General features: G+C 42.5%; 13 protein-coding genes across 19 annotated transcripts; all 13 read left to right on the top strand.

Moving 5' to 3' along the window:
- Positions 1 to 22,125: 22,125 nt before the first annotated feature.
- Positions 22,126 to 22,683, top strand: LOC131916389 (keratin-associated protein 4-3-like). Its single transcript, XM_059269709.1, has one exon. It carries the CDS (start codon positions 22,126 to 22,128, stop codon positions 22,681 to 22,683), a length of 558 nt encoding a protein of 185 aa, XP_059125692.1.
- Positions 22,684 to 28,989: 6,306 nt separating this feature from the next.
- On the top strand, positions 28,990 to 29,508 carry LOC131916391 (keratin-associated protein 4-11-like). 2 transcript variants are annotated; one of them, XM_059269714.1, is made up of 2 exons: positions 28,990 to 29,332; positions 29,411 to 29,508. In XM_059269714.1, the coding sequence occupies exons 1-2, from the start codon at positions 28,990 to 28,992 to the stop codon at positions 29,506 to 29,508; spliced, it is 441 nt and encodes a 146-aa protein (XP_059125697.1). The 2 variants fall into 2 exon arrangements, with proteins under 2 accessions (XP_059125697.1, XP_059125696.1); XM_059269713.1 differs by having other exon boundaries at positions 28,990 to 29,508.
- A 5,384-nt stretch (positions 29,509 to 34,892) lies between these two features.
- Positions 34,893 to 35,411, top strand: LOC131916390 (keratin-associated protein 4-12-like). 2 transcript variants are annotated; one of them, XM_059269710.1, is made up of 2 exons: positions 34,893 to 35,050; positions 35,096 to 35,411. In XM_059269710.1, exons 1-2 carry the CDS (start codon positions 34,893 to 34,895, stop codon positions 35,409 to 35,411), a joined length of 474 nt encoding a protein of 157 aa, XP_059125693.1. The 2 variants fall into 2 exon arrangements, with proteins under 2 accessions (XP_059125693.1, XP_059125694.1); XM_059269711.1 differs by having other exon boundaries at positions 34,893 to 35,259; positions 35,314 to 35,411.
- Positions 35,412 to 40,347: 4,936 nt separating this feature from the next.
- On the top strand, positions 40,348 to 52,505 carry LOC131916388 (keratin-associated protein 4-12-like). Of its 5 annotated transcripts, XM_059269705.1 has the most exons (3): positions 46,922 to 47,207; positions 52,078 to 52,260; positions 52,351 to 52,505. In XM_059269705.1, the coding sequence occupies exons 1-3, from the start codon at positions 46,922 to 46,924 to the stop codon at positions 52,503 to 52,505; spliced, it is 624 nt and encodes a 207-aa protein (XP_059125688.1). The 5 variants fall into 5 exon arrangements, with proteins under 5 accessions (XP_059125687.1, XP_059125691.1, XP_059125688.1 ...); XM_059269704.1 differs by lacking the exons at positions 52,078 to 52,260; positions 52,351 to 52,505 and adding an exon at positions 40,348 to 40,750 and having other exon boundaries at positions 46,974 to 47,347; XM_059269708.1 differs by lacking the exons at positions 46,922 to 47,207; positions 52,078 to 52,260; positions 52,351 to 52,505 and adding exons at positions 40,348 to 40,624; positions 40,769 to 40,866.
- Positions 52,506 to 57,363: 4,858 nt separating this feature from the next.
- Positions 57,364 to 57,771, top strand: LOC131916387 (keratin-associated protein 2-1). Its single transcript, XM_059269703.1, has one exon. It carries the CDS (start codon positions 57,364 to 57,366, stop codon positions 57,769 to 57,771), a length of 408 nt encoding a protein of 135 aa, XP_059125686.1.
- A 5,079-nt stretch (positions 57,772 to 62,850) lies between these two features.
- Positions 62,851 to 63,258, top strand: LOC131916386 (keratin-associated protein 2-1-like). Its single transcript, XM_059269701.1, has one exon. The coding sequence runs from the start codon at positions 62,851 to 62,853 to the stop codon at positions 63,256 to 63,258; it is 408 nt and encodes a 135-aa protein (XP_059125684.1).
- A 3,661-nt stretch (positions 63,259 to 66,919) lies between these two features.
- On the top strand, positions 66,920 to 67,327 carry LOC131916385 (keratin-associated protein 2-1-like). Its single transcript, XM_059269700.1, has one exon. It carries the CDS (start codon positions 66,920 to 66,922, stop codon positions 67,325 to 67,327), a length of 408 nt encoding a protein of 135 aa, XP_059125683.1.
- Positions 67,328 to 73,790: 6,463 nt separating this feature from the next.
- On the top strand, positions 73,791 to 74,198 carry LOC131916383 (keratin-associated protein 2-1). Its single transcript, XM_059269698.1, has one exon. The coding sequence runs from the start codon at positions 73,791 to 73,793 to the stop codon at positions 74,196 to 74,198; it is 408 nt and encodes a 135-aa protein (XP_059125681.1).
- A 3,944-nt stretch (positions 74,199 to 78,142) lies between these two features.
- LOC131916384 (keratin-associated protein 9-3) lies at positions 78,143 to 78,544 on the top strand. Its single transcript, XM_059269699.1, has one exon. The coding sequence runs from the start codon at positions 78,143 to 78,145 to the stop codon at positions 78,542 to 78,544; it is 402 nt and encodes a 133-aa protein (XP_059125682.1).
- A 6,142-nt stretch (positions 78,545 to 84,686) lies between these two features.
- On the top strand, positions 84,687 to 85,193 carry LOC131916381 (keratin-associated protein 1-3-like). Its single transcript, XM_059269696.1, has one exon. It carries the CDS (start codon positions 84,687 to 84,689, stop codon positions 85,191 to 85,193), a length of 507 nt encoding a protein of 168 aa, XP_059125679.1.
- Positions 85,194 to 93,076: 7,883 nt separating this feature from the next.
- On the top strand, positions 93,077 to 93,568 carry LOC131916382 (keratin-associated protein 1-1-like). Its single transcript, XM_059269697.1, has one exon. The coding sequence runs from the start codon at positions 93,077 to 93,079 to the stop codon at positions 93,566 to 93,568; it is 492 nt and encodes a 163-aa protein (XP_059125680.1).
- A 2,103-nt stretch (positions 93,569 to 95,671) lies between these two features.
- LOC131916379 (keratin-associated protein 9-3-like) lies at positions 95,672 to 96,028 on the top strand. Its single transcript, XM_059269694.1, has one exon. It carries the CDS (start codon positions 95,672 to 95,674, stop codon positions 96,026 to 96,028), a length of 357 nt encoding a protein of 118 aa, XP_059125677.1.
- A 16,972-nt stretch (positions 96,029 to 113,000) lies between these two features.
- LOC131916378 (keratin-associated protein 3-1) lies at positions 113,001 to 113,297 on the top strand. The gene has a single exon (XM_059269693.1). It carries the CDS (start codon positions 113,001 to 113,003, stop codon positions 113,295 to 113,297), a length of 297 nt encoding a protein of 98 aa, XP_059125676.1.
- Positions 113,298 to 117,034: the final 3,737 nt, after the last annotated feature.

Raw genomic sequence — 117,034 nt, 5'->3', positions numbered from 1 at the left:
CCCAGCAGAAATCTTTGTTGTCTGCTATATTTTTTAAAACGGAGGTTTTGGGACACTTAACTCGGCCTGGGAGGAGGGGACTGGACCTGCCTGGACTGAATCTGCCAGGTTGAGCTCAATCCTCAGGGGAGTCTTTGCCCTGGAGGAGATGGGAATGAGGGGTGGGCTGGGGGGAGGGCGGGAGGGGGGAGAGCAGGGGAATCCATGGCTGATATGTAGAATTGAATTGAATTATAAAATAAAAACAAAAAACGGAGGTTTTCTTATATGTTAAATAAATAATTTGCAGTTTTACAAATATAAAAAAAGCCATGTTTCCTTGTTTCTCTTTCTCAAATGGTTGTTCCCACCTCCGAACTTCTAGTTAGCTCATCTATAAATAGCAAAGAAACTCCAGCCGGTCATTTCTAGCATGCCCATTCTGCTCCCTCTGCATTCCCCCTCCCAGTACAGAAAGATGGTTTCATAGACCGTGCACATCAAACTCACTTCCTGATGACTTTTTCTGACAGAGAGGAGGCTTAAATAGGAGAGTATTTAAGTATTCTATGCAGAGCACTCGAGCAATGAGAGGTTGGGTGTGTAATGCTCTTTTCCGCTTCCTTTGAACAGACATGTGTCCTTCCCTTAATAATGTTACCCCCACCCCATCGCTGAATTTCCTAACAATGTTCTCTGAAGTCATCTGGAGGTTAGTCCTCTACTGTCAGTTGTTGCTAAGGATAAGATTTGTCCCAGTTGGTTCCACAACGGGAGAGGTGTAAGTGACAGATGCCAAGGAGTTAGTGTCAGTAAACCTTTAACCTACCAAGAGATGTGCAGGGAAAGATGCTTAGGTTAGGTTTATCTGACGTCTATTCTGCTTGTCCAGTAGGTAACATTTTAACATCTTAAAAATATAATGCAGCTCCTCTTGTCGGAGCTTGCACTTCTGTAAAATGTTCTCAGACTACCCTTAATTATAAAGGGAAATGTTAGCAAACAACAGATATAAAACTTCTAAAAACACATTCAAAACAAGTAAAACTAATTTGAAAATTAAGTTCCTGGCTACAGATTTACAAATGTCTAGTGCCTATTAATTCTTAGAAGACTTACATAGAGCTCTCTCTCTCTCTCTCTCTCTCTCTCTCTCTCTCTCTCTCTCTCTCACTCTCTCTCTCTGTCTCTCTCTCTCTCTCTCTCTCTCTCTCTCTCTCTCTCTCTCTCTCTCTCTCTCACACACACACACACACACACACACACACACACACACACCAAAAAAAAAATCTGGTCACAGATAGCATCATTATACAGAAAAGGTATATAGGGGCCCTCTATGTATTAATTTAGCTTCTGTTTCTAAAGCAAAAATTAGACTCTTTGGTTTAGTAAACTAATTTGATAGCATACCTAAAACAGCATCACCAGCTGGAGACCAGGTGTTTAAACCATAACCGTATGGGGACATTCTCCATTCAAATGAGAGTGTTGCATTTCAGAAGTAGAATTTGAGGCTGGGTATGGAGATATATCCAACAATAGAGATGATGAGAAAAAAATGTCATTCACAGGAGTATCCTCCTCCAAAAAAAGGTGTAACTAAAGCATAGCCAACGTTGGGAAAGACTTCCACAATAAAAGTGTGAACCCCTGAAGAAATATGATGAAAAAGACATTAGAAGTTGGAGAGACTGACCGGTGGTTATAGATGGGCAGAATCCATGTTGTGAAAATGGCCACGTCAGCTAAATGCATCTACAGATTCATTGCAATAACCACAAAACTTTGTTGACATTCTTCATGGAAGTAGGAAATAAGAGAAAGCTAAAATTCATATGGAAATACTTTTGTAAAATACTCCAAATAGCCAAAGCAATGTTGAACACCTAAAAAGTAACAGTATTCTTACAGTATATATTATATTATACTTGGTTATATATGTATATGTACTTTTATATATTATATAAACATTAAGTATGAAAACAGAGACTGTGCCATTTTTAATTCTTTTGCTCTTTTTACTGGTATTTAAAATACTTTTCTTAAATCTTAGAGAATTTTATAGAGTGTGCCTTGATCATACATACCTGCTACTCCTCCCCCACTTCTCCTAGATCAATCTTTACCTCCCTGCCTGCCCTCCCCACAACTGTGTGTCCTTTCTTGGTTGCTTTTAATAACTATTGACTCCATTGTGCTGCCTATATACCCCTGGGTATTGAACCACCCACTGAAGTGTGGTTGACCTCCTAGGAGTCAACATCCTTAAAGAAAACTGACTCTCTCTCGCCCTGAAGTCTTCAACTGCCCATAGCTCTTCAGTTAGAAGTTGGGGGTTCGTGAACCATTTCCTGCACCATGCAAGAATTGTGATTAGCTTGATTTACACTTTCCATGACCCTCCCCCTTTCATGATAGTCGCTTGTCTTTGAGAAGTGTGAACAAACAGTCCACACTCACATATTCTCTGCACTTTGACCGGTTCTAGGTTTCTGTGTTGATCACTGTTCACTGCACTGTTCACAGCTCTCTGATGAGAACTGGGAGCTGCCTTAATCTGTGGATAGAGAGATACCAATACAGAGGGCAGTTTGACACTATGTATATTTAGCAGAATAATAGTGCTACACTCTTCCCTGGAGGTTGTGAGTTCCCTAACCATAGATTCTTGGCCATACTTGTAGGATCAGGCATGTATTTGCCTGTGCAGATCAGGTGTAAATCCAATCAGAAAGCAGTTTTGATTGTACCCATCAAAATCATGCAACTATTATACATGCAGAAAAATCTTGCCACCCTGGTCATTATTAAAATTTGTAGGATTCACAGCTGGGTAAACTCTTGAGAACTGCTTCTCCACAGCAGCCTGAATTATGCTTTGCAATACTATGAAAGACAGCAAGGAGGGAAGAAGTTTCCTGGTAACAAGGAATTTAAATTATCTGCACCCTGTGGTCAATGTGTATGGTGGTGACACCAGCAACAGGGTTTTGTCATCAAGTTTTGGTGTCAGTATATCTGAGGCATGGGGAAATGCTATGGCAAAGGCTTTACAAGCATATGGATACTGTTTTTAGGGATGCCTGGCCTGAAGTAGTCAATGGAATAGGCTGAGGTTTTACCAATTAATGCTATGGGCTAAAAGAGTTCTGTGAGTGAGCGAATACAACCCTGGCATCTACTTACAGGAGCATTGCATAAGAGTAAGTTGTAATTATTCAAAGAACAACCCAAGGCAAGATTTCCTGTACAAATGACTTATAAGGATAAAAGTAGTAATTTACTGAAGAAAAGATGATAGAGTAGAAATACATGAGCTGAGGTGCATTCTCTGTGGACTCTATTTCATTTGACACATGAGCACGATGCAGAGCATGTGTGAGACCACAGCTCTTCCTCTACTAGAGCCTAAGGGTCTTGATCTTTCCAGAACTCTCAGTTATCATCACTGGTAGCTACTCGGGGAAGGAGGAATGGGTACAGAAATGACAGACATGTCTAGAGGAAGTGGCATCTACAGCTGAGGGCAGTGATCTAGAGGGCAGCACATACTGTTTGAACCACCTGCACTGTATACTCACACATGCATAAGAATGAGGAAGTTTTAGGGTGTTAAGTACTGGCATACAGTGTCGTAGAATCCACCCCACCCAACTGCTTCTCTTATTCTGGTTACGCTGTGTGGTTTATCAGCATTACTAGAGAAGGTATCACAGGTGTGCCAGTGGCCAGATGTCTGCTGTTCTGGATTACTCACCTTGAAGAGCCACTGTGATGCTTGATGTTAATTGTCAACCTCATGGGTACTTGAGTTGCCTAGGAAATGAGCTTATAGGAATACCTAATGAGGAATGACTTAACCTCTGAGCGTGCCTTGGGTTAATTGACTTGGGGGGAACCAAGTTAACTGTGGGAAAGATCACTCCCCAGATGAGGATCTGGATGGTATAAAGTAGAGAAAGCAGCTGGTAGCTCACACTCATTCTGTGCTTCTGGACTGTGAATATCATATGAACAGCCACTTCAAGTTACTACTGCCTTAACTTCTCCAAACTGAAGGCCTGCACTTGAATAAATCTCTGCTCCATGAGAGATTCTGTCTAATTATTTTATTACAGGATCAGGACAAGACACTAATGCAGCCGCCAAGCTCCTATCTGGAGACTTCTGATCTCTTGGTTTCTAAGTTCATACTGGACTGTCTGCCTTACTACTTCCCCATGCACAATAAAAAAAAACTGACTAAAAAGGTCAGGATGGCAACAGTGTGTCATCTAATGGTCAATGTGGTCTCCTACCCTTGACGCACAGAGGTGCTCCAACTTCCTCACGATGATGAGGTCACTCAATTTGAAATAGCTCCTTTTTTGACTGGACATCAGAACTAAAATGTCCACAACCTCCACTCTTTCTCTGCAATCTGTAAACTCTCATCTCATGCCCATGTCACAGTTTGTACTTTGCAATATTTTCAAAAGTGAAGGCTTTCACATACCTTAAATAAAACTGAACACTGTAGGAATACACATTAAAGCTTCATGTCTCATCATTTCATTTTCATTGCCCACATCTCTAGAAACATTGAGTTCATCTTTGAAAGATGAGTAAATGACAGTAGCTAATTTCTGAAATGCAGCTCTGATGGTTTGAATGAGAAAGGCCTCCACGGAGCTATAGATGTGAAAACTTGGTCTCCTGGTAGAATTTTTTGGGAAGGATTAGGAGGTGTGGCCTTATAGGAGGGAGTGTCATGGGGGCAGGCTTGGAGGTTACAAAATCCAAACGCCATTCCCAGTTAGCATTCTCTGCTTTGTGGTCCTGTGTGAGCTCTCAGCTCCTGCTCACAGCAATGCCTGACTGCCTCCTGTCATGCGCTCTCAACACGATGTTCGTGTACTCTAGCCCACTGAGAAGGGAAGCCACAATGCACTCAGTCTTCTCTAAATTGCCTTGGTTATGGTGTCTTATCACAGCAACAGAAAAGCACGTCAGACAGCAGATGATTCTTCTGCACCTTTGTCCTAGTATAAATTGACTTCAGGATCATGCGCATAAAACCATTCCTTCCTAACATTTTATGACAGTGGAGGAAACTTTACATAGGAGAGTCAATACTACTGGAACATAGAGCTCAAGCAGTGAGAGAGCCTGTGAGCATGTGCTCTCCTTTCTTTCCCTTTGCAGGCAAATGTATCCTCGCCATGTACCAGAAGCCATGAGTGAGTGGTTTGGGTCACGGATGACCTCGGTTGTCCTACTCCGTGTGGCAGTATGTAAGGAAGTCATTCCTTGCCATTAGTCACTTCCTTAGTTCCCTTCAACTCTTTCAAGGGTCATTTATCACATGAGTATTTTTGATGTCAAACCTCAGGACTATGTTTCCTCCCGTCAGCTCAGAATCCATGATTCCATGTGCCACATCTCAGTACTCATGTCAGTCAACACATTTTTCATAACATATCGAAGCTGTCATGGTTCATGGACAATTTCGAATTCACTGTCCACCAACGTGGTGAAATATCACTATCCATACTTGCATCTTCTACTTGTGCACAATGTTGCTTCAGCTTCTTGTTTTCAATGCTTTGTAGTTTTATTTTATCAATTAATATTAATATTACAGAATAGTCCCTTTTACAATCATAGTATCATGCAGATATGGAAGCCATTTTGTATTTATCCATTCATTTTTAACACTTGTCCCTCTTGTCATCAAAACCCTCAAGTTATGTTGAAAAAACAAAAAACCACTGTCATTACCAGCACATTAACCGTATCTACAGAGTCTGCTCACATCTGTATTCAAGACCTCCAAATCCACAGACCCTGGATTTACACGAAAGAGCACACATATTCCCTAATGGATCATGAAGAGGGCAGCTCAGAAACTTCATTCATCTTTGAATGCCTTAGTTGTAAGTATTAGTGTATTCTACTTAAAGAAGAGGAACATATCAATGCTTATTGGTTTAGTGTGTGCTGAACCCACAACCAGTGACCCTTCTGCCTCTCATATCTTTTTTCATAAAAAAATGGGTATATAAGTATGTATGAACACATTTGAATACAGATGTCTGCTAAGTATAAAAGTTGAGGAAGATCTGTTTCATGGAGTGTTACAGGCATTTTGAGACACAGTGAAGTGTTCTGTGAGCGTAACTCTAGTCCTCTGGAAGAACAGGAAATTTTTTAAAGGGCTCAGCCATCTCTCCAGTCCCAAAACATATCCATTGCCAAATGCCCATCTACCAAGGTTTCAAGAAATGATAATGCAATACTGCAGTTGTCCTCTGGGTTTGGACAGCAGAGCGTGAGGTAGTGTGTCAGAACCCATGACCAGAATACCTCTGCCTCATACATTGTCTGTAAATGAAGTCTTTCCATACCAGTTGTGTCTACTAAGGATTCCAGGAATTTTGATCAAATGCTCTAGAGCCCCGGTCCAATGATGTTGATTAACAGACTTCAAAGCCAAGAAGACAGATATTTTCCCAGACCTAGTATCAACTCATGGTAAAACAAGTATTTGATTAGTGTTCTTCATTGATCGATATGATCTATGGGATTTAGTGTTCGCCTCTTGCTTGCAGATACTGTAGTCCACAGACAATGTCCTGGCTTCTCTAGACTTTATTCTTCAGCACAGCAGAGGTCGAGCAGTCCCTAGATTATTTATCAGATTTACCTGTCACCCTGTACAGCTAATGAATGGTGCATTAGACACCATAGCTTCTTGTTTATCATATCTAACTGAAATAATCTTAGAATCACAACTCAATAGACTCCTTAGAGATCTGAACTTTGACATCCCATTGAAATGTGTTGTGAGCTAGAGGGGATGTAACTGAGCCTCAAGGAAAGTTAGCTGTACTGCTTTTGCTGTAGCTTCTGCACACTCTAGGCACACCTCTGAAACTACTTCTTCAAGGGCTTAAAGGCTTTATTTGGATTCCGCTTTCCATGTCTCAAACTGTAGACTGAGAATTTGTACCTGTCCATATTGGATACCTATCACAAGAAATCACAGATAGGCTCTGTGGTCATCCACTGTAGTCTGTCATGGTCTTTCTTCTTTGGTTGGGAAGAGTTCCATAATCGAAAGGTCTCATGGGTATTCTTTGCTCTGTAGTCTAATCATTAGCATTATGAAGGGAAGCTATGTTGAACACCATTTGGATTAAGAACAGCCATCCAGGAAAGGTCAGGTCCTGAAGGCCTCTGGTTTTTAAGGTTCAAAAGCACACTAATGAAAATTAACACTAGCAAAGGTAGGCAAGCTATGCTGAAAAACCAACTCTGAAACAGAGAGTGTGAGAACACAGAATGTCAGGTGAAGATTCTTTACAAGGAAGATGTCTTAAAGCACTTGCCCTTGGGCTCAACAGAGGTCCCATTGAATCCTAACAAAGGAAGTTGAATATCATCAAATCTGATACTCCTGAATGAAGGGAAGATAGCTAGCTCTGAAATATAGAACTCGAGTACATAGAACTTCAGGTGACTGCTCTCTTAGAAGGAAAAGACAACTGAAATAACTTTCATAGGGCTCTGTAAGGGTACCCATTAAGTCACCCATCAGGAACTAGGAAAGATTGTATTGCCTTCACCTTGAATATGTATCAGGCAAAGGATCTTGCCTCATTTGATGATTTGTTGACTAGCCAAGCAGCAGGAGGCAGGACTTGAGGACAGCAGCCCCTCAGCAGGGTATAAAAGCAGGCCTGGGCAGGGAGGCTCCCAAACTGTCCAACCCACCTACTTGCAAACCCAGAAAGACAGACCCTCCAGCCTCTGACACCATGCAGTGCTGTTGTGGCCCATGCTGCTGCCAGCCTTGCTGCTGCAGGACCACCTGCTGCAGGACCACCTGCTGCAGGACCACCTGCTACAGGACCACCTGCTGCAGGACCACCTGCTGCCGCCCCTGCTGCTGCCAACCCTGCTGCTGTGGCTCCAACTGCTGCTAGACTGATGGAGGAGCAGCTGCCCCAGGGACGCTTATTCCTGGCCAGTGTTCCCTTGATAATCATGCTCTTGAGCATTTCTCTGACTCTTCTCTCCTAAAGTGTGAAATACCCACAATGGAGATCAACTGTCTTCACACCCTGCAAGGCCATTACAAAACTCTTTCCCTTACCACTGTTGCTGCTTTTGTCCAACAAACAGGCTGCCCCACACCTAACATCACATCTCTGAAATGAACACATTCCCTAATATTGTATGCACTCTAGACACTCTCACCTTGTAACTCTGAACCTGTTCGACCATTGCCATGATCTTGGCAACTGGAGATCTTCCTCTGCTTTATTAAATGTGACTGTTCTACAAACACCCAACTGCAAGTGTCATGGATCTTCATTTCTTCTATTTCTCTAGTACACCTTCTTTGGGACACTGTAGCTAGAGTTTTTCTGCCTGGCCAATAGTCAGGACAAATCTCTGACACCTGCCAGTCCCACAGCCGCTCAGACCCAACCAAGTAAACACAGAGACTTATATTGCTTACAAACTGTATGGCCGTGGCAGGCTTCTTGCTAACTGTTCTTATATCTTAAATTAATCCATTTCTATAAATCTATACCTTGCCACATGGCTCATGGCTTACTGGCATCTTCACATGCGGCTTGTCATCATGGTGGCTGGCAGTGTCTCTCTGACTCAGCCTTCCACTTTTCAGCTTTATTCTCCTCCTTGTCCCGCCTATACTTCCTGCCTAGCCAATGGCCAATCAGTGTTTTATTTATTGACTAATCAGCAACACAATTGACATACAGACCATCCCACAGCACTTCCCCTTTTCTTTTTTAAAAAGGAAGGTTTTAACCTTACAAAGTAAAATTACATATAATTTGGGAATTTGGGCGTAGCTTCTCTTACTACTTCCTGCTGGAGGGGGGTGCTGTATCTTATGGGGACACAAAGAAAATTTTAGGATTATGGAGTAGTCCATGAGGCTGTATTGTCTGAGCCAGTTGCCTTCAAATCATTCTGGATGTTGGATCATCTGGGCCATGGTGTCATCAGAGACCTTTCAGGGGGTCTTGGCTGGTCAAACCTGATGTATCTTAATCTGGAACAAATCCATAGCCTCTGGATTTCTGTGGGAACAAAAGCAGAGTCTTCTTTCCAAAGCAACATATTCTTATATCCAAATTTTGAAGTCAAGGTATCTTTAAAATTATACATATTGGTTTAACTCAGCTTCCTTTATAATCAAATATCTCTATGCAGTTAAGAATCCCAAAGACAACACAATCCAGATTCTCTGTGTAATATTCATCTTTACGTGGCTTATTTTCTATATTAATTTTACTGTCTCTTTAAAGACTTTACTTTTTAAAACTATGTATTTGTTTATATAACACTTTTTTTGTCTCTTTCAAGCCTACGTATATTTTACACACATTGTTTTTTGTCTCTTTCAAGCCTACATATATTTTACACACATTGTAAACTATTACATCTGAATCTGTCTTATTGTGAATCTATTGCTTTAAACTGCAGCAGCTGTGGCCGCTGGCTCTACCCACCTCAGCTTCCCAACATGGCTACTTTACCACCAGCTCTGGGAGCTATCTTGGGTCTATGTTTTTATCCAAGAAGCATGTAGCCCAGAAACCTCTTTTTTTGTTTTGTACTAATAAAGGCTAAATCTACCAAGCAGCTTAATGTGCCACTTGCAGAGGCCTCATTCCTGCCATAGGGCAGGTCGAGTGCGCACGCTAGGAACCCACCAGGAGCTCAAACCAGCAGCTGCCACTCATTTAAGAAAGACAATTAGGAACTCTTTTTAGTTCTGTTTTAGAATCTTTTTTCTCAGTTTTTAGGTGGAAACTCTTGCCCCATGTTGGGCGCCATTTGTAGCTAGAGTTTTCCTGCCTGGCCAACAGTCAGGACAAATCTCTCTCACCCGCCAGTCCCATAGCCCAACCAAGTAAACACAGAGACTTATATTGCTTACAAACTGTATGGCCGTGGCAGGCTTCTTGCTAACTGTTCTTATATCTTAAATTAATCCATTTCTATAAATCTATACCTTGCCACATGGCTCATGGCTTACTGGCATCTTCACATGCGGCTTGTCATCATGGTGGCTGGCAGTGTCCCTCTGACTCAGCCTTCCACTTTTCAGCTTTATTCTCCTCCTTGTCCCGCCTATACTTCCTGCCTAGCCAATGGCTAATCAGTGTTTTATTTATTGACTAATCAGCAACACATTTGACATACAGACCATCCCACAGCAGGGACACAGTAAGGACTTCTCTCCACCATGAATATTCCGACCACAGCAGTCTATTCAACATTTTCAATCTTGGTGTTTCAGTGATTGGTGTCCCCTAAACAGAGGTATATAAGAATTCTCAATCTTCCATCGTGGAATGGTCCAGAAAGGATTAGGAGTTCTGGCTTGCTGCAGGGGTATATCTTTGGCTACCTTTAGGGGTTCTTCAGGCTTTCTAACTTTCTCTCTTGATCCCTGCCTCAGTATGGTGTCTTTAGTTGTGTGATCAGAACTCTTGTTCCAGCGCTGTGCTCAGCTGCCCACATTGGTGTCTACATCCATAAAGTACATGCCTTCAAGTCTGCTGAAATTCTGAGTGGTCATAAACCTATTTTTCTATTAGCTTCTTTGGTAATGAAGTCTCAGATCTGAGATAAAATAGCACTTGAGTACTCGTATATTCCTTCTGGATCTTTCTCCCACTAGGACAGGATTACATGAGGACCAAGCACAGAATCACCCCTTTGTGCTATTCTCTGACCATGGAGAGAAATTTAAGGAGGAGATATGAACCTATTAGCATGTACAACTCAAGCTATGAGTGTTGGAGAAGGAGCACCAGCTTTTCTAACCATCCATTTGAATGCATGTGTGTTCCCAGCAATGTTCCCAAGGTGTGAATTTCTTTGGACCCTCACTGCTCTATCCAGTTTGTCCTGTGTGCTGATCTGTCCTCTAGTGGAGAACCTTCTTTCCACCAAGTCCTTCTTCAATCCTTCCCAAGGTCCTTTTCCCATCATAATAGACTATATGCCAAATCTCAGTTTTGTGTGTACTTCCAAAGATGCAAATCCCATGATACCACGCTCTTCATCTTAGTATTGTGTCCTTTCAACACCTGATTGTTGACCTCTGGTGCATTCCACGTTCAGTTTCCAACTTTGAATTTTCTCTCGAGCTATGTTTCTGTCTTCAAATGTGTGCACAACATTGTTTCTGCATCTCTTTTTCACTAATTTGGACTTTTTAATTGGAAAGAATGGTGTCGTGAATATTAATGGGACATAATAGGCCTTCTCACCATCACACATTCATACACCAAGGAAGACTTTGTGTATTTATGCATGTGTTATATCCACTATCCCTTGGATGACTACCAAGGGGACTGCCAGAAAACTATCCATTCTGAGGGAGGCTGTTGAATACCAGCAAAGACTTCCCCATAAGGAGAGCAGGAAGACCTTTTCTCAGAACTAGTGATGACCTAGGAGCATACATCTAGTGAGTGGATTCCCTTCCTCTTGAATGCATTTGTGTCCCCTCCACTGTCTCCGTAGGGAGTGACATTAATAGGAGCTGTTGTCTTGTTGGTAACATGTGTCATTGCAGGCTGTGTTTGAAATCTCTTTTGAGCAAGCTTTTCTTGGTGTGTCTGTCAGGAGACTTCCTATTTCCAGCACGATGTCAGAGTCTTGTGCCAATGCATTCAAGGCTACTTCCCCTTTCTATTTTATCAGCCTCAGTGTAACCGGATTTATATCTTTGTCTTTGATCCACTTGGACTTTGTTTTTGTACAGTGTGATCGATATGGATCTTTTTGCATTTTTCTGCATGCCCACATCCACTTAAGCCAGCACCATTTGTTGAAGATGCATTATTTTTTCCATTGTATATATTTTCTTCTTTGTCAAATATCAGGTGTTCATGGGTGTATGGATTTATGTCAGGGTCTTCTATATGAATCCATCAATCTACTCGTCTGTTTTTATGCCAATACTATGCTGTTTTTATTATAGCTCTATAGTAGAGCTTGAAGTCAGGGATGGTGATACCTCCGGAAGTTCCTTTATTATATAGGATTGTTTCTGCTATCCTGGGCTTCTGTTTTTCCCTTTGAATTGAGTATTGTTCTTTTGAGGTCTGCTAAGAATTGTGTTGGAATTTTAATGGGGATTGCATTGAATCTGTAGATTGCTTTTGGTAAGGTTGCCATTTTTACTATGTTAATCCTACCTATCCATGAGCATGGGAAATCTTTCATTTTCTAATATCTTCTTCAATTTCTTTCTTCAAAGATTTTAAGTTCATGTCACATAGGTCTTTCACTTGTTTGGTTAGAGTTACCCCAGGATATTTTATATTATTTATGACTATTGTAAAAGGTGTTGTTTCTCTGACTTCTTATTTAGCCCACTTATCAATTGTATACAGCGAGGCTGTTTTTGGTTTTTGCTTTGTTTTGTATTTTGCTCTTTAGTTAATCTTCTATCCAGCCACATTACTGAAGTTGTTTATTAGCTATAAGAGTTCCCTAGTAGAACTTTTGGGGTCACTTAAGTATACTATCATGTGATCTTCAAATAGTAAATGTTTGACTTCTTTCTTTCCAGTTTGTATCCCCATGATCTCCTTTTGTTGGCTTTTTGCTCTAGCTGGAACTTTGAGTACTGTAGCTAGAGTTTTCCTGCCTGTCCCACAGTCAGGACAAATCTCTGACACCCGCCAGTCCCACAGCCGCTTAGACCCAACCAAATAAACACAGAGACTTATATTGCTTACAAACTGTATGGCCGTGGCAGGCTTCTTGCTAACTGTTCTTATATCTTAAATTAATCCATTTCTATAAATCTATACCTTGCCACGTGGCTCGTGGCTTACCAGCATCTTCACATGCTGCTAGTCATGGCGGCGGCTGGCAGTGTCTCTGACTCAGCCTTCCACTTCCCAGAATTATTCTCCTCCTTGTCCCACCTATACTTCCTCCTGCCTGACTACTGGCCAATCAGTGTTTTATTTACTAACCAATCAGAGCAACACATTTGCCATACAGAACATCCCACAACAGAGTACTCTACTGAATAAATATGGAGAGAGTAGACAGCCTTGTCTTGTTCCTGATTTTAATGGAATTGCTTTGAGTTTCTCTCCATTCAATTTGATTTTGGCTGTCTGCTTGCTGTATAATGCTTTTATTATGTTTAAGCATGTTCATTGTATCCCTGATCTCTCCAAGACCTTTATCATGAAGAGGTGTTAGATTTTGTCAAAGGCTTAATCAGCATCTAATGAGATGATCATTTTTTTTTCTTTCAGTTTGTTTATATGGTGTATTACATTGAAAGATTTTCATATGTTTAACCATCCCTGCATCTCTGGATGAAGCCTACTTGATCATGGTGGATAATTTTTTTTGATGTGTTCATGGATTTGGTTTGCCAGTATTTTACTGAGTATTTTTATATCGTGTTCACAAGGGATATTGGTCAGTAATTCTCTTTCTTTGTTATATCTTTGTGTGGTTTGGGTGTCAGGATAACTGTAGCCTCATAAAAGGAATTTGGCAATGTTTCTTCAGTTTCTATTATGTGGAACAATTTGAGGAGTGTAGCACGAATTGTTAGAAGGTCTTATCAATAATAAACAAACCTGGAACCAGGTATTGGGGTGAATGCTGGAAGATCAGAGAAGCAGAACAAGCCATAGCCACCTCACCTTGCCAATTCTTCAGCTGATCCTGTTTCCTTAGACTAGAAGCCTCTGAGTCCTATCCAGAATGAATCTCAGCTGAACTGCTACTAAAAGCCTAAAAGCTTAACCAGGCTCTTTATATACCTTTCTGCCATCGCTTCCTGGGATTAAAGGTGTGAGTCACCATGCCTGGCTGTTTCCAGTGTGGCTTTGAACCTACAGAGATCTGGATGGATCTCTGACTTCGGAATGCTAGGATTAAAGATGTGTGTGCCATCATTTTCTGGCCTCTGTATCTAGTGGCTGTTCTGTTCTCTGACCCCAGATAAGTTTATTAGGGTGCACAATATTTTTGGGAACACAATATCACCACAGAGGAGTATTGGTATTAGCTCTTCTTTGAAATTCTGGTAGAATTCTGTGCTGAAACTATCTGGCCCTGGGTCTTTTTGGTTGGGAGACTTCTAATGACTGCTTCTATTTCCTTGGGGGTTATAGGTCTATTTAGATTATTTATCTGGTCTCGATTTAATTTTGGTATGTAGTAAAAGGTCATGACAGGGGAATCCACAAAGACAGCTGACCTGAGCTTGTGGGAGCTCACTGACATCAGGGAGCCTGCATGGGACCGACCTAGGACCTCTGCATATACGTGACAATTGTGTAGCTTGGCCTGCATGTGGAGCTCCTAGTAGTGGGATCAGGACCTGCCCCTAGCTCTTGAGCTGACTTTTGGGAACCCATTCCCCATGCTGGGTTGCCTTGCCCAACCTTGATGCAGAGGGTGGAACTTGGTCCTGCCTCAACTTGATGTGCCATGCTTTGTTGACTCCCATGGAGGCCTGCCTTTTCTGAATGGAGACAGAGGGGGAGTGGAATGGAGAAGGGGAGGAGAGAGGTGGGAGGAGGGAATGGGAGAAGAGAAGAGAGGGGAAACTGTGGTCAGTATGTAAAACACATGAAAAACTTTTTAAAAAAAAAGATGCAGGACTCTCAGCTGCTTCTTCAGCACCATGTCTGCCTACACACTGCCATGCTCCCCACCATGATGCTAATGGATTGAACCTCTGAAACTGTAAGCAAGCCACCCAAATTAATTTTCTTTATAAGATTTGCCATGGTCATGGTGTCTGTTCACAGAAATAGTAACCCTAATTAAGACACTCATGATCCACTACTCTCATATCTAAAAATTTTCATCCCATCTTTCTAAAGGGAAGATCTCAGGTCTGGGAGCTTGAAAGGAAAAGCCTCCCCCAACTCATATACCTGATCATTGCGCTCCAGAAGTGTAAACTCTCACTCTGTCCCAACAAATATTTGTTCTTTGCCATAATTTTAAAAATAAAGATTATTTTACACATTAAATAAATAAGAGTAGGTATACACATACCCTGCTAATAACATCTCTTCATTTTTCTTTCCTGAATTATTGCCTTCATCTTTCAAATATTATAGTTCATCTCTCAAAATGAAGAGCATAGTCATTAATTTCTGAATTGCCACCTCCTGAAGTTTGAATGAAAAAGTCCTTCATTACCTCCTATATGTGAAAATTTGTACTTCAGCTTGTGGAATTGTTTGGAAAAGATTATGCTTGTCCTTATTAGGGGAGTCTTGTCTCTCGAGGCAGATTTTGAGGTTTCAGTATTCCATGCAATTGCAATTTGTGTGTGTGTGTGTGTGTGTGTGTGTGTGTGTGTGTGTGTGTGTGCGCGCGCGCGCGTTGAGGTATTTGCACATATGAGTTCAGGTCCCTTGTAAGTCCATATCAGTCTCATGGATCTAGAGTTCCAGGGAATAGAGATCAATCAGAGACGAGTGGGGTGGTTTGGAAGATCAGTTCTTGACTACCTGAAAGTAGACCAGAGGTGCCACAAAATTAACACTGAGATTTTTGGGTAACATAACACAGAATGTCTGTTGAGAATTCTGGACAGGAATTTAAACAGGAGAACTACTTAGGACATTGTTCACCCAGCATTTACCGTGAGTTGCCGTGCCTGAATGGCAATTGAGCCCAAAATCTGGCGGGGGAAGTCGAGATGAACACAGCACACACCAGTTAAGTTGCAAGCATCAGGACTCGCTTTATTCTTTCTTCCCCATCTTATATACCCTTTCAGAAGGAGGAACAAACAGAATTGTTTATCAAGCACCCAGGATTAAGGAACGGTCAGCATGCCCCAGGAAGCCACAGCTGCCAAACCATGAGATGTACCAATCAGCAAAACATCCACAGAACAGCCTGACCTCAGCGCACTCAGAACAGGGGAAGTGGGGGCAGTCTTAGAGGGGTCAGAGCCATTCTGATCCCAACAGTGAGTCTTAGTAGGAAGTTCTTATTTTCCACTTGGCTTGATATTGAATCTGGAAAAGAAACTTGCTTAATTTTACAACTTATTTTTTGACACAAACAATAACTAGGAAAGGGTGGTTCATATGAGGACAGCAGGATATAAAAAGAGATGTGGGCAGGGAGACTCCCAAATCTTCCAACCCACTTTCATCAAAGCCAGTCTAGAACCTCCAACCTGTAAACCAAGGTCAACTGTTGAGGCTCACTGCTGTGGCCAAGGCTACTGCCAACTACCTGCTGCCAGACCATCTGCTGCTCGACCACCTGCTGCTGGACCTTCTGCTGCTTGACCACCTGCTGCAGGACTACCTGCTGCCAAACACCTGCTGCAGGACCACCTGCTGTGGGACCACCTGCTGCGGGACCACCTGCTGCCAAACACCTGCTGCAGGATCATCTGCTGCCAAACACCTGCTGCAGGACCATCTGCTGCCTACCACCATGCACTAGTTCTAGCGGTTCTTACTGCTGAGCATTCTTACCCACAGTCTCCTGTTCTTCGTCAACCACCATTCCTGATGTAGACCACCTGTGAGATGAATCCTGTGAGGCCTACCCTAATGCCTCTGGTACAACTGGGACTCACTGGGACACCAGTTATCCTGTCTAGACTCCTGCCTGCTTACCATCTCTAAAATGTACACTAGTTAAAATCTCGTCTCGAATCTTTGTAATCTCACTCCATCCCCATGGAACAATTTGTTCTTTGCCATGTTTGCAAAATGGAAGGTTTCCCATTCACAAATAAATCGGAATTTCCAAGTATATAAATAATTAGGCACCATGTCTTCTGCTCAAATTGCCATGTCTAGGTTTTCGTTTCCTCTCTATACAATGAACACACGCTAGCACCTGACCTCCGAAAGACCAGCTTTGTATCTGCTATATCTCCTCCTAATACAGAAAGGTGCTTTCATGGTCCACAGGCATGAACCTCACTCCCTAGTGACTCTCTTTGAAAGAAGTCGATGCTTAGATAGGAGAGCTGAAGTCTCTGGGGCAGAGAGAGGGTGGGTGAGCAAATGCTCTTGTTTCTTTGTCCTTGAGTCCAAATGTGTCCTACCAAAGCCCCAGGGGTCATGAGTGGCATGGAACTCTGCTGCCCCCAGGCTTGTCCTACTCATGATAGCACTCTCTATTGACTTCTCTCTCTTTCTTTGATAACTTCCAGTTCCTAATATGTTCTCCAATTATTTCCTGTGTGAGCTCGCTTACTGCAACATTCAGTATTGTGTCTACTCCTGTGGTCATCCACTGCCAGACACTCACAGTCTTAATCTCAGTATTGCTGCCATTGAACACATCTTCCATACTATATGGGGCTTGTCATATTATGGATATTCATTTTGGATTTGCTGTCCTCCAAAATAGCAAGTTTGTGACATGTGTCCTTGTGTTTTCATTCCACTTCCTGTACAATTTTGGTTATTTTTGGTGTCATCAATATTTTGGTGATTCAATTTTCAATAATTATAGTATTGTAGGTTCATATTACCAAAAGTAGAAATTAACATCATATGACAGTAAAATATATATGTGTAGATAGTATTTTGCATTTATCCCAATACTGCTTACATCTGTCTCCTTTCTGCTTGTCTAGTTCCCTCTTCTCCATTTTTCCTTCCCATTTCATAACTTTTTCTTTTTCTATGATGTATGTATGTACACATGCGCAATGATATGAACATGTATGCATGTGGCATGTATCTGACCAAACATTGATGTTTATATCCCTGACTTTGGCTGATTTTGCTTTATGTGACAATTTCCACTTCCATTCATTTTCTTACACGTAGTCTGGCTGTATTCTTAGTATATAAATCATTCTCCACTGTACATATGTTTCAACTTACAGATCCATGCATACATGGACTCTATTTAGCCTGTCTCCAAGATTCCATATTGAGTAGTGCTACAGAATACATGGATATATAGGGGTCCCTCTTGTATTATATTTGTTTTATTCCTTTGGACAAAAGATCTGAAGCAGTATACCTAGATCTTCTGATAGTTTTATTTAAGTTTTTGAGGAAATGACAGGTTTCCTCTGGCCAGAACCATCGCTAGCATGGGATCCTGGATGGTAGGAAGTATAGGAAGTGAGCTGGACACTAGCTGCCACTGCTTTCCACTTCCTCTCTGTAGGTATTACTCAACCAGCTGCTTCAGGTCTTCCCGCCTTCACTTCCCACTAAGATTGACTATCCCAGAATAAATGCTGTCTTCTGTCAGGACCTTTTTCTGATTACTTATTAGAGTAACAGGAAGAGAAGCTCAAATCTGGACATTTTCAACATCTTGGTTTCTCTGTCCTTGCTGTACAATGTCTATATACAGTTAAAATATCTGTACCTAAGAACTTCAAGACTGCCACAGTGTGTCACTAATGCTTAATGTATCCCTTCCACCTCTACTGTACAGTACTGCTCCCACTTCAGACTCCCAGGATTGTCCACTGACATTTGAAGTCGAGAGAGATGAGCAGTGGTAACTTTCATTCCAAGGGAACATGAGTGTTTCTTGGAGACTCCTTGCATCTGAAAAAGCAACTTCAATATCCATAGAGCCTGAATTTACATAAAGAAGGACATGTCTCCCAAATGATCACTGAGGGTGTAGCTGAGTAATTTAGCTTGCACTTTGATGTACCAGTTTCCTGTATTTGAATTCTGTACATTAGTTAATATATTTTCTTTATTGGAGAGGAAGCCACATACATTGCTTATTGCTTTGAAATATATATAATCAAGTGTGTGTGTGTGTGTGTGTGTGTGTGTGTATGTGTGCGCGCGCGCATGCGCGCGCGCGCGCTGTATCCTGAAAGCAGAGATTCACTCTCATAGGATGCCATTTCTAAGCTGGCTTCAAGAGGTGGTGGCATCATGCTATTGTTTCATTTGTTCCTTGATGGTACAGTATGGAATAAGACAGAACCGTGGACCCTGTGTTGTTTTAGTATTTCATGGTTCCACATCCATTGCTGTCCTAGGTGTGATTATTTAGGATTCCACGTACCAGTTCCAATACTTTGGCCTGAGCACACTAAGACATTGCAAGCTTAGCGGGCAGGCTCTTTCCCGGGCTGAATGTGAACTCATTGAGAAACAATCAGTCCGTTAAAGTTCTCAAGAGATCACACCAGATGGGGGGGGGGTTCCACATTAGTTTCTTGCTTGCATAGAATGCATTGAACAGAAAATGCCCTTGTTTCTTTGGGCTGGACTCTTGAACGCAGCACCAGGCCAGAATGCGCATTCCCCTGCGTCTTCTTGAGCACGTCCCCTCCTATGTCTCTGAGATGTCCAGAATATTCAGTGTTTTGTTCATCAGATCTGACCAAAATGATGCCATTAATATTATGAGGCAACAGGGAGTTCTGTTGGTATCCAGAGGTTCACATCTCATTAAAATGTGTTGTGATGGAGAGGAGAACTAACACAGCCCTGAGTGAAGGCAGTAAAGTTATACGACTGCAGTGGATGTACCTCTGCTTCTCCTTGCTTGGGTATATTAAAGAGTTGATTTGCCAGTCCATTCTCTACTGCTCAGTCTAGACACCAAGAACTTGTTCAAAGTCACACTGCACATGCATCACATCAACTGCTATTGCCAGGCCATGTGGTCATCCACGGTTGTCAGTCTCCAGCCATCTCTTTGACGTGGGACTTCACACACAGGGACACGGGACAGATCAACAGTCCCTCCATTTTCATGGCTTTGAGGGCAGCCTCGGCGTCTGATATTTATTTTCTACCTCACCTGCCGCATGATGAGGGGGTTAGGGTGTTTCAAGGGTTTCCTGTGGCTTTTCTATTGTGTAGTTTTTACTCCGTGGCTCAAGGAAAGAAGTTGCTGGATTTCACACACATGCACTGAGCAAATGACCTTTAGGGACAGACTATGAGAGCAGCCTGTGGAAGACACGTTTGCTTTCTGACTGTCACTGACGGACTCTGATGGGGACTGTGTCTGCATTCTCATACCAATGTGGTATTGTGTTCCCCCAAATATTGTGCATGCTAGTAAACTTATCTGGGGTCAGAGACAGAGCAGCCACAATATTAAACATAAAGGATAGGCAGTGGTAGCACACGCCTTTAATCCTAGCATCCAGAGGCAGAAATCCATGTGTTCAAGGATACAGACAGGCATGGTGACTCATCACGCCTTTAATCCCAGAAAGCAAGCCTTTAATCCCAGGGAATGGTTGTAGAAAGCAGAAAGGTATATAAGGCGTGAGGACCAGGAACTAGAAGCATTTGGCTGGTTAAGCTTTTAGCTGGTTAAGCTTCAGGCTTTTGAGCAGCAGTTCAGCTGAGGGCCATTGGGATGAGGACACAGAAGCTTCCAGTCTGAGAAAATAGGACCAGCTGAGAAGTTGGCCAGGTGAGGTTAGCTGTGGCTCGTTCTGTCTCTCTGACCATCCAGCATTTCACCCCAATACCTGGCTCGGGTTTGATTTTATTAATAAGAACTTTTAAGATTCATGCTACAGACCAAGTTGTGTGTGTGAGGTCCCATCTACTCTCTAGCAGCCTCCACATACATGTGTATCATTCCCCTGGAGATGCGTGTAACAAAGGAGCAGAGGAGTCAACACTGTGTACACCAGCTGAGGGCTTTTAACTGTGGGAACCGGCCCGTTTTACAGCTGACGTGTCACAGCTCTAAGTCCCACACCAGGGCTGGATGCTGGGTGGATGATAAAGCCTTGCCATTGCAGCAACTCATCTCTTCTCCTTGCTCATTTACCGTTAAGATCTTGTTTTCTGGTTTAAAATTATTTCTCTTTTGAGATTCTAATATTATTACAGAATTTCCCTTTACCTTTCCACCCACCAAACCCTCTCCTGTATCACCCCTTTCTCTTTTTCAAATTCATGGGCTCTTTTTTCATTCTTGTTGTTACATGCACTTTGTGTGTGTGTGTGTGTGTGTGTGTGTGTGTGTGTGTGTGTGTGTGTGTACACATATACATACATACAACCTAACCTACTCAGTCTGTATCATGTTACTTGGATATATGTTTTCAGGTCTTGCTAACATAACTACCTAAACACAAGCTAAACAAAGACAATGATAATGGACATGTTTAAGGGAGCAAGGGAAAACCCATGAGGCCTCAGCCCTACACAAGGACTATGGGAAACATAGGAATGCTGAAAGTGAGGGAAGTTGCCTTTCCCAGGGAAGAGCACACCAACTGGTTATCCAATGCCATTAATACCTTTTACATATACATATGTACAGGCATGTACCCTGCTATAGCTACAGAGACCTGGACTCTGAAATCACGGCCATACCAGTTTTGTCTACATTCACTCTGTTGTGAGGGACATAAACGTTTCTGTTGATAACCATTGGTCCCTCTGAGTTACATACCATACCCCTCTACCTCAGTTGCCATTCCTAACTGATTGTTCATAAATCATTATACCCACGTTCCTTCTTCCAGTTAAGTGATGACACCTGGACTGTGGTTCCCTACACACTTACCACTGTCATCACCCTTAGCAAGCTCAGGCCTGCAACAACATCCCCATTAACAAGAGGCAATAGGGACAGAGCCTGGTCCCAGTGCATCCCTGTTCTCAGGCTACTTGGCTTTCTGTGCTCACCTGACCTATTATGCATGAGCCATCAGTCTAAAGCACCTGTATCTTCTGGGGTCACTGGAAGTAATTACAAGAAAGTAAGAATGTGACTACTTACAGGAAGGGAAGAGGTACCACAAAAATGACACCGAGACATGTGGGACCAGGACATAGAATGACAGGTGACAGCTCTCTTGGAAGAAATTAAAACAAAAGCCACTTAGGAGATGGTTCAGCAAGAATTGACAATGAGTCCTAACATGGCAGGAAGGAAATCATGTTTTCCATTCACCTGAAAAATGTAACCAGGAAAAGACACTTGGCTAATTTGATAATCACCTGTTTATTAACCTAAACAATAACAGGGAAAGAATGCTGCCTGTGAGGACAGCAGCCCCTCAGAGGGGTATAAAAGGGGGTGTGAGCAGGGAGACTCCCACTTCCAAACCTTCCAATCCACCTCCTTGTGAACTCACCCAGAACGTCCACCTCCGACACTATGGTCAACTCCTGCTGTGGCTCTGTCTGCTCTGAGGAGGGCTGTGGCCAAGGCTGCTGCCAGCCCAGCTGCTGCCAGACCACCTGCTGCAGGCCTACTTGCTGCCGCCCCAGCTGCTGTGTGTCCAGCTGCTGCCGCCCAAGCTGCTGTGTGTCCAGCTGCTGCAGACCCAGCTGCTGTCAGTCTGTATGCTGCCAGCCCACCTGCTGCCGCCCCAGCTGTTGCATTTCTAGCTGCTGCAGACCTTCCTGCTGCCGCCCCAGCTGCTGTGTGTCCAGCTGCTGCAGGCCTTCCTGCTGCCGCCCCAGCTGCTGCATTTCTAGCTGCTGCAGGCCTTCCTGCTGCCGCCCCAGCTGTTGCATTTCTAGCTGTTGCAGCCCTTCCTGCTGCCGCCCCAGCTGTTGCATTTCTAGCTGCTGCAGCCCTTCCTGCTGCCGCCCCAGCTGTTGCATTTCTAGCTGCTGCAGGCCTCAGTGCTGCATCTCCAGCTGCTGCCGCCCCAGCTGTTGCCAGACCAGCTGCTGCCGCCCAGCATGCTCTAGCAGTTCTTGCTGCTGAGCACTCTCACCCACAGTCTCCTGTTCTTCATCACCCAGCGTTCCTGATATGGACCACCTGTGAGCTGAATCCCAAGAGACCAATCAAAGCTTCTCTTTGAACTTGATTTAAAGCCTCAAAATGCACTCAGTCTCTCTTCCCTAACCAGGCCCTCCCCTCTCTCTCTCTTTCTCTCTCTCTCAAATAAAAACAAATCTGGATTTTCTCTGTAATCTAGTATGTTACTCCTACTCTGATGTTTATTTTCTGTTCTATGTCTATAATACAAGTATTTCTATATATTAAATAAATCTGAATTTTAGATATCCAAATGTAAATGCATCGTATCTCCTTATTTCTCCTTCATTGCTCTTAGCTCTCAGCTTTTTTTTTAGCTCCACTCAAAATAACAAATAGCCCATAGCAGATTAATTTACCTGCGCCCTCTGTTTCCTCTGTGTTCCTGCTGTAACGCAGGAAGGTGTTTTCTTGGAGCGGCCTTGTGGTTCTCTCTACTGGAGCTTTCTCTGTCTGAGGGAGAAGCCCAGAGGGAGAGTTGAAGCCTGAGACCCAGAGCAAGTGGAAGAAGAGGGTAGGAAGCACATGCTCCCATTGGCACTCACTCAGAGTATATCTCAGCCCCGTGTTCTCGGGTGGGAACGGAAGCCAGCCCCATCCACTAGTGTCCTGCTCCTATGTGCTCTGCTCTGGCTTCCTTCCCATCCTGGATCATTTCTCAAGTGACTCCCTCATCTCAGAGCCCTGTCTTCCTAGTTTCAGTGTTGCTGGCCTTTTGCACATTTTCATATAACATGGGTGGTCACCATAAATGGTGTGACCTTTGGGTTGCTTCCCACTGAACTGCAAGTCTTCGCACATTTTTCTCTTTCTTTACAAGTTTTGCACCATTATTTTATCTATTAATCTTTATTTATTTGTCCATTTAGTCCCCATTCTGTATCTGAGCCCTAGAGAGTAGTGTCCATGCCAGTAACACTCTAGAGGAGACAGTGTTTAAAGGGGAGCCACCTCATGGTTTGTGAACTATGTGGGATTCACTAGAAGCACAACTGGACTCAGGGATTTTTGCCAAGAGAAAAGTCTAATAAGGAAATTCTCCTGAACACAATCTGGTAGACAGTCACAGAATCAAGTCAGATTCCTAGAAACTGCTAAGTCCAAATCTGATATCAGTGAAGTCCATCTTTCTGATCGCCAGCAGGCTCTGGAGTAGGAATGCCTCTCCTGGAGACAAGGTGCCTCAACCTTTGCTCTGTTGCCCAGTGTCACTACCTTAGACCTCCACAGTGTCGGAGAGGTGCATATAGAGCACATACCTCCTACTGACTGCACATCCATCCACTGATGACAGTTACCTGGAGAGCAGAATGCCATTTGCCTTGTGTCTCATATTAGCAATGTGGACAAGGCATCTTTCTTGTATTCTTTGCACATACTAGGGTGAGGAGAGAGAGAAAGAATGAAGTTGAGTATTTAGGGAGGTGGGAAGCGTCAGGGAAGACTTGGGGGAGGGGAAAGAATATGTTCAAAATGTATTGTATGAAAATATATTTGAAATAAAAACAAAACATCAAAAAGCAATATTTGACAGAGAGAGAGAAAAGAGAGAGAGAGAAAACAGGACACTTCCATAGCACTAACTACACAGATAATTTGCTTGCCAGTATTTAAAAATATGGAAATGATGCCAAATCTTCAACATCTGGCAAAATCCATTCCAGTGGCACAGATGTCATTAACATGACACACGCATACTTTAGTATCCTCATTACTCAAAAATGACCCGAACTATCAAGACCTTTTCCCTTTGCCCCGCAAAATCCCACAGCAATGGGCATCATTCCCGTTGGTTAGTGAAAAAATACAGAATAGGAAATATGTCTACACAACTGTCATTGTGGTGGAAGATACAGACAGGAAGGGAAAGGGCTGTAGTCTCGAACACAGAGACTCACATGGCAGCCCTCTGAGAGGCAGACGAGAGCAGCACACTCCAGAAGCAATCAGAACGAAATGTGAGTCAGGAGGAGACCAGATCAGCAGAATTTATCCCAACTGGGCAAGAAAATTTTGTTTCTCACAAATTAAGTCATTAAATGGGTAAATGCTATTCAAACTGACAATTACTCATCTAGACAGGAAATACAAACAAGGAAAGCATACTCACACAATGTGTGAGAGGCTGTGGTAGAGGGGCTGTCTAAACTCCAGAACCTTCTTGGGAACCCTCCTAGGTCCCAGCCCCTGACACTGGTCAGCTCCTACGGTGGCTCTGTCTGCTCATTGCAGGGCTGTAGCCAAGGCTGCTGCCCGGGGAGCTGCTGCCCGGCCAGCTGCATCTCCAGCTGCTGTCATCCCACCCGTGGTGGTTCCAGTTGCTAAGGCTCCAGCAGATGTGCCTGCTGATGTGCTCAGCATGTGGCCAACTCTTCTGTTATACCACATACCGTCACCCAGCCTTTGTCATCTGCACCAGCCACCGCTCTGTGGACTGTGCCTCTCCTTGCTGCGGATTTCTGTTTGGAATATTTGTCACACCGTGGATGTTTTCACTAGTCACATAAAATACATGATAGCTACCCAGTGACTGGAAAAATGGATTCTCGGCTGCTAAGTCCTCTTTGACGAAACATTAAGAGCTGAATTCAGTTCCTATGGGAAATAGCAAGAGTAAATACGAATGATATTTTAACCCAAGCTGAGCATATCTATTTTTAGACAGGACATATCTGCATCGTGAGTGCCGGCTAATTGTGATGATCTCATAGAGCATTATTTCCACGAGATCTTAACTAAGAGCTATTTCCCATCTTACTAAAATCTCCTAATATGTTTAATGTTTTATCTCATGGATGTGTGTGTATGTGTATGTTTGCACATGTGTTTATCTATCACTTCATCCAAGGTCACTTTTCTCACCACCAATGTAGAAGAGCATGCTTAGGAGTGCTTTATTCTTGTCACCTGGGATGGAGTCAGGACAGCTAAGGGGATTTGCAATATGACACAGAGGAGGCTATTGACATCTTCGGATCTCAGACTGTCTCTGTAGAATACGGATGATGTGTTATACCTTTCAAATTTAAAGACTTAATTCATGTCATATACTTATCACAGAGTCTGGCATATAATACAGGCTCTTCATAAGTGTATTTTTTGTTATTGAAATACTACCTAAGGCTAAAAATAACTTGTTAGCATAGTGTTCTCTTTGATGAATATCAGGAAAATATGTATCACCCATGGATTGTCCTGTATAATTTAAAATGAAGCATTGGTCTGTATCTCAAGGGTCCTTTAAGGATTGCAGTGAATTCAAAGTCATGAAGCTATCTATATGTCACCAGGCAATATTTCATGTGCCATTATGTTCTATTATTGGCTGCATAAATTGTGAGCATCTTTCCTTGTATCTTTCCTTCTTTCTTTCCTTCCTCTCTAAATATATGACTCTTATTTGGAATCCAACATGTAAATATTAACCCCAAATCTCTGGAAGTGTATGAGCTGTATGGCAATTTCCTCATGAAAATTAAAAATGTTCATCAGCAGATGCTCACAGTTCTAGTGCCTTAATCAGATGACCATGCTACTGAGGTCTCTGAATTTTCTTTGTCACTTTATTGTCTAATAATGAACTCTCTCCACTGTCTTGATCTTTCTTAGGATGACCAAGGATGGACATTTCTTGAACATTTCAGTTTTCTTTTTCTTACCACCAAAACATAAAGTGTTAGTCAATGAAAATATATTAAAGTTCAAAGTTTCTGTTCATTATACAATTGGTGATATCATACTTACAAACAACAAATGAAACTGAGTCAATTTTTTTCATTTTTTAAAAATTTAACCTTTAGTTAAAATGTAATTCCATCACTTCCCCCTTCCCTTTCCTCCCTCCTCTCCCACCCACGTCTCCTCCCTCCAAACCCTTCCATGCCCTCCCCACTCTTTCTCAAAATGATGGCCTCTTTTTCTTTGGTTATTATTGTCACATGTGTAGCAGTACGTAAATATATAAATACAACCTGCTGAGCTCATTTATTGTTGCTATTGGCTGCAGCCACTTTGCCTCAATGTGTATTGAATAAAACAGTAACTACCCTTAGCTCTCATTTTGTTTAATTTGCCATTACATATACATATATATGCATATATATGTATATATATATATATATATTTGAGGTTGTTCAAGTCCATCTAGATAATAAATAGCAAGTTATAAAGAATTACAGGGGCAGCAAAAGATGTTCTGATCAACAGCTGAAAAGGGAGTTTCACTCCTCTACAAATCCTTTCAGTCAGTATGGTCAGAATGCAAGGAAGACGGCTCCTGGGGGTTAACAGACAGTTCTCCATGAATAAACAACGTGGCTCCTACAGATACTTCACTGGACCTAATGTGCAAGACTTTACAAGATCTTAAACCTAGAGAAGCTGCTGAGTCAGAGTCTGGCCAGGGGCCAGTCACATTCTCAGGGCAAGAACCTCACTATACTTATTATTTTATCCCATATGTATTTGAGTTCACTAGCATAATGCCATAATAATAGACTGCATTTGAGAATCATTACAAGCAAATTAATTCAATACATTAATTCCTGCTGCAGTGGTCCATGAAAATCATTAGGGGATTGAAAATCAAATCCAGAATACATAAAATAAGTTATTATTTTTGAAGTTGGCTGTAATGGTTAGTTTTAATTGCCAACTTTATACATTTTAGAATCATCTAGGAAGACAGTCTCTATGAGGGATTATCTAGGTCAGTTTGGACTTTGGGCGTGTCTGAGGGAGATTGTCTTGACTGTTTTAACTGAAGCTTTGTTTTGAACACCACTAATTTTTTTATTTAGTATTTGATACTTTTATACATATGTATGATATATTTTGATCATATGCTCACTTCTGTTTTTGTCTCGTATACCTACCTACTCCTATTGAACTGCCTTATCTTTTTTTCTTAGCCTCCCTCCTACATTCTTTATCTGTTTTTGTGACCCACTGAGCTTAATTAGGATTACTGGCATGAGCATGAGTGTGGGGGTCATTTTCTGGAGCATGGAAAACTTACCAATGGTTATAACACTAAATGACTCCACCTCCTCCAGAAGCCTTTAACTGAATAATTCCTTAGGGAGGGATGAGGCCTCATGAGACCCTCTCCATCTATGGCAGATTGTGAGTCTTCTGCAGGTAATCACACACACTGTGAGTTCGTGAGTGCAAGAAGACAATGATTTCCAGTGCCCCATCCCTTCTTCCAGCTCTTACATTCTCTCCACCTGCTCTTCCAGGATGTTCCCTGCACCTCGGATGTGGTGATAGAGATGTCCTGTTTGGGATTATAAGTCACTGCATTAATTGTCACCCACTATTGAGAAGTTTCTCTTACCACAGTTGAAAACAGAATTTCTCTGGAATCCTGGTGTCTGATGTAAACTCTATGAATGTAATTTCTGTGTAAGCACATGTAAAATTGAGAATAGGTCTTATATTCATTTAAATGCCTCTGAAAATTAAACAGATTACAAAGCTTCCAGAACACATGAAAATATTTTGGTAAAATATTAATAAAGTATAACAATGAGATACCTTAATATTCCAGAAAAAAATGTATTTAAAACTATTGGGTATATTAGTCTAGCTCAGCCTGGAGGGCAACTCTGAAGACAGATCTCAGTCCTAGATAGCTCTTCAGGGCATTAAAATACTGAGTCCTGCTTAACCATTTCATGGTGCATCATGGTGCTGAGACTGAACACATCTTGGAATGTCCTAGCATTTCACTAGCTCAACGGGCACCTGGAATGCACACATGGATCATGAGCACCCTGCATTCTCACACGTGAAAGAGGGGACCTTACTTCCTATTTTCATTCCAGTGGTGCACCTGATAGAAGCCAGTTTTATCTACTGTGAATTCCAGCTCCATGAGAAGCCTCTCAGAAATCATGTCGGCATGAGAGCTGAAGCAGACAATGAGTCTGCCATGTCACATGACAAGCAGGAACTGAGGTCATGTGATATGGCAACCGTGGGAAAAATACAAGAGGTGATTCATGGGGGAACACCAGAAAACATGAGAAAAGTGAAGTACTTATTTCCTACAGATTGGAAGTTTTTACTGGAAAACTACAGCCTATTAATTTGCATTTATATCGTGTAAACAAAAACAAGGAAACAGTGTTTGCATAATTACAGAAACAACTTAGCTGAGTATAAAAGGGGACCTGCAGCAAGGAGGCTCCAAAACGTGAAACTCACTCACTTGTAAACCCACCCAGAACCTCCACCTCCGACACCATGGTCAACTCCTGCTGTGGCTCTGTCTGCTCTGAGGAGGGCTGTGGCCAAGGCTGCTGCCAGCCCAGCTGTTGCCAGACCACCTGCTGCCAGACCACCTGCTGCAGGCCCACCTGCTGCCGCCCCAGCTGCTGTGTGTCCAGCTGCTGCAGGCCCAGCTGCTGTCAGTCTGTGTGCTGCCAGCCCACCTGCTGCCGCCCCAGCTGCTGTGTGTCCAGCTGCTGCAGGCCCAGCTGCTGCAGACCCCAGTGCTGCCAGTCTGTGTGCTGCCAGCCCACCTGCTGTCGCCCCAGCTGCTGCATCTCCAGCTGCTGCCAGCCTTCCTGTGGTAGTTCTAGCTGCTGTGGCTCCAGCTGCTGCCGCCCCTGCTGCCGTCCCTGCTGCCGCCCCTGCTGCCGCCCCTGCTGCTGCCTGCGCCCAGTCTGTGGTCAGGTCTGCTGCCACAGCACTTGCTACCGCCCGACCTGTGTGATCTCCACCTGCCCCCGCCCCATGTGCTGCGCCACCCCCTGCTGCTGAGACCTTCCTTTCCTGAACACACCCATTATCCCCACCTCCTTTGTTATGAAAACAGACCTTGTGTACCTCATAGCTGTCTTGAGAGAGGCCATTCCCATGTCCCAGACTCAGGAAAGCTGGCTCTGTTGACTTCTACCTTGTCTCAGGCCAAAATATGAAATTGGAGGTTAAGAAGTTAATACAGAGGGGGAGGGGGTGGCTCCTGAAGAAGTTAGGGGAGGAGTGGAGGTGTTAATGTGATCAATATTCATTGTATGCATTATGAAATTCTCAAATAATTAATATAAAATATTGTGTTTTAAAAAGAAATTCATCAGAGTACAGGTCTTCTCTATCCAAAGTGGAAATACCTCCAGCGCCTGTAGAGTCAGATTATGGAGCTGAAAGTCTCACGGTGCCATCTTGCTTTCACTCTGTGACATCTCTGTACTTTATTGCTGCTACTTCTAAATAAAACACATTTCGTGAGAATAGAAATACAACTTTCCCGTGTCTGTTGCTGTATAGTGATTGTCTTTAATTAAGGAAATTATATTCAAAGCACAACTACACCGACATTTCCTGACCTTGCTCTCACAACTTCAGAAAATATCCAACACGATGAGTCAAAAATTGGAGGAAAGAAAGTAACCATGGTTGATTGCAGCAAGTTCATGAGCGCATCAACCTGGAGTGTCCAGAAGACACTGGCTTTTGTAGTCTTTCCACTCTCTTTTTCATGATCTTTCCTGAGCAGTGTGTGCATATGTGTGGGTGTACATGTGTGTGTGTATGTGTGCACACTCGCATGCATGTGTGATAAAATGTCCAGTTTAGCCTGAGTTCTCCCCAGTCTCTTAATCTCTGCTTGGATGGTTATGAGTCTGCATTTAACTGCCCATGTCTACTGCAAAAAGCAGCTTTGTTGATGAGGGCTGAGAGATGCCTACTTTCTTCAGAGGCCTAACTGCTGATAAGTTGCCCATGTTACAAGAAATAACCTATCCCTGCCCACTTGGCCAGGCCTGCTTAAACTCAGCAGTCACACCCATGGACAAAGGCATGAAAGAAGAAAGGGGGCTAGTCAGGAGGAAGCTTTGGGTCTGAGGAGGGGATGAGACTGGGTGACAGAAAATGAAAAAGACTAAAACCGCTACACAAGGATGAAAGTGTCAAAGAATAAAAAATAAACAAAGTAGGACTGGAGAGATGACTCAGCAGTTAAGAGCACTGGCTGCTCTTCCAGAGGACCTGGGTTCAATTTCCAGCACCCACATGGCAGCTCACACCGGTCTGTAACTTCAGTTCCAGAGGATCCGACACCTTCACTCAGACATACATGCAAGCCAAATACCAATGAACATAAAAAATTAAATTATATAAAAAAAGAAAATAAAAAGAAAAATAAAAAAGTGAAAGAATACTTTAAGAGGTTCTATACCAAGTATTCAAATGACAGCCAGCTTTTCATAGTAATCCATCAAAACACTTTTAAGTCTATCATCTCTTTGAATATCTGCATGGACTTCAAAATGAGTGCAGTGTTAAGAACACATGGAGGAAAATCCTTTTTTTAAATGCCAGTGTATGACTCTCCTTGATTTTTTGTTTTTCCATATGAAACTGAGTATTATCCTTTCAAGGTCTACAAAGAATTGTGTTGGAATTTTGATTGAGGTTGCATTGAACCTATAGATTGCTTTTGGTGGGATAGCCATTTTTATTAGAATAATCCTACTGATCCCTGAGCATGGGAGATCTTTCCATCTTCTGATATCTTCAATTTTTTTTCAAAGACTTGAAGTTTTTGTCATACAAGTCTTTCACTTGTTTGGTTAGGGTTGTGGCTATTGTGAAGGGTGCTGTTTCCCTGATTTCTTTCTTAGTCTGTTTGTCATTTGTATATAGGAGGGATACTGTTTTTTTTTTCCTGAGATAATCTTGTATCAAGCCATATTGCTGAAGGTGCTTATCAGCTGTAGGAGTTCCCTGCTAGAAGTTTTAGGGTCTCTTATGCATATCATATCATATCATCTGCATATATATGTTGACTTCTTTTCCAATTTTTATCCTCTTAATCTCCTTCAGTTGTCTTATTGCTCTAGCTAGAGTACTATATTGAATACTATACTATATTTTGAGTACTATATTGGATAGATATGGAGAGAGTAGACAACCTTGTCTTGTTCCTGATTTTAGTAGAATTGCTTTGAATTCCTCTCCATTTAATTGGATGTTGGCAATCGGCTTACTGTGTATTGCCTTTATTATGTTAAAATTTCCCTTGTATCCCCAGTCTCTCCAAGACATTTATCATGAAGGGGTGTTGGATTTTATCAAAGGCTTTTTCAGCATCTAATGAGATGATCATGTGGTCTTTCAGTTTGTTTATATGGTGGATTACATTGACAAATTTTCATATGTTGAACCATCCCTGCATCTCTGGGATGAATTGCAAATATTTTGTTGAGTATTTTTGTATCTATGTTCATAAGGGAAATTGGTCTGTAATTCTCTATCTTTGTTGAATCTTTGTGTGGTTTGGATATTAGGGTGACTATGGCCTCATAAAATGAATTTGACAATGTTCCTTCTGTTTCTGTTTTGTGGAAAAATTTGATGGAGTGTTAGCATTAACTCTTCTTTGGAAGTCTGGTAGAATTCTGCACTAAAACTATCTGTCTGGCCCTGTGCTTTTTTGATGGGTGGAGTGGGGAGACTTTTAATAACTTATTCTATTTCTTTAAGTGTTATAGGTCATTTAAATTGTTTATCTGATTTGATTTAACTTTGACAAGTGGTATCTATTGAGAAAATTATTCATTTCTTTTAGACTTTTCCAATTTTGTGGAGTATAGATTTTTAAAGTATGATCTAATGATTCCTTGGTGTCTGTTGTTATGTTCCCATTTTGTTCTGATTTTGTTAATCTGGGTATTCTCTCTCCCTGTGTTTTAGTTAGTTTGAATAAAGGGTTTGTCTATCTTGTTGGTTTTCTCAAAGAAACTCTTCGTTTCATTGATTCTTTATATTGATCTTTTTGTTTCTATTTTATTGATTTCAGCCCTCAGTTTGATTATTTCCTGCTGTCTACTCTTGTGTGTGCTTGATTCCTTTTGTTCTAGAGCTTTTGGGTGTGCTTTTAAGTTGCTGGTATGAGACCGCTCAACTTTTTTATGTAGGCACATAGTGCTATGATTGTTCCTCTTAACACCACTTTCATTGTGTCTCATAAGTTTGGGTATGCTGCGCAATCATTTTCATTGAATTCTAGGAAGTCTTTAATTTCTTTCTTTATTTCTGTCTTGACCAAATAGCCATTCAATAGAAATTTTAGCCCCAGTTCCTTTTATATTTTTAAACTTTTATTTTTGAAAAGAATCAGGCTTATTGAACAATTGTAATGACAATGCAAAGAGTTCCTCATTGCATGCTGCTTTCACCAAGATTCATCATTTTGCCACATTAGATGTCTGTCTAGACAGACACATTAGGAGACAGGTAGGTAGGTGGATGGATGGACAGGTAGATGAATGGATGGGAACAGGAATGGATGGATAGATGAAAAGAGGGAGAGAAGAAATGAAGGAATAAATGAAGGATCAAAGGCCAATGAATATAGTCAGACATATAACACAGAGATATATATACATATCCTAAATTTAGGGACACTTATACAACCACAATACAGATACAAAATTAAATCATATGTTATCCAATATTATTATCTATTGTCTAATGTGTACTCCATATCCAAATGCTGTCAACACCTTCCTATAGAGGAATACTCACAGCTATACATTACCCTTAGATCCTGCATCTCTTTGATTTTCTTAAATCTGAAACATTTCCTCAGCCTGTCACTATATTAGAAGATTCTGACAGTGCTAAAGAGGGTGAGCCAGTCATTATGTGCAGAATTCCTCAGCCTTTGTTTATCTTAAGTTTCTTTAAAGCTACAGTCAGATTATGCCTTTGACAGGAATAATAAATGAAGTGTCTTTTCAAAGTGTGACTGCATTTATCACATGTATGTGAGCATGAGAGCATCTGTGCATGCACACATGTGTGCTCATTCATGTGTGTGCAGATGCAAATATATGCTCATGTTTGTGGAGACCAGAAAATGACCTTGGATATTGTGCCTCGGGCACTGTCTATCATTTTGATTTTGAGACAAGACCATTCATTAGCCTGACTGGCCAGCAAGCCCCAGGGTTCCACCCGTGTCTGCCTCCCCAGTGCTGAGGTGGCACATACATGCCACTATGCTTGGAATACTTTCTGGGAGTTGAACTCAGGTCCTCAGGCCAGCAGAGCAAGCATGAACCATCTTTACAGCCCTAACACCAATACTGATCCCCAGATTAAGAGTTCTTTCGTAGTAAGTTAGTATTTTTCCATTTTAAAATTGATAAATAAAATTTCTGTCAGAGAAATACTTTGAAATATACAAATATCACATTCCTAGTCAAACTTTTATCCAATCATTTTAGGATTTATTGAGATTTCCCTGACGAAGTTTTATTATGATGGATATAGAGACTCTAACTCCCTACTCCTTTCCCGTTTAACGAATCACCATACCACTGTTGTGGAAAGTTTCTCACCTTCTTCTATTTCTCTACTTAGTCTTAGTATAGACCAATTATTCTTATTTTACTTGGTGTGTTGAAATCCATTGCTGTCTTTATTTGTTTTGGTTTTCAAGTTGTCCCATACTGGGCCAGTGAGAGTGCCTTCAGGGTGGCACCAAAGGCCTTTTCATATTTAAAACAGTGAGTCATTCATGACAGCTTGAAACTGGGTGAAGGAAGTATCATTGTGACTGCATACCTTGAGGTAGTCTGAACAGCCCACTATCTAATGAGCATCCTTGACTCACAGACAAGATTCTCTTCCTCATAGCTCACAAGGAGCTATCTCACAATGATAAGACACCCCCCCCCCCCGCCATGTGCCCCATTTACCTACTATCATTATACTTCCCTTTTGACATCAAAAGAGATGTGAGCATCATGAGACACATTGGCTTAAACAGCATCATGAGTGATACACAAACCACAGGCATAACCAGTGACCAAGCCCATAGGATGGACCCACCCAAGAAGCAGGGTGCACAAACAGGGAAGGCAATTCTGAGACAAAAGTCACATTAGGCAATCTCAATACACAAGGAAAAGGAAATTGTGTGTTTCTTCATCTTCAAGTATTTAAAAAGGAAAACCAATGATCTGAGTTAATGATGCCCATTTCTTCAGGGAAAAGAAAAACAACTTGGAAATATTCCAGGCTGTGGTCACATCACCCTTAGCAGAATATAAAAGGGGGCATTCAGCAAGGGGATGTTCAGATTCACTACACTACTCACTCCCTTACTAATCAGAACCTCCACCTCCGACACCATGGTCAACTCCTGTTGTGGCTCTGTCTGCTCTGAGGAGGGCTGTGGCCAAGGCTGCTGCCAGTCCAGCTGCTGCAGGCCCACCTGCTGCAGGCCTACCTCCTGCCGCCCCAGCTGCTGTGTGTCCAGCTGCTGCAGACCAAGCTGCTGCAGACCCCAGTGCTGCCAGTCTGTGTGCTGCCAGCCCACCTGCTGTCGCCCCAGCTGCTGCCGCCCCAGCTGCTGCAGACCCCAGTCCTGCCAGTCTGTGTGCTGCCAGCCTACCTGCTGCCGCCCCAGCTGCTGCTGCCCCAGCTGCTGCATCTCCAGCTGCTGCCAGCCCTCCTGTGGTGGTTCTAGCTGCTGTGGCTCCAGCTGCTGCCGCCCCTGCTGCCAGCCCTGCTGCCGCCCCTGCTGCCGCCCCTGCTGCTGCCTGCGCCCAGTCTGTGGTCAGGTCTGCTGCCACAGCACTTGCTACCGCCCGACCTGTGTGATCTCCACCTGCCCCCGCCCCATGTGCTGCGCCACTCCCTGCTGCTGAGACGCTTGCCATAGATCCACTTTTCTCTCTATAGATTCAGATCTTCTGTGTATGTAATTTAACTTGAAACACGTGGAGTGGATTGATACCGTGAAATTCAGCCTCATGAGTCCAGTGAGGAGCCAGACCGTGTGGATGATGTCTGGAATCTGGATTTCACCTGGAAACAAATTTTATGGAACCAGCAAACAATTGGAAAAACATTCCTCTTCACGCCTTCTCTATAGGACTTTGCAGTTGGAGTAATCTTATATATGCCTGTACCAAAGGAAACTTCCCAACTTTCTGCAATAAAAACTTAGTATGACTGTTGCTCTTCTAAGATGGCGTCTACTCTTCTTAAACAAGTGTGTCTGGGGGGTTGGAGGATGGTTCTGTCAGTAAAGCACTTGCTGCACAAGCATGGGGACCTGAATTCTATCACCAGAACCTGTGTAAAAAGCCAGATGTGGGGGTACATGTTCATAAACTCAGTGCTGTGGAGGCAGAGCAAGGGAGTTCTGTGTGCTGCTAGGCTGGCCAGGTTAGCCCAACTGGTGAATCCTAGGTCCCAGGGACAGATTCTGTTTCAAAAACTAAGATGGACAGACTCCGCTGAATGACATCAGAGGTTGACCTCTGGCCTACCTGAACACACACACACACACACACACACACACACACACACAGAGAGAGAGAGAGAGGCACACACAGAACAAGTGTATTTCACCTACAGAGCACACAAGAAAATTTTCTTGCTTTCCAGGTTCCCTTGGTCACTGGCCGACTTTTCCCCAGATGTCTTACTATTTCACAGACAAACTATTTAGCACTATGAGTCAATTTTGGGGAATGAGAAAAGCTATGAGAAGTAGCGATGCTTGCAGGACTTCATGAATGTAAGAGCATGAGCAGCACAGTGTGTTCTTCCCTCTTCACATGAGAAAGTTTGTGTCTTTGGGATCCAGATGCCACAAGCCTGTATTGCCTCTGTCTCCATGCAGAGCAGGGCTTTCGTGTGAGCACAAACCACACTGACACCTATGTATAAAGATGCCAAGATGAAACTCAGTAATATGCTAACTTCACATATTAACTGGAAAATAATATGGCAGACATATTCCAATATCAGATTAAAATGTACTTGAAATAGAGCAGGACTTCACCCATGACTCACCTTTTCTCTTGATAGAAAGTTTTCAAATCCTGAAATATCAAGAGGACAGAACCATATCTTAGAGGAGAGGATAGATTCAGTAGGGAAAATAGACAAGCAAAATGTGGTCTGTTGTAAACTATGGTCAACTGTGGGCTGCATGTCCGCATCAGAAAAGCCTCACAGAGCTCCTGGCAATCGTTTCCATGTTCTTTTGACATATGGGCCTGCTGAAAAGCGAGTCTGCTGCCATTGACCTTCTCGGATCCCAGACTCTTCACATACTCACTCAAAGAGCATGTACTGAATGCTTCCAACACAACCCCCGCTGTAAGTGCTGAGGCAATAGTGGGAGCCGACATGCACAAGGCTCTGCACTTAAGAGTCTACATCATAATGGAGTTTCCCAATAAAGTATCTGATGTGTTTGTTCCCTTTCAGATTTTTTCCAGGAGATGGATAGATGTCTCAATGGTTAAGAGCATCGGCTGCTCTTCCAGAGGACCCAAGTTAGATTCCCAGCACCAACATGGTGGCTCTACAGATGACTGTAAATCCAGTTGCAAGGAATCCAGCACCTTCTTCTGGTCTCCGTGGGCACCAGGTGTACACATGGTACATAGATGTAAGTGCTGACAGAACACCCATGTACAGAAAATGAAATGAAATAATAACAAAACAAATAAAAAACAAAACCCTTGTCCTCTTTAGTTTGTACATAGTATTTTTGCTGGTAATTTTATACATAGGGATGAAATTGAGCTTTAGAGTTCCCCTTTAGATGAAAAATGGGAAATATTCTCTCAAAAGGATATTTTTTGTTAATGACGTATCCTATCTTCCCATTCTAGAGAGCACCTGAAATCTTGTAGCTTGGAGAGGAAGCCAGAAGTGCAGACCCATGGATGAGGGACAAACTGGAAATACACCCTCAGCTATTCGCTTAGGATAAAAACTAAATGAGCTGAATCTAACCCAAAAGGCATTGCATGAGACAAAGTGAGATGCATTATTATGATGATGGTGATATAAATATATAAATATAGAGCAAACCTCAACTCAGAAGCTCTAGGACAGGGGATCCCAAACTAAGACAATCGGAAAATACAAATATTTACATTATGATTCATAACAGTAGCAAAACTACAGTTATGAAGTAGCAATGAAATAATTTTATGGTTGGGGGTCACCCCAACATGAGGAACTGTATTAAAAGGTTGCAGCATTAGGAAGGTTGAAAAGCCCTGCTCTAGGAGAACCAAGAATCAGAAAGAAACTCAATATACTGTGCAGCTAAAGATAGACCCACAGGAAAACTGATTGAATTTGAAGTAACTAATCTGTAAGGCAGAGCTTACACTTGGCAGCGATCTCCAAACCAAGATAAATTAAAACACCCCCTCCCCGAAAACTTGCTTTCAAATGCAGAGTATCACTTTTATAACAAAACTTGCAATAGACCAAATATTTCTCAGTAAAATACTAGCCAGATGAGCTATATTACATCCATAAAATCGAATATTGGATGGCTGAAATGCAATGAGAAATATCTGAAGCCACTACTACAGAATAAATAAGTAGTACACCATTACTGTGGTGCAGTAAGTGAAGCAAAGCAAGCTGTAAGTAAGTGTGCATAGTATGAGAACAGCTATCAAACAAAACTGACAGGAAGTATGAACTTGTATTAAAATAACGATGTGAAGACAACCTTCAGTTTTAAAAATGATAAACATTTAAGTGGGTTGATACACTCATTAATCCGAGTTAATCATTATCCAATATGCACATGAGCCAAGAAATTGCACTGTGCCTCACAAATATGTACACATAGCATGTGTCAATCAAAAGCAAGTTCTACTCATAGAGGAGAGAGAGAATGCATGCAGAGAAGACAGACAAAAAGCAAGACTTCCTTGGATATGCCTCATTTTGTAAAAATTATTTTGGAACCCAAAATAATTTACATAATTATAAAACAATTAAAATTTAAAAGTAATTTTTAGGACTATGAGAAGTAAGCATGGGATGTGTAGTCAATTCTAAGTATATTCATTTATTTTTTTCATGATCAAATCCCTGGTACATGCAGCCTAAGGAAGAAGGGTTTGCTTTGCTTACACTCAGGGGCATATGGTGCATTAGACCTGCAGTGAAGCAGCTGGTCACACTGACTCTATAGTCAGGAAGCAGAGAGAGATGAATGCTGGTTCTCTGCTCCCCTTCCTCCCTTTATTCTGCATGGGATCACAGCCTAAGGGGTGCGTCATCAACATTCAGAATGGGTCTTCCTTGCTCTGTTTAAGTTTTCCGGAAACACTCTCTTTGATACATTCAGATGTGCATTTCCATGGAGAGTCTAAAGCCCATCAAGTTGACTGTGAGGATTATCCATCGCACCCAGCATGATGACGTGGTAATACATAGTTCTAAATACTCACTTGGGGAGTTTACAGTCCGGGATGAGACAATTGAACACATTCAGAGTGTAGTCATTTGGGCTCAAGCAGGGCTCTTCCCAGTATAAAGACAAGCAGAAGGAACAGGTGAAATTTCTACAAACTAATAAAATAATGCCAAAGAAAACACTTGGGAGGAAGGAGGGTGGGGCTGCCAATTGGCTTGAAGTAAAAGAACTTTCTGGAAAGAAGCTGAAGAAGGTACATTCTAAGGAGATGAAACAGGACAATAAAAGGTATGGGAGTTAATAATATTTCTGCTTTGTGGACTACTGAAGTCTCTAACAACTTTAACTCATTTCTGCATGAGCTGTAGTGACCACATGCCTTGGGGGTTCTTTGAAAAATAAACTCACTACAGTCAACACAAATTATGAATAGGAGGTCTGGAGCATGGCCAACAGTCACTAACAGCGATGGCCTCTGTGAGCTCGATTGTCATTGAAAAATATATGAGATGTTTAATTCTTGATTTGGATCCTGGTCTTCCACACTTTCAATTTGTATCAGAATTTCCTTTTTAACATAGCACACTTTAGAGTTTATAGGAAAAAGAGCAAAGCCTACTATACCCTCATTATCCAAGCAAAATATCTTGAACCCATAATTACTAAAAGAGTGTCAGGAATAGATGCTTTACATGAGTTTTGGTTTTTTGTTTTTTTTGTTTTTAAATAGAAAGCAGAATCCACTGCATATGCTGGCTTATCAGACCCGTTCACATTTCATATATCATACACAGAGGGGATGACTAGGGGGCTGAATTTGACTCCTTAAATAAGTCTTTGCCATTGAAAAACATTCATATAAAGCTAACCATTCAGGTACAATCTTTACAACAAACTATGAACATTGTTGTCCCTAATTGTAGCCAAATAACTGCACTGATGAATCTTTGCCGTCTCTCTCTTTACCAGTGCGCTCCAGACAATAGCTTATGTGTATCCGCATAAAAAAGAGACAGCATTTTGTGAGCTATTCTCAAAATATCAGGCAGGCATAGGGTGACACATGTATCATGTGCTAGCACCAGTTTAGAAGGGACACAGGCAGAAATAGAAGCACAAATGTTGTTTCATGCGCCTTAATTCAATGAATCATAACAATGTAGAAAGAGAAAATGATGCCTTTTCTACATACTGGAATATTTAACCTCGCAAACATAATTATGCCTTAACTACACTAATTAATGTCCTGGTAAGAAAAACAAGGAAAGGAGCTTTGCTCATGGTGACACTAGTTGCTGAACAGACTATATAAAAGGGAACACCAGCCAGGAGACCTTCAGATTCTCAAAACTCACTTTCTCAGAAACCCACCCAGAACCTCCACCTCCGACACCATGGTCAACTCCTGTTGTGGCTCTGTCTGCTCTGAGGAGGGCTGTGGCCAAGGCTGCTGCCAGACCAGCTGCTGCAGGCCCACCTGCTGCCGCCCCAGCTGCTGTGTGTCCAGCTGCTGCAGACCAAGCTGCTGCAGACCCCAGTGCTGCCAGTCTGTGTGCTGCCAGCCCAGCTGCTGCCGCCCCAGCTGCTGCCGCCCCAGCTGCTGCATCTCCAGCTGCTGCAGACCCCAGTGCTGCCAGTCTGTGTGCTGCCAGCCTACCTGCTGCCGCCCCAGCTGCTGCCGCCCCAGCTGCTGCATCTCCAGCTGCTGCCAGCCCTCCTGTGGTGGTTCTAGCTGCTGTGGCTCCAGCTGCTGCCGCCCCTGCTGCCAGCCCTGCTGCCGCCCCTGCTGCCGCCCCTGCTGCTGCCTGCGCCCAGTCTGTGGTCAGGTCTGCTGCCACAGCACTTGCTACCGCCCGACCTGCGTGATCTCCACCTGCCCCCGCCCCATGTGCTGCGCCACCCCCTGCTGCTGAGCCTCCATCCCTGGATCCAGCTTCTATTTCACTTCTGTCCCCATAGCTGACCACAAGGACACACAGAATGGGCTCAATGCTGTTTTGCTGAGTCATGTCTCTGTATTTCTTTGGACCCAACCACAGCTATTCTGGCTTCAATCCAAATCCCTCATGTGGACCTCTCCTTCCCATCTACGTGGGGACTTGCTCGCCCCTCACCAGCTGTTGAATTGGCCTGACTAATCCTTCCTAGATTCTTCTCAACTTCTAGGTCCAGGTCACAAAGTTCAAGGGTGCACAGGCTGATTTCAATATTTCTGTGTCATTGATTTTCATAGTCTCTGTCTTACTTGTTCAATGAAGACGCTCTTGGGTCATTCTTACTCTCCCAGTTTTCCTGTGTTGTATCACTGTGTTAAAAATAAATCACCACTTTCCCATATAGAAAATCTGTTGTGATTTTATAAGTCTCTAAGATTTCTTCTTAATCCTGAAAAACATGTGTTTTGCCTGTACCCATAGGATGAATGAAAAGACTCTTTTGGTGAAAAAAAAATTTTAAACCACATTCGCCTTTTTCATCAACAGTCTCCTTTGTTTTTAGACAACATGGGAAAACTCATGGGTAGAAATCAGAAGATCCGTTTTAGAAAGATGGTAAATCAAGTTCCGTGGGTCTACATCTGTTGATATTATGCACATGCAAACATCTCGTAGTAACTAAAAGGAGAGTAGAGTCAGGTGTCTGTAGCTGAGGGCAACTGGGTTTTTTTAAAAAAATGCAACGAAAGCTGCAGGTGCTAAATATGAGATCAGAGGATGAAGGTGAGAGATGGAGGCTGCGTATTAGTGTGCAAACTCTCACTTGCAAACAGAGGAAAGACGGAACTGAAGCCGAATCTATGACTTAAAGTAACCAAGCTCCAGGATGCTGCTTCTCTCAGTCTAGACTGTTCCGCCACACCAGGACAGATTCCCTAACTAGGACAGAAGACACTGAGGTATGGTATGGTAGCATCTGGCTTGTGCGACTAAAGATCTTAGGTCTCCGAATGTCCCTGAGCTCTCTGGAGCAGAAATAGTCTTTTTGTTGTTGTTGAAGAACAGGTTATCTTTTTGTTTAAAGATAAAGCGATGCCTAGCCTTGAAAGATAACACAAGATCCTTTCCCTCTCCTCCTGGGCCTCTCCTCTTTGCCACACACCAATAGCCCAGCCTCCTGCCCCACCTGACAGCCATTATCTATAAACCTGTGTTCCCTTTCTTTTGGGCTTTTCAATTGTCTCAGACAAGAAAGTAAATCCACCCCTGCTACTCTATCTAGGCTTTGAGTGGAGATCTTTTATTCTTATGCCCTCACTTCCTCTTTCTCTATTTTCTCATTTTAAATTTTAAGCAAATGTGTGTGTGTGTGTGTGTGTGTGTGTGTGTGTGTAACACATTTAACAATTTTTACTTTATGTGTATAGGTCTTTTGTCTGCATGTATGTCCATGCACCACATATGTGCCTGGTACCAATGGAGACCATCAGATCCACTGGAACTGGAGTTACCAATAGCTGTGAGCCACCACGTGGGTGCTAGGGATCAAACCCAGGTCCTCTGGAAGAGCAGCAAGTGCTCTTAACCTCTGAGCCAGCTCTGTAGCACACATGTACTTTTATATTTGCATCATGGACTGTTTGGACATACTATAGAATGTGATGCATGTTTACTACACTTCTTTACCACTGCTTAACAATATACTGCTTCACAGTAGCATGGAGAGGGGTGCCCTCTTCACTTAAGGGCTACACAGTGCTGTGTTGTAGAAAGTTGATGTCATTCATTCTACTGCCTCTTATAGAAGGATGCCCAGGCTATGTCCAGTTCTGTTTTCTTTCTTTATTTCCCCTTACAAATAAAACTGATTTAATAATCTCGTAAAAATATCTTCATATTTTTTATGAATTACATATGGGGATACTTTATAGAGGAATAGCTAGCTATGCCCAAGAATAATGTTGCTATTTATTGGCAAATCTTCACAAGAAAATCATGAACACATTTATTTCCACATTGCCAGATTTTGAGCTTCTGACAACCTAATGGATGAAAAGTATCATCTCTAGTTATTTTATTTCTTTTATTATGCAAGAGAGGGCATATGACTTATTCCCCCACCTCCAAGTATTTTCGAAACCTTAATGTTTTCATACTTTACTTCTCACTGTCGTGCATCTTTGTATGAAACATCTTTCTTCCCCTTAAGCAGCTGATCTTTTTCTTGATCTATTTTATTTTTACCTTTCAATAATCAATTCTATTTAATTGGAAGTAATTCTTCCATCTCAAATATCAATGAGGTTTTTATTATTGTTGTTGTTGTTGTTATACTTGTCTCATCTTTTCTCTCTCTTTTTTAAAATTTTTTTCATACAAAATATTTTGATAATGTTTTCCCCTCCCCTTGCTCCGCCCAGATTCCCCTCACCTCCCTTCCCAGCAAACTTTGCCTTCTCTCTTTCTTGAAAACAAAACAAATATGAGAATCAAAACAAACAATAAGACCAAAAATAACAAAACAAGGTGGAACAAAAAGCCCGCAAAAAATGTAGTGCTTGTCTAATAATACCAGAAATATAATTATAAATGTGCTCATTTCAACCATTAGGTTAATTTACTAGCTTACCTTTTCCAATACCAAATCCATTCATGTGTCCTGTGCTTTTTTAAGACATTTCAAACTGTCCTGGAAAATGGGAGTTGAGCACGATTATACACCACTTATCACAAATGTCCAATGTCTGAAGTTATGCCATTCTTTAATTAATTCTTTTAATGTTTTTATTGATTAAATTTGTTCTTTGACAATTTCATACATGGATAAAATACATTCTGATTATTCTCACCCCCACCCTCTCTTATCTCCTTCCCACCCATCAGTCCCCCTCCCTACAATTGCTGCTCCCTCATCTATGTCTTTTTGTTTTGTTGCACAGTGAGTTAAACCGCGCCCAGATGTGTAAGACTAAGTGTGGTGCTCACTGGGGCCTGATCTATTCATCCGCGAGTAAAGGAAATAAAGACAAGCACTACGCCTTGCCCACAATCTATCAGTAGCCAATAGTTTAACAGGAATGATTAGAGCCCCGCCCTAATCCGTGACTGATTGCTGACAGGGCCAGTCTTGTGCAGGATTGGAGCGGGACAGAACAGGCTCTGGCTGTGACTTGCTTGGAAGATGGCAGTCCACAGCCTTCCTCCCTATCTTCCCGATCTTATATTCTTCTAGTCTGCTCTTTGGCGATGTTCCCTGAGCCTTAGAGGATGTAGTGTTTTATTTAGAACTGAACATTCAGCTGTCTCTTATTTTTGGCACTTTGAACAGCTGTACATTTGTTGCTATTGGCTGCAAAAAGAGGTTTCTCTACTTAGACTGAGTAGCATTTGTCTACAGGTATAAACATACACACCTAGAAAACAGTTTGCCTTAATTTCAATCTAGCTAAACAACAGTAGTACGTTTCCTTCTAGGGACTATGACTTTTCTAGACAGTTTTTCACCTTAGACTATAATACCAGGCATGGATTCCTTCTGATTTATCTTCGAAGCTCTTTATGTTCCGCCCCACCTCCCCTCTCTCTCTCTTTCTCTCTCTCTGCCATTTCTGGTTTTATTTGTTTGTGATGGCTTAGTATGCAGTATTTTTAAAACTTTTGTTGAGTTTGTTCTTTGACAATTTTATCGATGTATAACGTATCCTGATTACTGGTGTGCATTTTTTCATGCCAAAACTATCAGGAAGGGGCCGGGCGGTGGTGGCGCACGCCTTTAATCCCAGCACTTGGGAGGCAGAGCCAGGCGGATCTCTGTGAGTTCAAGGCCAGCCTGGTCTCCAAAGCGAGTTCCAGGAAAGGCGCAAAGCTACACAAAAAAAACCCTGTCTCGGGAAAAAAAAAAAAAAAAAAACTATCAGGAAGGATTTGAACACAAAAAGTGTGTTTGTTCACATGTAAGAGACAGAAGCATATGAAACTTCTCGCATGATGAGGCTGCGTGTAGCTCTGTCTTTGTAACTAACTCTAGCTAACTTCATTGAAATGTCTATCAAGACAATGCTTTTCCTCCTTTCTACATTTATTCTTACAACCCTAGACAGGCATTCGTATTTCACCCCTTCAATACAACCACCATCTAAGTGTTCTTCCTGCTTCCTACCATTCTCACACCTCCAAATATTTGCAAGCTCTGGATGTTGCTCACACTTTTATTCCTACTAGGTGATGACATGGCATTCAGTATAAATTCAAGAAAATCCTTAAATTCTCTTCATCCTACTCATCAAGTGTTGTCTTCCTCTGCAATCCTCACACATGATTGACAGGTTATTGAGCCTATCAAAAGCCCAAACACAGGCCCATCCAAGCCTGTGTTCATCATCTGAATGTTTCTTCTACACCCAAATAGATTTATCTCTGTCACTGATAAGTGCCTTTGTTTTTAATAAATCACATATTCGCTCAACTAACCTATCACTTAGAACTGGGCATCATACTAATAAATGCAAGTGAGAGATTTTCTTGAGACTACGACCTTTTAGGCTCTATCTTGGAAAGGGAGATAAAACTAAACAGTTGTGATATGATGTGATACCCTAGAACTGAGGCAATAGAGAAAGAAAGGTTCCGTTGAGTGTAGTAGATGTCAAAAAAGAGATCAGAAGTGAGCTGTGCTGGGCATTGAAGGATGAGTAAGGATTTGATAACTTGACAAAGGAGAAAACATCATTCTAGGCAAATAGAACATTCTAGGCATAAGAAATGACACCAGATTATCATTTTTCATGTTCTATGAGAGAGTGGTTGTGTCCCTTCAGTCTATTTGGGACTTCAGTCACCTCGTGTGTAAGGAATTAACAAGAACTGCACCCACCTCAGAATCCTTGAGAAATGGAAATAAGATGACAATTACAGAGGACTCCAAAAATTCCTGGCACAAAGTAGGTATTCAGCTAATTTTAACTAGCAGGGTTATCACACTGTCCATTAGGAATGCACAGATTTAAATACCTAATGGTTATTTTATTGACTAGTCCAACACCCTGGGAATAGCTGGCAAGCTCTTTACCATGTATATCTCCTGTCCCCTTAATCGTTTGTACGATGCAGATGAAAGTTTATGCCTTTATTTCTGTCTTATTTCAAGCAAAACTTGTCCAAAAGAGGAAAAATATAACTCAGAATATGGAAAAGGCATACCTTTTAAAATTATTTTTTATTTATTCATTGGGAATTTCATGCCTGTAGAGAATGTATTAAGATGATTGCATTGCATGTACTCATTGAGTTTGTTAACTTACCAAAAGGTTGATCAAAATGTGCCCTTAAGACATCCCACTCTGAAAAACATAACACTAGTAATTGAGCAATTTTTAGGGACCCTTCAGGCCAACATGCTTTTGCTATTCAAAAATAATTGTCATTTCCAAGTCCTTTTACCTTGGAGAGACTAAATAAGACGAGATTGATAGGACCTTCCCTCAGCTTGCTCACATTCTACTGAGAAAGTGAGAAATACAATACTCTTTGCTGATTGCAAGTTACCTCCTTCACACCCCCAAAATACCAACTATTCCATCCTGTTTTCCCACCAGTATCTCATAAAACCTACTTCTAACCTACTGCTGCCAGAGATATAATCACCATAATGTCTGTCCTAAACATATTACCCTAGGATAAGACCAAACATAAAGAATTAACTCTAAACACAAGGAGACAAAGTCAAAGACTGTGTCTACTTTAGGGGATGTATCAAAGAAAGCTTTGTAGGATGTAGGAAGAAAAGGAAAGCTGATTCTCCTAGCTTTGCCAAATTAAATAGTGCAGAATATAGCAGGAAAAGGAAGCAGCACCTTTTCTATATATAGATAAACACAGTAATTGACTAAAACTGATCTTCTGTAGTGTAAACAAGAGTCACGTGGTTAGTAGCCCTCAGCGGGATATAAAAGCAAGAGACAGCCCAGAGAGAGACCAGACTAGGAACTCTCACCACCTTGTAAACCCACCCAGAACCTCCACCTCCGACACCATGGTCAACTCCTGCTGTGGCTCTGTCTGCTCTGAGGAGGGCTGTGGCCAAGGCTGCTGCCAGCCCAGCTGCTGCCAGACCACCTGCTGCAGGACCACCTGCTGCCGCCCCAGCTGCTGTGTGTCCAGCTGCTGCAGACCCAGCTGCTGTCAGTCTCTGTGCTGCCAGCCCACCTGCTGCCGCCCCAGCTGCTGCATCTCCAGCTGCTGCCGCCCCTGCTGCCAGCCCTGCTGCCAGCCCTCCTGTGGTAGTTCTAGCTGCTGTGGCTTCAGCTGCTGCCGCCCCTGCTGCCGCCCCTGCTGCCGCCCCTGCTGCTGCCTGCGCCCAGTCTGTGGTCAGGTCTGCTGCCACAGCACTTGCTACCGCCCGACCTGTGTGATCTCCACCTGCCCCCGCCCCATGTGCTGCGCCACCCCTTGCTGCTAAATCTTCGAATGCACCATCAATCCCCTCTCTACATTCTCTACAGATGAAGCCCTTCCTTCTAGAAAATATGTAGTGTTTGAGGGACTTGATTTCCCGAGTCCCAGAACTCAGTCTTATTTGCAGTTGTTCTGTGCGCATATTCTGACTTCTGTCCCACGTTCTTCCTCTTAGAATGAGTTTATCAAAAATCTCCCAATAACTTAACAGGCCTCCCCCAACATGTCTCACCTTGTCTTTTTATCTACTCATCATGCTGGAGGAATTTAAATTATCCCTGGCACTTGTAGGAGCACAAATTTTAACCCTTCTGCCATTAAAATCCAATAAAGTGTCTTTTATAGTCTTTGCAAAAATTTTCATACTTTGCTATTTCTGTGTAACAAAAATAAACATCCATCACACAGGTACTTAAAATTGAGTGTGACTGTTGCTTTCTTTATAAAAAAATGTGTAAATAAAAAAGGAGGCAAGAGAAATGGTTCAGCAGATAGAGGCACTTAATAACAAACATGACTACCAGAGTTCCAAGTCTGGTATTCTCATTGTGGGAGAACTGACTCCCACACGTTCGATGAGTATGTGTATGCTATGGCAACTGCAAACACACACACACACACACATACACACACACACACACACACACACACACACACACACACACACACAAGGTGGGGGGTGGAGAATATTTAAAAATTACCAAAAAAGAGAAAGAAACCTTTACATATGCTTCCTAGGTAAATGTATATTTTGTCTTCATTTAGTTAGTTAATTTTTGAGATTGTATTTTAGTTAATAACATTTTCCCTCCAAATCCTTCCATATACCCCTCCCTACTCTCCTTCAAACCCATGGCCTCTTTTTTCTTCAATTGTTATTGTATGCACATATTACTAGATCTAACCTGTTGAGCCCACTACAGAAGGCCATAACCAATCAATGTGCAGAGTTGTAGAGCCCAATCCCAAGAGATACATCTATAGACACTCCCACACGTAAGGTTCAGGGAATGTTGTGGAAGAAAGGATGGGAAGATTGTAAGAGCCAGAGGGTCAGGAAATTTGCTGTGAGATTGTGTCTCCTGGAGACATCAGAAGCTGCACCCATAAATCTCACCAACACGACTGCCTAAGTGTGAATTGCATTTTCGCTGCGCTTGAAAGCGAACAACCCACGGTAGTCAAACTTCCAACAGAAAAGAAACGGCATTAGTAACTGCCTGGTTTCTCTAGAAAGTCTTCTTTGTTGCAGGTAAATTAATCACTTTGTAGTTGTTGGGCGAGGGGTGGGAGGGGGAAGGAATTAAAATGATAGAGCAGCCATGAGTATATGTCATCAGGGAAGACTGAACACAGTTCACACCACCTTTTATTCTCTTTGGGGGAATAAGGACAGTCAGTTGGTCGTGTGGTAAATTCTTTATATGTTCTACTCCAGTGTCAGGTGTGGTGAATCTTTTCTCCACATGTATGCTTCATGAGGGCAGATTGTCAATGGGGCATTCATCCCCCTGCATCGGGGACCACTTCTGAGGCAAACAGGTGATGCAAATGAGGCCTGGAGGAAGCCTGTTGCTTTATTGGCAGTGGTGGCTTTTCCCCAAGGCTGCCCTCTCTCCTTTCCCAGGTTGGCATATAAAGGACCACATTGCCTCTCCTCCATTTAGAGATTGTAAATGGAGGTCATTTACATTTTCTGAACTCCCCAAAAGACTAACTAAGCCTGCTCATGAGGTAGCCCTCCAGTTTGGTTTTTCCCAGTATCCAATTCTACTCGACCCTTCCCATCCATGACAGTTGATCCCCACAGCATGTCTCCATGAACTCCCAGCATGCTGCTCTCTGTCTCAGCACATGCTTTCTGGAGATTTCCACCTGCTCCCAAAACCTATTCATGACAGATGACCTGAGAGCTGGAACCATTCATCAAAATGCGTGTTCAATCTTTCAGTACCTGATAGAAATAAGAATATAAGCATACTGGCAGAAGTATATTGTACATAATCCATGAAGAAAATTATAAAATTTATGTAGGAACCCCACCTCTCTCACACATACAATCTTTAAATTTTAAAACAACACAAAAGTCTGTGACCATAAGTAAATTCCCCTTTATGAGTCATTGTTAATCTCATTCAAGAGCCATTGGTATGCATTACAGCCTTATTAAACACATTCATACATGTAGTGAATAAATATCATTCACTCACACACCTAGCTTTTGTTGTACATTACTTAGGCTGTCATTTATTTAAAAATTATTTGATATACTTCAGGAAATGTCGGTACTTACTCCCATCCAGGCTGAGTGTATGGCTAGGCATGTTTATTTGCATTTTTTTAGCATTTATTGTTGAGAATGGTGAATACATTTTAGGAAGGATTGTTGTTTACATGTAAGATATCAATCAGTTTTCATAAATTCATATTATCCTGACTTCGTGGTTAACACTAATGCCCAGCTGGTTCTGAGATATTCTGAGGAGACTGTCATGGCAGCCCAATGCATCTGGGCTTAGACACTTCCCATGGCCTGTCCCCTGTAGCCCACAGTAAAACCCCATCATTAACACAAATGTTTTGGAATTTTTTTCCTTCTCTTCTGTCCATTTTCTCCAATTCCTCTCTCATACTTTCTGGGATGGAGCCTTCGTCTAGGGTTCTGTAAGATGTAAAACTCAAGCAAAATCAAGGGATGTTCAGAAATATTTTTGGCTGATAGATAGTTTTTCTAGCAGTAAGAATAAAACTGAGAAATCTGGGGGCAAAAGTGAATAGGTCTTACTGTCTTCCTCCTACCCCATTCCCCAAGGCTATAACCTTGTTAAGCACAGTATTAGTGGACATCTGAAAACAAGTCTCCCTCTGCAAATCAAGTTTTCTGCAGCTTTCTACACCTAGCTTTTACCAGGCGACACACCACTGTAAATGCTGCCTCATAAGCAAAATGAACATTTGACCAAATAATGGATTAGATAGATAAATGTAGTTTTTCCTCAAAGAGGACTGTGATCCACTTCGGGACTGTTTCCTGTCTTTTCTCTAATATATACAATGGCCTGCTCCTACACTTCCATCCACGCCACAAACCTCTACCAGGAAGTAGAATGTGCTAAGTTAGAAGCACAGTGCATGCAGGGGACCGTTTATGAGGACAGACACCATGCAGGAGGAAATGTCTCCAGTGAGTCTTGATGGATGAGAAAGGGTTTGCAGAGCCGATGAGACGCGTCCCAAGATGAAACGAGCCCAGCCAAGGCTTGCACGCTTGAATCTTCACACGTCCTCTGCTGCTCAGAGGCACGTTCAGCTCCCTTTGTGTTTCCTCTTGGACACGCATTTTCGTGTTAGCCTCTCTGTGCTTCGTGAAGCTCCTCCATCAAGAGAAGAGTGCCCAGCCCTTCATAGAACTGCATTAAAAACAAAAGAAATACAGCATAACTCACACAATGCCTGGCACACAGTGACATTTTACACACTCTACCCCACCGAGGGCATGTGGAACACATTCTCGCACTGCACATTTTGAGTTTAGTGGTTTCATTAAAGTCATGGAATTTCTTTATTTTTATGCCAAACAGTTCCCTCAGCCTGTGTCTTATCCAACCACTTACAGAAAGGCACAAAGGTCTACCTGCTCTGTGCCTAGAATATTCAGCAGAAACTCTTGCATATATATTGCCAAAGTTAGAAACTCAAAATATTTTTTATATGTACAAAAAAAAAAAAAAATCAGACCAGCAAAGTGACTCAGCAGGTAAAGGCATGTGCTGCCATGCCTGATGACCTGAGTTCCATCCCTGGGACCCACATGGTAAGTGTACCCGTACACATACACACACTAGATACTAAATAAATTCAATGAAATGCTAATGACGTATAGTGCCTACACTGTAAATTGTTTGAATGCCTCTGTGAGTGAAAAACATCTACTGTACAGTTACACACTTAAAAGATGAATAAAATTTCCCCACTCTTCATCATTCTCCAGGAAGGCATACAAAAACAAAACAGACCCCAAACCCAAATAACTGAGTCTCGTTTCTCGTTAAGTGGTTGAACCACTGCCAAGCCCTTCATCCTAAGAGACTGGGATGAGATCTGACAGTTTAGAACTTTCTCAGGTCTGACCATCTCTCCAGTCCTCCAATGGATACACAATATCACCATCGTTCCCGCGAGAGATGGGGCAGCCTCGTCTAAACGGTGTTCCCTTCTAATTCTTTCCCTGAGTCTCATCTGGATAGAACATTCCTTGACAAAAAAATAAATCCTGGAATTTGTGGGAAAACATTTCCATGATTTGCAAAGAACAGTGTACAGACAGGAGGGAATGTCACATTTAGAAAACAAAATGCCAAAGAGTCCTGTGGCAAGTTACTTGCAGAAAGGACAAAGGTGACCCACTATGGAAAAAATGCGATGAGCATTTCAGTCGCAAACACGGGGGCTACGGGGGGGGGGAATGTCTTATTTTCTTTCTTTTGGAGTATTTAACTAGAAACATTACAATTATGCAATTAAATGATTAAGTTTCCCAAGAAGGTAAATACTAACAAGGAAATAGTGACGTCACATGAGGTGTTCAGCGGGGTATAAAAGGGGGTGTGGGGCAAGGAAACTTCCAAACCCGATATCTTCACTCACTTGTAAACCCACCCAGAACCTCCACCTCCGACACCATGGTTAACTCCTGCTGTGGCTCTGTCTGCTCTGAGGAGGGCTGTGGCCAAGGCTGCTGCCAGCCCAGCTGCTGCCAGACCACCTGCTGCCGGACCACCTGCTGCCGCCCCAGCTGCTGCGTGTCCAGCTGCTGCAGGCCCAGTTGCTGTGTGTCCAGCTGCTGCAGACCCCAGTGCTGCCAGTCTATGTGCTGCCAGCCCACCTGCTGCCGCCCCAGCTGCTGCATCTCCAGCTGCTGCCGCCCCTGCTGCCGCCCCTGCTGCCGCCCCTGCTGCCAGCCCTCCTGTGGTAGTTCTAGCTGCTGTGGCTCCAGCTGCTGCCGCCCCTGCTGCCAGCCCTGCTGCCGCCCCTGCTGCCGCCCCTGCTGCTGCCTGCGCCCAGTCTGTGGTCAGGTCTGCTGCCACAGCACTTGCTACCGCCCGACCTGTGTGATCTCCACCTGCCCCCGCCCCATGTGCTGCGCCACCCCCTGCTGTTGAGACCCCTGCTCTAGGCTCATCTCCCCCTGCAGCTCTACACCATTCTTTCTTGTGAACCCTTAGGAATCTGTTTAATATCATTTACCAGGACGGACTGCACAATTCCAGTGAGCCCGCCATCCTTTCCAGAATCAGGCAGCACATCCTGGCTCACTGGACGGTCTCTCCTTTGCTATCATCTCTTTCCAACGTTAGTACAGTGTAGAAATTAATTTGTACATCATGGGCTAAAAATTTATCCTAATTCTCCAAATTGATTAATGTTGTGGCTCTAGATTATTATTTCTAGTAAATTAGACATTTTCTAGAGCTCTTGTCTTAGCATTGACTTTATAATCCCAGACCTGAGGCTTTGGGTATATTCTGTTTTTGTTGTTGTTGTTTTTCCTAAAATGAATTTCTTATGTCCTGTTGTTTCTCTTCTTTCTAATAAACTATTTTACACATGAGAATTCGTTGGTACTGTCCTCTGTGTCTTCCATTGTACTCAATAACTGAGGACTGAGGTCTGACTGATTAAGGAGTAATTTCTGTTCTGGCAAAAGACCTGAGTTTAGCTCCCAGGCCCCATGTTGAACAGTGTACAACCACCAGCAACTCCAGCTCCAGGAACTGCCTGGCCTGCTTTGGCCTCTGCAGCCAACTGCACTCTCTCCACACATACACACAGATACACAAGCATGCATAGTATTTAAAATAAAAATAAATCCTTAAAATGTAATTGAGGGGACTGGAGAAATCTCTCAGTGGTTAAAGAACACATGTTGCTCTCCCAGAGGACCAGAGTTTAGTTCCTAGCACACACACTGGATGGTTCACAACTACTTGTAACCCTAGCTCCAGAGGATCTGATACCTCTGACCTCCATGGGTACTTATACTCACAAGTATGTACCCACACGGAGATACATAAAGTTAAAATGAAAATAAATCTTCACAAAATAAGTGAAGATTCACTTTTTATATAAAAACAATGGAAAATTAAACCATAATTAAATCATTTTTAAATGCTATATGTGATATAGGCATGAAAATGATATGCGTGTGTTTGTGTTCATGTGTTTGGGAGTTTGAGTGTAATTGGTCCTCATAATCTCATAGGGAATGGCACTATTAGGAGGTGTGGCTTGTTGGAGTGCATATGGCCTTGTTGGAGAAAGTGCGTCACTGTGAGAGCAGGCTTTGAGGTTTCCTATGCTCAAGATACCACCCAGTGTCTCAGTCAAGTTCCTGTTGTCTGCAAGATGTAGGACTCTCAGTTATTACTCCAGCACCATGTCTGCCTGAATGCCATCATGCTCCCTGTCATGATGATAATCGATTGAACCTCTAAAACCCCAATTAAATGTTTCCTTTAAATAAGAGCTGCTGTGGTCATGATGTCTCTTCACAGCAATTAAAAAAAAAAAAAAAAAAAAAAACCTAAGTAAGACACAGTTCTACAGCCAAGTAATATGAAACTCCTACAGGGGAAAAAAGCCTCCAGTCTATTAAATCATGATAAAATAACGACATATTGGGTGAGAAAACAGATGGCCAATAGTATTTCTCGAGATGGTTTCCAGTTTGCTAGGAGCTCCCTGACCCGAGACAAACGAATGTCTTAGTTTTGTTTGGATCCTGACATTACAACCATCTGAAGTTGGATTTGAAACCCACATTAACGTTTGGATCCCTGTGTAAACACAGGGTTTACTCTTTTTCCATTAACTTTCACAAAACCAAGCTCTTCCTAACACTTTGGGTTTTGTTTTATCTTTTGGATCACAATAAATACAAACTAACAGGAGACAGACAGTGTGAACTTCTATGCAGAAATCTGGCAGTCCCTGTTTAATAACTGATAATTCTTGACTATCTGGAATGAGAGGAAGCAAGAAGAGAAGACGTTATTTATACAAACGAGGCCATCACTTCCTAAATGCACTGTCTAAGCACCATAGAGGAGGTCACTGAGGCAGCTGATTCTCAACTTCATTAGATTATCTGCCGTTAACAGTAACTCTACCCTCTTTCTTCTTCCACCCAAAGACTTGACAGGTGTCTGTGGGGTTCTCTCTGCTAAGTAGGGCTGGCACCTAAATTACAGGACACCTTGTTAAATTTTAACTTCAAATAATCAACAAAGACTTTTTTTGTTTGGTTGGTTTTTGTTGTTATTGGTGGTTTGTTTGTTTTTTAAGTGTGTGTGTTGGGGGGGATGTTTTCTTTTCTTTTCTTTTCTTTTTTCCAAGACAGGGTTTCTCTGTGTAACAGCCCTGGCTGTCCTAGAACTCGCTCTGTAGACCAGACTGGCCTCTAACATATCTGGTCACCTACCTGTGACCAGAAGCCATTCCCAGTTTTAAATCATCCAGACCAGGAAATAAACTCCGATTACTGTACTTGATGAGAGCTGATGGCTGCCTGCTATGCACCACAGTTGAGTGTAACTAACTCAGTCATGGCAATAATCAACTAATTTAGTATGCCTGTCAGTATGCAAAGATGGGAAGATAGTGGTGTCCAAGAATACAGACCAGGACTGGTTATATTTTGAGTTTTAATAAAATTTGGAATCATAAATTTCAAGATTAATAGATAAAACTAAGCTGATGTGGACAGTGTAAAGTCAACTTATTTATGTTAAGCTGTAGGATGATTCCATTCATTTGTAAGCATCTGTTTTTAAAACATAAACTAACCACTGAGACATATCTGACTACGTATCCAGACTCTTAGTTAATATTTATCAGTTATTAAAATACCTGTTACAATCCATGGAACAGATCAAGCATTCAATAAACGGCAACTTAAAGTTCTCATGTGGGAGGCAGGAAAACAGCAGCTGGAACATAACAACAGTAAATGAAGTACATTCGAGAAGGTAGCTATGGTAACTATGGCAAACTGTTCTTAGAGTAGATGCTTTTAATAAAAACCTACTACAAAAGAAAATGGGATTCCCTACAGTCCTATGATGTGAATCATCAATTCGAATGACTAAGAAAGACTAACAAAATGTCCACAGAAAAGCTGGTCAAAATTAAAAAGGTTATTTGTAAACAAACGGGGAACTAGTTTTCTTTTACCAGATCATAAAGTAGTACCAAGGAACCAAGAGGAAACCATTGCACAAAGAAAAACAGACATAATGAATTTGAGAACACTCACAGCTACATTTCCATGATATCTTTTATGTGAGATAGAGCTAATTTCCTCATGATACCAACAAAGATCCCCACCGGAGAAGAATGATTTCAGCATAAATGACATTTAAAGAACATTTAAGTCAGGTTTTTGTTTGTTTGGTTGGCTGGTTTTGGTTTTTCGAGATAGGGTTTCTCTATGTAGTTTTGGTGCCTGTCCTGGATTTCACTCTGTAGACCAGAGTGGCCTCGAACTCACAGAGATTCGCCTGGCTCTGCCTCCCGAGTGCTGGGATTAAAGGCGTGCGCCACGGCCGGCGGCCGAATCAGGTTGTTTTTATCTTTTAACGCTTATCTCGCGCGTGCATGCCTGTGTGTGTGTGTGCGCGTGCGTGCGCCCTTGTCAGAGGATGTGTGGAGGTCAGAAGATAACTGTGCTAGTTGGGTCACTGTTTTCACCATGTGGTTCCTGGGACTGGAACTCTGGTCCTCTGGCTTTGAGGCCATCTGCTGAGCCAGCTTGCTAGCTCTTGCATTCGGTTTTGAAAGCCGTTTGTCGTCATTTCCCACCATTCGCTAAATCAGACTAAAATCAGGGAAATAAGGGTGCCGACAAGAGCTTGTCCTTTGATGACCTCCAGAGAGAGCCTTCTGGGCTTGGTCCTCACCCAGATGTTATCTGTTTCTGTGGTCAAAAGTTTCCCCACTCCACCGATGGGATCAGTTAGCAATCTCACATAAGCATAAAAGGAACCATCCTACTGATTTTGATAAAAATCATGGTTTACAGAACAGTAAGCATAGACCCCAGGGCAGAGTCTATTTACGTCAATAAAGAGTGAGGGGATTCAGAGCTCAGACCTCACACTGCAACCTCACTGTGTGACCTCAGTAAACCCCACAACAGTAGAGGAAGGAAGAGACAGACCTATAGAAGTTCCACAATCCTTTCCTGGATTCTACAGATGCGATGACTAATCCTAAACAAATCCCAGAGATAAAAATCGCGAAGAATCTTGGAAGCAGATTTTATGATCAAGGTGGAAGTTGAGTTCAGGACAAGCAGGGCATTCCAGGTCAGTCAGGAAACAACAGCCAGCACTGACTGGAAAGCCAGGATCCTCAGCAAGAGACAGTGACCAAACCAGTGTGACAGGCTGGAAATGCCCATGTGGGCCTTCATCACATGTAAAACCACACACCTGCCAGAGGTGCATGCTGGGAGTTCTCTGGGGAGCAGATGAGGATTGGTCTGTTTACAGTGGTGCTATTAATCTACTGCTATCATGTGTGTGCTAATAAGGTAAGTCACTGCTTGGGTGGTAACCCAGGGAGTCTTTGAAGGCAAGATGATGCCGTCAGAGCCAAGGAGAGAATGGTTAGATCATATCTGATTTAGAAAACAAATTCTTTTCTCTTTGATGACTTACAAATATTCCAAATTCATCATAATTGACTCCAGAGTTTAGACTCAGTAAGAATAAACCACAAAAGAAAATAAAGAAATATTTGTGATGTATATGCATGCTATGTATGGAGGGGGAAAAGATACCAGTAGTCAATGCTAACTCTTCCCTTAATTAGCCAGAGGATTTACAAGAATGATCATGTGCCTGGGGGTCATCAGCACTGGCCAGGTATATAAAGGGACCCGACCCAGAAGAGACATCACACCTGAGAACACCCAACTCCTCTCCACTTCTCAGCCCCACTCCAGCCCAGACACCCACCATGACCGGCTCCTGCTGTGGATCCTTCTCCTCCCAGAGCTGTGGAGGCTGCTGCCAGCCCTGCTGCTGCCAGCCCTGCTGCTGCAGAGACCCCTGCTGCTGCCGCCCAGTGTCCTGCCAGACCACAGTGTGCCGCCCTGTGACCTGCGTGCCCCACTGCACCAGGCCCATCTGCGAGCCCTGCCGCCGCCCCATCTGCTGTGACCCCTGCAGCCTGCAGCAGGGCTGCTGTCGCCCCATCACCTGCTGCCCCACCTCTTGCACAGCTGTGGTCTGCAGACCCTGCTGCTGGGCCTCCACCTGCTGCCAGCCCATCTCTGTGCAGGCTCCCTGCTGCAGGCCCCCCTGCTGCCAGCCTGCCCCCTGCCGCACCACCTGCAGGACCTCCCCCTGCAACACCTGCTGCTGAGCTCCTGGCATCCCCACTAAGGATGTGTCATCACCTACACACCTATTTGGGTTTCTGATCAAAATGAAAGAAAATATTTTTCCCCAAAGGTGACAACAATTTAACATCCTGCAACCTGGATACAATGTGAAATAAGGACACTGTCATTCTTGTCCTATGCCAAATTGGCAGACATCTGTCCCAGTAGGTGTCATTGTGGATGGTAAATCACCTTCAGAGGTCCCCAGAATGGACTCGACAAAGCCCTTGTCGGGTGGACCCATCTTAAGCCTTTATGCTTCAGGCAGTCCAAATCCTCAATAATGTCTTTGCCATGTGTTGCTCACTATTTCAATAAAATGATTTTCTTGGCCTATCAAATGCCACACTCCTGATTCATTCATTAGTGTATGTGACTAGAGTGTACAGATGAACAGAAGTCTAGACTGCACTAGGAAACCAAAGTTCTGTCATTTCTCTCAAATATTCTTTCATCTCCTTTCAAGTACTTAGCTCTGACTCATTTCTGATCATCGTCTCATTCTCTCCTGTGGACGTGTCTTAAACCGCATACCACAAAAAAACACACATGCACATGTACACATCCACTTGCATAACATCAGGCTACAATAGGTACCCCAGCGTGTTCCTGGAGCATCCTTAGCTACCTCCCTCTGCACAAAGCACCACATTGAGGTTATCTAGTCTCTGCTTTTGAGGAGGAGATGGTCGTTTATTGGCCTTACCTGAAGAGATAGAGCTCAGTGCCTAGTACAAGGCTGGTGCTTGATTTCCATTTGTTAAACGAAATTAAGCTGCAAAGGAATTGTCTTTACAAGAATTAAAAATAAGGAGGTATTCACTTAAAGAAAAGACAAAATCTTCATAGATCACTTAACTGCTCTAACTTTTAGTTTCTGTTATCATTTGCTTCATGCTGCTGTGGTAAATAGTATGACCAAAAGCAGCTTGGGGAAGAAAGGGCGTGTTTCATTTTACAGGTGACAGTCCATCACGAGGAGCCAGGGCAGGTGCTCCAGGCATGAACTGGAGCACAGGAGCACTGCTTGCTGGCGTGCTCCCTCTGGCTTCCACAGCTGCCTTACTTACACAGCCCAGGCCCACCTACCTAGGGATGACACTGTGAAATGGGAGATTTAGCAATTCTCAGCATAGATCTCCGGAAAAGCTGAATGACTTCTACCACTCACACATTAAGTGCCCAGTGCCATTATTTGGACCAGTTAGACTCTGTCTTAAAATAACAACAAACAAACAAAAACATGCTCACTGGTTCAAATCAAATCATTGAGGGTCAGAGAGAATTCAGGGGGAGATTTTACTCACATGTTTCAATTTTTTCTGAGATACTTCATATCCACCAGAGAAATGCATTTTCTAATTGGTGTCAGCATACTTTGGTATCAGATTAATACAGTCTCAGAATGAAAAGAAATCTTTAAAACTTATTACAGTTTTTTATTTATTTAATTGGTTTATTTTACATCATGACCACAGTTTCCCCTCCCTCCTCTCCTCCAGTTCCATCCCCTCAGCTCCCCTCTGCACCTCCCCCCACATCCACTCCTCCTCTGTTTCTGTTGAGAAAGGGGCAGGCCTCCATGGATATTGACAAAACAAGGTATATCCAGTTGTGGTAGGGCTAAGCCCCTCCCTTTATATTAGGGCTGGACAAGGCAATCCAGTATGAGAAATAGGTTTCCAAGAGCCAGCCAAAGTGTTAGGGACAGCCCCTGCTCCCATTGCTAGGAGTTCCACAAGTAGACCAAGCTACACAACTGTCACACATATGTAGAGGGCCTAGGTCGGTCCTATGAAGACTCCCTGGTTGTTGGTTCAGACCCTGTGAGTTCCTATGAGCCAGGTTAGTTGTTTCTGAGGGTTTTCTTGCAGTGTCCTTGACACCTCTGGCTCCTACAATCCTTCCTCCCTCTCTTCAACATGGTTCCCTGAGCTTAGCCTAATGTTTGGCTGTGGGTCTCTGCATCTGTTTCCACCAGCTACTGGATGAAGGCTCTCATGACAATTGGGGTAGTCACCAATCTGTCACAGGAGATTGCCAGTTCGAGCTGCGAATCCACTCTTGCTAGGAGTCTTAGTTTTAAAACCAATAGAAATGAGCTCCAGACTCCAGGTCTTCCGAGGAGAGTTTAATAACAAGAGACAAGAACAGTAGGTGATAAGTGTATCTGAAAGTCTTTCTCTCATACTTACCCATTCAAGGGGATTTTAAATCTAAAAGCGTCAAGAGATTCCAAGATATTTGGTTTAATCTTCCTGACTTTAGACAGGAACTTAAGAGAGATTAGATAGATATATGATAGATTGTTTACACATACTTCTATAACGTAATATATATATATATATATATATATATATATATATATATATATATATATATATATATATATATTAGTTACAGAAATAAATTCAAAATTTCCACCAGTCCCCTGACCTTTGTTTTTCTGTATTTCTAATTTGGCTATTTTCTCATTTTGGTTAATTATTTGCATCTCTCTGTCTTCTGTGCTTGCACAGATATTATAATAGAGCAGTCATGAAGAACTCCAGATACTGAAGACTCCATTTCACAGATGAGGAAACTGGGCCTATGGGAATGTCATCTGCCCTGAGATAATACTTCCCTTTTCCCTCCACCCTCCTCATCCTCATTTCTGGCTCCTACAACTGGAGTGTACTTTAAGAGTGCTACCAATAAATAATTCTCTATAAAAATGTATTTTTCCAGAATTTTATACATCTTCTGACACCTAGTTTCCCCCAAACTAGTTTCTAACAAAACACAATCATAAAGCTATCAAGATGAGGACATGGCCTACTGGACCAACAGTCACCCTTGCTACATTCTTTTCCAATCCAACCACAAAAGTCTCACAACTAATTACCATTATGCTTAAAATGCATGTGTTCCCACTGGTGATTATGCTCTTGCAGAATGCTTGGAACTGGAATAATATGACTTGAAAAGCTCATGCCATCAAGTCGGGGACACTCGCCTTTCACCAAGCCTGTCTTTGAACGTGGGTCAGCAAGAGCACCCCCCGAGCAGAGCAGCAAAGAGAGTGGGAAGGTCATCTTAGGATTTGATGGGTGGTGGCATTCTGGTAACATCTCAAGAAATGAAATCTAGATAAACTGAACAGGACTGTTTACAAAAGAACCAACATCAGCATGGGCTGTCAAACAGACCCCTCTTCCGCAGGAAATGACATGGTGAATATAGAGGGCAATATTGTGACTTTATATCTCCTACCTGAAATTTAGGATCTTCTGTTAGTTACTTCTTGCTGTGACAATATTCCTGACTATGGCAAATTGAGGGAGAGAGGGTTTATTTTGGTGCACAATTCCAAGTTATAGTGCATCATTGTGGGGAAGTCAAGGTGGCAGGGAGTTGAAGCAATCGTTCATATTACATCCGTAGTCAAGAGCAGAGAGCGACGGGTTAGCGCATGCTGGGTGGTACTCAGCTGACTCTGTATTTTTTCTTCACTGAAGGGACCAGCCCGTGAAATGATGCTGCCCACATTCAGGGTCAGTCTTCCCACCTCAGTCAACCCAATTATGAAACAGCTCATAGGCATAGCCACAGGCTGACCTAATCTAGACAACTCCTCATTGTGACTCCCTTCCCAGTTGACTCTGCAATGTGACTAGTTGACAAACAAGACTAACAGTCACACACACTCAGAGGCAAATTTGATCCCAAAGTCCTCAGCAATCCTTTCCCCGTGCTATTATTCACCTGTCTCTCTACCCTTCATTTATCTTCCATATCCCCTCATTGCGGTGGTGAAGCACAAAGTTCTCTATCCAGTAACCGGCTCACCAAGTCTCCTTCTATTTTGTGATAATCCTATCCCATATTTTATAAGCAATCAAAATTCTCAGCCAACAAACCCCAGTGCTGACTACAGAAAGATGTTTGATTCCTTCACACATATTTCCAATGGATTTTATTTCTTTTCTTTATTTTGTGTGCAGGTGCACACCCATGTCTGTGGGTACAGGTGTGTTCTGGTGTATGTGTGAAGGTCAGAGGACAACCTGTAGGAATCTGTTTTCTCTCTCCTCTATGTGGGTCCTGTGGGACTGAACTCTGGTTGTCAGGCTTGGCAGCAGGAGCATTTGCCCAGGGAGCTATCCATCTCACCAGCCCTACAATAGATTTTAAAGAATTTAAATGGCAGTGTTTGTCTCATAGTTAGTAAGCAAGAAATACAGCAGTCAAGAAAGAGATTCAAAAGACAGACTGAGCAAAATCTTCACTTGGTTTTATCTTATTGACCTTTGAAAAGTTTTTCACCTTTAATTACTTTTAGTTTTATCTTGTCTCCCTACAAATTATGATTACTATGTGGTAAGGAATTTGGGGGCTTAGTTTTCCTTCTCCTTCCCCCTCATTGTCCTGTTCACATAGTAAGTGTCTCATGGGAGGTTGTGAGTTACAGGACAATTCAGGTTCCTTTATTAAGGTCACTCTAATGCTTTGGTGATTATCTCTCCATAAGCAAGGCAATTAGCTCTTTTTCAGAAGCCTTGGGCCATATTTCCCATAACAGGAGAGACACACAGCTATTTCATGAGCCATCGTGGCTCCTCAGGAATTGTTACTTTGTCTGAACGTCAATCAGAAACCAGGCTTGTGACTCATGTGCATCATAGCCTCACATCTCTTCAGAGACTGTGAACAAGGGGAAAGTGACATCAGTAATGTGCACTTCAGACTTTCAGTCTGTCACATGGTCTAGCCTGGGAGGATTGAGTGACAGGTGAGCAATAGTTCTGATGATACAAACTATCAGGTATTCATTCCAAGGGAAATAGTAGAAGGGTGGAAAGAAAAGCATCCTTGCAGATACTGGAGTTGTTGCCTGGCAACTGAATCCAGGCTTCTCTTTCCATTGGGTAACCACAATTCCAGGAAATGACTTTGTGTCCTTAGGATCATCAGCACTGGCCAGGTATATAAAGGGACCCGACCCAGAAGAGACATCACACCTGAGAACACCCATCCGCTCTCCACTTCTCAGCCCCACTCCAGCCCAGACACCCACTATGACCGGCTCCTGCTGTGGATCCTTCTCCTCCCAGAGCTGTGGAGGCTGCTGCCAGCCCTGCTGCTTCCAGCCCTGCTGCTGCAGAGACCCCTGCTGCTGCCGCCCAGTGTCCTGCCAGACCACAGTGTGCCGCCCTGTGACCTGCGTGCCCCACTGCACCAGGCCCATCTGCGAGCCCTGCCGCCGCCCCATCTGCTGTGACCCCTGCAGCCTGCAGCAGGGCTGCTGTCGCCCCATCACCTGCTGCCCCACCTCTTGCACAGCTGTGGTCTGCAGACCCTGCTGCTGGGCCTCCACCTGCTGCCAGCCCATCTCTGTGCAGGCTCCCTGCTGCAGGCCCCCCTGCTGCCAGCCTGCCCCCTGCCGCACCACCTGCAGGACCTCCCCCTGCAACACCTGCTGCTGAGCCACCTAATATACAACTTTGCCTTATGAACAGAACTCTTCCTACTCTTCCTGGAGCAGATGAAAGTGCGACCTTTGCAAACCACCTGTTCTTCCTCAACTCACTCAGCTATAAAGGCCTATCAAATTTCCCACACAGATGCAGCTGGTCATCTGCGTAGCTCTAGACGATTCCTAGCTCTCATCAGCTGAATTCTAGGCTTCAGAAACATGTAAACAAAGATGAAGTTCTTTCATGAAGCATGATCCCATTGCGTCACTGTAATTTTCTATTTCAGGCTTCAGATGGGATATATTTTCAGCATGATATTTTCAGGCTGTGGGTTTGCATGATAAAAACAATAAAAATTTATCTCTGATAAAGCACATATGCTTTTTGCATTCTTCCTTGATATTCATAACCTCATTTACAGAATAAATTGCAGTGTTCAGAATGAGATGAATCAAGGGAAAATGTTTTCTTTCTTTCTCTCTTTCTTTCTCTCTTTCTCTCTCTCTCTCTCTCTCTCTCTCTCTCTCTCTCTCTCTCTTTCTTTCTTTCTTTCTTTTTTTTTGAGACAGGGTTTCTCTGTGTAGCTTTGCACATGTCCTGGAACTCACTCTGTAGCCCAGGCTGGCCTCGAACTCACAGGGATCTGCCTGGCTCTGCCTCCTGAGTGCTGGGATTAAAGGCGTGCACCACCACTGCCCAGCTGGGAAAATGTTTCTAAAGGCTGTATTTTGAACTTTCCCCACATGAGTATTTGAGGTACATCATCTGTAATTTTAAAAAGAATTCAAATATTTCAGATAATTTTGCTGATGAGATTTCATATTTAAAGACACAGACTTTTGTGGTGATAGGACAAAAACGTTGAGGCAGATCTTTGATTGTGAATTTGACCCATGAGTGGTCCATACACATGAGAAAAGGAAGAAACCCCAAGTTACAGCCCCGTTTGCTTCCCGACATAGAAAACTATGCAATGATCCTACCAGCTAGTCCCCAGGAACACCCTCACCACTGAATTCCTCTGTATTTACTGACCAGCCACTCTCTCATCCCCCCAACCAGTACCACTATGGCAGTTAGGTTCCCAATGAGGCTGTTGACGAGAAAATCAAAAAGTACAGCCTTGGTTAGATAAGATGACATACAGTGTCATTAAAACAGTGTCACTGTGGGTGACATGATGTTTACATTAATCCTTGTAAGATGGCTTCACTGTTGTTAGAATCTTGTTAGGACAGTTAGGAAGACTAACTACTGTTTTTTGTTTGTTTTGTTTTGCTTATTGCTTTTGTTTTCTTGAATAAAACCTTCTACCACGTATGTCATTTTAGAGAAAGGACAGACACAAACAAGTCACAAAACAAGGGCTCAAAATCGTGCTATCAACTTTTTGAGTCCCGGGAGTCTAATCTACGTGAGTCTTTTGGATTGCTGCTTATACACTTAACCGTTTGTATGCACTGATTGATGAGACAGGGCAAGTGAGGGAGCTTTGTGAGAGGAGGGACTGAGCTGGTTTTGGTCAAGACTGAATTATGATTCATCTGCACAACATTTGGCACGTAGACTACAACATAATGATGTTGGGAATAAACACTAAGGAGGTGAGGACACATCATCTTCCCAGCACATTTGTCTCATTTTTGATACATGCATTTTTTTAAAAATAACACTGAACTGATTCATCACACGGTACCTCAACAGGAAGTCATGTGTACAGGGTGTTCTGTGGCTAGGGACTTCAGGGACCATTTGATAGCAATACATCTTTAGTATGTGTACAATGGAGTTTCTCATGATTAGGGAGGGCAGTTGTTTCCCATCAGACCTTTGGTTTACAAATCCCATTGTTTTGCTTTTGCAGTTCTGCGGATAGAGTCTTATGAACACTAAGAAAGCTCTCTATGGCTGAGCTATAGCCCTTGCCCTCTATGAGTCCAATTTCTTTCTGTGTGCCTTTGCTCGCCATTTCAAAAGAAAAAAGTATAACGACCTCTGCTTTACTCCTCTCAGCATTTTTCTTAGACATCTAGAAACCTTTTCACATGACTTCGTTTTCTCAGATAGATAACATTTTATTTGCTTCCAAACACATTAATATGATTGTTGGCATTTGTTTGTTTCCATGGTAACCCTACGCTCTGGTCAGCTACAGTGGTTGCTATAGTGCTAGGTAACCCTATAACGAACTATGCAAGACTTATGACAAATGAAAAGGCGTGAACTGGAGCCTCCAGTCACAGATCTAGAACAGAAGTCATCGTAGAGAAAGGGCAGACACAAGAAATATAAAATAGTGATGTTGTTTTTCTATGAAGTCTGATCGTTTGGAGCCATTAAATGTCAGGGTTGATTCTGTTGGTGGAAATGAACTTCATGAAGCCTAATACACAGGAGGTACTGGCCATACTAGATACAGACAAGACAGAACTGAAGATCACTTTGTATCGGAACTACCTGGTACTGTTACATCAAGAGATGGAAGCCTCTCTGGATGGGCTCAGGTTCTTTGACTTCCTCACCTTTTGGGTGGCTTTGTTCACAGTGTCCCATGAATATTTAATTGTGCCCAGTTTGTTTGGAGGCATATTTGGTAATTTTTAGAATTCCTAAGTTATTTGGGACTCAATCCTTCCAGTTCCTGGGGATATTTGGTGAGCAATAGAATGCAGGTAGATGATTGAAAATGTCACATATAAAAAGTTGTAAAAGTAAATACACCATTAAAATTCCTAAACAAAGCAAATATTCAATAAGCTCTGGTCATGTGGTCCTCATCATTCATTCTGCAGCTCGTTGGACTTATGAACAATATTGTGACACATATTCGGGGTCTGAGTTTTGGCTGCAGCATCTACTAATACATGACATTGAGTAAATAACTCACTTAGTCTGGTATAGGGAAATTGCAGGATATAATAATCCCTACCTTGTAGGAATTTATAAAGAATAAATTAACACATTTATTTAATTAAACATGATGTTTGAAACAGTTTGAATTCAGTGATACTAAGTAAAGATACAAAGCAATAGAATTCTCTTTGACATAGAAAGGTTAAGACCCTGAAATCAGGGAATGGGTAACTAAGACAAAACCCACTGCTGAAGACGCAGGCCTACTAAGATGTGTTCCTGGAACTCCCGAAGGAGATGGGAAATTCCTTTCTTATTAACCTATTTTGACACACTCTTACAACATTCTTGCCTCGTTTTGTCATGAGCAGTGAGTGGAAAAGGAACTGTACGATGATTTGCTAAATTCACTTCCATCATTAGCAATTCACCCCAAGGGCATGGCAGCTCTTCTGTGCCATCAAAACACCAACCGGCAAAAGCATCACCAAACTATGAAGATAATTGGCGACTTTGAAGTTAGGGTTATTAAGTTCATATTTGAACCATAAATAGCAAAAATAATGAGTTACCATGAAATAAGGAACACAAATAATCTTTTACAAGGACCCGAGCGCCTAAAACACGTCAAGAGAACTTACTAACCCACCAATGCCATTACAGAAGGAATAAACCAAAACAAGGAAATGGCCATCTGTCCTGGGGGTCATCAGCACTGGCCAGGTATATAAAGGGACCCGACCCAGAAGAGACATCACACCTAAGAACACCCATCCGCTCTCCACTTCTCAGCCCCACTCCAGCCCAGACACCCACCATGACCGGCTCCTGCTGTGGATCCTTCTCCTCTCAGAGCTGTGGAGGCTGCTGCCAGCCCTGCTGCTTCCAGCCCTGCTGCTGCAGAGACCCCTGCTGCTGCCGCCCAGTGTCCTGCCAGACCACAGTGTGCCGCCCTGTGACCTGCGTGCCCCACTGCACCAGGCCCATCTGCGAGCCCTGCCGCCGCCCCATCTGCTGTGACCCCTGCAGCCTGCAGCAGGGCTGCTGTCGCCCCATCACCTGCTGCCCCACCTCTTGCACAGCTGTGGTCTGCAGACCCTGCTGCTGGGCCTCCACCTGCTGCCAGCCCATCTCTGTGCAGGCTCCCTGCTGCAGGCCCCCCTGCTGCCAGCCTGCCCCCTGCCGCACCACCTGCAGGACCTCCCCCTGCAACACCTGCTGCTGAGCCAATCAACCTTAACACTAAGGATTCCTGGCAGATGGCCAGGTTCCTGCTGCTGCCACTCAGGACATCACTTAAAAAAATTGCTTTTTCTTGACAAGTATGTTCTTAAAATTAATTCAACCCATACATGAAAGATCCCTTTTGGGACCCTCTTCTGATAAAGAACACTGCACCCTCTTTGGACTTTGATCTAATACTTACATCATACTATTTTCTAATAAACTCAACATTCTCAGCATAGACATTATGGGCATTGTGATCATTTCCTTTGGTCTATTGTCTCAATTACCAGAGATGTTTTTTCAGTATAAGATACAAAATAATCTTGCATTGTCCTGGGAAATAACTAAAGTCTGAGTTGTTTTCTTGGAATCATCGTAAGCGGCATTTGGGGCAAGCCAGCTGATTAGAATGGTGGCAGTTAGTCCCCATCTGTTCATCACATAATCCAAATTCCGCCCTTGTCAGTCAACTGAGAACTTCCTTGCAGTGGCCAGCCTATTAGGAAGCTGTGTCCAGGTGGCATCTGCATGTCCAGGCTGCTGGCTTCTCTCCTGGGTGGAGAACTGTTGGAAAATCACGAAAGTCTGCAAAGCCGAGGTGGGAGGAACCCCAGGCTACATCTGGTGAATTGTCTCTGCCTTGAAGACAAAAAAAAAAATGGCTAGTGAATGTGAAATAAGTTGGTTATTTATAGGGATAAAATGTAATTATCATTACATTACCCCAGAGATTAGGCAATTCCCAAACTTCAACCTTGAGGTCAACACTTATCCTCAGTATGGCAAAAGCCTGTTCTTCCTGCCAAGGTCACTAAGTCTTTTTTTGGTTACCAATGTGACTGCTGCTCTCAGTAAGCAATCTCTTCCTATGTGCTTCTGTGTGACATTTAGAATGTTAGTGACAGTGCCAGCTCTTATGGATACTAAGTCTGCAGTGGCCTTCCAAGTCTGCTTACTTTTGTGATCAGAAATTGCATATTATTGATATTTTTCAAACAAATCAATCACTGTCAGTTTGGCATGTCTTTATTGTACTTCTACCACAAATGAGGCACTGAGCTCGCCCCACTGAAGGGTATACAGTGTGAAACAGGAGACCTTGCTTGAAAGAGTATATACTATGCATAGGGGGAGGATGTGAAAGTAAGTCAACTGTCAACCTACATACCACAAGCAACATAAAGAATTGACAAAGTCAGCTGGGCAAGGTGGTTTAGGCTTATAATCTCAGAACTTGGGAGGCTGAGGAAGGAAGATCACCACAACTTTGAGGATAGCCTGGGCTATATAGTAAAATCCTGTGAGAGAGGGGAAGGGAGAAGAAGAAAGGGAAGGAGAGAAAGAGAAACCAGGCACACCTGCAGTCCCAGCACTATGAAAATGGAAGCAGGAGGATCAGAAGTTTGAAGTTACACTTGGGTATAGAGTTTGAGGTCTGCCTGGGCTGTATGAGACCCTGGGACCCTGTCCTTCTTCCACTCCTGCTCAAAGAGACAAAAGTAAGTGTGTGTGTGTGTGTGTGTGTGTGTGTGTGTGTGTGTGTGAGAGAGAGAGAGAGAGAGAGAGAGAGAGAGAGAGAGAGAGAGAGAGAGAGAGAGAGAGAGAACAGAAATTATTTAAACAGATAAAGATCATAACCTACTAGGAAATACCACACAACTGTCCATAACATATTTGTATTATAAAGTAAGCTGTAAGAGAAGAAACCATTTTGTGAGAAAAATTTTTCTTAAATAAACTATATCTGTTTAGGCTTAAATTGTAATATTATACAAAATCTACTCATAGTTGGTGATAATATTCAGTTTCTTCTTTAGGTTTTCTTAATTACATAATTCTTAAGTAAGCACATGTTTTTACTATGAATGAAATACAGTATCTAAAAGCTATTATTGGGGTAAAGGAGAATAGAGATAGAATTTGTATGTTATAAAATCAAGAGGAGGAACTATTTAAATAGTAGAGGGAGGGTAGTAGTTAGAGCAAATAAGTACACAATAATAAAATATAATAATATATATGAAATATTATATATGAAAATGTCACAGTGAGACCCCATTTCTTCGTGTGCCAACCAAAAACAAACTAAAAAAAATTAAGTTTTTTGAGAAACTATTACTATTTTAGAGAAAACACTTAAGTCCCTTTTCCAATATGTTCTGATTTCAAAACTTACCTATTTATCAAAGTCTCATTGACCTAAAGCAGTGTTTTGTACTCTTAAAGAAGTCTTTTTGTTTGACAGGCAGGTGTATGGTGGGATTCTCTGATATTTTAAAAATGTAACCAAATTATAAAGCATTGAATTTATCTTCTAACACTTGAAGATCAGCTCAATTATATAAATAATCTGCATTATTATGCTCCAAATTGATAATTTTGTAAGTTGTTAGCTATTCATGTCATATGTACAATTGCTCTTAGCCATTTGTGTGAACAATCAGGAACTTTAGAACACAAGAAAATATTTCCCACACAAAATGTGTTCACAATGCTGATGTTGAATGATAGTGTTAAATGGGGTCCTACGATTTGCTATGAATAAAAATATTGCCCACCACCAGCAGGAAGCTCTCTAAATTCTTTGTAAGTGTTTTTTAAAGACACTGTCCTAGGACCCGAGTCTGTTGTTGAACTGGGGGTTTGCAGTAACACATTCTGTCCACAGTTCTCACATATACGTGTCCTCTGCACTCGGCAGTAGTCTGATTCCCCTGAACAAAGACCTGGAAAGAGTGCTAAACCTTCCTTACAGGTACTTAAAATTTACTTCATGATATTAAGAAAAGCCACCACAAAATATTCATCTTATTTGATATGCATCCTGTGGCAGCTGAGCGGAGAACTGGCCCATATCAAACATGCTGACTTTGTTCTAAGTTCAAATTTTAAAGTCTATGATTCACCAAAATAATATGGGGTGTGTGTGTGTGTGTGTGTTCATGTGGGGCATGAACATGTGTGTGCACAGGCACATGTGTGTCCATGCATGTGTAGACTGGAGATCAACCTTGGGTCTCACTTCTTAGGTACCATCCATGGCTCGTTAAGGTAGATTGGTTGGTCATGTAGCCCAGGAGACCTGCCTGTCTCTTCCTCCCCAGTGCACAATTATGATCATATGCCACCACACCTTTAAGAAAAAACATGAGTTCTGGGAATTTAACCGAGGTCCTGATGTTTACAAAGCAAAACACTGTACCCACTGAGCCGTCTCCCCTACCAATAATATAAACTTTTAAAATATATTTTTTAGATAGAGTCTCACTACACAGTTCAGACTCTCCTTAAACTAGAAATGCTCATGCTTCAGCACTCTTTGTACTGGGATTACAAGCCGGCAAAGGCAGCTAAAAAGCATTCCTTCACCTAACAAAAGTAAGACGCCAAGCATCTGACTCTGCTCTTAGTCCTTGGACAAGTATTTTTAATCCCCATGACTATCCAAATGTGCATAATTATGTGACCGAAGGACACAAAGGCAGTGAGTGGCAGAGCCTCGTTGAGTGCTGAGTCTTCTAGGATAAGTGGTTTCAGAAGGGCAGCATCTGCCTTGCTGCCAATGCCAAAGCAAGCAGTTGAGTCCTCACAGCCCTGTGTCATGGGTAATGGGAACAGGAACCATATGTCCTCAGCCTGAAAATGAGGACGCACTAGGGAGCCAGGATAAGTATACTACAGTAAACAAACATCTAAAGAGTTTACTGAGCTATTCTCAGACTCTATCCTTGTGGATCTTTATATAAGAATAAAAAAAAATCCCTATGGGACAACTGATGAGAAGTATATGTAGCAGGGAGATTCATCTTGTTAAGTTGGCATTTTGTGCCTTTGGAGGAGAGTCCCATTGCAAAAGGAAAAATTTTAACCGTGAGATTCCACAACAACATGAAATCTGATAATTAATGTGCACCAAATATACAACTGTTTATTTAGGTTACTGATTTGGAAAGAAGGAGGAGAAAGGAGAAGAAGGAGAAGGAGGAGGAGAAGGATGAAGAGGAGGAAGAGGAGGAAGAGAAGAAGAAGACATATCATGCCTATGAACAAAAGAAAGAACCCAAAGTATGTGAAGCATCATTATCTATGAGACACATCTACATTTCTCCCTCCTCTATCTCCCTGGTTGTGGAAATAGTTAATCCACTTTTTTTTTCCTTTTGAGATAATGTCTCACGTAGCCCATGCTGGCTTTGAACTTGCTATGTAGCCTAAGATTATTTTGGACTCCAGATCCTTTTGTTTCCACTTCCCATGCACTGGGATATAGCTGTGTACCACTGTGCCTAATATATATAGCCCTAGGATCAAACCCTGGGCTTTGTGAGTGCTAGGCAAGCATACCACCAATGGCACTACAGTTCCTTTAAAAGTAGTAAAATTAGGTTTTAATTACCATTGAGGTGACTTTAGAGCCTGGAGCCTGAGGCACACTTGTATGTGTGTGTGTGTGTGTGTGTGTGTGTGTGTGTGTGTGTGTGAGAGAGAGAGAGAGAGAGAGAGAGAGAGAGAGAGAGAGAGAGAGAGAGAGAGAGAGAGAGATTCTAAAATAATCTAGCTGATGCCTGGAAAGTTTCAGGAGTTTGCAAAGCTGGGAAATAAGGAGGCCCTTCCTGAAGCAGCCTGACCAGTGTGTCTTGAGCAGAGCTACAATATTACAAATATGAGGGAGTCTTCCTTTGTGCCCCCCGCCCCGAAAGCCATATTGAATAATACCTTTGAAGTCTAGAAAGAAAACTTCCACCATTTCATTTGATAGTCATAGGATATCAAAGGGGGAGGGAGAATCTCCCCACAGAATTTGAGCTGGGGAGAGGGCTCTGTGAGTAAAGTACTTGCCACACAAGCACTGATATCTGAGTTTGGACCTCCAGCACTGATGTAAGAACTGTGCATCTCCAGCATCGGGAGGAAGTGGAGACAGGTTGGCCCCTAGAGTTTGATGGCCAGATGATTTGACAGGATTAGTGAACTTCAGGTTCAGGTAAAAGACTGTGTCTCAAAAAGTAAAGTGAAGCAAGGAGAGGAAAACATGGACATTTGGCTTCTGCAAGTGCCCCTGCATACACATACACACATGTCAACATGTGCTCATACATACACCAATAAATGCATACAAAAGCCACATTTCCAGTTAGGCATAATGGTGTACATCTGTAATCTCAACCCTTGGGCAGCTGGGGCAGGAGGATCATAAGTTCAAGGCCAGCCTGGGCTAAGTAATGAGTCCCTGCCTCAAACAAACAAAATCTGATTTAGAGATAAAAATTAGTTCCCTGTGACCAGTAGCATCAGAGTTGAACATATCCTCAACTGGAGAAAATAAAGATGCACACAGTGACCTTAGATGCTTTCTTTTAATACATTTACAATATATTAATACAATACAATAATAATATTTACAAAAATAAATTTTGGAAGACTACAGAGATAGCTCAATATTTAAGAACACTTGCTACTAGCAGAAGACCCAAGTTCAATTCCCACCACCCATGTGGTGACTCAGAGCTATCTGTAATTGCAGTTCCAGGGCACCCAATGCCCTCTTCTGACCTCTGAGAGGATGAGGCATGTACATGGTGCATATATATGCATATAGGCAAAACACTCATGCATAGAAAATAAAATCAAACACATCTAAAAGTTACCTTTTGATTTTTCTGTATATGAGCTGCTGTTCTAGCAAAAGAATTTATAGTATCTTACACCTAATGGTAAATAAATGTATTCTTAATGAATCTCTTAAATCAACATGCTTAGTGCCTGTGTCATTTACAGACAGGTGCTTCCGGGGCAGAATCCAGTCACCAATCTGTGTACCTCACTCTATTGGATTATGTTGAAAACTGAGTTCTTTTGTGGCCATGTGCTCCAGGTTAACCTTAATCGCTGGTACTTGAAATGAGCCCAAAGAGACGGTGGGAGGGGCTGGGGAGCTTGGCCCACAGGTGAAATCACAGTCAGATAAGAAAGTCCCGGTGCTCCATTACACAAAGTGTGACTGTAATTAACAATATTGCATCATCAAAACCGGAAGACAGAATTAGGAATGTTTTCAGCACAACGGAATGAGAAATGTCTGAGACGATGATGGCAGATTGCCTCCTGGATTGATCAATACGTGGTGGGTGAGTGTACCACAACGTCACACTCCACTCCGTAAACCCGAATATTTTCTGTCAAATGGCACTCTGTCCTCTCATGGCTGTGATTTTCAAGTTTTCACAGTGAACAGTGAGTGTAAGATGTTCATATTTAGAGATGTAGTAAGAATCATTTAATGAGACCATGACTCAACCGTTACTCAAACAGAAGTTGACTTAATTAGTCAAAAGATAAACAAGAGGGGTCATCAGCTCCCAGCCAGGTATATAAAGGGACCCGACCCAGAAGAGACATCACACCTGAGAACACCCATCCGCTCTCCACTTCTCAGCCCCACTCCAGCCCAGACACCCACCATGACCGGCTCCTGCTGTGGATCCTTCTCCTCCCAGAGCTGTGGAGGCTGCTGCCAGCCCTGCTGCTGCCAGCCCTGCTGCTGCAGAGACCCCTGCTGCTGCCGCCCAGTGTCCTGCCAGACCACAGTGTGCCGCCCTGTGACCTGCGTGCCCCACTGCACCAGGCCCATCTGCGAGCCCTGCCGCCGCCCCATCTGCTGTGACCCCTGCAGCCTGCAGCAGGGCTGCTGTCGCCCCATCACCTGCTGCCCCACCTCTTGCACAGCTGTGGTCTGCAGACCCTGCTGCTGGGCCTCCACCTGCTGCCAGCCCATCTCTGTGCAGGCTCCCTGCTGCAGGCCCCCCTGCTGCCAGCCTGCCCCCTGCCGCACCACCTGCAGGACCTCCCCCTGCAACACCTGCTGCTGAGCAGTGAGCTGAGCACCTGGGGCAAGCTGCCGCCCTTTGGAAAATACTCCTGTTCCTATTTCTCTCTCTCTATCCTCTTGCCCTGAGCCACCGATGCCCTAAATCAACCAGCTTGTGAATGGGGGCCCGGAGCCTTCCATTAAGGCTTGTGCGACTCTTTTTAGCAGGCTTTGTCCTTCTCTCCTTCTTGGGTCTATGGTCTTTTTGAAGATGTTTATTTTTTTTGAATAAATTTCTCTTCTTGGCCTCACAAATCATTGCTTTGCTCTTACTTACTTGTGCCTTTTAAATTATTTTAATTTATTCTTTGAGAATTTTCTACAGATGTACAACTTACGTTGATCACATCTGTCTCCCACACTCCCCCTTCAATTCCAGACCAGCCTCCCCTCCCCACAACCATGACCCTCTTACAGCTTCATGCCTGTTTTTTGGTAACCCACTGAGTCCCATTAATGCTGCATTTATTTGCACGGGTACAGGGCCATCCACTGGAGCATGGCCAACCTACCAGAGGAGGGGAGTGCATCCTCTTCACGCTTTTTTTAAAATTAGGTCTCAAAGAAATTTTGGTTGCTTACCACAGACTGCATAGACCATGAGAAACATTCAGCTGAGGTTTTTAAAAGCTTCCCCTCAAAAATCTCACAAGTTCCCATGCCTAAATGAAAAGTTATAGGCAATTAGTGACTACTACTAAAAGAGAGAGGAATTAATCCTCCCCATGGACAAGCCCCCTATTGGTTATTCAACACCAAGTGGTCATCTCTAAAACATATACACATGAGCAACACATGAAGCTGTGTTTATGTATTTGTGTGTGTATACATGTAATAATCATAAAGAAAAAGAAAAATTAAAGTATGTCCTTTTATTTTTTACTATTTTTATTTCATGTGTTTGGATGTTTTGCCTGTGTGTATGCCTATTCGTCGTGTGTGTGTGTGTGTGTGTGTGTGTGTGTGTGTGTGTGTGTGTGTGCGCGCGCGCCTGTTGTTTCAGAGGTCAAAAGAGGGTATGGGATTTCTTGGAACTGGAGTTACAGGTGGTGATGAGCTGCCCTGTCAGTGTTGAGAATTGAACCCAGATCCTCTAGAAGAGCAACCAGTGCTCCCAACCACTGAGCCATCTCTCCAGCTTAATTTTTTTTCTTTCATTAAAAGCCTCTGGGGAGATGAGTCATATCTACCTTGACAAAATTAAATAGAATATGAGAAATAAGGTATATATATTATATAGTATCCACAAAGACATTACTATTGTTTAGAAAGAAAGTTTGAAAAATGTTAGTATCTTCTATGAGTTAAGGTTTTGTTGCTGTTCCAGATTAGAAGGAGAGCAGCTTTCTCATCAGTGGAAACAGTCTAGACAAAGGTATGGAGGGAAGTACCTCAAGGGTCATCCATACATTTTGGCTGGAGCACTGGATATGTGAGGAGCCACCGTGGAAGGACTATTTAGAATCCTACCATACTTTGCCTGTCAGTCAATGGAGTTTGTAAGTAAGCACTAAGGAGCTGTTTCAAGCCTTGGGTCCATACATGGCAGGACAGAAGCTGGTGCTGGGATGGTCTGTGGGAGCTTTTTAACGACGATGAGAAGAAGGCTCAGTCAGTAAAAGTGCCACGCAAGAGCGAGAATAAGAGTTCAACTCCTAAGCACCCGTGGAAAAAGTCAGACATGGTAGTGCAGGCTTGCAGTCCCAGTACCAGGGAGAGACACAGCCTAATCAGCGAGCCCCAGGTCCCCAGGAGGGACTCTGTCTCAAAAAAAATAACATGGACCGCTCTTGAGGGTGACACCCAAGGTTGAGTTCTGGCTTCCCTATTCATGCACAAACACACAAAAACCTGAACATGTATGTTCACACATACACAGAGAGGGAGGGAGTGAGGGAGGGAGGGAGAGGAATTAAGGTGACACACACAGAAAACCAGAAGGTACATTAAATTTAAAGTGGGAGACAAGAAACAACTAGAAAGCAAATGTGACTTATTTCAACTCTGGGCTAAAAATGCTTAAAATGATTTTAACATATTTATGCTTCTTTGCTTTGTGTTTCAGATTCTTATTCTGTAGTATAGCCTACCCAACACCTCATGTTTATATTCTTGAAGTATTTAAAGTAAAGGCAGTACACAACGAGTTTTACTGATACACACTGAACCTGGAAAGCAGCATGTCATAAAATAAAAAGAACAGGTCTAGGAAAGGGAGAGGGGACCATCACACCCATCTCTTCTCTCTGTGTGTACAAATGCTCATTTAATGTCTACGAATTTCTCTGTTGCCAGATCACGGTGTTCTTTCAACAATTGATGCTGAGGTAAAATGAAAACTCACGCCTACCACAACACCAGTGTTCTGGTCTAGGACTTTGAGAATGAATGGCTCTGTTTCTTAACTCATTCCTTTAATTGATCAATCCTATTGATACCCCACAGCTTTGTGCACCAGAGCAAAATATGAGGCAGATAATTATTCTCTTTCTTTATAACCCTTCAGTGTTCTGTGACTAGTAGAACTAAACAAGCTTATGACACTCACGTTGAAAACAGTGTTGGTCTCTACACTTAAAATGTCAAGTGGTCAAATGGGTTATTGTTTTTTCGTTCCATTATTCAATGATTACATGTAACTATTTTCAACTTCATGCCTATCACCATGGTTACCAGAGAGCATACGTCTTTACTGAAACTAGCATGAACAATATTCCAACATAATCTTACCACTGTCCAAAACAGTATCCCCATCTCATAAAAGCCAACTTTGTGCTTGTATTCATATGCGTAGGATTAACAAGCCCATCACTGAAGCAAAAATGACTCTTGGTCACTACACATTTTTCATGTCCCCTCATGTAACCTTAAACATACAGCAGAAAAATCATGTTGTTTTTGTCTACTACCAGAAATGATTTTAACTTTTCATTTGCTAAGATTTATCCTAAAATTTTGCTTTTGTACCTACTAACACATATTGATAACCCATTTTTAATCTCTCTTACAAACATTATGAACCAGAGAGACAGTATTTCCTGATTCCTTTCATCTCCTTGACTCTTCTTTGTAAATTATGCTGCTGTCCCATTTGGTTCAATACCCTTTTTGCAGGGCATATGGTGTAATAACATAAAATGACATAAATTAAAAGCCTTTGGGGAACACTGTCCAAATGATCTACATAGCATCAATTTTAAACTATCATAAGGAAGCATAAGTTTCTCTTGACTGCTTTGTGGGTGCTTTTCCCCACTCACTGATTACAAATTTTAGCCTCTTCTTTAAATTAAATTGGAGTGCAGCAAGTTTTGTTCCATATATTCTCCTGAGTGACAAATGAGTCCTCAAATATTAATGTCTTAAGTTTAGAAGAGCTCACAGAAATCATACAAAAAATATCTAGAGATATCTGTGAATTCCTTTAATGTGTAACTTATCTTTCTATGTGTAACTTTGTACACAATGATGCAGAAACAGTGATCTTAGCAATAAAATAAAAACAGAACCATAAAGATAGTCTTCTTGAAGGACAACCCAGGATCAATGGTCCTTTTCTGTATATTTGAGATTTGGTGAGTGTGTCCCTGTCATTATAATTACAGGTGAGAGTCACCTTGTCAGGTGCCATGACCACAAACACAAAACTGAGGCCAAGACTCAAGTGGAAATCACGACTCTGTTTGGACATAAACCATTTATCATGTCTACCTCAGATGAACATATATGATGAGCATTAGCTGAGCAACAAGGAAACACTCAATTTAAAATATGTTTAAAGTAACTTAGGGGCCCCAGAAAATCTGGTTTTAAGAGTAACAAGATAAAAATGCTACCTGTCACAGAGCGACTGCCCAAGCCTTATAAAAGGCCCCAGCTGGACTAAGCAGCCAGAATCCAGAAACACATCTCAACTTCACAGCTCTCAAACCAACCCCTGACACCATGGCCTGCTGTGCTACTAGCTTCTGTGGCTTTCCCACATGCTCCACTGGTGGCACCTGTGGCTCCAGCTGCTGCCAGCCCAGCTGCTGCCAGCCCAGCTGCTGCCAGCCCAGCTGTTGCCAGCCCAGCTGCTGCCAGCCCAGCTGCTGTGGCACTGGCAGTGGCCAGGAGGGTGGCAGTGGAGGCGTGAGCTGCCGCGTTAGATGGTGCCGCCCAGACTGCCGCGTGGAGGGCACCTGCCTGCCCCCCTGCTGCGTGGTGAGCTGCACACCCCCAACCTGCTGCCAGCTGCACCATGCCCAGGCCTCCTGCTGCCGCCCCTCCTACTGTGGACAGTCCTGTTGCCGTCCAGCCTGCTGCTGCTACTGCTGCCCACCCAGCTGCTCTGAGCCCAGCTGTTGAAAATCTTCTGACAAGAATCCTGAGAGGATGACACTTCAAAATGAACCAGCTATAACCCTAGAAACCTTCAGTCTTGATAACTCAGCTACAGAAGTTCCCAGGAGGTAAATTCATTTGCCGTGAAGGAGTCAGCGTCTTTGCTGGCTTGAACACCGACAAAAGCCCTACAATGTGGAGAGGGGCGTGTAATACGTTACCAGAAGTATCACCAGAAGTATGACAATAGCTTTTTAGGACTTGGATTTAATAAAAAGTATTTGATCTCTTCAATGGTAAGAAGTCATTGTCACTGCTTTCTTTCCTTTGGGATTTGTTAATAATAGTGGGGATTGGAATTTTTCAAAGTCTCAACATGGCACTACAGTATTTTTTTTTCTTTAACTATCCTTGTTCTTTCAATAACCCTTTTTCTTTGTTTCCTACTAAATGACCTATTATTTCTGCAACCAAAATATATCACTAAAAAACACAACAACCATGAGGACCCTTACCTGAATGAAGTGGTCCTAGTGTTCCAAAAGGTCCATTTTACAAATAGGAAGTCTGTGTCATTTGGGTGTCTGAGGCATTGCCAAGCACATCCGGTCACTCACGTGTGACTCTACAGATGATGCTTTCAAACATCAAAGGAATACTAAGGTGTAATGCAAAATGAAAGACCATAAACTCAAGACGGCAAAATAACAGCACTAGATGTTTCTAGCCACAGCTTGTAAGCCGTGACCCATGGCTACTGAGCAAGTCACTTCACTTGCCTGAGCATATATTTCTCATATATGCTTTCAGGGAGAGATGTGTAGATCATCTCATGAACAGACGACATGCTGACCTTATCCTCAGATATCAGAAGAGAAAAAGTACCCAATGATCCAATAATATTATACGCTTATTGTTGTCTTGGTTAGTTTGTAATGTCACCCTCACACACTCTAGAGTCACCTGAGAAGAGGGACCCTCAAATGAAGAAAGGCCTTTATCAGATTGGCCTGTGGGTATGCCTGTAAGGAATTCTCTTGATTGCTAATTGATGTAGGAGGCTTCAGCCCACTGAGGGCACTGCCATCCCTAGGTTGTCCTGGGCTGTGTAAGAGTGCAAGCTGAGCCAGGCTGCAGTCTCACCAAAAATGTATAAAGATTCCCTTTCCCTTCGTCCTCACCAGTGCTTGTCAGTTATTTTCTTGATCTTAGCTATTCTGAGTAGGGCAAGATGAAAATATCAAAGTAGTTTTAATTTGCATTTCCCTAATTGCTACAGACGTTGAATACTTTTAAAGATATTTTTTAGCCAAATTAAATTCTACTTTTGAGAGCTCTCTGTTCAGATCTATAGCCCATTTTTTTAAATTGGGTTATTTGCTTTCTTAGTTCTTTGTATATTCTGGGTATTAATTCTAGATAGGGAAAAGTTCTCAATATTTTGCCCCTAGATGAAGAGTATAAGCAATCAATGGCTCCCAAGAGAAAGAGAGAAATAATTTTCTTTGGGAACAATTCCCTTTTACCTTATATGTCATCCAATCTCAAGTGATCAGCCCTACACACAAGCATATACCAGCAGCACTAAAGAGACTCAACTTAGTAAGAGATACATTATTTTTAAGAAAAGAGGTTATGAATTTGAGGGGGTGGGGACATGAGAGGAGTTGGAGGAGAGAGGAGGAGGAGTAGATATGATGTTAACACAATACTCCAATATTCATTTATGAAATTTTCAAACACTAAAAAGAATTAGATAAAAATAACAACCCAGAACCAAAAGAAAATAAAGCAAGCTAAGCATAAGCTGAGAGTGAGCCAGGAGGTGACTTGGTTTGTTCCTCCATGATTTCTGCCTCAGTTCTTGTCTTGACTTCCCTGAGGGATGGACTGTGACTTGAAAGTATAAACAGAAATAAACATTTTCCTTCCTCCGGTTGCTTTTGGTCAGAGTGTTTTTATTGTAGTAGCAGCAAATCAAACCCGGACAACTGTCATTTTGAAGATTTTATAAGTTGCCTTGGAACATTAAGGCATAATGACCTCAATAAGACTGTCTCTATCCATCATGCCCAAACTGATGAAGCCAGATGTTTGCTGTTGTTATCTCGCCTGTTAGTGTCTTGTAACTAGTGATCCTCGATATGTACTTTGGAAAATGATGAAAGAAAGTATCAGTCTACTAACCTGTATTTTTGTACCTATACAATCCTCTCAAGTGCTGCGAGGCAGAACACAGAGCATCATGTTGGTCACATCTTATCACCATTCTTGTTCTGATCTCCAAAAGGTGTTTCTAAAGTAAAACAAGTCCAAAACAAAAGCTGCACAATGGAGCTTCCATTCCATGGGATAAAATCTTTGGTCATAGAATCAACGTGGTGAGCTACAGGTCATGACTAGCAGCGTTTAGCTGCTAGTGATTGTCTGAAGGTTATAGAGTATTCTTCAGGGATGATTAAAGAGATTGGACATCAGAGGTCTAAAATGTACCATGAGGTTGAGAAGATGGCACAGTGGATAAGGGTGTTTGCTATGAAAGGAAGAGGACCTGAGTTCAAATCCCCGGTGCCCATATGAGAAGCCAGGCATGGCCGTACGTGCTGGTAATGCCAGCACTGGGGAAGTTGAGACAGGCAGACCCCAGGAACACTCTGGCCATCTAGCTAGTCAACACACAGAGAGCTTCAGATTCACTGAGAGATCTTGTCTCAACAACAAAACGGAGGCACCAGCAAAGGTGGCTCGGTGTCACACAAATCTGACCACCCAAGTTGTATCCCCAGAATCCATGTGAAGATGGAAGAAAAGAACAGATGCCACAAAGTTGTTCTCTTACTTCAACATGCACCCCATGGCCTGTGAACACCTGCACATGCACCGATGATGATGATGATGATGATGATGATGATGATGATGATGAGAGCAATAGAGGAAGATTGCTCATATCCTCCCCTGGCCTTCTCCATGTGCACACACTGAGGAGTGTGCACCCACACGCTCCTGTGCCCATGAACCACAAGACACACACATACACAAAATGCACTAAATATCCCTTTACTATACACTTTAAAATGGTTCTTTCATGATATGTGAGTTTTACATCAATTTGTAAAAAGTAAAGGAGGCCTCCCCTAGTACAACTTCATAACAATTAGAAAAGCACCACCTTGAAGTCAGCATATACCCAGGAAACACAGCTCATCAGACCTACAGTACATGAAGAATGGTACACGCTTTCTTCTGTGTGAACACAGCCCCACATCTAGGCACAACCTATACACCTGTGCTTAATGGGCTTACAACACGGTCAATATCCAAAATCCAAATCCTAATATATAGGTCTCCTGTCTCCAACTGGATAAAAAGTTAAAAGTTGAGGCATCTTTTACTTAGAAGGACTTCAACTCAGAAGCATCCAAAGGACATAGGTTGGTATTTAGAAAACTCAAGAAGGACTTTCTTACTTGGTTAAGGCTAGAAAGTTGGGGATGAGAGGAAGCCTTTGAGGCTTGTTTGTTGCCTGGTTGAGGTCCCTGGATAAACTATAAAGCACAGAAGCACGGATCCCCTGGGCAGGAATGGTGCATTCACTTGACTGGTGTATCAACCTCCACACTTTATCCTTCAGAACTGTAAGAGAGAATTAGATCAGACTGGTTCAGAGCATCAGTGAAGTGAGGATGAAGAAAGATGGAGAACCCTCCAGAACCAGGACCATGCTGTCCTACACAGAAACCACTCAAACACCAGTACCACTCTTAAGCAGAGGGTCAAGTATTCAAAAATAAAAGTCCAAAGGTCCCTTGTTCTTACCATACAGGAGTAGTCTGGGCCCTCCAAAATAAAGTGAAAATATAAGAGAATAAGCAGGATGATTTTTATAACATCAATGTCCAGACACCAGCATTTCCAGTAAGACACAGACGCAAGTTCCCGGTATTTAACAAGGATAGAAAATCTACAAAGAGAAACATCATGAATATTTTTATCTGTTTTGATTTCCATGGAAATCAATACAGAAGAAATTGACTCAAGTGGGGGTGGGGGGCGGAGTCTGGCTATATCCCGTGTTCTTGATTTAATTGAGGTTAGTAAGGGGATGTTCAGATTCATCTTCACTTTATGGCAGAGAAGCAGAACTCTCAAACTTCAAGTGACATTTGGGTAACTGCTTTATTAGATGTATCGTGTGTGCACCCACGTGAGCTGAGGTACAGTAGGAGGAGTTAATTCCTCCTCCCACCGCATGGCTCCCAGGGATCAAACTCAGGTCATCAGGCTTGGTGAGCTGTTCTTTTATCTGCTGAGCCAGCTTGCTGGCCCTTGAGCATTGTGTTTCATTGTTAGTAATTACCTAAGTCCATAATCATGAAAGTTGACTTAAATCTTGTACTGAGGGAGCTCTTGAAAACGGTGCCAAGGTAGAAAAGGCAGGAACAATAATGCCATGCATAATGCCATTATCTCCAGGGCCTTTTATCAACCATGTACCGCAACGTCTCAAATACCCGAGATCGGTATCTTTAGCACCAAGCATCCTGCTGAATTCGAATTTCAACATGAATTAAACAGCCCCTGAGATCATTATCAGAACACCTGCACGTTCCAAGCACCTAAGGTGAAACATTAGCTACCGAAGAAGCTGGGGAGACTGCTCAGTGAGGAAAGTGCCACAGAGTGTGAGGGCTTGAGATTGACTCCCCAGGATCCACATAAACCCAGAGGGATCTGTAATCTCAGAACGTCTATGGAGAGATGGGAACTGGAGATAAGAGGATCCCCCAACTTGGCCCCTGCTGTGGAAAACAAGAGAGCCTGTTTCAAACAAAGTGAAAGGCAAGGACCCACACCTGGGGTTGGCTTCTGACCTCCACAGGAGCTCCATGGAACATGCATGCATTCACTCACATACACAAATGTATACACACACACACACACACACACACACACACACACACACACACACACAAATGGAAAAAGAAAACTAAATTTTATCCTTAGTCAGATGATAGAAGCTCAGACTTCAGATTCACCACTTGGTTTTATGTAGCCTTGAGGATCTTTCTTTCTTTCTTTCTTTCTTTCTTTCTTTCTTTCTGTCTGTCTGTCTGTCTTTCTGTCTGTCTGTCTTTCTTTCTTTTCTCTCTCTCTCTCTCTCTCTCTCTCTCTCTCTCTCTCTCTCTTTATTTATTTATTTAGTCCTTTTTTCATTTATTCTTCTCTCATATAACACATCCTCTCCCTTCACTCCTCCCAGTCTCCCATCTCCCTCTTCCCCGGATCCACTCCTCCTTTGTTTCCCTTCAGAAAAGAGCAGGCCTCCCAGGAATACCAACCAAAGACCGCAAAACAAGTCACAATGAGACTGGGCACAAACCCTCATATCAGGGCTGAGTGAGGCAACCCAGTAGGAGGAAAAGGGTCCCAAGGGCAACCAAAAGAGTCAGAGACACCCCTTTTCACTGTTAGGAGTCCCACAAAAGCACCAAGCTGATCTGTTGACAGCTCAGTTTCCTCCCCAGCATTATGAGAGCAGCAGTAAGCCCCATGCTTAGGATTGCCAGGAAAATGAAATAGATTGCTACCAGGTATGGTCGATTCTCTAGGAACATGATAAGTGCCCAAAAAGCATTACTAGTAACTATCTGTTCATATTTTCCAGGTGCAGAGAAGGAATATGTTCTGTCCAGTGGAACCCACCTTTGCTTCTCAGCCAAAGGAAACAGACAAAGGAATTAAACTCCCATGTGAGATTCAAGACCCAATTACAAGGGTCAACACTGAGTAATTTTGACTCTCCTTAAGTAGGAGCAGAATTAGCCAATCATCCTTTGGCAATAGGAAAATTATAGCGAATATGGGTGATCCATGCTTATGTTTCCAATGAACGCTAATGACTACTTCCCAGTAGTTAAGAGCCCTAATTGAATGCCAAATAAAATAAACTTTTTACAGGCTTTCAGGAGACTGAACAAGTAACTCGGGAAAAAACAATTATCATTTAGAGGAAAATTATATAAACATAAACAAGGAAGAGACTTTGGAAATTAGGGAAACAGCAGCCAGCCAAGGATTATAAAAGGACTGGAGTGGCAGTCACTACCCAAAGTCAAAAAACTTCTCCAAACAAAGAAACCTTCAGCACAGAGCAACATCTGGTACCATGGCCTGCTGCGCTACTAGCTTCTGTGGCTTTCCCACATGCTCCACTGGTGGCACCTGTGGCTCCAGCTGCTGCCAGCCCAGCTGTTGTCAGTCCAGCTGCTGCCAGCCCAGCTGCTCCCAGTCCAGCTGTTGCCAGCCCAGCTGCTGTCAATCCAGCTGCTGCCAACCTAGCTGCCCCCAGACCAGCTGTTGCCAGCCCACATGCTGTCAGACCAGCTGCTGCCAGCCAAGCTGCTGTGGAACTGGCAGTGGCCAGGAGGGTGGCAGTGGAGGCGTGAGCTGCCGTGTTAGATGGTGCCGCCCAGACTGCCGCGTGGAGGGCACCTGCCTGCCCCCCTGCTGCGTGGTGAGCTGCACACCCCCAACCTGCTGCCAGCTTCACCATGCCCAGGCCTCCTGCTGCCGCCCATCCTACTGTGGACAGTCCTGCTGCCGCCCAGCCTGCTGCTGCTACTGCTGCCCGCCCAGCTGCTCTGAGCCCAGCTGCTGCCAGCCCAGCTGTTAAGACCCAAATGTTCAACTTTCAAGTCTCCGGCCACTAACACATTCTTGAACTTCGATTTGGCTTGTGTTTGGGGGAGGGAGGGCCACCAAACAGTTGGCCTCACAGAACATTTTTTTTTTTGTCTAATACTGGAAAGGCTTTGATATCCCCTGTGAAAATAATAAAATCCAAATTTGACCCCAAAATGAGAAAATCAGTTTTCCTTTTGATTTCCCCCATGTTACAGGGGTTGAGGCTCCCAAGGCCATGGAAAAAATCTTCTATGCTGAGATGCTTTCTATTCTTCTTTCACTGTTCTTAAATTGCTCTTATGAAAAAAAAAAGGCTGATGTATCAAAGATAATAAATTATATCTGTTGGCATATCAAAATCACTTCTTTTTATTTAGAGGGCAAGAAATAGACACTTCATAGAGAGCCACACTAAAAAATTTCTGAGTTTGATTCTATACCTTTATTTATTTTGCATAGGAAGTGGGGCATGCACATGCTGAGGTGTGAACGTAGAGATCAGAGGCAATCTCTCCTTTCACCTTATGGTTCTGAGGATTGAACTCAGGTCATCAGGCTTGGTAGCAAGGGCCTTTACCCACTGATCTATCTTGTCAGCCCATCTTTTATATTCTATATTGCTCTTCTTATGGGACGGAAATGGGATGAGTCCCAAGGGTGGTTAAACCACATAAAAAGCTGCAGCATTTCCATGTTCTTCTTTCATTCTGCTGCCTTCATTAAACACTCTGACCAAAAGCAACATGGGGAAGAATGGGGATGTTTGGCTTAAACTTCCAGGTCACTGTCCATCACTGAGGGAAGTCAGGGCAGGAACCTGGAGTCGGGAATCATGGAGGGATGCTGCTTAGTGGCTTGCTCTCTAGCTCACTTGAAGGCTTATTTTTAGCTAGCTTTCTTATAAGATCAGGACCACTGCCTAGGGATGGTGCTGCCCATAGTAAGCTCAGCCATCCTCAATCAATTGATAATCAAGACAGTCTCTCAAAGACTAACCTGAAAAAAGATACTCACTTTGTTGAGAATCCCTTTCAGGTTATTGTAGGCCATGTCATGTTGACAGCTGTCACTGACTAGGACACCAAGAGTCTCTTAATCTTACCCAGTGCTTTTACAACTAGATGGCATAGAAGCTAGAATCTCAGAACCTAAAGGGGACTTCCTTTCCCATCCACTAGAAGGAAGCTGTTTCAGTCAATCTTAAAACAGTGGTAACACATGCTAACAAATTACTCGTTTCCACTAACTTAATCTTGCAGGACAGAAAGAGACGGGTATCAGGATGGCCAACCTCTCCCAAGAAAACACAAACAGATTGAGATTTTAAAACCATTTTTCCCAGTTTCTAAGTAGCAAGTGAGGATAACCAAGCTTTTGCTCAATATTTATAATTAACTTATGTTCTTTGGTTTCAGATGTATGCTTAATAGAAAAAGATGTGCTTATTACATATAAATGTGCTTTTATGTAATATGTAGTGCTGTGGATATCACTCTGTATACATAAAATGCTGATTGGCCAGTAGCCAGGCAGGAAGTATAGGCAGGACAAGCAGAGAAGAGAATTCTGGGAACAGGAAGGCTGAGTCAGGGAGATGCTGCCAGCCGCTGCCGCCGCCATGAGTACCAACATGTAAGATACTGGCAAGCCACGAGCCATGTGGCAAGGTATAGATTTACAGAAATGGGTTAATTTAAGATAGAAGAACTAGATAACAAGAAGCCTTCCACGGCCATACAGTTTGTAAGCAATATAAGTCTCTGTGTGTTTACTCTGTTGGGTCTGAGCAGCTGCGGGACTGGCGGGTGAGAGAGATTTGTCCTGACCGTGGGCCAGGAAGGACTGGAGAAAACTTCAGCTACAATGTATGGAAATAGATTTTTATATATTAAGCATAAGTATCAAGAAATGCCTCATAAATCCAGGCAACTTTTCAAACTAACATGAGGGGACCTTGGACTTGGAACTGGAGGGTACAGAAGATGATATGTGGGTAGGTAGATAGATAGATAGATAGATGGGTAGATAGATAGATAGATAGATAGATAGATAGATAGATAGATAGATAGATAGACATAAAATCATCATCATCATCATCATCATCAACAACAACAACAACAACAACGGCATGGCTAGTAGGTAAAGGTGTTTTGACCAAGACTGACCACCTGAGTTCTGTTACTGGAATTTTCACCAGTGGGAGAAGAACTGAGTCCCTCAAGTTGTCCTCCCACTGCCACATGAGCCCTGTAGCACACAGACAGATACACACACAAAATAAGTAAACTTAAAGAATTAAATGAGAATTTGTTTCGGTTTAAATCATAATTTATACATTCAAAGAGTAACAAAACCCAGAAAAATAGAAGGTGTGAATAAAGGGCAAAACATAAGCCAACAGCTCACTTCCCTGACAGACTGTCTAGCAGTGTAATCCAATCCAGAGGTGCCTTATATGGACAGGGCAGAAATGGAGGCATGTGGTGGTATTGTGTTCCCAAAATATTGTGTACCCTAATAAACTTATCTGGGGTCAGAGAACAGAAAAGCCACTAGATACTTAGGATAGGTAGTGGTAGCACACGCCTTTAATCCTAGCATTCCAGAGGCAGAAATCCATGTATTCAAGGATACAGCCAAGCATGGTGACTCACGCCTTTAATCCCAGAAAGTGAGCCTTTAATCCCAGGAAGTGAGCCTTTAATCCCAGAAAGTGATGTCAGAAAGCAGAAAGGTATATAAGGCATGAAAAAACGGAAACTAGAAGCATTTGGCTGGTGAAACTTTCAGGCTTTGGAGCAGCAGTTCAGCTGAGAGCCATTTGGCTATGAGGACTCAGAGGCTTCCAGTCTGAGGAAGCAAGATCAGCTGAGGAAATGGTGAGGTGAGGAAGCTGTGGCTTGTTCTGCTTCTCTGATTTTCCAGCATTCACCCCAATAACTGGCCTTGGGTTTGTTTTTATTAATAAGAACTTTTAAGATTCCTGCTACAGAGGGACATTCTGTCCTTCTGTCCCCTTAATTATAGCCACCAACTCCTTTCAGGTTCACCACTTAAACAGCCCAAGGTTTATAGAAGAAAATGAAATTTGATCACAAGTGACGAAGGTACAGTGTAAATTCAACCTTTCATAGTTATCACATAGTGTTTTGTGTTTGGGGTTTTTTGTTGTTGTTATTGTTAGAAAACATGGTCTCATACACCACTGTCTAGCCTCAAATTTACCATACAACCATGCATGAACATGTAACCTTGAACTTCTTATTCTCCTGCCTCCACTCTCAAGTGCTGAGATTACAGATGTATGCCACCACATCTGGTTCATATACTTCTGGGGACTGGACCCAGGGCTTCATCCATGCTAAGCAAGCACCGTCCCAACTTAACTACAGCCCCAGCCAAACATATACTGTCAGTCATTCTTTTATTGTTTTTTTAAATCCCTAGTGAGGTCATGAATCTGAGGAGATCCTACCACAGCCAATTTATTAACCCAGCATAATTTCTATCTGCATTCTAAATATTTATCCTTATACCCACAGGTAAGTATAGCTCTCATCCCTCATCAAAAGAGTTTCTCTTTGCAACAGATGGAGGTCATTACAGAAAACTATAACTAGTCAAAATGCAGAGGACAACTGGTCATGTTGTGCCCAGTCCCAATAGATTCATCGACAGCACAACTTCTGCATCTAAGGCTCTGGGGACATTGTGGATGAGGGTGTGGAAAGATAGTAAGAGCCGGAGGACCAGGAAATCGGCTGTGAGACTGTCTCCTAGAAATGACAGGGAACATCAACCATGATACCTCAATAGAATAGTTGTCTAAACCAGACCAGAACAAGGACAAGACCAATAGATGAGCTAACATGGGAAGAGGAACTCTGATGGGCCCCACCCCTCGACAAAGAACTACAGGCAGCTAAGGAATGCTGAGAGCAGGAAAATCAGTCTTCTTTAAGGATTGGTTATCCAACACTACGTGATCAGCTCTGAACTCAAGCAGCACTCAACAGACTCAGAAGAGTGTGTCTATAGGTTTACGTTCATCTATACTTAACAATAATAGTGAAAGACAAAGAAGACACTAATTTGAGGGGGTGTAAAGAGTGATGGGTGACATAGGAAGGGCTAGGGAGTAGATAGGGAAGGGGAAATTATGTAATATGTTTTCATTTTAAAAATTAAAATTACCCTGGTGGTGGTGGTGGCACATGCCTTTAATCCCAGCACTTGGGCGGCAGAGGCAGACAGATTTCTGTGAGTTTGAGGCCAACCTGGTCTACAGAACGAGTTCCATGACAGCCAGAGCTATTACACAGAGAAACCCTGTCTCAAAAACAAACAAAAAAATTTAAAAAAAAATTTATAAAATAAGTAAATAAACTATGCTATGCTCATACTCTGGAATATTATATAGCTCTTAAAATGAGTTTTAAGAAAAAACTGGGATCAGTTGGTAAAATGCTTGCCATTTAAGCATGAGAATCTGAGTTTGATCCTCTGCACCCATATAAGAAAAAATGTTGAGTGTGACCATGCACATCAGCAAGCTCCAGGTTTACTCACCCTGTCTCAAAAAAATGAAATGGAGAGCAGTTAAGAAAGAAGACGTCTAGTATCTACCTCTGGCCTCCACACATACAAAGAAATTGAACAATTTAGATACAAATATATCTGTGGGAAAATCCTACAAACATGCAAACTGTCAATATGCAATCATAAAGAACTTGAAAACTTGAGCATAACTATAACTAAAAAGGACACAGAATCCATAATCTACAACTCCCCCAACAAAGAAAGTCCAGGGACCAGATATATTCACAGGTAAATTCTACCAAATATATATAAAGAAAAATTAACAGCAATTCCCAAGAAATATCTCAAAAAGTGTTCAGTGTTCTCAAAATTAGGGGGGAAAATAGAAGAGGGGAAAAATACCTCCAAACTCAGCCTATAAAGCCACCATCACTTAATAGCAAAGTAAGACAAGGAAACCACAGAATGATATTCCCAATTAATATCCACACAACATTAATCAGTCAAATATTATCAAACAGAGTTCAACGGGACAATAAAGAATTAAAAAGCATTACTAAGTGAGAATTTATCTTATAATGTAGGAATTGTCCAGTATATAAAAAAAATCAGTGTAATCATTTAACAGATAAAAGGGAAAACATACATGGTTATCTCAACGGCCTCTCCAAAAAAAGGTTTTGATAAATATGATAAATTTTAATATTGATCATTTTTAAAAGCACTCAGTAGGACCAAAGGAGATGGCTCAGTGGGCAAAAGCTCCTGCTTCCAAGCCAGACAAGCTGAGTTTGGACTCATATGATGGAAGAGAAGAATAGACTCCTGCAAGTCATCTTTGAACCTCCACACATGCACTAACACACACACACACACACACACACACACACACACACACACACCTGTGCATACATAAATACATAAATAAATGTAATTTTTAACATTTAAAACTAAAAAAAAAAAGCTAGGAAATGAATGAAACTACCTCAGTAGAATAGAAGCCATCGACTAAAAGAATGCAACTAATCTCATACTCAGTAGCCAAAGCTTGATGGTTTTTCTCATTAGCTTAGGAATAAGACAAGAATGTCAACTTTTGCATGCTGTTTATCACACTACTAGAAGTACTAGCTAGAGAAATCAGGCAAAGAAAAGAAATAATATCAACTAGATTGGAAAAAGAAAAAGTAAAACTATCTCTGTTCAAAAATAGCAGGATCTTGCACACACATACACCTAAAGATTCACACACAAAAGAAGTGTTAAGACCAATCAATGAACTTAGCAAAGTTACCAATGTAAACTCAACACACACACACACACACACACACACACACACACACACACACACACACACACTCAAACTCCTATACGCTAACAATAAGCAATATGGAAAGGAAGTTACAGAAAAAATTTACAATGGCCTCAGAAAAAAAAACAAACTCTGAAGGGATCAATTTGACTCAGGGAAAATATTTGGACACCAGAAATAATAACAGATTGCTGAGACAAATAAGTGGAAAGACATCTCATGTTCATGTATTGTAAAGCTTATGCTGTGAAAATATAGTACCGACAGATCTACAGATACAACGCAATCCCTATCCAATCTCGATGCTGCTTTTGTAGAAGCTGTTCCCAGCACCCACATTGAGTGGCTCACAACTGCGTATAACTCCAGCTCCAAGGGGGTCCATCTCCTCTGGCCTCCTCAGGCACCTGTGCTCCCATGTATATACCAACACACATGCACATAATTAAAAATAAAATCAATCTTTTTAAAAAAGAACAAGATTCATTTTGTAAACTTCCTGATTTCAAAATGTATTTAAAACTGAAGTAATCAAAATAGTGTGGTATTAACACAAAAACAGACATATAGGATAGAATGCTCAGAAATAAATCCTTGTGCATAGTCAAGAAATTTTCAATAGGGGTAATAAGACCTGAAGGTTAAGATGATTGACGTAAATATTCTAAAATGTTAACATAAATTTCATGCAATGAATATTTGTCATGATTAAAATTTGAATTTAAACATGTATAAAACGCCGGGCGGTGGTGGCGCACGCCTTTAATCCCAGCACTCGGGAGGCGGAGCCAGGTGGATCTCTGTGAATTCAAGGCCAGCCTGTTCTACAAAGCGCGTTCCAGGAAAGGCGCAAAGCTACACAGAGAAACCCTGTCTCTCAAAACAAAACAAAACAAACAAACAAACAAAAAACATGTATAAAACCCAAACTTTGTTGAAGTTGAAGATAGCACGCACACATACACACAAACACACATTTGTTATTACTTCTAGAAGCAGAAATGAAGGTGCCAAAGAGCTAACTGCTGGTATTGATCATCGCTGGTACACTAGCCCAAGAAAAGATATGTGCATGTGTGTGTGTATGTGTGTGCATGTCTGTGCACACTGGGGAAAGGGGACATCAAATATTCTTTATATAACTCCATTATGGTGTGCCTTGTTAAATGGTATATGTTTATAGCATATATATTACATTAAATATATATTTAATGTAACAAAAACAGAAAATAATGAAAAGCAAAGTCATTAAAGGCTTCAGTTTGTAAAGTGTGCATTAGTGATGGCCTTGTTAAATGCTATCCATTATATATATATATATATATATATATATATATATAAAACATGATATGCATGCAATATATATGTATATTATGACAAAGACAGAAAACAATGTAAAGGCAAAGTCATTAAAGGCTTTGATTTTTAATGTGTGCATTGATGACCAAAAAGAAGAAGCATAGATCTTCTATCTTGCCCAGGCTGATCCCAGAAAGGCAGACTTTGTTTGGATGCTGATCAATTAAATAGCTCGTGTCTTGATGACACCAATATTAGTCTTACGGAGTCTGAGGAAACTGTTTATGAAACCATGATTGTTATTGAGTGGCTTCTTAGGAAACAAATGCTCAGTCCGGATGAACCGTGCCTAAGGTTATCAAAGGTCAGCTGAGACAAAGCAAGCTGGCGCAGTGTTTGGCCCACAGCCTGTCATGTGACTTTCATAGAGGGCTGCTGTGTTTGGCAATACACCTTCTCTTAGACCAGAGGGGAAAGAGGAAGCTCAATGCCACTTAATTGATCACTGACTACAGCAAATGATGGACACACTGTTTATAATTTTCTCAATTACTCAGATACTGACCAATCCAAGACAGACTCTGCAACTAGCATCAAGGAAAAGATGCTAAATGTTACATGGACATGCAGCTCTAGGGAATATATAAAAGGCCAGGTAAGGAAGGTGCAGCACAAACGCAGAAACCTCTCTCCACCGAACAACCAACTTGACTCCTGACACCATGGCCTGCTGCGCTACTAGCTTCTGTGGCTTTCCCACATGCTCCACTGGTGGCACCTGTGGCTCCAGCTGCTGCCAGCCCAGCTGTTGTCCGTCCAGCTGCTGCCAGCCCAGCTGCTCCCAGTCCAGCTGTTGCCAGCCCAGCTGCTGTCAATCCAGCTGCTGCCAGCCTAGCTGCCCCCAGACCAGCTGTTGCCAGCCCACATGCTGTCAGACCAGCTGCTGCCAGCCAAGCTGCTGTGGAACTAGCAATGGCCAGGAGGGTGGCAGTGGAGGCGTGAGCTGCCGTGTTAGATGGTGCCGCCCAGACTGCCGCGTGGAGGGCACCTGCCTGCCCCCCTGCTGCGTGGTGAGCTGCACACCCCCAACCTGCTGCCAGCTGCACCATGCCCAGGCCTCCTGCTGCCGCCCCTCCTACTGTGGACAGTCCTGCTGCCGCCCAGCCTGCTGCTGCTACTGCTGCCCACCCAGCTGCTCTGAGCCCAGCTGCTAAGAGCCAGGTTGCTGAGTAGCTAAGAATAAAATGGAAAGCACAGCGGAATTGCATGGCTCGCTAAGGAAATGCTCTGTGTGGTGGATGCTAAGTATCTCCATGTTGCTAACCTGCTCGTCAGTAGTGGAGCTATTCATCAGGACCCCCACAGCTATGCTGAAATTAGTGCACTGAAAACATGCCTCAAGCAGCATGTTCAAAGGACTCTGCTTTGCTTAGACAGTGAGTGCACCAGGACGGGACGGTACTTCATTCCAGTGACAAGTGGACTTCCTTCCCTAGTTCTTGGTCCCCACCCATCTTTAGCCATGCTTTCTACTTGAATAGTCCCTGTTGCTCTCAAATAAAGTGTTTTTGTGCACAAGTGAACAGACTTCTGTTCATCTTCTAATTTTAAGCTGCTCACCTATAGACAATAGTAATCTTCAGGCATAGACACATAATCTAAACAAAATTGTTGTATGAAAATTAGCTTATGTTTGAATCATCTGCTAATAAAAAATGTTCTGTGCATTAAAAAATCTTTATGGCTATTTAAATATGTGAATGTTTTATTAAAATAGACCCAGACAAATAGAATTACCCTGGATGGACTTTTTCTACCAGCTGTAACCTTGTCCCATTTAGTACAGTAGATCTTTTTCTTCATCCATGCACAAAATAAAGGAACTGAATTATCTACTAAATAGATTGGAAAATATCTACCGATACTATATCCAAGAGAACTTGGGTTTAATGCCTCCAACTTGGCCTCTCTCCTTCCCACTGGTCCCCAGCTGTATGAGCTTCAACTCTCAACATTCGCCTGCGCTTACGGCGTGTGTGAGGGGTACCTCTGTACTAGGTGAGAGAAAAGCAGACAACTTTGGGGTGTAACTGCTGAGTTCCAGCACCGCATCATACAGACACAGTAGAAGTCTCAAACAGGAACATCACAATTTATAATTTACAAGTCAATTAAAAAAAAGTCTTTCTTAAGAAGTTAGCACAAACCTGGAACAAAGAGATAGATTCTGTCATCTAATGTTAACTCTTATGTAAGCAGTTGACTATGATACATAAAATACATAAATCTAAGAAGACATGAGAAAAATTCTTCCCAGGTTATTTACAAGTACCCAGCACTTACCTCTCTCATTAAATTGACACCAAGGATGGATACATTCCAGAAAATTGAACGGCTGTACATTTTTTCAAGGTGTCGTAACTCCTAGATATTTTCCCCAAGCTTTTGTTCAACCACTAAATTAAGACAAAAATAACTTGACATTCCCTAATGTCTTCACAGCAAATAAGTCTCCTTTGTAGGCGGTGCTAGAACTTGAAAGTGCTATTTACTCATTCTTGAGTGGTTCAGGCGTCCATGAATCATACCTTATACTCCACCCCCTCAGTTAATACCCACTGAATCAGATTCAATAAACATTTTATAAGACTCTACCAAAATCAGGCTAGATACTTTCTGAAAAACCAAGTTGTTTGGTTAAAAAACAAAACAAAACAAAACAAAAACCCCTCTCTGGCTTGACCTGAAATACAAATAATGTTTATACATCTCCAATCAGCTGAAATGATAAGAACTACGAAAATGATTTGATACCATGCTCAATGGAGTCAATGTGGTGGATGCTTCTGTTCCATGTGATCAAATACCCCAATGTTCTGAATTCAATGGGATTTGGTCTATGTATCCAGGAGGGAAAAATAATACTTGAAAGGAGCAAATTGTTCTCTGCTTCAGAGTTTTGCATAGATGCCCAAGTGGAATGACAACTATTCAGAATAAGGGTGTTGCCTTAACCTAAAGCGAGAAGGCTCTTTGAACATGGAAACCACAACCACTCCCCTAAAGAGTATGTGGCCAATAGAACGAGTCACAGCAACCATATAAAACAAAGTTGTTCCCATAATACGTCACAAGTATGTCCATGGAAGCCAATCAGAGGACCACTGAGGAACAAATTTAAACAAAAACAAGAAAAATATGTTAAGAATTTTATAAGCAGTAGCTCGCTTGACTATATAAAGGGCCCCATGTTCAGGTCAGCACCCAAACTCAGAAACTCATCCCAGCTACTCAACACCCAACCAACTCCTAACACCATGGCCTGCTGTGCTACTAGCTTCTGTGGCTTTCCCACTTGCTCTACTGGTGGTATCTGTGGCTCCAGCTGCTGCCAGCCCAGCTGCTGTGAGGCTGGCTATGGCTATGGCATTGGGGGTGGCATTGGCTGTGGCCAGGAGGGTGGCAGTGGAGGCGTGAGCTGCCGCGTTAGATGGTGCCGCCCAGACTGCCGCGTGGAGGGCACCTGCCTGCCCCCCTGCTGCGTGGTGAGCTGCATACCCCCAACCTGCTGCCAGCTGCACCATGCCCAGGCCTCCTGCTGCCGCCCATCCTACTGTGGACAGTCCTGCTGCCGCCCAGCCTGCTGCTGCTACTGCTGCCCGCCCACCTGCTAAGAGCCAGGTTGCAGATTTTCAATTTCCCAGGACACGGTATTCTTGAATTGTGCATCTCCTTCACCAACCTTGGACCAGTAACAAGTTCTTGAACCTTTCCTTCATTGTCTGTTATGGGGCCACAGAGTACAGGCGCATTACATCCCTGTCTGAGTCTGTTCTATAGTCAATATCTTGACCCTCTACAGTGGATCCAGAAATGCTAAGAACCCTCATGCTGATTACCAAATGGTTCTGGATACACTGAATCCGAAACTCTTTCTGGAATGAAAATTGTCAAACTCTTAGGAAATCTTTTCTTAAGAACAGACCAGAACTCTACTCACCCTGCTTGGTGACCACTTTTTTAATCTTCTGTTTACTTAAAGCTTTTCAACATCAAAGGCACCAGACTACAGCTGAGAGACAGTCTTCAGATGTCATCAGAGAAAATGGAAGTTCTCTACCCAACTTACGGCCTCTAAGAAATAGGCTGGACCATTCCTCATTTGAACATTGAATCCCTTCCTTATTTTTTGGATCATAATTAGCTTGTCTGTTGGCTACTTCCATTATATCTGTAGTATTGTGTCTTGTGATATTTCCCAATAAAGGTTATATCCTGGGCAAAGAAACCACGGTTTGTGTTTCTACTTGTTTATCTAATATTTCACCTACTTATAATTTTAGAAAATGTACTTAATTCTTTTGTTTCTTCTGAGAGACTGAAATCATTCATGAATCATGTATTATTCAGTCCATTAAAATGCATTAAAGACCACTTTAAGGCAGGAAACTGGAAGAGATGATAGAGATAGAAAGATGAAGAGTCAACTCTTATCTGTGATAACCTGGTTATCCAGAAAGAAAAAGCATATGGTCAAATAGCTTCAATATAATGAGATTAATTGTAATCTCTTCCCAACTCACAGAAGGACCCTTAGTGGGTGAATATGTTTGTGGCCAATCTGTCTTGAGAGGCCTGTTTACAATAAGGTATTTCCCTATAGGCCACAAAGCACCAAAATCCTACCAGAATAATATGAAATAATAACACATAAGACTGAAAGAAAATTTTGTCTAAAAATAGAATAGAGAAAAAGAAAGAGAGAGTATTATGTCATTGGGAGTTCATGGATCTTGCTATGTGATCCCTCCCCACTAAGTCAAGAAATTCACGTAATCTTTGAGACTTTCTGTGAAAAGCACTAAAGTGGCTGGGTTTCCTGTGTGGGTCAATTTAGAAAAAGAAAAAAGTCACCCAGGAGCTAACAGAACAAAGGGACCAAAAGAAAATAATGCCTCAAGAGCTCTCAGAGATGACCAAGAATCTTTGGGTGGTCTCCACATTAGAAATAATACCTTGGATTTGTTTATGGAAAAGAATACATAGAATGAGCAACATGATGTAAAAATGTAAGTGATCACTTTACCATGGGACCAGTAAGGTCTGTGTAATGGTGTTAACAGCAAGAGGGGCTTTACAAAGGAGAGAATCCTTATGTGGAGCTTCGAAGGTCCTTCCAAGTGAAAAGAAAAGGATGGGAAAGAAGAACCTATATGCCTATTAGAATAATTAAATCCAAAGCAATAACACAACCAAATGCTGATGAGGATGTGCAGTGGCAAAAAAGCTCACTTGTTGCTGATGGTCACGCAGAATGCTACAGCCCTTTGGTAGTCTAGTACTTTATTACAAAACTGAACATACTGTTACCGTAGAACCTGTAAATTGTGCTCCTGTATATATACCCAAATGAGATGAAAACTTATATCTACATTGAAAACCTGCACTGATGTTGATTGTAAGTGACCAAGATATCGTTCAGTAGGTGAATAAACTCTGGAACATCTATGCAACGAAATACTCTTTGGCTAACTATAAAATATGAAACCACCCAGTCTGAAAAGGTTACATGCTAAACAGTTCAACTACAGGTCATTCTGCCAAAGACACAGAAACAATTCATAGTTAACCTAAGTGTCCTACATACTGTGCTGTGCAGATGTCTGCAGTCTGTCACTGGAAGACAAGCTTCAGATTTGAAGAAAAGATGTTATAGAAATAGAGAACTGCAGGACAGTCTAATGAAGCCTATAAACAGCAGGTTGGGTTTCTGAGAGGGCATTCCTTCTCAGATGAATGGAGCATGTGAGGTGCTACACTTCCTTCCTCATCACCTCAGCTAACCCTTCTTATTTGAAACATGCACCTGATGCTTGGAACAAACTCCTGCAAAAATGGCAGAGCCCTGGTCCAGACATAGATGAGTCTGTACCAATGCCAACAGCTAGCCTACCAGTGAGGAGAGCTAGTGTGACTTGATCAAGCCAATGCTTGTTGGATTTCCAAACCCAGAAGCCTAGAACATCCCTGCTATATGGTACAGGAGGCTGCAATCAACTCTCAGGAATGGCAGATTCCTACATACAACATCTACTGTTCATAAACAGTCAAGTCAAGGACACACATTCCAAATTCCAAAGCAGAGGTAGGAATATTTCTTTAATTGGGGGTTACTGGTATGGGAGGGCTGAAGAATAACCAAGGGATAGGAACCAAATTAGGAATTAAATGATGGGGAAAGAGTTACAAGATGAAGAAAAGAAGAAAAGAGAGGAGAAAAAACAGAGAGAAGACACAGTGAGGAAAAATAAGGGATAAGAAACAGAATAGAGAGAGAACCCTGAGAAAGATGCACAAGAAGGGGAAAGATGGGAACCAGCTTACTTCTGTTTTGTACTGTGTACTGTCCTACATGCTAACACTTAGCATTGACATCTATGCTAGATTTATTTTGTGTAAACCGTGTATCAATCCTATGAAATAGATATGTGTACCCTGGCTTACATGTGGGTAAGTTTAAAAGAGGTAAAATGTCTTGCTTTCTGATGCATAGCTCCTAAGAAAGAAGCAGAAATCTGAATCCACCTCTAGCTGATTCCAAAATCCACAAAAAGGGAATGAAAGAATTAGATGGACAGCATGCCAAAGTTCCTAAGACTGGGCCAGCAAGATGATTCAGTTGGTGAAGCACTTTCTGCCCACCAACCTGAGTTCTCTCTCCAGAAGCCATGTAAAGATAAAAGTAGAGAACCAAGTCCACAAAGCTGCCCTCTGACTTACACAGGTACATCAATCATATCATGCATGCCCACACACCATGCACATACTACTACTACTAATAATAATAATAATAGTAAAAAATGGTTCCTTTACAAATCATAGGCTTCCAAAGAAATTACTAGATGCTGGTGCATAGGTTATGGTCTTGTAACTCTGCTCCACTCCCCACCCCCTGCTTCCACACTCAGCTCGGGGAGGCCGGTGGTGGTGCTGTACAAACCACATCACTGCTTCCGTGACAGATTTGTTCAAGCCACCCAGCACCCATCTTTAGAGTTCTGAGTCCTTTGGGGCCATCCTCCAGGTTCACGACACTGAAAATATCAAGACGACATACAATGAGTCACCTTTTCAAGACACCTCCTCATAATTTATATATTTTATTACTATCTGACCCTTTCCTGTAGGTGCTACTTCTGTGATAAACTATTCTTCTGTCTCCTTTTTGAATTGCCACGCTAATACTGCCCTTAGCTAGTTAGTAATGGCTTATATTAAATTCTCTTTGTGTGTGGGGAGGCGCTGGCACTTTTTCCCCTCCTTACTGGATCCTCGCTAACACAAAAGTTGGTAACAAGAGTGGTCCCAGAAAAAAGTCCTTCAACAATGAGATTTGATGACTGCTTTCGTAGAACTCCTAAACTTGAACTTGGTGCTAAAGTTGTCAATAGGAGATGAAAGAGAATTGTCCCGTCATTATTACTTTGATCTAACGGCTCAGGAGCCATTTAGCTGCTGGTCTTGACTCTTTGACGGTGGTGGGGACTTGACTCTTTGACGGTGGTGGGGACTATAACAGACGAGGAAGAGGCTGTCTTCTGGCCCTGCTCTGCTGTGCTCTCAGATAGAAAGCGACAAACTTGAGATCACAAACCCCAGGCCAAGTCATCATTAGAGATCCGTGACAGGTGGAAAACAGAAGTTCCAAGATACCTTTCATTTCCTGTAACCATAGTAGAGCTGACATTGTCCAAAACTGAGCATGGAAGTTTATCGCGTGGTTTGTGTAAGTGAAGTCAGTCGAATGAGTCTCCTCTAGAGCCTGGGTCTTCTTCACAGCTCCCTGTTTGTTGTTTGGATTCATTTCCGTCTCATGTTTTCTCAGAGCCCTTCCAGTGCCAAACTAGGAATGGCCGGCCAAGCCCCATTCTACACTTTGAACCTCTCTGGTAGCATCTCCCTAAGTGGTTGTCTGCTCTCGGCTGGAGAAAACATTCTGCTTTAGGGCTCCTCTGATGAGCTGTTGTTTGTGAACAGCACAGCTTGTCCTTCCAGGTGATGGAGGTGTCTATGCTCAGTTGCACCAGTATGTTATCTGGGAATACCTTTAAACCACGATTCCTTCAAAACAGAATTACTCATGAGGAATTATCAAGAGGCTAAACACAGACTGAATGAGAAGAGACAACATGGTATCAAAAGTCCGGGCCATTGCCCATTGAACTTACTTGTGCCATTTGGATATTCTCAAACCTCAGGTCCACTTTTCCATTTTAACGCATCACTCCAGGGAGCACCTGACCTTACAGCTTGGTGGCCAGATATCACCTATTGCATTACAAGCGCAGCTGTTTGTTGCCTTCGAGAAGGTTTTGCTCACAAGCATATCACAAGCTTATTAGTAGGTAAATATTTTCTGAAGAAGGCATGCATTTTCACTAAACCCCATAGGCCTGCTCTTAACCCTTCTGCTGCTGCATGCCAGAGGCTACATAGAGTGATCGTGTTCTTCACTACATTTCCAACGTCGCTGGGTCTGCTGGTTTGCAGGGATCAAATGAAGTAACAGCCTGTATTATGCATGGGAGTTTACTATAATGCCTCCCGTTGTTCTTGTCCTCCCAATCACTAACAGCATTCTGAGTTATCATTAAATATATTGAGAGTTATCACACTCAAATATAATAGACATGGACTTCATAATATCCCAAAGCCCATAAAGAGTTGCACATTTTTCAATGAGCTGGCTTTTTGGAGCCCATTCCCTATGGTGGGATGCCTTGCTTACCCTTAGCCTTGGTTCAGCGGGAGGGGCATGGTACTGCCTCAACTGAATGTACCAGGCTTTGTTGACTCCCCATGGGAGGCCTTACCCTTTTGGAGGAGTGGGTGTGGGTGGGTCAGGGGGAAGGAGAGGTGGGGGGAGTGGGAGAAGAGATGGGAGGGAGAACTGTGGTTAGTATGCAAAATGAAAAATAAATAGATAAATAAGTAAATAAATAAGTAAATAAATAAATAAAAAGAGTTGCACATTTTTCAAGTTAAAGTTAGTTCAAGGTATAGCAATTTTAATTCAGTGTTAGAGGAGAGATACCAGCATGTTCTGGACAACTCTAAGAATCATCCCTGAGGTAATGGTTTTCTTATTTTTGTAGGATTTGCCTTTTTTTTTTTTTTTTTTTTTTTTTTTTTTTTTTTTTTTGGTTTTTCGAGACAGGGTTTCTCTGTGTAGCTTTGCGCCTTTCCTGGAACTCACTTGGTAGCCCAGGCTGGCCTCGAACTCACAGAGATCCGCCTGGCTCTGCCTCCCGAGTGCTGGGATTAAAGGCGTGCGCCACCACCGCCCGGCGGATTTGCCTTTTTTGCTAAGACATCTAATACTTTCTACTTCCTGCTTTTCAGATGTTATCAGCATGATGTCATCCAGCTAACAGACTGACATAATGCGTGGAAAGTCACTATGATTAAGATCTTTCCTGTGTGAATTGTGACAGAGCAGGAAAGCTGATTGATTATATCAATTAAACATCCACAAACCAAGGAGAGAGTAGACCAGTGTGTTCCAGATGAAGATTAAGATTCCACTATTCACTGCCCACTGGGATCATAAGCCTGCACCACCAGGCCCAACTCCGTAGTGTTTATGATCATAGTAGGGAAGTCTCTCAATAATCAGGTGAACGAATGGAATGCTCTCTATGCGTCATGCAGCTCTGTTCCTCGACTGTACCAGTGTTTGCTTGATGCACTCCATACACTGTTGTCAGCGACAGCCACGGAACACCAGGCCCTACAACCAGGTTTCCCCGCCCCACTGTTCAACTTGGAGCCTTCTGCCAGTGAAGCCCTAACCTGTCACAAGCTCCTGTAACAGTGAGCTCCTGACTTGACATCATCCGGTGAGCGTAGGTGGACCAGCTACACAATTCCTGATAAAGTTTCTGCATTCGATCCCTTCCTTCCATTATAGGATCAGAGCTCCGACTTACCTGCAAGAGGAATTCTGAATATGGACCTGTCTACCTCACCACGCCCAGGCTTAAAGAATGTTTTCTCCTCTGTGATGTTATACCACACAACATGGATCCTGATCAAATAATTCATCTCATATCAAAATTAATTTTTTATAATAAATAATTTTGTAATAGGTCCATCCCTATGGAACTAATTAGTCTTCACCTATAAATTCTTACCTCAAACCAGCTAGCCTAACAAAGAAGGCTAATGGCCTCCTGAAGACTGTTGTGGCATCATCTTGGGATAACAATGTAGAATAATTCTTTACAGGGTTTATAATATGTTTGAACCTCTAAGCTGTGTCAGCCGAGATCATGTCTCTGAAACAGTAGGAGTAAGAGTAACTCCACAGCTATTCAATGCAGACTCTTTGTTGTTACTTGTCCCATAATTGTGGGCTATGCTGGTTTAGAGGTTTTGGTTCTTAAGGGAAAAAACACTTTCACCAGGAGGCAGAACAACGGCTTAGGAGCTGGTACTGCCATCTCCTTATTTTGGTCTTTTCCTATCACTGAACTCAGGGGGACAGAAAGGCTCACTCTGCTGGCTTTTGTCTTGGATCCTGAATCTGAAAATGAAATTTGAGTTGCTGCCACTCAATTGTGGCAAGAAAGGACTAGATGAGGAAGCCAAGTTATTAAATTGAAACTTGGTAAAAAAAAAAAAAAAAAAAAAAAAAAAAAAAAAAAAAAACTAATGGAAAATTAACAGCAAAAAATGTGGATGCAAAAAAAAAAAAAAAACTGCAGATGCACTCTTCAAGAATGAAGGTTAGAATCACCCCCAGGTTAAGAACCCTGACCAGCCGAGAGCCAGATAAAGAAATGAAGTGAGTGTTGAAAGAAAAGAATTATAAATACCACCCCTATCCCCATCACCAATTACAGAATCAAGGGTGGCCGAAACTATGGCTTCCTGAAAATTGCTGCGGCATCACTTGGGGTGTGATACACTGGAGGAATCGTTGTTTAGAGGATCTAGAAGATGCTTGGAATATTGTCCTCCTTGCTTGCCTTCCTCCGCTAAGCTCCCTTTGTGGGACTATAGGCCAAACTTACTTCTCATGGATGCAACTTTACTTAATAGCTCGATCTTGTGAAACAGTCTGTTATCATGGTTTTACCAATGAGTAAATATTTTGCTTAAACTCACACACTTATGAAAAAGGGAGGGGAAACAACCGTCTAACTCCAACCCTAATGCTCAGAGAGGCTTGAGCAGATAGCTTCCTCAGTGAAATCCTTGCTGCACAAGCATGAGGTCCTGAGTTTGGTTCTCAATGCTCCCATAAAAAGCTGAGGGTGACATGTCCACAGGGAAGCCGACACAGGACGGTCCCTGGAGATTCTTGACCAGCCGGTCTGACTGAGCTCCACGATCAGTGAGAGACTTTGTCTCAGAAATAAGATGAAGAGTGATGAAGGCAGATGCTTGACATTGGCCTCTGGTCTCCATGTGTATCCACATATGTGCGTGTGCACAGATAGGCGCACCACAAACAAAACAACCAAAAGCAAGCGACAGCAAAAGCCACCTCAGGAAGAGGCAATGAAGTAAGCAACTGAGTCAGGCCTGTCATCTCAGGCCTCTAGAAACTAAGTCGGAACTGCTTAGAGTTTCAAGACAGCCTGGGCTACAGTGCGAAACTGTCTCAGAAACAAAGCCAGAGTGCCAGTGTGATAGCTCAGCAGGCAAAAGGCAACCTGTGTTTAATCCCCAGAAGCCACACAGTGAGCATGTACACACACACACACACACACACACACACACACACACACACACACACACACAATGGGTGGGTAGATAGGTAGATAGATGGATGGAAGGATGGATGGATGGATGGATGGATGGATGGATGGATGGATGGACGGACGGGTGGGTGGGTGGGTGGGTGGGAGGGTGAGTGGATGGATGGATGAATGGACGGGTGTAATTTAGAGAGAAACTAGAAGTAAGTGATGTTGTGCGGAGATTCCTGATACCTAAGGATGACTCTCTTGGAAGATGTAGATTTCAGAGTAAACTGGTCTGTGTACCTGGTGTTCAGTCACGTTTTTCAGCTCCACCATCCTCCATCTGATGTGGCTCTGCCAGCCGCTCTGCTAGACTTGACCGCTAGGGGGCAAGAGAGGAAAACGGCACAGTCCGTAGACGAGGGCCCTGTCCCTTCTCTGCACTGCTTTCTGCTTACTCCGATGCCAGGATTATCACCTTAGGATGCTGCCGCACTCCAGCAGGCACGGATCCTCGCCCTGGCAGCACCTGAGTTCAGTTTGCAGTTCTCGGCATCCTCACAGAACCTCCTCCAATGCTCTTCTCAGTCCATCACACCAGCTAGCCAGCCACGCCTCTCCAAAGAGGTGTTTCACTTTTCAGGGTAACGCCCTCTCTAAATTTGTACGCTTCCGTTCTTTTCTTCTTTCCTTTAAAATGAACGTGTTCTGCATGTACTAAATTTATGATGTCTTAGGGGTTTCTTTAAGCCCTTTTAACCACCTAACCAACAACTTGAAGATCGTTTGTATTAAATTAATTCAATACAAATAGTGCACGTAGTTCATGTCTCCTGACTAACCCTTCTTATATTTGCCTCCTTGAAATTTTTTAATAATAGTGAGCGACTTGTTCAGACTTTTCACTCACTCTCTTTGGTTGTTTATCATAGCGGATTGTGGGAAACATACTAGTTTGTGTACTTTAGAGGGAACACCAGAGAACCACATTTGGGCCACATTGAATCTAGTTTAGAAACTAGAAAGATTGCCCTGCACCACGGTACTCAGTAGTTCAGAAATCTCCACATTTTCTATAGAAAGTTTCTTACAGGGAGAGGCTGGTGCCTGGGAAGACCCTCGGTTGGTTCCTGACATGCCCCAGACTATAACTTGAGTGGAAGAAGCCTGAATCCCATGGTGCTCCTTAAACACCCATAGGCAAGTTCATTTTAGAAGTCCAAGGCATAAAGTGATTTGGGGGGATTTTGAAAAGAGAACGTGTGAATCACCACATCTACTGAAGCGTGGAAGCTTTGGGTGAAGCTGAGGATTTGTGAGTTAAGCAGAGTTGTGTTTGTAAGCGTGACAGATGCTAATCCAAAACAATTGGTGTGACTTCACATCAGGCCCGTGTGTTTCTAAGCATACTCAACTCCTTGTGTGTTAGCAGCACTGTGGGATGAAGAAGCAACTCAGCATATCCAGAGAAGTTGACATCAGGGAAGATGCGGGAGTTGGAGGAGAGTTAGAAATGACAGTGTTTGGGAATGATGGCCGCAAGGAGTTCAGATAAGAAGGGATCCAGGGTTCTCCACTTAGATGGCGAGGGAGATAAAATAATAGAATTTTGACCTAGCACTTGGAAAACCATGAGGTTCGTGTTTTTAAACCTTATCCCAACACTCACTGTGTTAGTGAGCAGAAGGGACCAGAATGAAAGAAAGCTGCAAAAGGCCAGGGATAGTGCAGGAGCGGGGTTTGGGAGGAAGCCAAGGTCTTGTTTTGTGTGTTAGCATTCGTTAAGTGAAACAAATAACTTGTGTGGTGTTTCCACTGTAGGAGGGAAACAAAAGAGGATGATGAGAGGAATCAGAAACCACAAGTTAGAAACCTCCAGTCTACTCACACTATTGTAAATGAGTCTCAGAGATTCCCTGAAACTGTTTTTAATTGTTTAGTGGGGATTCGATATCTCAGAGAACTACTAGAAGTACCCAATAAAGCTATTTATAGTTTGTGTGCCTGGCATGTAGTAGGTACTCGGTAGATAATGTTTTCTGCTTCTATTCATTCAAATCTATTTCTTTGGGAGCAGAAAACCCTTTAGAATATTAAAAGGATGGAAGTAGCCAGGCACTCGTGTGTGGGTGGGAAATAGCTGTGCCAACAGGAAGGGGATTACTCCAAGTGATGTCTCACTCTACTGAGTGATTGGCCCTTTGTCCAATTAATCTACTCTTAAAAACCAAGCATGTACCCAAGCATGATGGCACAAGGCTATAATCCCAACACTCAACACTCAAGAGGCTGTAGCAAGAGGATTGCCAGTCCAAGGCCAGCCTGGGATTTATAGTAAATCCTTACTTTAAAAAAAAATATCAAAACACCTTGGCTACTTGTGGGAATGTTCTCATGTAACGTTCCTTGCTTTTTGCTCTCTTCTCCCTCACTGACCAACTAGGATTATCAGTGGTTCCATTATATCCATACCCCGGCTACATTTTCTAAGTGTATTTAAACAGCATCCCTTCAATACAAATCATAAGTGTTAATGAAAACCCAAGAGCAAAGAAGTAAAAGAAGCAAAAAAGCAAAGAAAGACAGAAAGAAGCTGATGGAGAACTGTTTCTGGGTCCAACTTGTTCTTTGTGATTCGCATGTCCACACACAGGCAACATCCCAGGACTCCAGCAGAGCAAGGCAGGGAGCTATTAGCCCTTCTGGGGAAGGCGGGGACTCCACTGACTTCAAAGGTTTTGATGAAGACTGTGAAAGACTTTCCAGAAATGAGACACTATGAAGCTAAAACCTCAACTACTCCTCCAGCCATTCACAGTAAGAGAGCCCCAGCTTCAGTCCACGTATTCAACAACCGACACATCTGCTAGAACAGTTTGCTGAGCACCTGCTGTATTCCACACATGGCTTCAACCATCTTAATGTGTTAGTTCATTTATTTCTTCAACACCATATCAGTGTGACAGTAACAGCCATATCTACTATTTCCTTGGTTGCCAATGGTTGACCTGGTTAGGTTGACCTCATCCTGTGCTTCTACAGATAGACCCAGTCTTGTGCACTTGTGGTCAGAACAGTCTCTGCTCACTGTTGTCTGTGGACATTCAGTTCTTCCCTGCTCCTAGTGTTTGCTGTCTTCCCCTGTCTACCTTGCACTACAGCACCGCATCTTCTGTGAACCCCAGTAGACACAAGGATGCTTCAGAGTTTGCCTGGGTCCTGCTTGCCCTTGCACAGCCAACGTCTCCTAACACAGGACAAGTCACATGGAAGGTGCTCAACCACTGGTGGGAATAAACCAAATTACATTATTATTTTAATAGAAATATAATAATAGTAACATCATAGATTAATGCATAGCCAGATAACAACAGATTGTGAAGCCAGAAACACTTTGGTTCAATCCCGGTTCCATTCCCTTAGCCCTTACCGATAAATGAGAGGATTAGCAACCTTAGTAACTTTTACAAAGAGTTGTAAGAATTAAATGGCATAATACATGGAAAGCACTTAGAGTCATACTTTAAAAAAATTATATGAATTTGTTGTTACTTTTTAATCCTTGTATATAGATATACATTTTAGTAAAGTCGCAATTAAAAACATTTTGAAGTCCCAATGTCAACTAAAACTTAAAAAAACTAATAAAACATTTAAGGGGCTGGAGAGATGGCTTAACAATTAAAAGCATATACTGCTCTTGCAGAAGACCTGAGTTCAGGTCCAGAACTCACAACCTCCTGTAGCTCCAACTCCAGGGACACTGTTACCCTCCTCTGATGCCCACAGGCATCCACACTCACGTGTTCACATACACAAACAAAAGATAAATTTATTTAGCATGTAAGTCTTTTAAAGCTACTATAGAATAATTATATATTTAAATATTTATAATATTAACATTATTTATAATATAAATTATAGTATTTAAATATTATAAATTTAAATTTAAATATCTCAACAATAGATTTCAGTTAGTAACCTGATAATGTTTTTTCCTCACTCTCAGACATATATTATATTACTCAGGGGATAGAGAGATGTTTCAGTAGGTAAGACCATTTGCTGGCCAGGCATGGTGGTACATACCTTTAATACCAGCACTTGGAAGGCAGAAGCAGGAGAATTTCTATGAGACCAGCCTGGTCAACATATTGAACTCCAGGAGAGCCAGGACTACATAGAGAGACTCTGTCTCAAAAAAAAAAGCAATGACTACTCTTCCAACTCTTCTAGAGGACCTGCGTTCAGTTCACAGCACCTACAGCTCACAACCATTTCCAGGGAATCTGATGCATCAGCCATGGACATTCCATACATAAAAAATAATTTTTTTAAAAAAGAATTGTCACTCAGTCCATTTTCCTAGTCACATTAGCTTTAGTGAAAGTATATATTTCTGTGTTATTTCACTGTTTATGATTCTCTATTTCCCTCTGCATATTCTGTAGACCACAACAATAAATGAGAACTGAAGTGACCCTACAGTTTCCCAAAAAAATTGTTTAGAATTCCAGCCGGAGGAAGCTGGTTAAGCAAAAACTTGCAAGAATATTGTATGTGCCATGTAACCAAACACCTTGAGCTCTGTTCTGGCCTGTCCAATGAGATCACATAAGTCCACAGGACAGAGTGACAGAGTTTCCTCTTTTACACACCCAGACAACAGTGGTGAATACCAGCTGACCTCAGAAAACATCACTACTTCTCTTAAAAAGTAATACAACTTGAAGGTCATTTTCAGTGCAAGGTAATACAGTAGCAAGGGTTAGGTCAAGTTTGGGGCTGGAGAGATGACTTGGCAGTTAAGAGCACTTGCTGCTCTTACAAAGGACCTGGATTCAGCTCCCAGCACCCACATGATGCCTCACAACTGCCTATAACTCCGGCTTCCATATCCAGTGCCCTCTTCCAACCTACACAGGTACCAAGCATGCACCTGTTACACATACATACATATAGGCAGAACACTCATACACATAAAATAAATCTAAGAATATATACAGAGAGAGTTACGCCAAACTTGACTATAACTACAAACTAGAGAAAAACACAATTCACATTTCATCTGCGGGGGGGGGGGGGGTGTCCACCATTTAAACCCAGGCCCAAAATCCTTTGCATGTATGCTTCACAAAGTGGGCATTCTTCAACGAGAGGATTAATATTCCTAGTAGCCCCAATGACAGCCATGCTTCCTTTCCATCTCCTTTACAAAGAAATTCATCAGAAATGTGAAAGGTGGTGGGAGTCAGGTAAGACAGACCTAAATGTTTACTCACAGCCAGTTTTATTAGAATGAGGAACTCCCAAGTTTTCTGTTCCACTACTGTGATGAGATGAACTACTCCAAACAACTTCAGAAATACTGAGTGGCCCGTGAGTGGGAAGCTGCTAGCATTGCTGCTGATTCAGGAGATGCTGGAGTAGGCTTCACCCAAGATCAACCCGGAAATCCATGCAGTTCTTGGGAGGTGGTTGTTGGTTAGGCACAGGCAGGCTCACAACAAAGTGTGACTAACACACATAAAAAGCATCATCAGCCTCCGTTTGGAAGGTGGTAAGCAAAATTTCCATCCATGTGCTCAAGCCTACAGCGCTTCACTCCAGCCCAGCTCCTCTCATGAGCTTGGCCCTGCCGGCCCCAAAATGAAGGCAATATCCTCCACTTTCCCCACCACCCAGGCAGCTTTTGCTCAGGGCCCCTTCCCGTGAGTAGATCTGAGACCTGGACAGGATACTTGGTTTGTACACAGCCTCTCAATCAGCAACCACGCCACTTCTCCTTTCAAATGTCACCCAGACTCTACCCTCTCTTATCAGTTGATCATCAGCCACTGGCATCAATGTCCATCCTCTCACCTGGCCTCTATAATTCAGTCTATTTCCATGCCAGCTCTGGGCAGAGCATTTTCCTTCAAACACGAAACCTATCACTCTCTGCTTTAAATCAACTGGGTAGAGTAAATAACTTCTAATTTTTTTATGGCCCAGTAGGATAATGATCCTTACCACTTAATTGAATATGTCAAAATAGCTATCAGAGGTGAGTTTGAACGTTTCAAACACAAAGAAATGTCAAGCCTGAGATAATAGATATGCCAGTTACCCTGATCAGGCTGTTACACATTGGACGCAGGTATTGAAATGACACACTGTAACCCCTAAATATGTATTTTTAAAATTACAAGTCAATTTTAAAATAAGTACAACATATGTAAATCATCCAGTGAAATTTCAATACCCTTAGAATAAAATCTAAACTCTGTAGAATATCCTAAAAATCCTACCTCATCAGCCACTGGCTGACTTCTTTAACATTGTCTTCTATCACAATTCCTCACTGTTTCCCAGCCACTCTGGCAAGAACAACATCTGATTGCCCAAATCATAGTAGCCACCCTCCATTGCCATCTCCCTGTCACTCCACATGTTAACGTGTCCTCTTCCCTTCTGGCACCTGTCACTGTCTGAAGTTCTTATGTGTTCATTGGTTAATTTTGTAATGGTCTGTTTCCCCCACAGTGATGGGCACTGTAACAATGGCCCTATCTGAATGCTATTGATGTATACTTACTACCAGACACAACATAGGTCATTTTTAATGAGTTAGTAAATGAAAAAGAAAACAATGTATAATCAACAATTACATGAAGTTTTGGAGTGAAGATATAGCTCAAGGGTAGAGCACTTGTAAGACTCAATTCCTCAGTGTGAATATATGTATACACACACACATATATAATATATAACTTATTATATATAGCTCAGTGCATGAGCTATTGATGTTAGATAAGCCATTCTTCATTAGCTATGCAACTTTGCACCCAATATATAGTATCTTTGCTCTTTATATAACCCAGAAAATGGGCATAGTGGTAGTCCTGATCTTATAGGCTATAGAAAGAAAATGCATATTAAACACTTAGTACTATGTCTGGGACACTGCATATGTAAAGTAAATGCTATGTTTTAGTGGGAGGTTAGTGTTGCATTTATCTTAAAAATATTAATATGAACTGTAGAAACTGACTGTCACCTAGAAAGTGGTTCCCCAAGACTGAATAATGTGATGAGAAATCCCAGGTTAAGTTTTTCTATCCATCCCCATTTTCCAGGTTAAATATTTTTGGACAGCTTGACACAGCTGGACTTATCTGGGAACGGAAAACTGGACTTATCTGGGAACGGAAAACTTCAACCTAGAAGATGTCTCCATCAGATTGTCCCATAAGCAAGTCTGTGGGGCATTTTCTTGATTAATGGTTGATGTGGGAGGGCCCAGGTCACTCTGAGCAGTGCCACCCGTGAGCAGGTGGTCTTCAGTTGTATGAGAAAACAACCTGAACAAGTTATGAGGAGCAAGCCAGTAAGCAGCATTCCTCCAAGGCCTCTACATCAACTCCTGCCTCCAGGATCCTGCCTTAAGTTCCTGCCCTGATGTTCCTCAATGGACTGTGACATGGACCCAGTAAACTCTTGCCTCCCTGCGTTGTTCTTGGTCATGACCTTTACCACAGCAACAGAAACCTATCTAGGAAATCCATCCAATTATGCCATCCTCTGTGGTAGGAGCCATATCTCCCTACATCACACAAATATTTCCCCAATCTCTTCCCCTATCTCCAAATCATCTCCTTTGTATAGCATAGTATTTTGATTAAGAAAAAGAGGCTGTAAAGTCAACTTCTCTTATGACCCTGGGACTTTTGACAAACTGGACTCACATTTCCCATCTACCTTACACTGATGATGAGAGCCTTCATCATTCTCCTAGGAACAACAACCCCACAGCAAGAGGACATGTGAAGCAATAAAGAACATGGAACGTGGAGACACACAGTTGACTTCAAATGCCAGCATGCTCCAGAGAATACTGACTTCTCAGTTATGAAAATAAACAAACTGGGAGTACGTGGTCAAGGAGATTGGAGGGAAATTTGTTTTATCACCTTACTGAAAACCTCCAGAACCTCCCAGCATATTGAACACTCTGAGAAACTCTCCAGTGGAGAAGTCAATACTCCACACATTTGGTTAAGAGTCTCCCTTTTGGGTCCCCTGGAGCAACTGTTCATGAAACTCACTCTAGGAATACCGTACTCCTTCATCCTTAAGTCCCAACATAACTCGTCTGTGAGTGATAAATAATCTAAGCATATAACACAGTCTGATGAGGTTATGAGAGCCCTGGTCCTTGTTACCCATATGGCTCTTGATGGCCATCTGCATGCCCCTCCCAAGTCATTATTCAAAGCATATACATTGGGATACAAAACAAGTGATTTTCTAGAATTCTGTAGAAAATTACTTCTTTGCACATTCCCCAACCTACTCCCTATAGATTCCATCCACTCCTTCGAGACTCAACTTCTTGGAGCCACGAGACATAATTTTTTTTCCTCACTTTCTCAGTCAGAGAGCCTAAACTATCTCATGGAAACTCATGGTTGCTGGAAGAAGAGAAATCCCAAAACCAATGAAGTGTTCATCTGTAGAAGAGACACAGCACAGGGAAGTGCTACAGATACCTGCCATTCCACGCCACTATTAGTGATGTGTAATGATTGGAAGATAATGGCTCCGTGCCTTTGAAGACTAAAATGACGAAGCTCTCTCTCTGCAATGACGACTGGCCAATGTGAAGAGTCCTCATTTGACAACAAAACAACCTGAATCCCTTTTATGAGGTATGGAATGTGTCTTAGGTAATAAACACTTAAGTAATTAGATGGATTTTATGGAAGCAGCCATAAACTGAAACATGGGGAAAATATCTTGGCAAGAGGATGACGCCCAGGGAGGCGGGTATATAAGAGCCAGGGCAGAAGTCGGGAGCATTCAGACATCCACTGACTACTCCTCTCAACCCAACCACAACCCAACTCCCAAAGCCATGGCTTGCTGTGTCGCCCGCTGCTGCAGTGTCCCCACCGGCCCTGCCACCACCATCTGCTCCTCTGACAAGTCCTGCCGCTGTGGAGTCTGCCTGCCCAGCACCTGCCCACATGAGATCAGCCTCCTGCAGCCTACCTGCTGTGACCCCTGCCCCCCACCCTGCTGCCAGCCTGAAGTGTACGTGCCAACCTGCTTCCTGCTCAACTCTTGCCACCCGACTCCTGGCCTGAGTGGTATCAACCTGACCACCTACGTCCAGCCTGGCTGTGAGAGTCCCTGTGAGCCCTGCTGTTAACCAGTCAAGTCTTTATCCCAGGTTCAGGAGCCTGGCTGCTCAGGAGCCTCCCCGTCACCTGCCCTTCCGCTACTGCCCCTGCCTGCATCAAAGCTTAGTCAACCCCAGGGCCCAGGAACAGAGGCCCATGGACATGCTTAAGTTCTTAATGCCTTGTTCCTTTGGGCACATATGGACGCCTTCTCTCTTTTGGACTCTGCCCCTCCTTTCTGAGAGATAACCATTTGGACTACTCGTTAATAAAGTTCATTCTGGCTTAGCATCCGTGGCCTCATAGCTGTTTATTTTTGTGTTTCCTCTTAGGGAAAGAGGAATGCCAAGCTCTACCTGAAAGTAGGTTCTTATACAACCCAAGACCCATCCCAACACAGTGAGAATCTTATGCTGAAATTCATTTCAAAGTCATATCTTAGTATTTGTGATCATTTGGACAATGAAAACCCCAGCAGGTCCTTTTTTAGGATCTTTCCATTTAATGAATATTTTCAGAGCTGTCTACTGTGCCATGTAGGATCTAGACGTGAATATAATGTTTAATTTTGTAAATTCAATTCTTGTTTCTTCCTTGGTTAACTAAGAAAAATTGATTGTTGTGCTAGCATGTGGAAATAATTTCTACCCCCTTACTCACAGTCAGCAAAATTTATGCTCACAATCGAGGTAATTTTTGAAATTCCAAACTCTAAATACAAGTCAACGCACCCACAGCTGAGTCCAGAGAAAGCAGCAGCCCTGAAGCTGGAGGGCTTCAGGGGCCTTCATTATGCTAGTGTGCCGTGACTTTGCACTAAGCAGTAGAGTGAGGACTTCTCCCTAATCAGCTTGGCCGTGCCTTCCCCTTTCGACTTTGTTTTCATAAATTAGCTTCATAGAAAAAATTTAGCTTCATAGACAGGCGTTTTCTGGAGAACACTTGGGGAGAGTTAGGCATCCTTTCCAGGCTCTGATGTCCAGGGGCAGAAAGAGACATTTCAAAATTACATATAAGCTACTAAAACTTTGAAAATAATTTTTAAATAAAGGGGAGCTTAAATTTTTGTATTGTGTTTTTTTTTCATTTGAAGTGGGAGTATAGTAAACGTGTAAACGCTTTAGCATTAGAGAAAATCTTAAAAGTGTATATGTGTGTACATACATATGTGTGTGGAGTGTGCGTATGTATGTGTGTGTGTGTGTGTGTGTGTGTGTGTGTGTGTGTGTGACCTATCTTGGATAAAATATCTCAAATTGTGTAAAAGTAGAAATTACACAGCATAAAACATAGAGGAATCAGAGGCTAAAGACCTATACATCAACAATACTGTGGTTCAAGACACTTAACAGGAAACTGCTTTCATTTTTAGGCATCTTTTTAATCCAAATGTCTTTTGGGTTGAGCTCCCTATGCTGTAATTTACATTTTTACATCAGCTGAACACTCATTGCTCAGGTATTTGTTGCAAAAGGAAACAACCAAGAAGAGGTTTGGATAAATGCTGTCTTCCTGAATAATCATTTTTGTGTGAATTTATTGTTTCTTGTTCCCTCACGTGAGGTCCCGTGAGTTTACAGACGCCTCGAGTATACTTAGAAGTTCAAGCGGCTTGTACTGTCATGTCACTGAAATATCCATAATAATATTAGACAGAAGTAAAATATTCTTTATACTGCAGAATCACAGCTAAGTTCTGACAGCACAAATGTACGTTCCTCTTGGGAAAAAAATCTCTGTGTTGATCACCATGTCATTCCCTTAGTTGTGATGAACAACCTAAACACAGTAAGATCTTTCCAGAACGTATCCAGACTGCTGCAACATAGTTGTATAGTTGAATATTTTCTTACCTTGGGGACTTTGCAACAATTCTCTCTCTCTCTCTCTTTCTCTCTTTCTCTCTCTCTCTCTCTCTCTCTCTCTCTCTCTCTCTCTCTCTCTCTCTCTCTCTCTCTCTCTCTCTCTGTCTCCTCTCTCCCTCCCTCCCTCCCTCCTTCCCTCCCTCCCTCCTATCTGCAGCCTAGTTTTCCTTGTTACTATTCCATCCTCTGCTTATGTCTCAGAACTGAGATGAGGACTGAATGACCCAAGAATACAGACTACCTCATCCACAGCAATGAGCTGTCCCAGGAAAGCCTCACACCGTGACTTCACCAGCTGTTCTCAGCTTTCTCTCCAAAAGGACATCCTTTCATTTGGGGAAACATACATTTTTTTCCCAAATGGCTTTCCTAAATACATTTTTTAATTCCTTCATTTCTTTGCTCATCAGTTTATAAGTATCTGTGTACATGTGGCCCCAACATATGATATATATATATATATGGTATATATACATATGATATATATATATATATCATCATATATATCATCATCCCATTGTCACACTTGTAAGAGATAAATGTTTAGATTTTGACACTGAAAATAGCTCTAAATGTGTTACTACACCCACCACAGGATTTAGCATGCAAAGGCTCTTGAGTCATTAAAAAGCCCCACCGCTTCAGGCTGCTTCTGCAGTCCTGAACAAGTTCCTTAAGATTTCTGGGTTTCTAGTCTTAAGTCAGTAAAACGGATTGGTTAGCCAGACCACATCTAAAATTTTTCTTTCGTTTTCACACACTGCATTATAGATTTCTCCAGAAACATTCCAGATAACAAATACTTTGTGCCTATTAATATGAATTGCCAACTTCGCCTAGGAGATCGTTTTCTGGATGTGTCATAAGTAAACTTCTAGACTGGGTTAACAGAGGTGGAAAGTCCTGTATGAAACATAGACAGCATCATTCTGTGGGTTGCGGTAGTGGACAGAATGAAAAAGTGAAGTCAGTTGGAACCTCAGCATCCATCTCTTTCTCTCTCTCCTGACTCTGGACACAATGTGACCAGCTACCTCACACATCTGCCACCACACTGTCCCCACCACAATGGACTGTGCCTTCAAACCTCTGAGCCAAAGTAAGCCTTCCCTTCCTTCAGTTGCTTCTGTTGGGTGTTTTACCACAGCAAGGAGAAAAGCGATAGAACCCATTCTCTACACCCCTCCCCATCCCCGGGATACCTGGAGGCCTTTACCACTTTCAACCGTAGTGACTAACATTTGGTGACTCTGTTGGATGCTCTAGTAGGTAGGTACCTTCTGTGCCAGTTCTCATTTGTCTTTTCAAAATTCTCTAAGAGATAAATAAGAGTCATTCCTCACCTTCAATTTATAGATGGGAGAAACTGAAGCTGAGAAAGATTCGGCCACTTCCAAAAGTTGCAAAAGTCACTAGTGACAGAGTCATACTTAAACCCCCAAACTGCCGGAACTCCAAATTCCTTCTCTTTCTACTACACTAAATCCACTCACCTCCCTCCCAGACATGAATGAAACTTGCTTGCAGATGGCTCCTTATTCAGGAGAACATATGTAGCACTTGACACACATCTCTACAATTCCTTGAAATTGTAGGCCTGGCTGTATATTATTAAAGTTGTTCAGCTTGCTCCATGGCTGAGCATAGTGTAAGACAAAGCAAGAGTATATAGAAAATATAAGGAAAAACATTTCTAAAGTGAGAACAAACTATATTTTTTCAGTCAGACCTCAAGGACTGATTGGCATTATCAGCACTGTCCTGCAGGCTGAGTCGTTCAGCTTGAGTGGAAATGCAGGCTATTTGGCAAACACAATAGCAGTTTTCTTAGTGGGTTTCGAAGACCCACACAAGGCAAAACGAACCACCCTTAAATTAAGTAATTTTGTATTGTTGATAAC

Source organism: Peromyscus eremicus, chromosome 8a, assembly GCF_949786415.1.
Source record: "Peromyscus eremicus chromosome 8a, PerEre_H2_v1, whole genome shotgun sequence".
Classification (NCBI taxonomy): Eukaryota; Metazoa; Chordata; class Mammalia; order Rodentia; family Cricetidae; genus Peromyscus; species Peromyscus eremicus.
Note: the sequence above shows the minus strand (reverse complement) of the source record. Positions and strands in the feature narration are given on the sequence as shown.

Coding starts and splice junctions, on each gene's coding strand:
- LOC131916391 (XM_059269713.1), top strand. CDS start 28,990: ATGGTCAACTCCTGCTGTGGCTCTGTCTGCTCTGAGGAGGGCTGTGGC.
- LOC131916386 (XM_059269701.1), top strand. CDS start 62,851: ATGACCGGCTCCTGCTGTGGATCCTTCTCCTCCCAGAGCTGTGGAGGC.
- LOC131916382 (XM_059269697.1), top strand. CDS start 93,077: ATGGCCTGCTGCGCTACTAGCTTCTGTGGCTTTCCCACATGCTCCACT.
- LOC131916387 (XM_059269703.1), top strand. CDS start 57,364: ATGACCGGCTCCTGCTGTGGATCCTTCTCCTCCCAGAGCTGTGGAGGC.
- LOC131916389 (XM_059269709.1), top strand. CDS start 22,126: ATGGTCAACTCCTGCTGTGGCTCTGTCTGCTCTGAGGAGGGCTGTGGC.
- LOC131916390 (XM_059269710.1), top strand. CDS start 34,893: ATGGTCAACTCCTGTTGTGGCTCTGTCTGCTCTGAGGAGGGCTGTGGC. Junction 35,051..35,095: donor CCAAGCTGCTGCAGACCCCA/GTGCTGCCAGTC, acceptor CTGTCGCCCCAG/CTGCTGCCGCCCCAGCTGCT.
- LOC131916379 (XM_059269694.1), top strand. CDS start 95,672: ATGGCCTGCTGTGCTACTAGCTTCTGTGGCTTTCCCACTTGCTCTACT.
- LOC131916388 (XM_059269704.1), top strand. CDS start 40,348: ATGGTCAACTCCTGTTGTGGCTCTGTCTGCTCTGAGGAGGGCTGTGGC. Junction 40,751..46,973: donor CCGCCCCTGCTGCCGCCCCT/GCTGCTGCCTGC, acceptor GCTGTGGCCAAG/GCTGCTGCCAGCCCAGCTGC.
- LOC131916378 (XM_059269693.1), top strand. CDS start 113,001: ATGGCTTGCTGTGTCGCCCGCTGCTGCAGTGTCCCCACCGGCCCTGCC.
- LOC131916385 (XM_059269700.1), top strand. CDS start 66,920: ATGACCGGCTCCTGCTGTGGATCCTTCTCCTCTCAGAGCTGTGGAGGC.
- LOC131916384 (XM_059269699.1), top strand. CDS start 78,143: ATGGCCTGCTGTGCTACTAGCTTCTGTGGCTTTCCCACATGCTCCACT.
- LOC131916381 (XM_059269696.1), top strand. CDS start 84,687: ATGGCCTGCTGCGCTACTAGCTTCTGTGGCTTTCCCACATGCTCCACT.
- LOC131916383 (XM_059269698.1), top strand. CDS start 73,791: ATGACCGGCTCCTGCTGTGGATCCTTCTCCTCCCAGAGCTGTGGAGGC.